Below are 144179 nucleotides of genomic sequence, written 5' to 3' on the forward strand. Positions count from 1 at the left end.
GGTTAAGGTGGGTTCTGGCGTTGTTGTTGCATGTCTGTACGTCTTCTCGGGGTTCTCTGCCCACAGAAAATTATTAAACAGGTCCTCTGCCAAAACGACAGCCAGAGAATCCTGCCGACTATGCCACTGTGACAGCAGGCGCTCTCGTCCTCTAGAAACCTAAGACTTGACTCCAGACACCAGATAAAAGTCCTAATATTGACTTTATTAATACTGCACAGTGCACAAGGCACCCTCCTCTCCTTAATACTCATAAATTACACAATATACTAATCAATAAACCAATCCTCCACTCCCAGACGCGTTGCCACCCTTCCACCCAACTCAGCTCGACATCTGGGAGTTCCCATAGTCCTTTTATATTCCCTGACCCGTAAGTGTTTCCAATTCCCCAGTCCATGTGATTTCCTATCACTTCCGGGTCAGATAAAAAGTCCCTTTCTTCACCCCGGAAGCACATCATTCCTCTTGCCTATGTGACTCAGAGATACTTCCGGGGCGTAGGGCAAATAGTCTTTGTTCCTCCCTGCAGCTCCATCTAGTGGCCCCTGTGGTATTCAGCAGGACTGAGGATGAAAACTCCATTGTCCATAACTCCCTGGTGGTATTCGGGGCACCTCCACGCTGCAGGGAGGGCTCCACCTGGTGGTCTGGGGGTATTGACCAGGATAACTGTCCATCCATAGACTACTATATATATATATATATATAACATATATATATATATATATATATATATATATATATATATACATACAGTATATATATATGTATATAAAGTAAGAAAGAACACAGACAAGGCATGAGGTGTTAAGGCACCAACAGGCAAACCCTTTATAACTGAAAAGAAAATTTGATTTCACAAAGAAACCATTCTGACAGACATGAGTCAAATTATTGACTGCTTTAATACTAGCCAGCGCCATCCTGTGTCCTGACAAGAGATTACCATCCCTAGAGCCTTAAGGCTGTATAATATATATATTAGGAAACATAGCAGATATATAGTTGCAAAACAGGCTGAGGAGTGAACTTGGAACCGGAACTGGAAATGAGGTCATCAGCCTGCGACTTCTTCGGATCTGGAAATTACGTCATTAGGAGGTGGGCTGGAAGTGACGTCTTCTGGGGCGGAAACTGAAGTGACTTCATGGGAGTCAGACCGAATTTCCTGCATTTGGTGGGGAGATGAGAGAAAGGATTAGTACACTCTGCCACCCACGGTCTGACTGGGAATTACCTTCTTTTGAGCCCTTTAATTTCCTCCCATGCATATATATACAGTGTATATGTATATATATATATATATATATATATATATATATATACAGTGGTGTGAAAAACTATTTGCCCCCTTCCTGATTTCTTATTCTTTTGCATGTTTGTCACACAAAATGTTTCTGATCATCAAACACATTTAACCATTAGTCAAATATAACACAAGTAAACACAAAATGCAGTTTTTAAATGATGGTTTTATTATTTAGGGAGAAAACAATCCAAACCTACATGGCCCTGTGTGAAAAAGTAATTGCCCCTGAACCTAATAACTGGTTGGGCCACCCTTAGCAGCAATAACTGCAATCAAGCGTTTATGATAACTTGCAATTAGTCTTTTACAGCGCTCTGGAGGAATTTTGGCCCACTCATTTTTGCAGAATTGTTGTAATTCAGATTTATTTGAGGGTTTTCTAGCATTAACCGCCTTTTTAAGGCCATGCCATAGCATCTCAATTGGATTCAGGTCAGGACTTTGACTAGGCTACTCCAAAGTCTTCATTTTGTTTTTCTTCAGCCATTCAGAGGTGGATTTGCTGGTGTGTTTTGGGTCATTGTCCTGTTGCAGCACCCAAGATCGCTTCAGCTTGAGTTGACGAACAGATGGCCGGACATTCTCCTTCAGGATTTTTTGGTAGACAGTAGAATTCATGGTTCCATCTATCACAGCAAGCCTTCCAGGTCCTGAAGCAGCAAAACAACCCCAGACCATCACACTACCACCACCATATTTTACTGTTGGTATGATGTTCTTTTTCTGAAATGCTGTGTTCCTTTTACGCCAGATGTAACGGACATTTGCCTTCCAAAAGTTCAACTTTTGTCTCATCAGTCCACAAGGTATTTTCCCAAAAGTCTTGGCAATCATTGAGATGTTTCTTAGCAAAATTGAGACGAGCCCTAATGTTCTTTTTGCTTAACAGTGATTTGCGTCTTGGAAATCTGCCATGCAGGCCGTTTTTGCCCAGTCTCTTTCTTATGGTGGAGTCGTGAACACTGACCTTAATTGAGGCAAGTGAGGCCTGCAGTTCTTTAGACGTTGTCCTGGGGTCTTTAGTGACCTCTCGGATGAGTCGTCTCTGCGCTCTTGGGGTAATTTTGGTCGGCCGGCCACTCCTGGGAAGGTTCACCACTGTTCCATGTTTTTGCCATTTGTGGATAATGGCTCTCACTGTGGTTCGCTGGAGTCCCAAAGCTTTAGAAATGGCTTTATAACCTTTACCAGACTGATAGATCTCAACTACTTCTGTTCTCATTTGTTCCTGAATTTCTTTGGATCTTGGCATGATGTCTAGCTTTTGAGGTGCTTTTGGTCTACTTCTCTGTGTCAGGCAGCTCCTATTTAAGGGATTTCTTGATTGAAACAGGTGTGGCAGTAATCAGGCCTGGGGTGGCTACGAAATTGAACTCTGGTGTGATACACCACAGTTAGGTTATTTTTAACAAGGGGCAATTACTTTTTCACACAGGGCCATGTAGGTTTGGATTTTTTCTCCCTAAATAATAAAACCATCATTTAAAAACTGCATTTTGTGTTTACTTGTGTTATATTTGACTAATGGTTAAATGTGTTTGATGATCAGAAACATTTTGTGTGACAAACATGAAAAGAATAAGAAATCAGGAAGGGGCAAAAGTTTTTCACACCACTGTATATATATATATATATATATATATATATATATATATATATATATATATATATTGAAGCCACCAGGGGGCGTACAGCTGCCTTAACCCAGACACACACAGGCAGGACACAGGTTCAACACAACATCCGGTTTATTTAAAGTTTTAAAGTGTGCAAAACACCAACACATCAATATACAGTCCCTTGTTGTCACTAGTCCATCCACCTCCACACCGCCTCAGGCTTTGTCTTCTTCCTCCGAACTCTTATTCAGGTCCCGGGAGTGTTCCAGGTGGCTCAGTATTACCTGGATTTCTCTCCCAGGTGCGCTGGTAGTCCTCTATAGGGCTCTGCAGCTTCCCCTGGCGGCCCCCACAGATCTCAACAGGGCTTCACCAAACTCCTGCTCCCGACATGCCCTGCAGGCATCCGTGGTGACATAGCCACCCACAAGGGCTGCCCCCTAGTGTCACAGGGGAGGTATTGCCTCACGAATACCCTCTCCCCTGGTCCTTCCACTCTGTTGGTGTGTGTGTGTGCAATTTATATGAACACTTAGAAATGGTCTGCTTTACTTTAGTGTGTATGTGCCTATGAAATAGAAAAAAAAAATCTAAGAAAATCTAAACAAAGCACACAATGGCCATATTAATTCCAACCATCAACTGCAAACCAACTTATAATTCCCTCCACAGGATTGTGATTTAAAGTTATCGAAGTATACCATAGAAGTACACAAAGAAATTTTAAATATTAATTCAATAAAACTGATATGTTTCTTTTATTAAGATTTTATTTTTAAAAAGTTTTAATGTGTATAAACTCATCAGAAAACCTTACATGCAAAATTTCAAATGTCACTTTTTTATTGAACATAAAAAAGTCAATGCAAAAATTTCAAAAATCAAGAAAATATAATAGAAGAATCTTGTGTCATCACTGTCTGCAGCTTACTACTGGATTTCAACATATGAAAATATTTTCATTTTCAAACCAAAATCCAATTAAACAGCACAGCAGCCACTGTGGTTTCAAACTGTAATTCTTATTGTGTTCTTCTCTCACTCTAAGCACTTCATCAACTCCAAAGTGCCTCATAGCCTCCCTCCCTGAAATAAGATTTAAAATTATTAACAGAAGTCAACATATTTTTATAACTAGATTTGAAGCATATTAATTATAATTTGAAATCAACAATAGGGCTGCTATATTAGATTGCTATTAAAAAGATGTTAACTCATTTTGGCCTAAAACACTAATATTGATGTATACTTCAAATACTAAAACATGCAAAAACAATGGTATGATGACAACGAATTCAAGGTAAGCATGTATTCAAGATCACCTCTAAATATCAGTTGACAACTGTATGGAATAGGGGATCCTCAGCTGGGAAATGAGTGGCCCATTTTAATTAATTAAATAATTAATTGGCTGCCTCAATCTCCATGGGTGAGTGTGCTTGTGCAGCTGCCGGAGGTTGGTGAAGTAATTGTGGTGAGACACACCTGCACATGAGGCTTTCTATAGTGCGCGACTGAGGCACTGCCCCCATGGAGAAATTTAAGGGAAAGCCGGCATGAGAAAAGAGAGGGGCAATAGGAGAAAATAGACTGGCCAGCAAGACAGAAGGAAGGAGAGACGCAAAGGAGGTTAAAGTAGGAAGAGGAGGAAAAGAAAGGAGGCAGAGACAGAAATAGAGAGAGTACCCATGCTGAAATGACTGAGGCAGGTGGTCGGGGCTGAAGGAGCCAGAAACTGTAGTTCTCATTATAGAGTATACTATGAGGCAGGTGTGAACCTTGCCCGGACACAGACAGGCGGACATCTTGTTTCAAACCACCACACGTTTATTTACACTATTTACAATATTAATTTGGTCACAAAAACCCAGTTCAATGGTCACTCAGACCTAACCACGTGCACAAACAAACCCCAAACAGTCCTGGCCACAATGCCTTTCTTCGGGCCGCCTCCACTCTCTTCTGCCTCGTCCTTCTTCCACCCGACTCTAGCCTCGAATGAATGGAGACGGCCCGGATGAGCCCCAGGTGTTCCCGGCATTCCTCCGTTGGCCACACCCCAGCGTGGCAGAAGTGCCGGCTGTCCTCCTGGCTGCTCTCCGGGCGCCGTCATAAATCTTCCCCAAGACATCGGGGCGCCTCCTGGCGGTGACCACGGGCCCCTACAGGGAAAGGCTTCCATGCCCTTGACCCGTGGCCCCCAAAGCAACCCGGAAGGCAAACCCCACGTGATCCAGGCAGGGCTCTGACCCTCTTCCGGTCCCTCCTGGCGTCCCGGCCGGGTCATGGCCCCTGGCATCCCTGACACAGGAAAGACTTCAGCAGAGAGAAAAGCTTACAGTTTTGCATTAACAGACAAAATTCTTTTAAATCATGTTTACATTAAGAAAGAATAATCTGCATAGAAGCAGCATATAGAAGCAAATTTTAAAAACTCAAGCCACAATTAATATGTTATCTCTAAACAGCAAAGCAGAAAAAATAAAATAATACAGTAAAATTTGTGCTACACACTCGTAAACATATGATATAATCAGATCATGCAGAAGCTATGGGAAAATAAGCTACTTAACTACATATATTTATAAACCAGAAATTTTCATTTATAAACTGCAGAAATATGTATTACCTTGACAGTTTTGCAGCATGTCAACTGGGTTCTCCATTTTTAGTTTTCTAACACTGTTTGCAGGGAGTAAAATGCTGGTTAGTGGTTTATGTAAGACTACAGCAGTAAGAGAAACTAAAGTGACATTTGGCCATTGCCATAATGTGTATTGTCCTACTACAATTGTTAACAGCTGCTATGTAGCACTACAACTTAGCTTTAAATCACGTTTACTGCTTTCAAATGACAAATTATAAATTATATCTTTAAATTATGTACATTTACTTTTACTGCACATAATTACCATTCTTTTGATATTTTTATCACTTCTTGAGACAATGAAATTCAGAAGGTTTTTGTTAATACTTGATCTGAGGTTTTCTATAGAGCTCCTTAGCTAGTGACTCAGCATGTGAAGCTCCTGGAAGACACACCCCAATGAGCAGGGATACATATTTATGTTCTGAAAGGATTTAGATTTTTTTAAAATAAATAATAATTTTCTGAAACCACTTATATTAAAATTAATTCTATTGAATGCACTACCAGTTAAAAACTGTGGATGCTATACAACTTTTAAGAGCATAATAACTAAATGCAATACAAAACTTGCTGAATTGTTCAATACAGAAACATCATTGAATACTTACAGTACAAAGAAAATATACGTATTTATATATACTATGACCTGTAGGTGGCACTTTTAAGATCTACCAAACCTAGAGTATGCCAATGGAGGTTCAAGTAAATGAAAAGGAGTCATTTATTAATCAAATAAATACACTAGGGAATTTTAGCATGAAAGTGATTATAAAACCCTAGAACCCTAATAGAATGACGAGTCTCATATTTGCAGATGAAATGGATGGTCCACTTTCCCACAAATAACCATAACCAATAAGCCTTCTTATTTCTCATTATTTCTCATTGCCTTCTCATCATCTACTTTGACCTCTCTTTTTCCTATCGCTTGCCATTCACTTCACTCCCAACTCTAAGCTCACTGGAACGATAACCAAAAAGAGCTTTTAAGAACAATGGGCCCTCAGATATGTGTGCAGTCCAGATCTTTGCTTGCATTAAAATGGGCTAGGCAGGCTTGCAATGACCTGGTTACTGTATAATATAGCAGAAACCTTGCATAAGCCAATATCTCACTCTTTTGCCATATGAAAGATTATTATGAGTTTGAAAAGTACCCCAGAATACTTTGCAAGAGTTACTTCAGGGAACCTTTATATTACTTCACAGCTTGGCCTCCCTGACAGGATATGTTGCTGCTTTCATCATGTCCATAGCAGTGCTTATTGAGCTGTCATTGCTTTTACAATTAAGTTACCCTTAACATGCATATAAACAGGTTTGGGGCCTGTGTAGGTTGCAGATGGCCTTTTGACTCTGGAGTATGGCTGCCTGGTGTCAGGCTTGCTATGGGTTCCCACATCAAGGATGTATTGATCTGGCAACATCAATGTCCTGTCAGGATATGTTACTGCTATTATCTTGTCCATAGCAGTGCTCATTGAGCAGTCATTGCTTTTACAATCAGAGTTACCTTTACCATGCATATAAACAGGTTGTTTTATTGTCCATGTTCTTTTTTCCATCCATCCATCATCCAACCCGCTATATACTAACTACAGGGTCACAGGGGTCTGCTGGAGCCAATCCCAGCCAACACAGGGCACATGGCAGGAAACAAACCCCGGGCAGGGTGCCAGCCCACCACAGTTCTTTTTTCTTTGTCTCATTTTTTTAAAGATTTACTGAACTTAAGGATTTCACTATAGTGCATCCATTAAAACTTCATTTAGACATTCATCCATCCATTTACTCAGTCACATCTAATTCTGATCACTAGTAATTAATATAATTACTAGATAACTTTAACCCTAAATCAAAAGATACATTATTGGTGATAAAAAGACAGAGCTTTATCATTACAACTTTACAAAATTATATGTCGGCAGCAAGGTGAGCACTCAATTCACCTGTTCTTTAATTGTACCTTTTAAAGAATGTCACGTTGCAGGTTAGCTCCATGCCCCCACTCTACTTTGGAAGCCTCTTAAACCCACCACCATCAATGCCATAACCAAGATAAGCCGAACAAATGACAACACATACACATTTCAAGGGGTCAGTGCAAAAAGTTGAACAAGTGCTTTTATTTAAGATCCTAAACAACAGTGTCCAAATAAATAGTGCAGTGCAGACCTCAATAAATATATAAATACTCCATTAAAACAATGACAGTCCATGAGTTTAAAATCCAGAATTAAAATGAGAGTAAAAACCAACAACACAGTCAGTGGGTTAGTGTTCCATCTGTCAAGTTCAGCACAACTCCCTCTTCGTCTCCCCAGCTGACCCACTGCTTGCTCAGTCGACAGAGACTCCAACAGCTATGGCCCTCACCAACCCATTGTCCTCTTGTCATCTTTCTCCCCCCCTGTTGTGTCTTGGATCCCTGGAGAGGACTCCACCTTGATTCCTCCTCCGCACTAGGGCCGTCTTAACGTATGAATCCAGGGGCCCCAGTAGAATAGGGGCCCACAATAATTGTGATGCCTATGTATGTCTTTGTTTTGATATCAAAACAGGGGCCCCAGCACATTACTTTGCCCTTGGGCATTCAATGCTGTTAATACAGCCCTACTCCTAACAATATTCAGTGGGGACCATCCATCCCTAGGGCGGCAATCCTTCGCTCCTTCACCTGCCTTATGACCAAACTGCCTTTCCCACTGTAGACCACCCAGGCTGGCATTGCCAACAGAACCCGACACAGACAAGCGTGGGACACAAGTTCAAGGCACACACGTTTTATTTCCCTTGTGGCAACACCTTCCCTGTTCCTTCAAGCTCAACACAGTCCAAAGCACAGCACAAACACAACATATCCTGCTTTCTTTCTCATTTTCTTTTTCCTCTCCTCTACTCCTCCTGTCAAGCTTTGTCTTCCTCCTCCCGACTCTGGCTCCCCAAGTAGTGGCTGCTGGCTCCTTTTATAAGGCAACCGGAAGTGCCCCAGGTGCTTGATGACTTATTTCCAGCAGCACTTCCGGATGTGGCAGAAGAACTGCTCCTAAGGACTCAGCAGCTACTGCTGCAGCACCCCCTGTGGATTCCAACAGGGCTGCACCAAACTCCAACTCCCATGAAGCCCTGCGGTAGTCCAAGGCACTGCTGCAACCCTGGTGGTTGCCATCTAGCGTCCCTGAGGAGGTTACGCTCTGGCTACGCTTGCTTCCATGGACCTCCCACCGTGGAAGCATCCTGACTGGGCAAGGGCCCCAAACGCACACTATACCACACTCACTGGCTGGCTTGTCATGCCTCTCCACCCAATGCTGTTCTCACAGCTGTATTTCTGTTCCCTCTGTTCTTTTTCTTTCTCTTTCTTTCTCCCCTCTGTGGTGTGCAGGCTTCTCTTATACTGTCTGTCTAATTGGGCACAGGTGCTATGAGATGCCCCCTCCACAGCACCATCAAGACAGCTGACTGACCTACCTGTCTCTGTGCATCTGTGCAGTGGGGTCAGCCAGCACCTCAATTAACCGTCTGCACTTTTTAAGGTGCGATTATGTATTCAAAATTTGCACAGTGGAAGGACCACTTATCACAATGAATCATGACAAGGGGTAGACTGTCCCAGTAGTATTAGCTTTATTTGGGGACGAGGACATACCAAGAATTGCCGCAGAAATGTGAATTACTAAAGCATAAATGCATACAATCATACAAAAAGACTATGTTTATACATATATCAGGGGAGTGTTTTATGAGGAAAAGTGCCTTAGTTAAAAAGTTATCAATAGACACTTCACTTGCAATATATGCTGCCTATAAATTAACTGACAGTAAAAGAAATAAATATATGTCTTCCAGAAATTAGATTAAGTCTAGTAAATCCAAAAAGTAATTTACTAAGTTTTTTGTGTCTACAGAAGTGGCATCTATGCCAAATGAAAACAAAAAAGCTAGTTTCATACTTTTGCTGTTGAGACATGTCATCCTGTATCTTTATTTGAAATGCAAAAGAAAGCTCTTATCCTCTTTTGTTTGGGCTTGTATCACCTTCGTGTCAGGGAATGTGCTCAAGGATTACATCATTTCTCAGTATAAAGCAGAATGTAAGGAGCTGAATAAAGTGGGCAAAGAAAAGAGGCAAAGAGGATACATAATCAACAGGTTTGAGGGGCAGAGAAAATAAGGGAAACAATTAGTTGTGACCTACACTACATAGCCAATAATTCTTTTTCTAGACCAACTTTTTGTCTTGCCATGTACCTGGATAATAGTGTGTTCTGCTGTCTGTGTGTTTTTCACACAATTTCCTTCTGTTATATAGTACAAAGTATTTCATTCATTTAAATAAAATTTCTAAAATAATCTATTGTATATATCTGTACTTGAGTTTGTACTTTCCCTGCGAATGTGCCCTTGTGATATTTGCTGCCTTGTGACCATTTCTTGTATAATACTTCAGCACATCCTACTGTGAAAGTAAATTAAACAGGTAAAGGAAAGATTGTTTTGGTGGAAGAGGTTCTTGTAGAAATTGTCTTTACCTAGAACAAACTATTATAAAGAGTACAAGAATAAACTTGAGACATTTTTATGTCAAATCAGAAAGCAAACACACATATACATACATATATATACATATACATATATATACATATACATATATATATACACATATATACACATATATACATATACATACATACATATACATACCCGCTTCCCGGGTCCTCCCTGCATGGAGTTTGCATGTTCTCCCCGTGTCTGCGTGGGTTTCCTCTGGGTGCTCCGGTTTCCTCCCACAATCCAAAGACATGCAGGTTAGGTGGATTGGCGATTCTAAATTGTCCCTAGTGTGTGCTTGGTGTGTTTGTGTGTGTCCTGTGGTTGGGTTGGCACCCTGCCCAGGATTGGTTCCTGCCTTGTGCCCTGTGTTGGGTGGGATTGGCTCCAGCAGACCCCTGTGACCCTGTATTCGGATTCAGCGGGTTAGAAAATGGATGGATGGATGTATATATATATATATATATATATATATATATATATATATAGCACCTTTCTGTAGGGAACATCATCCTAAGACAGATACAATTGTTTAGAACTATTTTTTTCTTCTTCACTACATTCTATCCTACACAAAAATCTCTCTACCATTCGAAACTCCTTCAGGCTTCACACATTCCACTGGGTAGGGGTCTTAAAGTGACAGGCTGAACACCTTGAGTATGGGGCACGTTCTCTTTAAACATCTCCTCAACCCAAAATTACAATGATAAGAGTCTGTTACATGTTGATTAGCAACAATAGACTGGCCCCTTGTACATGTTTGCCTAAGCAAATCTTACAAAGAACTAGTCGGTTAATGCCTTGCAGTCGGTGCTGCTGGGATAGGCTCCAGCCTGCCACAACCCTGAATTTGATTAGGCAGCTTTAAGAAATTTGTATGATCAGAACAGTTTTAGCCTCACAAGGTCTAACAGAGACACATATTATGAATCTACAAGCCCCCGAAGACTGCCTCCAAGGAGTCACTTCTAACAAAAGAGGTCTGTCTAACACATAAAGAATATTGCTAGAACTCCAGGCCTCCTCTCCTTGTTTGATATAAAAATGCAATTCCTTCATCACCTCATGATTAGATTACAGCCCTTCTTAATGGTCTCCCTCCTCACAGTGTTAACATATAGCAAATGCAATATATTGCTTCCAAAGTTTTAGGCTAAGCATCTTCTTATATAATACACTACTATGGCTGCTCATTTGTCCAGTATTGTAAATCAACTGTAGCTTGCAAACCATTTGACCTATTGACCTGAAATTTAGTACACACATACTACGTGATGCCTACTATCCTACTTTAAGGGTGATGATTGACCTTCAAGGTTATTCCTCTTTTTATTTTTTATTTTATTTTATTGTATAATCAATTCTTGGCAGTGGCTAGCAGGGCAGCCATGCAACACATGTGTAAGGGCACCGTTCTCATCACTACCACCTTCGCCGTCACTTCCCCTATCTCTTCATATCTTAAATCATTTTTCAGTTAGATTGAAGACTTAATTCATTTACTCATTTAGCTTTGTAGCCTCAATGTTCTGCAAATCTCCCCATAGTTCTGGCCACAAAATTCTGTTGTTATACACATTTAAGTCATACTTGAAAACTCGCTGTTTTTGGACTTCATTTAAATCCCCACAACCTGTATTTATATTTTCTAATGGGCATTATCTATGTCCACTGCTACAGTATGGAGACGGCTTGTGATTTATCATGTTTTGAATGATCTTGTATTTTACCTAATTTTGAAATACATTTTTGTTTTCTTTTCAAAAATTGATCCAATAGTAATTTTCCATAGGAACCAAATGTGGACACAGAAAGAATGTGTCAGCTCCATGATAGTACTGTTTGCAAGTTTATTTGTAGTACTTACCCTAGCATTTAAGTGCAGAGACCAAGCATTATTGTACACCTATAAGTCATCCATTCATTAACAACCTCACTGTTCAGGGTAAAGGGGCACACATCAGATAATTCAGATAAACCTAGGATTAATATGCACCTAATAACAAGTATTAATGCACACATAAAATGTACAAGCATAATGTGTAAACCTAAAACATATACCAGTTCAATGAAGACTTAGCAGATGCAGGTTGACATCAGCATAGACTAAGACAGGCAGTCACTATCGGCCACCTAATTTATGTTCCTAAAATGAAGATATTAATATTTTTTGTGATGGAGCCATTTCTGTCACTTCTTCAAAAATGCATCTCACTCCAGTGCCAAGGCAAAGATATGGGTAACTATAGCACACGATATCAAGTTGTGTTTTTAATTAGAGAGTTTTTCAGCTGCTGCCGAGTTCTATAATAACTGAAGTAAAATGAGCCACAATGAATACTTTAAGTTCATATACTGTATGTATGTGCACGTCACTTTGAAACAACCAAGTAGCAACTTAAAGGAAACATAACATATTTTATTGCTGTTACACTCCCTTTCTTGTTAAACTATATTGTTACTTGACAATAAAATGAGTCTAGCTCTAACAGTCAAAGCAAAATAATATAGTATGGTCTGGGGCAATGTTATCACCAAGCTCTGAATTTGACATCCAATTTCTATTCCAAAAAATGATATGTGACTTTGAATTTTGCCTTTTTTGATGTATTTATGTAGTATATGTTTTACAAAGCAATTATTTTTTTCTCCTTCACATTCTTTTTCGTGTCTCCCTTATTTTGTGTTTAGTTCTGCACAGTTTGCAGGTAAAATCAGAGATGTGTATAAAATTTTGTTAGATGATCCTGATATTAACTGAGAGCCTTTAACTGTTTAGTTATACCATATGGTTCTCTTGGCACCATTTAGAAATGTCTTTATTTTAATTAATTTTTTTAAATTCACAGATTCAAATTACTTTTGTGATTACCAAAGGAAATCTGTCCTTCATCCCAAATACACCTGAATGTGTGCACAAATAATAATACTTTTTGAATTATAACAGCTGCTATTATAAAGGATACTATGAACCTTTCACTTTTAAGTCCAAAAGCATATCTAGGAAATTATATAACAGCCAACAAGCTGTAAACTGAAGGGTTTAAGGCAGGCAGGTCTTGCACAATTTATCCACTAGATGCCAGAAAACCTGCTACACTGCATTCGATCTGTTCTGGTCAGTTTTCTCAGCTTAATGGAGGAAAATCATAGGGAAAAATGAAGTTCGGTACATTACAAATGCACACATTCAAAGTCAACATCCAAAACTGAAGGCTATTTCAGATCATTTGATGTACCTGTCTGAATTGTGTTTTACATCAGCAAAGGCATTACATCTTTATCACAGCAAGGAGTTCTGTATTTCTTTCATAAACCTACTAGTGTACTTCTTTCTTTTTTAGCTTTTAAATGTTTCTACAATCAGTACTAATGTCAACAGTGGATATTATATACAGATGTAGAAAATGTCCTTGATCTAGAGCAGGGGTTCTTAACCTGAGGTCAGTGGACCCCTAGGGGGCCCATGGATGGGTTTCGGGGATTCCATGAGGGTCAGATAAAAATTAACATTCATATTCACTATACAGCCCGGTACTGTTGATTTAGAGTAGATGTGGTAGTAGCAAACATAGTACTAGTAGTAGATCTGTTTTATTTTGCACAAGAGGATTGTATTTCATAATTACAATGAGTGGCCATTACTTTTTGCATTAAAAAGGGAGTGTTTTTTTAGATTGTTTACTTTAAAGTTTAATAATACTTTGTGTATGTCATATATGTATGAGGCAATCAAATCTTGTTAAATAAAGTACATTATATTCAATGCATACAAAGTTGTGTTTATGTGAATATTTCTGGTGGAAAGGGGTCCATAGCTTTCATCAGATTCGTAAAGGAGTCCGTCACTCCAAAAAGGTTAAGAATCACTGATCTAGAGAGTTCATCAAAAGAATATTTGAAAAATGTATACATTTTATTTTTTAATTCTTCCTTCCTAAAAATGTGGGGCACTCAGTCAATCAAGACAAAAGCAACCAGACTGAGACTATTCCTATTGGTTATCATCTGCTGTCGACTACTTTAATAATAATAACAATAATAATAATAATTGATTTATATAGCACATTTCCCATGCTTTTACCTAATTGTAGGCAGTAGACAACCAAAGTGCTAAGACATGACAGTGGGCATGAGGCAGACAAGAGTTGAGATATTTAGTTTGGCAGACAAAAGAGAAAGAAATTGTTTAACAGTGTAGTTTATTTCAATTTTTGTGAGGGTTCTGTCTGGGTAATCTGGTTTTCATTTTGCATTACAAAGTTCTTGGTAGATTAATTGGATACTCTGAACTGATTCTGCATGAATAAGTGTAGATGTACGGCATGTGTGTGAAAGTACTCTGGTGGAATGGATGGGTTGGATCCTGCCTTCCAACTGGTGCTCCTGGAACCCTGTGGTCCTGAATCGTATTAAGAGATTTCGATAATGGATGAATGATTCTAACAGTGTATCCTGAAGCTGATTTAAAGAGCAATGACTGTTTTAAAATATGAATAATTTGTAAAGACATTGCTTTAGTATAAGAGAAAATATGTCTTTTGATTAGTTTGGTTCCTACCTTGTACCCAATGCTGCCATGACAGGCACCAGCTTACTTCAACTTAGATGTAAAATACATAATTCTTGAGGGTGGTCTAGGACTCCCTAGTTAACCATTTGGACATTCTGAAAGCCTTAAATTCAAAACTGTGAGGAGTCCTTGAAAATAAATTTTAAACCAAAACATATCACACATTAACTGAGTGCCTTTTACTAGAAAAAATAAAATGCTCCAAAATTAAGAAAAAAAAAGCTGTGTTAAAGGACTGCACAAAATATTTTTTGCTGATGTTTCACTTTGTTACTGTATATTTGTAATATCTGCCATATATTTTGATAATTGTCTGTTATGATGTCTTTAAAAGATGATTTTGAACTGGATATTTAAAAGAAGGAAACAGCTTTCCGGCTGCAAGCATATACAATAAGTATAAAAAGACATTGTAACTTCAGAGTTTTTAAGAGGGCATACTTCACTGATAAGATCCACTGTTTTTTCAGGATTTTACAAGCTATTTTGCTATAAGTCCCACCAGGGTTTTTAGAAATGCTATCACTGGTAAGAACTTCTGTTAAGTGCCGCTGTGGGGTGTGCAATTTGTGGCAAGATATTAAAGGCATTCTGTTCACATAAGAGTGTTAACCCTGCCCCTGCTGAATGTGAAGCTGCCATTTCTGATATAGTGTAGATTACAAGCAATATTGCTGAATGTGAAGCTCCCGCTTTAAAACAATGACATCAAAAGAGTGGATTTAGTTGCACAAGCTCCGACTATCGGAGACAAAGATTGGTAAAATTTATAAGCCTCCGGAAAGGGGGCATACAAACAAAGAAAGTTGTGTGAAGTCAGAGAATAGGCTGGTTAGATAGGGAGCAGACACAATAGTAAGAAGAAAAGAGGGAGCTGACCAGTGAGAGAGAGAAAGAGAAATGACCTGATTAGAGAGAAGTCAAATCAAGATTTCTTTTGACAAAGAATAAGCACTGCCTGGGATTCACACACACACACGCATACACAGAGACTCATTTGAATGTATTGCTGTTCTCTGTTTGCTTACAGACCTACAGGATGGTCCAGGTTGCATGGTATAAAATGTGACATTTCTATTTGCTTTTGTTTATTGTACCTAGCTATAATATTTAAGGATCAAAACTTATTAAACCTACTTTCCTGCTTGTACGTTTTCTTCTATTTCTTTACACAAGAAGGCTAATCAGGGGTATTAGATATAATAGACAGTGATAGTTTTACTTGGGTGAAATCTGAAGCTAGTGGACCATAGTCCTAGGTGCAAGTGCATTACATCTGTACAGTATACTGTATATTTCTAAATGTCGGTAAGTGTAAGGATAGATAAATGAGAGCAGCAACAGAAGTGTGACATATAATTATAGTATTTAGGAAAAGAATCTATATATTTGATAAAAGGAAAGATGTTCCCAAAAGCTTTTCCCTTGATAAAAGACTAGAGGAGACATTTCTTCACAGAATGGGTGGGGCTAAATGCTTGAGTGACAGCAAGGGAATGGAAGCACATACTTTTACAAGGTTTGAGAAAAATCCAGAAAGAGGGCGGAGTCTTTTAGAGATGGAAGACCCACAAAGCTGTGTGGGGACCTAATCCAGGACTTCAAAATACAATAAAGTAGCTCCAGTCAAACTAATTCAACTAAATGGCGAATCCCATATGCAGGGACACCAGTAGAAATTAAGAGGAAATTCATTAAGAATGAAGCCAGGAAGCAACCTTGACAACCTTTAAGAAGTATCTGAATGAGATATAAAGATATACAGCTATTAGTTAAACAAATAAAACTGATAAGCTGAAAGGTCTCCTCTCATTTGTCAAATTTTCTATGTTGTTATGAAGCTGCTAGTGCTTGCCATGATCCCAGTAATGAAGAGTGCGGCTGTGATTGCTGGTAGCATGATACTGGCAGTGTTCATGCAACAGAAAAATATTGTCTTAAACTCAATATGACTTTCTTCTGTCTTCTGTGCTTTTAGCTAATTTGAGATGTAGTGCTGATTTTTGGCAAGGTTGCAAATTGGTTAATGGCACACAATTACCTTAATCTGCATGATGAAATAGCCATTTTTGCATTAGACACACAGTATTAAAGTGTGTATGTGTAATGATGCCAGTCAGAAGTACCACAAGTGTGGCTTTTGTTTGTATATTCTTGTGTTATATGAATCACCTACTTATGATATTAAAATCCTAAATAATAGAATCCTAGTTAATTTATTGAATATTCAATTTTACCAGAGTAAGACTTGAGTTTAGGTGATAGCTGGAGCAATATCAGGATCCCACAATTACCACAGGGTATTTCGTACACTGCCTGTGACCTTATTCAGGAAAAAACAGGGTCAGATAATGGCTAGATTATTTTAATTTCTCAGACATTTCTGTCAAATTAAAATGCTTTTCTTCTATTACCTAAGGCATTTTCTGTCATAATGCCTTTCATTAATTGTGCATATTTCCAAGCAACAGTACTTTACTCAAACAAAAAATGTAAATACTTTTTTCAGCCTTGTCTGAAATTAATTATATACATCATATTGTGCAGCGTGATGGCACAGTGGGTAGCCTGCATCAAAGCGTGCGAACCACAGATGGATTTTTTTTGTTTGGCATTTGAATGTTTTGTACATGTTTACCAGGTTCCCCTTCACCACAGTCCAAAGACATGCCATTAAGTGGACCAGTAAAATTGAACCTGGCTGTGTGTGAATATGTTTCGTATTGTAATGGGATCCAGTCCATGGTGGGTTTCTATCTTGTGTCTATTATTCTAGAATAGCTGTCAAGATGAAAAAAGCTAGTAAACAAAATGGATGGATTGATGAATATGTAATAAAAAGAAATGCACAAAAATAAGAGACTGTGAAATTATGAAATTCTGAAAATGATACAAAATAATAGAAGAAAACCAAGTACTGCATCTATTTGTTTTGACTAATTCTATAGACATGGAGCATGCATTAAACAGGTATGGACCAAACCTTAAACAGCAAGAACAGTACGGTGCTTAGATAAAAACAGCAAATTATTCCTAGTTATGCTAAAATATTGCTTGTGGTTTTATAATTTTAGGTAATTATTTTAAAAGTAATAACACAGGATTTTGTAAATTACTGCAATTATTGAAGAGCTCTATGTAGTAATTGCATTTCTCTTATTTTTCTTGCTTTGTCTATAGCCAAGCTTCATATCTTCAAATGTCTATTGTTTACCGCAATTTACAGAGAGCCTTAATCATATCTTGAAATACAGAATACACAAATGTGTGGTTACCTTTACTAATTATAGTTTTTTATTGGTCTAGAAATGGAAAAGAAATACAATCTAAGACTTCTATAAAAAATCAAAAGCAAGTCTGAGTTGCTGCCTTATAGGTTTTAGATCCTAAATTACCTTTCATGAAAAGCTTAACCATTCTTTTTTTGAGTTTCATTTAAATTAATCATTTACCCTTATAGTACAAAACATGATGTTGTTTTAAATAAGTATTATTAATAGCCAAAATGTGCTCAGTTAACCTCAAGGAAGTACTCTGGAGTCTATGTACTTGTTACATTGAAGTGAGAAATAATAGCTATAGCAGGGGTGTTATAAATATACGGTGTTCAGTCATTCAAGAAGAATCCATCTTTCCATTTCTTGAATCCACTTAAAACAACATCATGGCCATAGGGAAGGAGATTCTATGTTGATAACACTGAGGACAAAGCATGAACCATCCCCAGGAGTGATGCCAGTCTGTCGCAGGGCACACCAGGCATACACCTATACTCATTCATGTTAGGTCCATTTCGAGTTTCCAATTAACTTCGCCTGAATGTTTTTTCAATGTGAGAGGAAGACTGAAGTGTAGACAGGAAAAATAGAAGAGTCAAATCCCTGTGATGGGATTCCAACCCAGTCTTATGCAGGTATGAGTCAGAAGCACCTAGCCATGTTGCTCCAATGCTATCTTTTACACTGAGAATCAAAATAGGCTTAACAACAAATCAGAAAGTCAATTTCCATTATTTCATATAAATGTACAGTATAAATGTAAAAAAGAGATTTACTATAAATAATCCCACATAAACGTGAAATCTCTTTTATTTATCTCGCAATGACAAGGAGTAATTTAACATAACAACCAGTGTTTTAGAAATATTGTGTGCACTTCAGATAGTTTTATAGTGTTTATGGGGCCATTACTGTCATATGTAGGCCTCTCTTGGGCACCATGACTAGTGAGTATAACTACTATATCTCTCCTGCCTTCCTTACATTAAATAGCTACCTTACCTTGAAATCTCTGTTTCCTTACCTTCAAAATCTTTCCACACAAATAACTGCAACTAAATGAAATTAAATACAAACACTGCCTGTTTTAAAACATATTCTTTTAACAATTGACACTTAATTATAGGGGGCTGAAGAGTTTTGCACATAAGGGACATCACCTCTTTTGTATGGTAGTTCCAAATTACGCAAAGTTTCCAAAGTTAATTGATAACATTTTAATAAATTAACAAATCATTTAGATAAACAAGAGCAAATTATTAACCAGGTACACCCCACAACCGTAAAATAGATAAGCAGGTTAGAAAGGGGTTGGATAAATAGAAAAATAAATTATAAACAGACAGTGGAACTATACTAGATGCAATAGAACCACTGAACAGTATCTCTTTTAATGATTCAAAACAGATTTTTAAAATGCAAACACTAACTATGACAATAAACACTAACTAAATGCAAACTAGGGAAATATCATCTTATTGCAAAAGCTTGTAACATCCAAAATTTTGATAGTTGTTGTAGAATACTCTTTATCCATATCATGTCTGCATAGTAATATAAAGCTAAGAGCAAAAAGGCAATCACAAAGAATTAAAACAGAAAAAGTAATGCCATTTGGAAGAAATAATAGAGCTACCTTTATATGCATTTTTTTATTCACTTAACCTTATTACATCTGTCCTTTCATCTGTTGTTTAGGTTGTGATTATGGTGATTAGTTTTCATTCATTTTGCTTTTACTTCCGCTTTTGTCACTTTAAGAATATTTAATGAAAGTTAAAGACTATAATAAATGAATAAAAGTTTATTGCCTGTTCCCCTTACCTGCCTTGTTGTTCTGTTTTGTCGTCTTCTCAGTGATTAGATATTTTAGAAAAATATTTTTGAATCTTGGCTAAAGTAGAAGTTTGTTTTTCTGAGGTTATATCATTTGCTTGTACCACCCTGATTAGCTGATCATATTTTACTGCACATTTTTATTTTCTATCTATTCTTCATATATACGGTTTGTTTTCTTAGAGGCATTTTTGTACCTCCAGGAGATTCCGCATGTTTTAAAAACACAAAGATCTATTGTCGTTTAAACACCAGTCTTCACTTTTTTGCTTTAAAGGCACCTTATTTCCCTACAGAATAATTCAATGTCATGTCATTTCCCACAGTGATGTTTTTTTCTATAAGCACCTCTTTAAATTTTGCTTAGTTGGGGAGGGCAGAATTCTGCACAACATATATTATAATTGTTCTACCTCAGCATGCAAGGTAGGAAGGTTTTGTGTAGCTATATTTGCTTTCTCTGGCTTGTTTTGTCAAAGTCTACTAAATAACCCAAGTTAAGTACTATAAAGCTTATAATAAAGTTTGAAGCATAAAAAAAATGTATGAATGCCATTCTTCTATCCATTCTGTATATTACGATCCATTTAGTCATCCATTTTCTTTCTGATTTTCATGCTGTGCTAAGGCCTCCTTATTCCCAGTAACTTCCTGTAGCTCATCCTAAGCAATATTCAGACACTTCCAGGACAGTCAACAGATATGTTATGTTTGCCAAGAGAAACATGGGCAAACTAGAAATAATGAAGGTAACCAGGAAGAGCATTGTCAGAAAACCAGAAAAAGTGTTGTCACACATGCGCGAATAGGGGGCACCCAACAGGGTCGATGCAGTGTGAATACCACAACCGAGGGGATTTGACACAGAACGCTAATGCCCCTCTCTCTTATTCAGCAGGAAAAAAGAAGAAGATTGAGACTCGTACCTTTTAGAACTTAGCTCTATGTCCACATAAATAACAAGCCTCTTCCAGGTTCCAGTGATCCAACACCCCAAGATTACTTCACATCCGGTCCACTCCTGACAACCTCCTTCCTTCCGTTTCACCACCTCAGTTTCATCACTTGCTGTATATGCCATTTTCTGTCTGCCTGTTATACATTCGCGCTTCTTTGCAACTATCATTTGTCTTTGTTTGAAGTCTGTTATGCCACTGATTTCAGTGCTGTTGACTCCTCAACGACCTACAGTATACAGGACGGTGTCCCAAACCTTTGAGTGTTCCAGTGTTGTTTATATCTTCACAGTGTCGATACCGAGAATCTTTTATATGTTTCATCAAAATGAAAGCGCTAAATGAAAAATCAAAGTCGAACCCAGAAAAGCTTTCACTAACCCTAATAAAGAACACTAAAAACTATGCACAAAGATTCCTTTTTTTACAGTGTATCCAGAAAGAATACACAGCACATTTTTTCCACATTTTGTTATGTTACAGCCTTATTCCAGAATGGATTAAATTTATTTTTTTCCTCAGAATTCTACACACAACACCCCATAATGACAACGTGAAAAAAGTTTACTTTGAGATTTTTGCAAATTTATTAAAAATAAAAAAATTGAGAAAGCACACGTACATAAGTATTCACAGCCTTTGCCATGAAGCTCAAAATTGAGCTCAGGTGCATCCTGTTTCCCCTGATTATCCTTGAGATATTTCTGCAGCTTAATTGGAGTCCACCTGTGGTAAATTCAGTTGATTGGACATGATTTGGAAAGGCACACACCTGTCTATATAAGGTCCCACAGTTGACAGTTCATGTCAGAGCACAAACCAAGCATGAAGTCAAAGGAATTGTCTATAGACCTCCGAGACAGGATTGTCTCGAGGAACAAATCTGGGGAAGGTTACAGAAAATATTCTGCTGCTTTGAAGGTCCCAATGAGCAAAGTGGCCTCCATCATCCATAAATGGAAGAAGATCGAAACCACCAGGTCTCTTCCTAGAGCTGGCCGGCCATCTAAACTGATCGAATGGGGGAGAAGGGCCTTAGTCATGGAGGTGACCAAGAACCCGATGGTCACTCTGTCAGAGCTCCAGAGGTCCTCTGTGGAGAGAGGAGAACCTTCCAGAAGGACAACCATCTCTGCAGTAATCCACCAAAGAGGCCTGTATGGTAGTGCAGCCAGATGGAAGCCACTCCTTAGTAAAAGGCACATGGCAGCCCGCCAGGAGTTTGCCAAAAGGCACCTGAAGGACTCTCAGACCATAAGAAACAAAATTCTCTTGTCTGATGAGACAAAGATTGAACTCTTTGGTGTGAATGCCAGGCGTCACGATTGGAGGAAACCAGGCACTGCTCATCACCAGGTCAATACCATCCCAAGAGTGAAGCATGGTGGTGGCAGCATCATGCTGTGTGGATGTTTTTCAGTGGCAGGAACTGTGAGACTAATCAGGATAAAGGGAAAGATGACTGCAGCAATGTACAGAGACATCCTGGATGAAAACCTGCTCCAGAGCGCTCTTGACCTCAGACTGGGGTGACGGTTCATCTTTCAGCAGGACAAGATATCAAAGGAGTGGCTTCAGGACAACTCTGTGAATGTCCTTCAGTGGCCCAGCCAGAGCCCAGACTTGAATCCGATTGAACATCTCTGGAGAAAACTTAAAATGGCTGTGCACCAACTCTTCCCATTCAACCTGATGGAGCTTGAGAGGGGCTGCAAAGAGGAATGGGTGAAACTGGCCAAGGATAGGTGTGCCAAGCTTGTGGCATCATATTCAAAAAGACTTGAGGCTGTAATTGCTGCCAAAGGTGCATCGACAAAATATTGAGCAAAGGCTGTGAATACTTATGTACATGTGATTTCTCAGGTTTTTTATCTATACTAATAAAAGGCAAAGCCCTCACTGACTGACTGACGTGACTGACTCACTCACTCACTCAATCACCACTAATTCTCCAACTTCCCGTGTAGGTGGAAGGCTGAAATTTGGCAGGCTCATTCCTTACAGCTTACTTACAAAAGTTAGGCAGGTTTCATTTTTCGAAATCCTACGTGTAACGGTCATAACTGAAACTTACTTTCGTCCATATATACGGCCATTGCCTGCATCTCGCATCATCACGCCTCCCACGTAATTAAGTGCCTCCCCATATAAGGTAAATATTCGCGGGTGAAGGACTGTGCTTACCATATTCATAAGTGCAGCTACTGCGTAAACCCTCTGACACTGAACAAGCCTTTGTACACATATCAATAGAAAAGCTTTAGTGTAAAGCTTAAGTTTAAATTATGTTCATAGACGCGCTGCCGCTAAATATTCGCAGCCAAATCCACAACTTAATACCAGGAATGCCTATTAAACACCTTAGATTCACAAGTACCGATTTGGGTAGTGATCACTTTGATGAATGAAACCTGTTCACAAACCCTTGTTTATAACGGTTAATCCGTTCCAGACTCTACCGCGGTAAATTAATTTTCGCGAAATAGGATTCTTTATTTATAAATCGAATATTTTCGCAGAGTATAGAAAACCTGTTCACGACCTTCTAAATACGTTTTTTAACATTATTAGAGCCCTCTAGACATGAAATAACACCCTTTAGTCACCATTACACTCGTATTATCCAATATATTAGACAAAATAAGAGAAAATAAGACATATTAGATGTTACAAATATCATATTACTAGGCGCACTCGCCTTTTAAGGTGACCGACTTTTATCCTCAATTTTTGTGCGCTCCATGTGTACATCAGGCATGTAAGTGTAGAGAATGAGAACATCGAAGTGCCCATTCATAACATCTCCCGAAAACCTAAGTTTTTTTTTTTATCCCCTCAAGTGCCTGTCCAAAGTCATAAAATGTCAGCCCGAATCTGTACCACTAAAGACGGAGTTTCAGGCACAAAATAAGCTATAGATGAGAATAAGCAAGCACCATCTCTCCTGATATTTACTACGCGGTGAGGCATTTGTACTCTATCAACATTAATTATTTCCAGAGACATAATTTGGTCTATTTTTCCAGCGCATCGTGCACAAAAGCAAGAGAACGATGACAGCACCAGAACTCAGCTCACATCGCGTCGCTTCGTACCTCAAGCCGCAAGTAGTAAGTCTGTAATAAGTGGAATAACGCTACGCTTTGCCCTCACGGGACGGAAGGACAATCCCGAACGCTTTTTTATAGTACTGTAGATTATTGTACTGTACATTTAATTGCACACAACCACTAACCTATGACGGTACGACCTCAGTAGGAGAGTCTTCAGAGGTGGTGCAGTATCATCAGCAGGTGTGTTGTTGTCTGCAGTGAAGAAGTACTAGGCAGTGGGTGTCTGGGTGCGCGGCTGAAGAACATCTTGATAGGCAGTTGCTGGCACTGTCTTTTCATATGCGTGAGGAGGCTTTTGTAGGGTATTGTCATCTTTAATCATATCCAAGAGTTTACCTTCTCCTGGATAGTAAGCATCTTCCTACAGCGCTTAGTTTTATTATCAGAAGGCTTAGAAAAAACAGCACGTTTAGGAGCCATCGTAGGGCTTAGATAAAAGTTCTCAGAAAGCGCATGCGTAGTGACGTAAGCGTGTATGAGAAAAAAATCGCGATAGAGTGAAGCCGCGAAAGTCGAAGCGTGATATAGCGAGGGATCACTGTACACAATTGAGAAAGCAGCAAAAGAATATGAAGCGAGTGACACATACAAGCATATTCATAAGTGCAGCTACTGCGGAAACAAAGCACGATGTAAACCTTAAGTTTAAATTAAGTTCATAGACACGCTGCCGCTGGTGTTTATCATGCCTACGACGAATACGATATTTGCGAGATACAAGTTTAATGAGAAGATGCAGGGTATAAACGAGACTTTTGATCACTATGTAAGGGAGTTAAAATTGCTGTAATGGAGTTAAAATTGCTGGTGAAGGACTGTGCTTATGCATATGAATAGGAAAGCAAGGTATAAATCTTAAGTTTAAATTAAGTTCATAGACTCACTGTAGCTGGCGTTTGTCATGTCTGAGACGAATGCAATATTCGCGAGATACAAGTTTAATGAGAGGACACAGGGTATAAACGAGACTTTTCATCACTTTGTAACAGAGTTAAAATTGCTGGTGAAGGACTGTGCTTATGCAAACGAAAATGAGATGGTCAGGGATGGAATAGTGTTTGGCACAAACTCAGCAAAAGTGCGAGAGAAACTTTTAAGTCTTTTAGGTCTGAGCTAAAATTAAATAAAGCCGTGGACATCACAAGATTGCATGAGATATTCGCGAGATACAAGTTTAATAAGACACAGGGTATAAATCCTCGATGCTAAAGACCTGGCGAAATCACGGAGAACATGGAAGGATGAGTTCAGATTATCCACAGAACTTGCAATGCCAGAGGCAGAGGAAAACACTAAGGTCAGATTATTCCATTATCTTATTGGAGAGAGCGGCAGAGAATTGTGTCAGGCGCTGACCGGTGATGTAAGAACTGATGAGTTAACCATGAGCTTGATGATGCGTAAATTTGATGAACATTACAACCCGAAAATAAACAAAACTGTAGAGATCTTCAGATTTTTTTCAAGAAATCAGGCAATGGGAGAAAATATAGACAACTACGTCACAGATCTGAGAGTGTTAGCAGGCATATGCAATTTCAGGGAGATTAAACGTTCCCTTATATGTGACCGAATTGTGTGCGGAACCAGTGATGCAAGTTTGCAACAAAGATTACTGAGAGAAGACAAGCTGACTTTAGAGAGGTGCATACAAATATGCAGAGTCACAGAACTGTCCAAGAAGAACACCAGAACAGTCACACGGGCTTCCCTATTCTATACTTCTCAAAGTGCGTTTCTATAAACCCTCCGTGCGGGAACATTATCATAAGGTTTAACAATCTTATTGTTACACCTTCTACGTGCACCTAACTATCCTTATTACGGAGTCTTATTTGCTTTTCTGCTGGCTGCTTCTTTCCATTCACCTTCCTAGTTCTTTATTTAAACAGTTTTCCTTCTCACTTTTCCGCTCCTTCGCTGTCTTCTACCTTTTCGCTTCAAAATACGCGTCTCCTTGCCTTTTTACAGTCAGTTCCCCCTACGTCACACCATGGTACGTTTAGCAAGGACCCACAGGCGTAGTTTGCCCCCAATTCTTCTTAAACAGATATCCCACAGACGGTTAATTACTGGGACATAATCTCTAATAGGAAGCACGCGGCAGAAACAGTTAAAGGCACACAATAAAAAATTTTGTGACAACCGTTACAAGACGCTGTCGCTAAATACTCGCAAGAGATTCCACAAGTTCATAGACACACTGCCGCTAAATATTTGCAGGAAAATCCACAAGTTAATACTGGGAATGCCTATTAAACATCTTACATTTACGAGTAGCGATTTGGGTAGTGAACACTTTGATGAATAAAACTTATCTTTACAACGGTTTACGAACACGGAATGTAACTTCAAAACAACACGTCCTCCAAATATGAACCTGATTGAAAGAAATAATGATAATCAAATCCTTAATGACAGCAACACTCATAACAGTGACAAAACAATTACATTCACAATCAGGTTATGTTATTTTTAAAATGATTCCTTTGCTTTTTCATACTTCTTTAACACACTACTTCTCCGCTGCGAAGCGCGGGTATTTTGCTAGTTTTTAATAAATTTGCAAAAACCTCAAGTAAACTTTTTTTCACGTTGTCATTATGGGGTGTTGTGTGTAGAATTCTGAGGAAAAAAAATGAATTCAATCCATTTTGGAATAAGGCTGTAACATAACAAAATGTGGAAAAAGTGATGGGCTGTGAATACTTTCCGGATGCACTGTAAGTTAATGTTCTCTGCCCGTTTTCAGGTCTGTTTCTTCTCCAGATATCCACATTTCTTACAATTTCCTTCAAAACCATATGTTCTCCTGTATCTATTATTCAGTCTTGTATTCCTTTGTCTTTTTCACTGCTGCAGAGCTTATGCAATTTGTCTACACAGAATATCTCTTGAGAGAATGAATCTGTTTAGTTCATTTCTTCTGCTTCATCTTAATCATATACTAGAAGGTTAATCTCTTCTCTTCATACAATATTCTATTCAGCTCATTTTCTCAATTCATCACATAATCCTGAGCTACTTACCAGTATTCTGTAACCAGTGTTTTATACAGAATATTCTTCACAGAGCTAAATGCAGCAGGAATGCCCTCATGTTTTGAGGTGTCTGAAAAAAAATGTGGGATGAACAAGAGGATAGTGTCCTGATGATGATATTATTGTCTCCTATAGATAAAGAACCACTTAAGGCAGACAGGCAGTTCAAAATGGTGTGCTATCATAGGATTTGCTATTAATTACAAGTTTCTATCCCGAGCATTGAAATAATATCTGTTTCTCGAAGAAGGTTTTTAACCTCTCTGGGCAAAAACTTTTACCACAGCTGGACAGATAGTATAATAACATCAAAGGAAAAAACAGCAGGTTTTAAAATAGTTTTACTGCCTTGAGATATAAATAACTGACGCACCCTGATTGTCTGAGTGCTCTCATTTAGCAACGGGACTCTCAAATATCATATTTTTTCTCTAAATATCAGTTATACATGTCTGTGTTATATTTCTATTATGTCCACTTGTTAGTTAGTGCATTGTGCGATCTCCTCCTTAATATATTTTATTTATTTTCTTTTAGTTTTATTGTTTTTGAGAGAACAAACACGAACGAGAATTCCAGTGTACTAGTTACATATGGCAAATAAAACTTGAACTTGATCTTGTACTTGAATAGAACAAATAGATGCATTTCTTTTCATCTTATTCCAAGCCTCAATAAGCAGAACAAGAAAATGATTCTTCTGAAGATTGGACCGAATAATTTTTTACTTTTTTGCCACATTTCTTTTAAGTTAAATAAAAAAAAATATGAAAAAGCAGTCTTATTGTCTGTTCAATACTCACATCATGATGACCTTGAAGAGAATGATCCTGGGCTGTATGAGTCTTCTTGTGGTAGACCACCTAGCCTATCGGACAAAAACTGGAGTGGAGGACACAATGATCTATCTGCTCCACAAGGCTTATTCTCAAATGGACAAAGCTGGCAGCACTGTGAGGATTATGTTTTTGATTTCTCCAGTGTCTTCAATACCACCCAGCCATCCCTGTTAAGAGGTAACATCAGAGATATTCAAGTGGATGAGCCTTCTGTGTCCTGGATACTGGACTATCTGTCAGGCAGACTGCAGTTTGTGAGACTCAAGCACTGTGTTTCTTGTGTTTGTGCAACAATGGAGGACCACAAGGAACAGGCATGTTTCCTTTTTCCTTCACTCTCTACACCTGCGACTATAAATACAACTCCGGGTCATGTCACTTGCAGAAATTAACAGATGAATCTCCACTATGTATTATATGGACGTATTGATAAAGGGTATAAGACACAGTATAGGAGTCAGGTGTAGAATTGCCTGCAACTTAACATTAGCAAAACCAAGGAATTGTTTATTGACTTTTGCTAAACCAAAGAGCCTCTATGTCCGGTCACTATTCAAGGCTTGGTCCACTCCTACAAGTGCTCGGGGGTCCACATCAATGACAGGTTGGACAGATTTCGTAACACAGAGGAACTATATAAAAAAGGGCAGAGCAGGTTCTTTTTCCCTAGCAGACTAATGCTTTAATGTGGGAAGTGACATCCTTCACATCTTCTATTATTTCGGCAAGTGCAATTTTCTATGCTGTGGTGTGCTGAGCTGGTGACATCACTTGAAGAGAGGACCACCAGAATTAACAAGCTAATAGAAAGAGCAGGCTCAGTTATGGAACTCAATCTAGATCCCCTGGAGGCAATATGGAAGAAAAGAAATAAAAACAGAGTGCCATAATAGACAATGCTGCACAACCTCTCTCTGACACACTAAGACTGAATACTTTTACCCAAATAATTATACACCAGAAGTGTGTCAAGAAGCAATACTGGAGCTCCAATATATTGCCTCAAGGGCCTGTGACTGCCAAGTCAGAAGTTTTTCTTTGTTTTTTATTTTGTTTTTATTTTCTTCCTTTTTAGTCATTCTGTTGTGTGTTTAGACCATATTATATAAAGAATAAGACAAGCATTCAGTAAAACATAAGGGAAAGATAAGCTGTAAACATCCTGTACACAACAAACAAAGAAACTAAACATAACTAATCATATAGAATAGTGCAAAAGCCGGCAACACACTGCACAACTCTGAGCAGCTCCAGGATCTCAAAGCCTTGAGGATAGAGACAGTCCAGAGAAGGGCAATGAGGATGATTCCAGATTTAAGAGATTAAAGCTATTAGGAGAGATTGAAGGAGGGTAGATGTAAAGAGGACATGACTGAAGTATTTAAAATTATGAAAAGAACAAGTACAGTGGATTCAGGCTGCTATTTTAAAACAAATTCTTTAACAACAATGTGTGACATGGTTGGAAACTTGTCAAAGGTAGATATTGTAGAATCTAAGAAAGTTTTTCTTAATGCCAAGAACCAGTAGGGAGTATTAGTTTAGGGACCTTTAAATCTTGAAGTTATATTAGACAATCTAGATGTACAGGATGGATGAACTTGTTGAACTGAATGGCCTGTTCTTGTCACAATTATTCTAAAGTTGTTCATTATTTCTCTGTCTAAAGCCACTACTTCAGGTCAGATATTGTTCATCAGATTGTTTTTCATTTACTCGTACTCTGTTTTTACTTCTTCATTGCTCTGGACTGCTTAGTCTAGTCTAGTCTTTAATCACTTTAGAGGAACGTAAAATGGAAACTTTATTGTATTAAAAATGTCCAAAGTATTACTTCCTGACAGCACCAGTGGCTATGCAAATGCATTCCATGTACGGTGTGTTTAGTGTCCATCTTTTTCCTTCTTACATTCATTCACAAATAAAATACATCTGGCAGACAAGCATGAACAAGAGTCCACCTCATGACAAAAGAAAAAAAAATCAAACCTGTCTGACATTTTCACGTCTTGGCACAGACCACAGCTGTGGATATTATACTACCCAACTGTACTTCATGGAATGGCCTGTGACTTTCCATGACTTACCAATATTCTAGAAATGAAGGCTACAACTGAAAATTGATGGAAAAATCATGTAGTGTGACACTGCAGTGTTTCCCAGACTTGGCTTTGGGGACCCCCTGTGGCTGCAGGTTTTTGTTCCGACCAGCTTTTAATTGAACTCCTGGGCTAATTAAGTGAACTGATATTTCCCAAGTTCTGTGTGTTTAGTTTGCTAAAAAAAATATTAAAATGTACCAAGCAGTTATATGGGAATAATGCAATTTGTTTCTTTTTAACAGTATTTTCATCTTGATTTTCATCCTACTTTTCAAGGTGTTCTAATTGTTTAATTAATCCATCATTTACTAATTAGTGGGTCTGACTCTAAAGTAGTTGCAGCCTTTGATAAATCTATAGCAAAAGCAGAAATATTTATAAAAGTCTTAAAAATGTAAAAATAATGATCTTGTGCTTCTCTGAATGTCAAATAAAAGAAAAAAATACTAGCTAATTAAATGAGCACAGTGTTATCAGGTGTTGTGACTGATTAGGAATCTGGTTGGAACAAAAATCTGCAGCCACAGGGGTTCCCCAGGACTAAGTTTGGAAAACACTGACACCGGTTTAAAATAAATAATGTCATCCTACTCCTCATGTTTTATAAGGTTATACCACAACATATTTCTTAGTTGCAAAAACAGAAAATAATTATTGTGATGTGATCATCCCCATGCCTGTCTCTAAACACTGTGGCAGAAGTGCTTGGTTGGTGCCGACCCGAATACAGACGGACACTGGAGGCACAGATGAAAACAAACAAAAATATTTATTCTATTTTTCTGCTGGGAATCACATCTTCCCCGTGTCCCTTAGCTACAGCACAGTCCCCAAAGGACTCACAAAAGAAAAGAAAACCACATCACAAAAATCACTCATCTTCCTCCACTCCTCCTAGGCATGTTGTCGTCGTCGTTGTCATTGTCGTCGTCGTCGTCGTCGTTGTTGTTGTTGTTGTTGTTGTTGTCGTTGTCGTCATCGTCGTCGTTGTCGTCGTCCTCCCGACTCTGGCACCCTACGTAGTGGCCGCAGACTCCCTTTATAGCCTGCCCACAAGTACTTCAGGTGGCAATTAACCTAAATTAGGCTGTACTTCCAGGTGTGGCTGCTTTACCGCCCACACGGCGGTACAATTGATTGTTGACCCAGATGGAAATTAGAGCTTGCAGCAGGTTCTACTGGTATGTATCGCTGCTACTACATTATTTTAATAAACCATGTTTTCATCTCTGCTATCATAAGCCGTTTTCTTTTATCCTTTATTTTTACTCTTTAAAGTTCTTAATGAGATAATGTAGATGAATGTTTTTTATTCATTCTTTCCTTAATTTGTGCTCATAGCATAGTCTTCCACAGGTTTTGGGTCTTTATTGCTCTGGTCCTGTACAGAGAAGCTGGAAGTTTTGATTTCTAGGACTGCAAGGCTGGACCTGTGTATAGTTCTGGGGTAGTGCTAAAATGTTTCTTTTGATCTTTGGGGCAAATCTCTTCTCCACCGTGTATGCTGTTTGTTCGTTCATTCATTCGGAAACAGAAGTGCATTGATTTACACTACATTCGAGTCTCTATAAATATGACAATTTATTGTGGAACTAAACCTCCTGTGGGTTCGGCAACAATTGTGTTACTGCTTAAATTCAATAAGAAGGAAATAGAAAAATATAGAAACTAGAAAGAGGTGCAGCTTAAGAAAAAGAAGAAACAGAAATAAAATGTTTTTATTACTGTATGAATTACATAACAACCAAGTACCAATGGGAAAAATGTCTATTAATTGATTTAACCCTCAATGGTTCCTTGGGGTGCGTTCTGCACCCCATGCCCATTTCTATGGCTACTACCATGTTATTATTAAAATTTCAGCAGTTATCCTCTAGGACATTGTAAGTGTAGTAGTTTTTCATACGGTCATGCATAAAATGAAAGAAAAAGTGTTAACGTCAATTATCGCTGGCATATTTTCATCGGGGGTGCAATATGCACCCCCAAAAAAACTTAATTTTTGACAGAAGTCTGTGGAAATTCTCAGCTATCCAGGTCATGGTTATCCTAAAAAAGAGTTATGCTGGACTTTGTTTCCATCCAGAGTGCTTTCTCAATTCTAACTGATTGGTTGGCAAAGTTAAAAGAACTGTATTGTAGGTGGATTGGGAGGACAACTGATTCAAATGAACGACTGTCGTTGAACAGAGGCGGTGGCCTTATACATAATCTATCACTGACCTACAATGCACACAGTCCAATTCCACAGTCGTTCACGCTGTGAGGATGACTGGTTCAAATAAACGACCGTCGTTGAACAGAGTTGAACAACTAGTCCCATTCAGAGGACGATGTCCATTTAGGCAGTACATTCCCAGTAAGCCTGCCAAATATGGGATAAAGGTGTGGTGGTGCTGTGACAGTGCCACATCTTATCCACTGAATGCAGAGGTCTATCTTGGGCGGCAACCGAATGAAGTCAGAGATCATGATCAGGGTGCACGTGTTGTGAAAGCAATGGTATCACCTTGGTACAAAAGTGGTCGTAATGTAGTGGGAGATAACCTGTTTACAAGCGTTGCACTGACAGAAGAATTGCTTACACAGGGTATGACCTATGTAGGAACGATGCGCAAGAATAAACGAGACATTCCTCTGAGCATGATAGCAAAAAACAGAGACAAATTTTCTTCGATCTTTGCATTTGATGGCAACAAAACTTTGGTATCATATGTCCCCAAAAAAGGAAAGTCGGTCATCCTTTTGTCGACAATGCATCACAACAAGGCTGTTGATGGTATGAAACAAAAACCAGAGATCATCCTTCATTATAATGCTACTAAGAGCGGCGTAGATAACATGGATCATTTGGCCTGCATCTACTCTTGCAAACGAAAAATCAACAGGTGGCCAACGGTCCTGTTCTTCAACATGCTTGACATAGCTGCCATTGCCAGTTTCGTGATCTGGATGTGCAATAACCCTGATTGGAACAAGTCATCCAAAGCGATATGTCGTCGCCAGTTCATCGTGAGTCTCGGGGAGTCTCTTGTCGAGCCACTGATTAAAAGACGTTTGGACAATGCAGCCCAGCTCAGAAGACCGATCATGGATGCAATCCAACTTTTAGAGCTGGACTCTGGAGAACTAGAAGCAGGAACTGAGAGACCAGCTAAAATGAAGAAGACACAGGGACGTTGTCACCTGTGCCCGTGTGAGTTTGACAGGAAGACACGCAAATTCTGTGATAAGTGCTCTAGGCCTGCTTGTCCAGCACATTCTGTCAATAAATCAAATGTACTTTGTGACAAATGCATATAACTTTAGACATGTCATTTGCAGAAATCTTAAATGTTTGCATCTAAAAGGTGTGATAATATATATTTTACAATCTTATTAGAACATTGGAATTAAAATGGCACTTACATCGCGGCAGTGAAGGGGTCGGCTAGACGGAATGTGCATTATATGACCAGTCCCCTCCGCTGCCCCACACTGCCGCAACCCCATTAACTGCACTATTTCACTGCATAAGCTGTGTATGCATCATGCACTTACCTAATAAACGCATCTTAACTTTAGTTCATTGAATTTGAGCTTGGTACCATTGAATTATATATACCAACAAATAGGGGTGCAATTCGAACCCCAAGGACCTGGAACGTAACTTTCTAACAAGGACCCATTGAGGGTTAATCAATTTTGAAGGATTCTCTTTAAATAAGCTACTTCACTCCAGTATATTTATATTTACTTTTCAAAAATACTGTATTTGCACCCAGAGAGATAAAGATTTTGTGATACTTGTCTTCTTACAGTATTAAAACCTTGTTACACTGTCCTTGGCAAACACTCATTCATCTTAGGGACTCCTACTCTCTAGAATTGCCTTCCTCGAACAGTTTATGAGCCTCCATCCATTTTTGGCGTTACAAGTACATGGCAGTACTGTGTTGACCTCTCTGGCTTTCTAATTGCCGTCATACTGTATGTTAACTTGCACTACCAAAATATGAAAACTGTTCACAATATATTTGTTTATCTCAAGTTATATGTTTGTCTTTGCCATTTACTTTTCCTCACAGGTTTGAATTGAAACTTTAGTTGCTTTTTGACATGGCTTTTGCTTGGTTTGCTGTTACAATTTATAAGTACACTTCACAGTTCCTCCTAATAACTGTCAGTGATGGATTTCTTTTAACAGTATCTTCATCATGCTTACTGCATATTGGATATTTTATTGTATTCTTGTAAAGTGTTTTGTGATGGTGCATGCTTTTAATAGTGCAATATAAAATAAAGATTGACTGTGACCTTGAACTGCATTAAGTGTTTTGGAAATGGAGGAATGGGATGCTTGATTGATTATTGACTGCTGCAGTGTAGATTAGCTGCAACAGAAGAAGAATCAGCAATTTCATATCATAATCTCAAAAGGCAAGTTATTCTACAAATATTGCAAATTTAAAACACCTAATCAAAATATGAAAAATGTATATTTATTATATATGGCTTTAATAGTTTTAGAGATGCATTTTACTGGAGATCTAGTCTTATTGCAATGCTATTCTTTTCCAACATTTTATAAGAATGAAATGTCTTTGTCCACTATAAATTACCATTGTAAACTCCCAGCTTTTCCTCTATTTTTTATGAACAACTTAATAAATAATTCTTTTTTAGAAACCTAGACAGCAATAAGTCAGGAAAATGTCTCATTTTCCATAAATCAATAGTAATACTTTTCAGAACTTCAAGCTTATTTATACAAGACCACACAGTGAATAATACTGGTACTCATAACACAAAAAGAAATGTCTCTGTTTTAAACGGACCAAAAAATAGAATGGGCACTAATATCTGTTTCTTGTTGTACTTTTGGCTTTATAAGTAGGCCTTTACACACTCAGACTTGAGGATTAGACAAAGGGATTAAAGCAGAGCAGCAGAGAACATCATTGCACAAACAATGTAAAAACCACTTAATGACACGATTGGAAAACTCATTACAAAGCTTGAAAAACTAAGCCTCAGGCTACCATATGATATGAATAATACACTGCAAAACCATCTAGCACAACTGAAAAAGAGCAGAATTATTGTTAATAAGAAAGTGTTTCGCAAGGGCAGAACATTTGAGTGGCTTCATGAAGCTCACAGAAAAAAAAAGAAAACCAAGATAGAGTCCAAAGAATACAGGACTGCTAATTTGTCAAGTAGGGATGTTATACAAAGTCATGGAGTTCAGCTGTACTGGGGAAAGAACTCAATTATCAAGTCATATTGTTAGTTTTCACAGAATTCAGGCCAGATGTAGCTAACTTCCGCATCTGACAACAGCGTTTTTTACATTCTCATTACTGTGAGATGCTGTTTTACTCTCCATTAGTAAAAAAAAATGTTTTAACATCTCAGGAGTGCTATTTACTTATATTTATTTCAGGGTTCCTGCTTTGAAATTACTCATTTTAAAATCCATGGTGCTCATTCAATATGTATTTTGTAAGAAAAAAAACTATTACATAATAGCAAGTCACACCTGAAGTACTGTCACAAACATAACCTTCCTTTCAATATGTTTTGCATTAGTGGATGGTTTGAATTGTATCTTATTAACCTCCTATGTCTTGTTAGGATTAGACGATGCATTTGGAAGCTTGCAGCATTTTTTATATGAAGCAAATTTGCATGTTTCTCCAGCAAGCAGTGAGGTCTTGTGACTAATTGGCTGGATTGGAAACCACTAAATTATGGGTTCAATTGCTACAGGTGGCACAGCCCAAAACGAACAAGCCACAACCTGTTTATCTTATGATTTTCTAATTATAATTTTGGATGGTTCTAGGATATTGTTCACCATCAAAGATGTAATATAAAATACAGGGAGTGCTCTTTTATTCTTGTTTAGAATAACAGTCTATTTGACTCACTTTGTTTTTCCATTTTAATCTTATTCTACCCTGTATTTAACGTTAATGAAAACCGAATTACAAATAACTAAGGCATCTTTAATCCACAGGGATTTTTACAAATGAGAGCAGAAGACAACATGTGTAGCCAAAATCTCTTGAACCAACACAAACCCTAACTACTTTATTTATGCAGTTTTAAGAATTTTTGGTCGTTTTTCATAGAGTTCTCAGCTTGTGTCACATCTTTGAAATGCCCCCCACGGGTTTGCTTGATTGGCCAATATGACCTCATGTAAAATTCATACTCTGACGACTGCCAGCTTTGCGTGAAGATTACATTTGGATACCGTACATGGCAGTAATGAACAAGTTCTCTGACAGGAACCCTTGGGTAGCCGCTAACTTTTTCCAAATAAATATTTACAAAACAAATGCTTCTCACAGAATTTCCAGTACAGCTCAAGAAATGTTACCCTTTCTCTTTGATTTAAGGGGCCTTCCACAGTATGTCAGCATCCTTTGCATTCAATTAAAACTGATTCTGATATGGAAACGTCAGTATAGTTCTAACTTGGTTTAAAACAATGAATATATTTCTCATCAGCAACCTTTACTAAATTGCCTTTCTGACCGGAATTGCATGTAAAATCCTGTATCTAACTCACAAATGAATACCTGAATATGCCATATATGAGACAGATGTTGACTGAAATGGAAGTTATAAACTCACCGGTCACTTTATTAGATACACCTGTTCAACTGCTTGTTAACACAAATATCTGATCAGCCAATCACATGGCAGAAACTCAATGCATTTAGGCCTGTAGGCATTGTCAAGACAACCTGCTGATGTTCACACTGAGAATCAGAATGGGGAAGAATGACGATTTAAGTGACTTTGAATGTGGCATGGTTATTGGTGCCAGACGGGATGATCTGAGTATTTCAGAAACTACTGATCTACTCAGATTTTCACATACAACCATCTCTAGGGATTACAGAGAGCGGTCTGAAAAAGGAAAAATATCCAGTGAACGGCAGTTCTCTGTGCTAAAATGCCTTGTTAATGCCAGAGGTCTGAGGAGACAGGATAAACTGGTTTGAGCAGATAGATCGCCAACATTAGCTCAACTAACCACTCATTACAACTGAGGTATACAGAAGAACATCTATTGATGGCTGCTTCCAACAGGATAACACACCATGTCACAAAGCTCAAATCATCTCAAACTGGTTTCTTGAACATGACAATGAGTTCACTGTATTCAAATGGCCTCCAAAGTCACCAGATCTGAATCCTTTGGGATGTGATGGAATGGGAGATTCACATCATAGATGTGCATCCAACAATCTGCAGCAACTGCATGATGCTATCATGTCAATATTGACCAAAATCCCTGAGGAATGCTTACAGTACCTTTTTGAATCTATGGCAAGAAGAATTATGCCAGTTCTGAAAAGAAAAGGGGGTCGAACTTAATCCTTGCAAGGCGTAACTAATAAAGTAGCAGGTGAGTGTATTTCAACTGGTACATTCAATGATATCTTAAATACATTTCATTCAGAGCTCTATTTTGGACTTGCTGATTGTTGTACGTCATATCTCCTGTATTTCAGTTACTAACTTGAGACATATTTAAATTATGCAATTCAAATCAGCCACTTATGTTCTGGTATATATATATTGTGATGAAATAAGATCACAAACAAAATATTAAGTGTTGGGGTATTGCCCCCTATATTGCTTGGATGCAATAAATGGTCAAAATAGCTTCAAAATTCAATTAGACATTCGACAATAGGGTATCAAAATGGATGGCTTTTATACAGTAGACAAAATGGCAATTGGAGACAATGTGGCATGTGACATCATCAACAAAACACCGGAAGTGACATCATTCTGGCTGGAAGGAAGTGACGTCATCATCAATGGACCGGAAGTGACGTCATTCGGGCTGGACAGAAGTGACGTCATCAGAATTGGACCGGAAGCGGGTATTGTTGTGGAGTCGTTTTCCAGGGTGGGATTTGTTGATGGTGTGAGTGGATTATTTTTCTTCCTTTGTTCTATAAGAATAGAGAGAGAGGTATCATTACCACAATACAATCCCCTGTCAGATGATAAATTGCTCACCTCTGGGCTTGTTGACTGCCTCCTAAGCGCACAAGTGTGACAATATATATAATATTATACAATGCAGCTTCATTTGTCTTTTTTTCCATCTATGATTTATGATGTCTTTTACAAAGGCAATACATTTCAAACTTTGCTAGATCTTTTTTATGCAATCTTCATCTTTCCAATCCATGACCACACTCCATATCGATGACTTTATCAGCTTTATATTAGTGGCTTTTGATAGAGCTTTATTCTTGTATAATTTGTTAAGCTTACCAGATACAGCATGGTCAGGCCATCTCTCGTTCCTATAGTGGTTACAGAATCTGCTTTATTTCTGAAGTAGAGATTGCAGGTATTTGTATTTGGCAACTTATTCAGGCACAGAATATTTTACTGCGATATTCAAATTTGTGGCATTTGTTGCCGTCAGTTTTGTTTTATTGCTATTAGTTTTTAAAACATAGCTTGCTGCTACACTTGCTAACTCAACATAATGTTGTTGCAGGCTGTCTAGTGAACAATACATGGGAGCACAAATCTGGTATGATCTAATTTTCAAATTGGAATATTTTATTAAATTAGTGTTAAACACTTCAACATTTCAGACAGTATAAATATAATGTACTATACATAGTAGGATTATATTCCATAGACTCCTGTATGAGTACAATTTATGAAGGTAGTCAAAGAAAAACTGAATTAATAACCACTAAGAATATATTGTTTGTTCCTTTACACTGCATTATTTTATGCCTTTACTTGAAATGCTTCTTTGTTTCAAATTTCTTAACTTTGACGCGTTTAGTAGCATACATAATCACTAAAGATCTCAGTCTTAAAAGTCAATTTATTAATTTAAAACTCTTATTTACATGAGGGCATAGACAGTATTTTCCAGGTATGTCTTCTATATCTGCATTACCTTACTACAAAGCTGTATACAACATTCTAATCTGCATTACTTCTGTCACCTTTTATTCTTTAATCTTGTTTTTAAGAGGCATAACAACCAGAAATACATAAAAAATAATCAATTATTATACTATGAATATGATCATACCAATTTTTTTTTTTATACTTAATCTAAGTATAAGGCAAAGATTTTAAATTATTAAAGACTGTGTAATCTGATTGTTATTTAATAATTGTCATTCTTTAGATGAGCTAAAGAATAATATTTAATTGCAATAAAGTCGCCCTCGTAGGTGAGGTCCATCATATCATATATTGGTAAATGTTTTTATGCCAGCTAATTTGCAATTTTGTATTTTTATTTCTTATAAGCAGATATTCAATATAATGTATAAAATTAGTCAAGCTAATTCCCAGTTTCTTCTATGTTTGTAAAGGAGTTGCATGTAAACTTAGCTTGAACTAGGTGACTCCAATTATAGCTCTGAATCCACACCCTTATTTCCATGGAGCTCTGCTGACTAATAAAAATAGCTGAACACTTTGTTTATTTTTTGAGTTATTTTGTCTCTAATTAGTCACAACAGCAAAGCATGAGAATGGCTAGGCTGCCTAAGAACTAAGCTCATCAAAACTCCACATTACATGCCTGGAGAAAAGTGGGCTGGGTTAGGTCTTTAAACTTTATTATTCAAGAGGAGGAGTTTCCCAACTGTGAAGTTCAAATATTTTATTTTTCCATGGCACATACTCTCTTCCACACATTGTAAAATGTATTTGATAGAGAAATAAATTAAACCTTCAAAAGCAGGTATCTGACATACTTGGGAGACCCTAATTGACCCTTTGGACCTTTTGCAAACAAAATTGTATGGGTATGGTATGAATCACTCACTCAGTGTTCATTAGTGAGCTTGCGTGAAAGTATTGTAGCATCTGCCAGGGTGGGAAGACAGTTGTCTGCCAGGGTGCTTCACAGTCTGGGCTGGGTTAGAAGCTTGACAGAGACCCGGCCAATATGGAAAGGAACTGTATCCTTTGACAAGCCTTGAGAGGGTTTTAGAAGGGACACACAGACTTTTAGCCTGTGTTAAAGTTATAAATAGGAGATACTTGGTCTGAGAGATGCTGAACAGTACGAGAGTTGATAGAAGACAGTGGACAAAATTGCTGCTACCATGACACCAACAGACTTCACAATTACAAATACATCATCTCGCAGAATGCATGTCTGCATTGTGAGTCTTAACTTTGGCCTGTATTACACCTCTTAGTGGTATGATTACCAAAGCAGATTTTATTTGTTAGTTTATTTATTAGTTCCACAAAGGCCTAATATCATAGGGAGCCTTTCCCCAAAATCTACAAGCAGGCTTTCAGCATGCCCAGGCACAGCAAAAGTGGTAAAAGGCTTTAAATTTAATTAATTTAGAAAGGAAGACAGGATTCATCAGAAGTCTCTGGTCCTAAATAACAAAATCAGTGTTCCTTTATAATTAGAGATTTATTGAACAAAGACATGTCCAAAAATAGAGTAAAAACAGCAAAAGTGTCCCAAGGAAATATAAACAAAGAATGCAAAATGTACAAACAGAATAAAACTGAAAAGCAAATTACTTAAGTGATGCCCTATGTAATAAGCAAAACAAAAGAGAGCAAAAAACAAACCCTTAATAAAAAAAAAAAAATCAAAGACTACAAACAAAGCCTTTGCTCTATTTTGGGGAAAAAAACAAAAGTCATGTAACCAGCTGTAAGTCGCCTTGGATAAAAGGTGTCAGCTAAAAAATAAGTAATAACTGTTTTACCCTTGACATAAAATCTAGAACTAATTAAAACAACATTAAACAATAGGATATTGGTGCAATGCATTGCATTTCCATCTCATAGTTTCAAGCATGAATTCTTCATTCTGTTTTATTTGAGTTTTCCAGTTCCAGAAAATAGACGTCTAATTATTTTGAAATGAGAGAACGTGTGTACAAGAATGTCCCCAACAATGGATTCCAGTTCCTCTGTAGTTCAGTGCTGAAGAGACACTGTATATGCATTGGTAGATGTTATGATACTGCATTTCAATAAGGAATGCAGGCCTAAAAAACACAAACCAGACCTGCTCTTTACCGCAGGTCACCCTCAAAACATAAGACCCAAAAGTGGAGTGAAGGCTTTTGTACTCACAAATATCACACAACCAAACACAACCAAATAAAACTTTTTAACACTAGAGTCCCTGTAGCCTACGAAAAAATGTTGTTATCCCGAGTCACCTTAAATCCCTTCGCACATCTCCATCAGTGTCTGTGTTTTGCAAATGTGTCGATCAGCACAAGCAGCAAGCAGCCTGCTCTCCCATCCCACCACTGATGCAGCTGAAGTTTGCCCAGCTCAAGTCTCTTTATCTGGGTGTGAGGTGCATGGAGTTGTATAGGGTAAATAATATATTATTATTTGGAATACATGCATCTAATGTTTGTTCCGTGTCTGCAATGATGTGGGTTAATGTAAGATGACAGGAAATGTGAGGCAAGAAATTCTAAACACATAAATAAAACAGAAACTTTTTCCATGTTATAGTAATAATGACGTGAAGTTTATAATGTATGAAGACTTTAGTCCATATATTAAATAAACGTGCACTTTTATTCAAGAATATAACCAAAGAAAAAATACTTGAAGTGTCTTCTTGGATGGTGCAGAGGTAAGAACTACTGCGTTATAACCAAAACGTTGCCAGTTCAATTCTGGGTGTTCCTCGTTTTGAGTATTGAGTTGCTATTATTACTATCTATACTAATAAAAGGCAAAGCCCTCACTGACTCACTCACTCACTCACTCACTCACTGACTGACTCACTGACTCATCACTAATTCTCCAACTTCCCGTGTAGGTAGAAGGCTGAAATTTGGCAAGCTCATTCCTTATAGCTTACTTACAAAAGTTGGGCAGGTTTCATTTCAAAATTCTACGCGTAATGGTCATAACTGGAACCTATTTTTTCGTCCATATACTATAATAGACTTCTGCTCGATGCCTGTGGGAGGCGGAGTTACGCCTACCACGTAATTTAGTGCCTGCCCATATAAGGCCGTCTGTCAGCGGCAATCCAATAGAAACACTGCCGCTTAATATTCACGGGTGAAGGACTGTGCTTATGCAGAGGAAGATGAGATGGTCAGGGTGGTGTTTGGCACAAACTCAGCGAAACTGCGAGAGAAACTTTTAAGTGCCGGGTCTTAGCTGACATTACATACAGCCGTGGACATCACACGAGATGGCACCAGCACAGCTGGGAAACTTCGATGCATGTACACCGAGCGGCTCACGTGAACTGACGCAGTGCACAGACAAAAAGCAACAGTTCCAAAGAGGGCTGAACAAAAACCGAATTACACAATTGAGAAGGCAGCAAAAAAATATGAAGCGTGTGATACATACAAGCATATTCATAAGTGCAGCTACTGCGGAAACAAAGCACACGGTGGAAAAAGTCAATGTCCCGCTAAAGGAAGACAGTGTAAAAATAAACCCATGCATGCAGTGTGTCACGTCTCAGATAAAGAGGAAGACGAGCTGTTTATTGATGCAGTAAGAAACGAATCGATGAATTAAACCTGTTATCTTTACAACAATTGACAAACACGGAATGTAACTTGAACACAACACATCCTACAAATACGAACTTGATTGAAAGAAATAATGATAATCAAATCCTTGATGACAGCAACACTCATAGCACTCACAAAACAATTACCGTACCTGTATATTGACAATCATGTTACGTTATTTTTAAAATGTTCCCTTTTCTTTTTCATAACTTCTTTAACACACTACTTCTCCGCTGCGAAGCGCAGGTATATATATATATATGTAAATATATACCCCGATCTACATACTCTCAAATAGACAAACCACACGCCGCGGCGCAATGGTAGAGGCTTTGCCTCTAGCACTGATATCCGAGGTTCGATTCCCAATAGGGGGAACACTGAGTATGTACGCGCGCTTCCCAATTCATTTTACCCTTGCATCCCTTTGGTTTGAGGCGTATGAAAAAATATGCAGTTAACGCAGAAAGACAGATAACCAATTGAAGCTTTATGAATAATGGATACAAAGCGTGTTCCTAAGACTGATTGGAGGCAAATTTCATTTCAAAAGACTACCCGACGGAAGCCTTGATAAAAGCGTGGTTTTGTGCAAACTGTCCAAATACAAACCTGATTGAAAGAAATTATAATCAAATCCTTGATGACAGCAACACTCATAACGGTCACAAAACTATTACATTCACAATCATGTTACGTTATTTTTAAAATGTTTCCTTTTCTTAGCACAAGCACAGCTGAGAAGCTTCGATGCATGTACTCCATAATGCATTAAAAAAAATAACGCATTTAATCACACTTTCAATTCCAAGCAAAGGGGAACTTTTGTCAATGCATGATTTCCTGGTACAGTACATCGATTACATTGATGCACACATCAGAGCTACAAAAATGTTAGAGTCGGAATAAAGCGCGTTCCTACGACTGATCGGAGGAAAATTTCATTTCAAAAGACTATCCGACGGAAGCCTTGATAAAAGCATGGTTTTGTGCACACTGAAAAGCAAGCAAAATTAAATGCGTTACAGAAAGCGGACTTTGTGGCTCTTACTGGGGATCATTGGACTTCCGTGACCGTTAGTAATTCCAATTACATCTAATTACAAAATGTTCATGATCACACTGTTTTAGCCTAATGTACAAAATAAGTTTGGCTAAGGTTACTCAGAGTTTAAAGGTGAAGCTGGTCAAATTACCTTTTATGTTTCTGCCTTATTTTTTAAGAAGAAAAACTGCACTTTATGTTGAAATTTTTGTTATTATTATTTAAAGACAATACCATTCTGAAAATGTACTTAAAGTACTTAAAATACCACTTTATTTTTAAGTCTGCCCAATTTTAGCCAGGGATGATATTTTCGTTTCTGTTTTGAATTGAAATGCAGTTTAAAAGCATTTTTTTTTTCAGAAATTAAAAGAGCTTGAGTTTAAAATATTCATGTCCATGTCTATTATTTGATTCTTTCGCCCACTAAAACCCTTTTAAATTAAAAAAAAACATTTGCGATTTGGGGCAAATTTTCATGTGTGATTACATACAATTAATCAAGATTAATTATTACACAGCCTCTAATTAATTAGATACATTTTTTTAATCAAGTCCCACCCCTAATATATACTGCTCAAAAGAATTAAAGGAACACTTTTTAATCAGAGTATAGCATAAAGTCAATGAAACTTATGGGATATTAATCTGGTCAGTTAAGTAGCAGAGGGGGTTGTTAATCAGTTTCAGCTGCTGTGGTGTTAATGAAATTAACAACAGATGCACTAGAGGGGCAACAATGAGATGACCCCCAAAACAGGAATGGTTTAACAGGTGGAGGCCACTGACATTTTTCCCTCCTCATCTTTTCTGACTGTTTCTTCACTAGTTTTGCATTTGGCTACAGTCAGTGTCACTACTGGTAGCATGAGGCGATACCTGGACCCTACAGAGGTTGCACAGGTAGTCCAACTTCTCCAGGATGGCACATCAATACGTGTCATTGCCAGATGGTTTGCTGTGTCTCCCTGCACAGTCTCAAGGGCATGGAGGAGATTCTAGGAGACAAGCAGTTACTCTAGGAGAGCTGGAGAGGGCCATAGAAGGTCCATAACCCATCAGCAGGACCAGTATCTGCTCCTTTCGGCAAGGAGGAACAGGATGAGCACTGCCAGAGCCCTACAAAATGACCTCCGGCAGGCCACTGGTGTGAATGTCTCTGACCAAATAACCAGAAAGACTTCATGAGGGTGGCCCAAGGGCCCCATGTCCTTTAATGGGCCCTGAGCTCACTGCCCAGCAGCATGCAGCTCGATTGGCATTCGCCATAGAATACCAGAATTGGCAGATGCACTACTGGTGCACTGTGCTTTTTACAGATGAGAGCAGGTTCACCCTGAGCACGTGACAGAAGTGAAAGGGTATGGAGAAGCCATGGAGAACATTATGCTGCCTGTAACATCATTCAGCATGAGCAGTTTGGTGGTGGGTTAATGATTGTCTGGGGAGGCATATCCATGGAGGGTCACACAGACCGCTACAGGCTTGACAAAGGCACCTTGGCTGCCATTAGGTATCAGGATGAAATCCTTGGACCCATTGTCAGACCCTATGCTGGTACAGTGGCTCCTGGTGCACGACAATTCCTGGCCTCATGTGGTGAGAGTATGCAGGCAGTTCCTGGAGGATGAAGGAATTGATACCATTGACTGGCCACCACACTTTCCTGACCTAAATCCAATAGAACACCTCTGGGACATTATGTTTTGGTCCATTCAATGCCACCAGGTTGCACCTCAAACTGTCCAGAAGCTCAGTGATGCCCTGGTCCAGATCTGGGAGGAGATCCCCCACAACACCATCTGTCATCTCATTAGAAGCATGCACCGATGTTGTCAGGCATGTATACAAGAACACAGGGGCCATACAAAGTGCTGCGTACAATTTTGAGTTGCTGCAATTAAATTTTGGCAAAATGGACTAGCCTGCCACATAATTTTTTCACACTGATTTTTGGGGCGTCTTTGAATTCAGGGCTCTGTAGGTTGATAATTTTCATTTCCATCAAACGATGTGGCATCCTTTCGTTCCTAACACATTACCCAGTCTATATTAGTATAAATATCCAGCAGGATTTCTTTTTCCCATTGAGATCTGATGTGTTTTCAAAGTGTTCCTTTAATTTTTTTGAGCAGTTTATATAAGTAGATATATATATGTAAATTTGTATATATATGTGTATATACAGTATATGTGTATACATATATCTGTATATATGTATATATATATTTATATATATGTTTATATGTGTGTGTGTGTATGTATATATATATATATATATATATATATATATATATATATATATATATGCCAGCAACACTCATGACAATGACAACACAATTACATTGTCAATCACTTTACGTTATTATTAAAATGTTTCCTTTTCTTTTTCATTACATCTTTAACACACTACTTCTCCGCTGCGAAGCGCAGGTATTTTGCTAGTAATATAATAAAATAGGCAGGTACAAAAAAAGAAAACAAATAGAGTTGCCTAATTAAATCCAAAAAACAGGAAATTCAAAAATCTAAATGAAAAGCACAATTCGCAAGACAGGAGAAACCTCAAAGCTGAAGCTGATATTTTACTTGCAGTTTATTCTTAAATTCCTTGGAGACGGGCCCCCAACTGCAGCATCAGGTGGTCCTGCTCCCCACCAGGCTCCATTTAGCATAAAATGAACATATAAAACATAGACACAAATCTAACCTAAACATAAACACAAAATTAACAGACAATACATACAACAGAAAACATGATTATTATTTATTAAACCAATAGTAAAAAAATAACAAAAATTAACAAAAGGAAAGCACATTTCACCTAGGAATGAAACCCTGTCTGAAACATAACAGTAAATTTTTGAAATTAAGTGATTCAACTTTTTGAGACACAGGTGTTTGCTGCTAAAACTAGAACAACCTATTCACTTAATATTCCCAACTGACAAATTCACGACTCGTGGAGATAGTTTAGATAGCGGGAGAGTCCTGCTTGGAAAGAACTTCCAGCTGATTTGAGTACACCGACTCCAAAGTCACCAATATCCAAAAACAGTGAAAGTTTTGTAGATTTCAATGGGTTCCCACGCAACCTCTCCTCTCCTTCTTCTCTCCCCATCCATCACTCCCTTGCATACAGACCACTTTTTCATTTTCTGCCTCTTCCACCTCCTCCTCCTCCTTCTTCACCTTCAGTTATCATGATGCATCAAAATCTTTCTTATTATGTCCTACCACCCTTTCTGCTTTTGTCCTGTCTGCACCCCTTTCTCTTTATCACATTGCTCAGCTCTCATTGGGCACTGAAACAAGCACTTTTTTTGCCTTCCTCTATTCTTATCTCAAAATCCATTGTCCTCTTGTCTGTCACACTGCTCCTACCTTTCCTCTGCAGCCATAGCTATGTTCTATTCATTTTTTGCTTGCATGGAACTGCTCTCTGCTGAAAGTGCTTGCTGTAAGAAGAAATAGCCACCCCTTCCCATCTTCCTTCTCTGCATCCCTGCTATCTGCAAAGAAATCCTTCTTTCAAAACTTGATTGTGTCCTCAGAAAGAAGTCCTCTCTGCCTATTCTGTACTTTCAAGTCTTTCTTAAGTCCTTCAGTTGCTCCAAAACCAACGTCCAAATCAACTGATGGTTTTGCTTTTCTTCACTTCCAAATTCACCAATATACAAAAACAGTTCAAGACTCCAAAAACATTCCCTGACTTACCTCTACGTAGCTTTTCTCATTCCGCATTCTCTCTTGTATATGACTCTGACATTTCTGACCTACTCTGTAACCGCAGACCCCCCGCCACCTGTCACTGGACCCAGGTTCCTTCATATCTTCTTCGGTTCATCTTTCCTTCCTTGGTTCCCTACATTCTTTTCTTTCTAATGATCCACTGACCTCTAGTATGTTGCTTTCTGATTTCAAGAAGTCTCATGTAATCACAGTTCTCAAGATGCCCTCTCTTAACCTGTCTGCCACTGACAACTGCCATCCTGTCTCCCTTCTGCCATTTCTGCCCAAGGCTGTAGAATGCATAGCCCACGAACAACTCCCGCTTCTTCTCTCAAATGACAATCTACCAGATCATTTTCAATCTAAATTCTACAAGGGTTACTCTATGGTAACGGCACTGCTTTCAGTCACAAATGCTCTAAGATCTGATCAAGTTGCTTCTCTGTTCTCTGTCCTTATCCTGCTTAACTTTTCATCAGCTTTAGATACTGTTAACCACTCCTTGCTTATGTCTTTCCTCCATAAGGTTGCAGTCAGTGGTTCTGCATTGGTCTTTTATCTTATTCTTTAGTGGTTCATGGTCTATATCCTTATCTTCACCCAGAAATTCTGCACAGCTATGTTCCAAGCATCACTGTTGGGTCCACTTCTCTTTTCTCTCTGTTTTTGTTCCTTATATAATGTTATTCTTTCTCAGGGCATCTCCTGTCAACTCTGTACTGATGTTGCACAGATCTCATTTCCCTCTTACAACCTATAGCTTTCAGCCTAGATCTCAAACTGTCTCTCTGCAATCTCATTATGACATTACATTTAACGTTTCATAGTCAGATATCTAGTGCTTGCCATCTGATTACTCTTGAAGATGTCACCCTTTCACTATCAGTTATGGTTAGTAATCTTGGCATGACTCTGGACTTTTTGCCTTCATTCATCAGATATATATTCTTCAAAGACCCAATCCTGTTCTTCATAAAATTTAGGGGATTTGACCTTGCCTCACTAATTATGCTATGCAACCTCTCGTTCAGGCACTTGTTCTCTCTTGGCTGGACTACTGTACGTCTCTCCTAGCAGTGTTTCCTTTAACTGGTATCTGACCTTTCCAGCTCTTTCAGAATGAGGCAGCTCGATGGTGTTCTCAATTCCTTGTTTCACTCCTACTATGTCTCTGCTTCAGTCTCTTACCCTGTTGCAGCAAGAATCCAGTTCAAAACTCTTGTCTCTAACTACAGCTCTTTAAATAGTTCTGATTCTCAATATCTCCAGTCTTTGGCCTTATATGTCCCTTTAAGAAGTCTATTCCACCTCAGCCTGTCTGATGACCGTCCCTCCTTTTGACAGGTGTAACAGGACTGGACAATGCTTCTCCATTCTTACTCAAAATCTGTGGAATTATCTCCCTTTATGAATCTGAACTGTATCCAATTTATTCATGTTTAGGTGTATTTTGAAAACACACATATTCATGAAATATTTTGGAACTGCTTAGTTTCTCTTCTACAGGATCGCTGGTATTATGCTGCCAAAGAGCTTTGGACGTTGATTTTTGTCTTAGTCTAGTTGCAGGTATAATTATATAATAGTAGTACTACTCCCTTTTTCTTGGCTTTTATCTTATACTCTTACTTTTGAAGCCTGCACCTTTTAATCATTCTTGTATATGTTATAACTTGATTTGTAAGTCGCTTTGCATAAAGGCATCTGCACAATAATAATAAAAATACTTTCTGTAACTATTGTTAAAATCTAAAAATACTTGAAACCAGAGAACCATCATCCTGTTATCAATGATTAAGTTTATAGCTCTGTCAGCTGACTTATAGACATATGCTCTGTATAGTTAAATAAGGACAGATGTGTAGCTGTAAGCTGACTTCATCTTGGTAGTGAGTTAGCTAAAAGGGATAGAGCTTTGGCTGGGCAGGCCCAATAGACATAAACAGGTAAGCAGAACATCCTGAGAATGTCATGGCTTCAAGTCAAGGATACAGAGTATGAATGGACAGTGTAGCGGATGTTGTTGTAGTTAACGTGGGGTTGTTTCTCATCAGGACAGTTACATGTATATCCTAGAAAAGGGACGTCAAACAACATAAATGATGGGTCATCCAGAAAGACAAATAATAACACTCATCCACATTTTATAAAATATAATGGAAAAAAAACATGGTTTGGCATATTTGACAAATACAGTAGAAGGTCAGGAAGAAAATTAATATCATGTTTCTGAATTGCATGTCCTAATGGTAAAATATAATGATTAATACAAAAATGGTATTCATACAAACCCTCGAACAACACCCTATTTACTGGAGACAGGTATAAAAACACTTGCATCATACATTTTATGCATATGAAAGATTTGGTAACTATGAAATGAATCAAGGAAGACAAAATACAAAAACATCACTTAAATTCTTAAAACCTTTACAGCAGGATCCTACAATCTATAGTAACTAAAGCTGTGCTTTCATCAAAAAACACAAGGACATGTATTTGCTGCCCTGATAGACAATAATACATAATTTATAAGACAAAGACTGTGTTGACTGATATTTCTCATAAATGTATTTTTAAAAGAAAAATTTTAAGTGCATGATTGCAGTTTATCCAGAACTTTACAGAGAAAAGCTAAATTTGAAATGTGCTTATAGTTCTTAAGAATTTTTGAAATCAAAATCTGATTTCTTAAATTAAGGTTTAACAATTCCCACATTGAAGGATTACAACACAAGAATCATCTCTTTTATATGTTAGATTAACCACTAAAAGCTGTATAGAGAATCAGTGCTCTTTTGCAAGTAATGTAAAGAAATGTACTATTTAATAAAACAACGTTCACTGATGTTCAGATATATTGGAGCCTCTTGAATCATTCTATATTTTCTTAATAAATAACAAAGAGTAATTCATGCACTAATATCATAATGTCAAGTTTTAAACTTATAAAAATCACACTGAAACATCAAATCCTTTTCCTTAAGATATCCTGCTGTGTAACCAAGCCCTTGGGGAAACATATTTTCATGTAAGTGCTAGTCCCTGCGTTTCAATGAGCTTAGCTCTCGGGCAGCATGTGTGTACTCTCACGCTCTGCATATTTTTGCTAATTAGGTTAGAAATAGCATTTAGCACAAGTGGATTTTAAATACACATTCCTGTAAAGGGGGCAAGTTACACTATTATACGGAGTAACCTTGGGAAAAATGCTAAATTAAGATAAAGTGGGTATGAATCTTCAGATTAGCCCAGTGTAATAGAAAGGATTAACACAATATGCAAATCATTTGTAAAATCTCGTGTCACCGTAAAATTTCAGATCTTTCAAAGGTTTATTTGATGGGATTCACTAAATTGATATTTCAATGTTAATTTACCGAGGGGTGCTGGTTTTATATTTACTATGGCCATATTTTTATCAAAATGACTGTTAGTCTTTGATAATTGTTGTATGTACAACACAGAATCCAGTTCGTCCTGTTCAATTGAATGGGTAGCATGCTGTGCATATTTAAATATACATTTCAGGTGTAAGATACAGTGCATTGCCTTCTAAGAATGAATAACATCCTAAATGGAGGCTTATAAGACTATTAACATAAACCTCCTGCTGTCTCGCAGTTATGAATTCTCAGTAATGATTTTCTTAAAATGAAGTAATGCTTTATGGGCCTTGGTGAGATTATCACATAATGGCTAAGTACAAAAATGTCATTACTAGGTCAAGATTATGTAAGCATCACTTGTTTACATGATTTTTACAGGATTTTGACCTGCCAACCTTATTGTCTTAAATTGTAACCGTCTTTCTCAGTGTTGTTCCCTGCTGATTAAAGTAGCAGTTTGTTTTATGTATTGTTCAGTGATCTAATGTTACAATGTAGTCTTTATTTGTAACTATGGAATTTAGTTGTTTTACAGAACAGTACAAAATAACGTAAAAGGATTTCTGCACGCTTGCGGCAGATATTCTGCTTGTTCACTTCAAAGCACTGTTCTGTCTATTTTTATGTGAGATGCGTCATTCTCTTTTTACCTTCCTTGCGTGTCTTCAGATCCTAGGCATGTATGCAAATTAAGGACATTTATTATGGCTAAAGACAAAAGGAACCTCTCATTGCTCTCGTGAGTGTAAATAATCACCATATCAATGACTGTCTGGTTCACAAAGCAGATATTATGAGATGGGATAAGAAATACAGTACAGCTGCACATCATCCCACCGACAGATTTCACACTGTACCTGCAAGCAAAATACACTGTGAACTGAGCAAAAACATTTAACCATGTAGTGTCATGCCGTGGATTTGGGGGAAGACTCTCATAGTTCAAAATAGGGTTTATCCTACAAAATTATAACATAAATGGTGTCATGGTAATGGTTCATTTCTCCTTATGATGTAAAGGCTGGGAGCACAAGAGAAGGACAGTGTAAAAGGAACTCTTGATGCCCCAGAGTATCTTCTTCTTGTTTCCCCCGATTAAGACTAGAAACCAATCATGGAAAGCCATGCACAAGATGAATGTTGCTAGGACCTTCCACTAACATCAGTGGGCATCCCAGTTGCTTCCCAGTTGCCTGGTGACTTTAAAATAGATGGCCAGAACTCCACATATTAGTGCACCTATAGGCTGCAGGCAGAACGGTATGGGTATCAAGTCTTCTTAACAGAAGTGACCACAATCTCCACGGAAGAGGATTTATGTAAAAATTTCTGAAAGAGTCTCAGCGAGTCCAGCAGAATAGGGATCCCGGATTTTGAACTCTTAAAAGAGTGCCAATTCTAATATTGAATCTGAGAGACTGTTTTTAAGGTTTAAAAAATACTTCATTGTATTATAATGAACTGGCTAAGGTTTGAGCTTCTTCCATTGTTATTTGAGCACCTCACTATGGTCACACTAGAAAACTCCAATTGACACTGAGCCCGGATCAGTGCTGAAGGTTTAATGTGTGAATGTGTAAATAAATTTGAAAATTGCAAATAAAAATAATTGGTATTTTTGATGAAGCTTACTTTTATACATACTATGTTGTTAAGTAATGAGAGAGGACATGCAGTTGATGGTTGTAATAGAGCAAGATGCAGAGGATAGGAAGATATGAAAAAAGATGATCTGCTGTGGCAACCCCTAACGGGAGCAGCCAAAAGAAAAAGAAGAAGATGTTGTTAAGTGAATAGCTTTTTAAAGAAATTTGATAAATAAATGAGTATAATAACAAACAACAACAATCCCCTAAAATACATGCCAGAATTAATAAAAGAAAGAACAACCTCTGACTCAGTTAAAGATAAAAACAGCAGTCACAGTCACAGGGAGGCATTATATAGACATTGTGGTGTTTCTTGATGCACTTCTGCTGAATAATTCATTGAGTGAAAGAACTTAATGTGTGTGTGGCAGAAAGAGGATGTGCAGCATTCTTCATAATGGCACTCTGTTTTGTCTTCATACTCTCTTTCACATGTGCGAGTAGGGGGCAGCTAAAGGACCCGATGTGTGGCGTGAACCCACAAGAGAAGAGAAAAAGCCAGTGCACTACCCCATTTCTCTGCTGTCTCACAGGAAGGACGATCCACAAAAGAGTCTACTTCCCGTACTACAACCAGACGATCGGACTCCTTCCGCAGAATAAAGTAACGTGCTGTCCCTCCCCAATGACATCACCTTGCTCCCAGGATTCCGCATTGTTTCTGACATCCTTTTCACCATCCCTGCCTCTACAAATATGCCATCTTGCCACCAATATGTTGTCTGTGCTGATGTTTATGCAGCTAGGCTGTTTGTACTGACCAAAAGAGAAAGAGTGATACTATACGGTGACGGTTTCCCCAACCCTTAAAATTGTTTCTGTGTGCTTCCTTTTACAACTACTACCAGCAGAATGTGTCCCATAACTGAGCCTGAGGCAAATAAGAGTTAGGGTTTCATATAAAAATACAGTTCAATATGAAAAAAAGCAAATAAGTCCAAATGTAAAGGAACCAAGAAGAATAGTTGTCTTCTGGGTAGGCTTTGGTGGACTCTCCTGTATTCGCTGATCAAATGACACCTAGATATACATAGTCAGTAGGTGATAGCCTTTCTTTCATTGTATTTACCTTCTCTTTAAAGTACAACAATTCTGATGAATTACTAAGCACATGCATACGAACAACTGTCACAGTTTCCACTCTGCAAAAATTTTTAAGTTGCATTTGAGAGTACCTTTCATGCACAACCTTGAGCTCTACCAGGCAACTCCAGAGTAGGAGACACAGAGAGACCACATCTACTCAAGCATCTGGATGCAAAACTAGGGGTAAAATTAATGATCCAGCTAGAAAAAAAACAAAAAAAAACTAAATCAAAACCTTACCTTTTCATATCCTTCATGTCCAATAGATCACTAATGTTTTAGGTGCCAGGCGATAATTAAATTAGCAGTAAACAGAATCATGGTCAGAAGACAGGGCACCTTCAGTAACAGTGACTCAAATTGTTAATACAGGAGTATTTACAGCTCAGATTTCTTAAGGGTAGAGTGCAAAACAAGGTGAATGCACTTGAAACAAACCCTTATTACAACAGGGGTCAAAATCAGGCATTCATATACCAAAGGAAAAAAACAAGGTAAACAAAACTGCTGTTTCATTTAGAGACAGTGGCAGTCAGTAAACACACAGGGTACAGTAGCTGACGTTTTTCTTTGCAGAAAATATAATCTGGGAAGCTAATGATTGCTGGCTGCTGTACATTACAACAAGAATAAACACCACAGCCTCCCAGGTTGGTGACCACCTGGCTGCACAAGCACTTGAGGACCAGGCAGTTGCTGATTGGTTGTGGATAAGTGACATAAAATAAGCAAAATGGCCACCAGAATGCCCCCCCACCCTTAATCAAGGAGCTAAACAGCTTCTATCAAAAGAACAGGAAGATGGAAAAGAAAAATTGGGGAAAAAGTACTGGTTTCCTTATACAATGTTGGGTAGATCTACCTAGAATCAGTCAGTGTTTCCATGATATAGCTGACCAGAAAAAATGAAAAAAAAAAATATTTGAGATCAAAAGATTGTTAAATAAAATATCTCCAAAAGGTAGTTAGTATGTCCACTGATCAGATTTACAGTCAGTAATACCTAACATTAAAAAGCAGTTATCTTAAAACAATCCAAGGTGTCAAAACAGAAGAGGAATAAAACAAAGGAGAACCAGACACAAAATCAGAAACATGCTGAGGTCAAAGCCAGAGTATTAATAATAAAAAGAAACACTTGATCCTAAGCACGAAAGTATTTCTTTACCTGACTAGGGGTTTTCTGAACAAAAAATGAACTCTACACACTGATCTATATTTTTCCTTTTTGGTTAAAATGCCACACCATTCAATATAAACCCCTTAATTTTCCAGTTTCATTTTCTTTTCCTAACTTTTTCTAAAGAACGGAATGTATAAAAACATATATTAACAAATTAAATTATTTCAAAAAAGAACACTAAACACTATGCAGTATATACATTCAAACGTACGTGCAGTAGATTCAGAAAAGTATTCAAACCCTTTATTATCCTGTAGATTTGATTTTAAATGAAAAAATTTGCCATTTTGTCCATCAATCTACAGTCAATAACCTATAATGACAAAGTGAGTACATGTTTTCTGAAAAGTTTGCAAATTTCTTAAAAATTAAAAAAAACTGAAATCTCTTATTCATATAAGTATTCAGAACCTTTCCTGTGGCACTCCAAATTGTGGTCAGGTGGACCCTATTTGCTTTGATTATCATTGAGATGAGTCTAGAACTTGATTGGAGTTCACTTGTGGCCAACTGAATGATTGGACATCCTTTAGAAAAGGCAGACACATATGTATATAAGGTCCCATAATTCACACAGCATGTCAGGACAAAAAACAAGCTATGAAGCCCAAGGCACTCTCTGTAGACCCCTGTAATAACATTGTGGTGAGGCATAGATCAGAGCAATGGTATCAAACCATTTCTAAAGATTTGAATGTTCCCAGAAGCACAGTGGCCTCAATAATTGTGAACCTAAAGAAGTTTGAACCACCAGGACTCTTCCTAGAGCCCAGCCAAATTGAGCAACCGGGTGTGAATGTCCTTGTTTGTGAAGGTGACCAAGAATCCAATGGTCACTCTAATAGTGCTTCAGAGGCACTTCTTCTGAAATAAGGGAATCTATACGAAGGACTACCCTCTCAACGGCACTCTAGCAATCAGGTATTAATGATAGAGTGATTAGACTGAGGCCAATCTAAAGTAAAATGCATATGGCAGCCTGATTGAATTCTGAGATATGAGGAAAAAGACTATCTAGTTTGATGAGACAAACATTTAACTTGTTGGGCAGAACTACAAGCACTCTTTCTGGTGAAGACCAGATACTGCTCATTACCTGCATAATACCACCCTAAGGTGAAGCATAATGATGGCAGCATCATGCTATGTGGGTGTTCCTCAGCAGCAGGAACAGGGAGACTAATCAGAATTGAGAGAAGGATGAATGCACCCAAATAGATTAAATGAGATTAGATTAAACTCGATAAACTTTGTTAATCCCAGCAGCAGAAACATAAAAAACAAGGATATAGACTCAGGAGAAATAATTCAATCAATCAATAAATAATTTATATTGTGCAGCAATTGTAAAATGAACTAAAATTGCAAAATGAATGTAGAGAGTATCAGCATTTAGTTTATGGTGTCGGGAGGAAGCATTAAATTGACTGATAGCAGCGAGTGTTTCTTAGCACACTGTGGTAGAATGAGCCTGTGACTAAAAATGCTCTAAGACATCACCTCCTGGAGTGAATGGAAGGGATTTTTCATGATGGCATCCAATTTTTCCACCATTATCTTTTCCACAACAGATTTCAGGTTTGCCTTGTGATGGGGCAAGCTTTTCTGAAAAGTTTGTTCAGGCATTGTGCATCTCTTGATCTCAGGTTACTTTACCAGGTGTCTGCAGTAAAGAAAACCACACTTGCTGCTACTGACAGCAGCTCTGCACCACTTCCACGTCCTTCACCACCAGCTCTTTTGTCTTGCTGATGTTGAGTTGCAGGTAGTTCTTCCGCACTACAAGACAAAGTCCTCCATAACCTTCATGTACTCTAATTTGGTTCCATTATTAATTCAGCTTATGATGGTAGAGTCATCTGAACATTTCTGTAGATGAAAAGTGCTGGTATTGTTCTAGAAGTCTGTTGTGTAGAGGGTAAACAGGAAGGGAGACAGGACAGTTTCCTGAGGTGCCCCAGTATTACACAACACCATTTCTAACACACAATCCATGAAAACCTCACAAACTGTTGTCTGTTGGTTAGGTAGTCCATGATCCAGGAGACTGTGGAGGCATCAATATGCAAAGTCTTAACCTCTTCTCCAGTTAAGGAGGCAGAATGGTATTAAAGGCACTGGAAAAATCAAAGAAAATTATCCTTACTGTAGTGCCAGTTTTATCCAGATGGGAGTAGGCTTTGTGAAGCTTGTAGATCAGAGCATCCTCCACATGTGTCTGTGTCTGGTAGGCAAACTGCAGAGGATCCAAATGTTCTGAAACCAGGGGATGGAGCTCTTTTAGGATGAGCCTCTTAAAGGTCTTCACGATGTATGAAGTAATAGCAGCTGGTCTGAAGTCCTTGGAATCACTGGAATGCCCTTTTGTGGCACTGGGACTACACACGGCTGGGGAAAGTCTGCAAATTCAGGGAAGAGGGAAACAGGGGCTGAAGAACCACACAGAGCTGGCTGGCACACGTTTTCAGCACCCTGGGCTGATTACATCCAGCCTAGCAGCCTTGTTCATGCATGGTTTTCTCTCCTCACTTGATCAGCAGAGATGTATAGTCCAAGAAGGGGAAGAGGGCTGGAAACCACAAATACAAACAGGTCCTTGAAGAAAACCTGCTCCTGAATGCATGCACTCCCAGACTGGGGAGATGGTTAACTTTTCAGTATAACAAAGATCTGAAGCATATAGCCAAGACAACACTAGATTGGCATCAGGACACGTCTCTGACTGTTCTTGAGTGACCCAGCTAAAGCCAACCATAGAACATCTGTGAAGATACCTGAAGATGGCAGTTTACAGAACTTCTCATCCAATCTAACAGAGCTTGAGAGAATAGGATAAACCACCCAAATATAGTTGTGCAAAGCTTGCAAAGATTTACCTAAAAAGACTCAAAGCTGTAATTGATGCCAGAGAGATTTCAGTTTCTGATTTTTAACAATTTTGCAAACCATTCTTAAAACAGGTATTCACTTCATCACTATGGGTTATTGAATGTAGAATGATGGGCAAAAATGGCAAATTTATACATTGAAAATTAAATCTACAACTCAATAAAGAGGGCAAAAATGTGAAGGGGTCTGAATACTTTCTGAATCCATTGTGTACACAGCAAACATAGTCTTAAAACCAGTTATATGGTTTTTTTTTTATGTCTTTCACCCTTTTATGCCTTTGAATGCTGGTAATGTAATGAATAGTAATATAAAATACTCAGACATGCTTACCTGAAATCCAATTCAACTTTGGCTGGGGTGCTGAGCTTTTCCCAGTTGTATGAGACAAAGGTCCATCACAGTCCCTGCTTAAGAAATAACTATTTTCAGTCACCTATTAGTTTACTATGCACATTTTTGTGATGTGGAACAAATACTGGACTACCCAGAGGAAAAGTCACACTGACTTGAGGCGAATGTACAAACTCTGCATAGATGGCAACTGAGCAATGGATTCAGACCCAGAAGGCATACAGTATGCTTGACAGATTAAAAGTAGAAGGAACTTTTTACAAGCTCTGCACAATCTCCAGGGCTGACATCATTTTATTAAAAATAACTTCTGGTTCATTATTAATGCATGTTTTCATTCTCAGTCGAGGGTGTCCCAAAGGCTCAACCTTAATTGTGCATGTTAAACAAAAATACACCCTGATCTGGATTTGTTAAGACGAGTCTGAAGTGCTCAAATCACACACCTTGCACGAGAGTGACATGCCACAGTTATCAGGGATGAGTATAATACAAAAATATATTTACATGACTTATTTTATGGCGAGATCCATCTGTTTTCTGTGAAACTGTTACAAAAGTTAAAGTTAAATACAAAGTTTTTGTGCTTAAATGAGGTTCAGTCAACAGATGTTTATTAAAATGAAAAGCTATGAACATTGCCCAAAGCTTGTTTTGAGCATTAATAAGTACACTGTAGCTGCAGCCAATAAGGCAAAAAAAAATCAATCTAAAAAATATTCAAAACAAAAGAATGATCAAAGAACAATCTCAAAGGTCAAAGTACACAAAATAGTGTGGAAAGAACTAAAGGACCACCAACATCCATTAAACACAAACAAATACCTTATGTTCTCTTAAACCAGAGCCTATATCACAGGTGGCCGTCTTTTTGATTACAATTTACTTTATGACTGGACAGTAATCATTATTGGTATATATGCATTTGATACCTTTTTTGCCATTTCATAATTTGTTGGTACTAAATTATCTGCTTTATTCATTAGGAATAAATTAGCATTGTACAGTAATGAATTAAGGGCGTTGATTAAAGGGAGGTTTTATACAGTACCATTACCACAATATGCTACTTTTAGAACAGTGGAGTGAGAGAGAGAAAAACAAAACAAAAGTTATGCAAATAAACTTTAGCAGGTAAAGTTTCCACAGCCATCCCTAATGCAAAATTTTACATTTGAATATTTTTTCCTTCATTGTATTTTATGCCTGTCTCAATAACAAGCTAATTGTGTGGGCTAAAAATGCAACCACACATATGACCCTGAGTTGTATTAAAAAAAGTCTGATTTGCAAATCTAAAAATGACACACAATTTTAACAGATTCAGATGGACAGGGGAGAAAATGTGTTGTCTACTTTGCTGAAGCAAGTAAAATGTAAATCTCTTAATGCCTGTCCCCAAACAAATAAGCTGAATTGTTTAATCTGTATGGCAATACTATATACTATAAATTGATTACTGCATATGGGAACAAGTAATTCATTTTTAAAATATATAGTAGCGCACTTCTACTGCTGTACAGTTAATGACAATTTCAAAATTCTGAACTTCACCGATGACTAGTGCAATAATGCAAGAACAGACATTACATAATTTCCGCTTCTATAGATGCCTGTCAATTATTTTGTTAAGGCTCTCAAAGGACAGAATATACTGCAATATGTTTTCATTACTTACTAAAAAACACCAAACTGAAAGGGGGCCACTTTCAGAAACACAGACATTTTTCACCATGTGTTCAGATATGGAGGCTCTACAAAACTTTCCAGTTTAGAGCCTGATCGAGCTATGTTGGTCAACTGGCCTGATCTGAACACCAGGCACTTGCCAGTGAACACTTCTTCAAGGTCTGGCTCCAGAAGTAGGCCCTGAAATCCCTATTAAGTGTGAGGTACTGTTACTGTCACTTAAGGCTGTAATGAGGGTCATTAATAAATCAGCAGGAGATACGCCCAGGCAACAAAATGCAGTTATAAAGTTATTTAGTCACCCAAGCCCCACACCACACTACGGTCACACTCATAAAGAAAGTATAGCTAACAATCAATAGGAGTTGAGTGACACCACCAAGTCAGCATGGATCAAAATCACTACACAATGCTGCCAGCATGTTTCTGAATCCATATCAAGGTGAATCCAGTCTGTTCTGAACGCAAAAGTGGGTTCCACCTGCTACTGGATAGGTGCCATAACAAATTGGTCCTATGAGTGTACATTAGAATAGTGACAAGAGAGCCATTATAAGAATATTTTTTGATAGAATATTGTATGCATCTGCCTAAAATGATACAGATAGAAAAAACAGTAAACATTTATTTACATTTATACTATCAATACCTGAAATATTTTTTCCTTTCTGGCCACTTGATTGTTTGGAAACAAAGTGTTAAACCTTAAACAAAGGGTAAATAAAATTATTGCTATGAAAAAACAGAAACTTTAAAAAAACAGTATATCTTAATTAAAGGGCAAATAATATTATTCTGATATGAGTCGTGCTACCGATGCTAAACCAAAGTGTTAACGTTTGCAGGGCACCATGCAATGCATATATCTCTGCTATATGCCATTTGGTATGGGATTCATAAAAGCAGTTTTAATGTTCTGGATGTGCCATCTATTGGATTGACAGACACAAATCAACCAAACAGATACACAGACAAACTAAAGTGGATATTATAATTAAAATCCTGCCTTTTGTTTAATATTTCACACATTGTCATGAAAATCTTGCCAATAACTGGCAGAGTCACTTCTTATACCAAACAGGAATGTGACAGTATGTTTTGCTATCCATTTGCTTATATACAAAATATACCCAGGGGAAGCAATGTGTGGTTTGAGATGGTGCAAGTAACAAAATATGTAAAGAAAATAGGAAAGTGAGAAAATAAAATGCCAAATAAACAGAAAAAAATCAGAGAAAATACTGACAGACATCCCAGATGTTTAGACAGAAACTACAATATGGTGCTACTTCTGTTTAACACAATAGCTCTAATCCTTCCAGGGTGTCCTAACCTTGCTGTTCATAATTTTTCACTAAGACTACAGAATATTTATCCATCAATGCATAACTGTTTTTTAATTAAAGATTTCCTCTAAACTATGGGTTGCGACCCATTTTGCATTGCAAGTTATCTATAGTTGGGTCACACTGAGTCATGAATTACAATTGAAGTTAATAAGAAATGGTCGCAGTTTGTGGAAAGCCTTGCGATGGGACACTGCTTGCATGGCTGAAACAAACCCAAAGCTTCCCCCGCACAGAGACAATGTTAACCTGTGATTCTCCAAGATGGTAAGGACAACGACAAGTGGCAATTCTTTAAGGAAAAATTACAGTTCACAAAGACACGCAATAGGCAAAATTGGATTGCGAGAAAAAAAACAATTGCCTTTATATACAGTGCATCCGGAAAGTATTCACAGCACATCACTTTTTCCACATTTTGTTATGTTACTGCCTAATTCCAAAATGGATTAAATTAATTTTTTTCCTCAGAATTCTACACACAACACCCCAAAACGACAACGTGAAAAAAGTTTACTTGAGGTTTTTGCAAATTTATTAAAAATAAAAAAATTGAGAAAGCACATGTACATAAGTATTCACAGCCTTTGCCATGAAGCTCAAAATTGAGCTCAGGTGCATCCTGTTTCCCCTGATCATCCTTGAGATGTTTCTGCAGCTTAATTGGAGTCCACCTGTGGTAAATTCAGTTGATTGGACATGATTTGGAAAGGCACACACCTGTCTATATAAAGGTCCCACAGTTGACAGTTCATGTCAGAGCACAAACCAAGAATGAAGTCAAAGGAATTGTCTGTAGACGTCTGAGACAGAATTGTCTCAAGGTACAAATCTGGGGAAGGTTACAGAAAACTTTCTGCTGCTTTGAAGGTCCCAATGAGCACAGTGGCCTCCATCATCCGTAGTGCTGGCCGACCATCTAAACTGAGCGATCGGGGGAGAAGGGACTTAGTCAGGGAGGTAACCAAGAACCCAATGGTCACTCTGTCAGAGCTCCAGAGGTCCTCTGTGGAGAGAGGAGAACCATCCAGAAGGACAACCATCTCTGCAGCAATCCACCTATCAGGCCTGTATGGTAGAGTGGCCAAACGGAAGCCACTCCTTAGTAAAAGGCACATGGCAACCCGCCTGGAGTTTGCCAAAAGGCACCTGAAGGACTCTCAGACCATGAGAAACAAAATTCTCTGATCTGATGAGACAAAGATTGAACTCTTTGGTGTGAATGCCAGGTGTCACGTTTGGAGGAAACCAGGCACTGCTCATCACCAGGCCAATACCATCCCTACAGTGAAGCATGGTGGTGGCAGCATCATGCTGTGGGGATGTTTTTCAGCAGCAGGAACTGGGAAACTAGTCAGGATAAAGGGAAAGATGACTGCAGCAATGTACAGAGACATCCTGGTTGAAAACAAGTTCCAGAGCACTCTTGACCTCAGACTGGGGCGACGGTTCATCTTTCAGCAGGACAACGACCCTAAGCACACAGCCAAGATATCAAAGGAGTGGCTTCAGGACAACTCTGTGAATGTCCTTGAGTGGCCCAGACTTGAATCCGATTGAACATCTCTGGAGAAATCTTAAAATGGCTGTGCACCGACGCTTCCCATCCAACCTGATGGAGCTTGAGAGGTGCTGCAAAGAGGAATGGCATCATATTCAAAAAGACTTGAGGCTGTAATTGCTGCCAAAGGTGCATCAACAAAGTATTGAGCAAAGGCTGTGAATACTTATGTACATGTGATTTCTCAGTTTTTTTATTTTTTTTTAATAAATTTGCAAAAACCTCAAGTAAACGTTTTTCACGTTGTCATTATGGGGTGTTGTGTGTAGAATTCTGAGGAAAAAAATGAATTTAATCCATTTTGGAATAAGGCTGTAACATAACAAAATGTGGAAAAAGTGATGCGCTGTGAATACTTTCCGGATGCACTGTATACTGTAGATAATATTCAGGTTAAATGCACTTCATGTTTCATTTGCTACAAAGTGTCAGCCCATCTAATGTTCCCAGCCTCAGTTTGTAGATAGACTAATAACTTTTTTTCAATGTCACTACAATTTAAATATGGGTTCTGCTAGTCTATAGCCACTCAGTTTTCCCTCCATGTATAGTATGCTATGACATAACCAAACTACTGCTCCTTTAAAATATTTTTATACTTGGCTAAAATAAATGTCTATAAAATTGCTTTACATTTTATTTTCACTTGAAAGAAAAATGTTATCCTTTTTAGTATAAAAAACATCAATCACTGTTATAAGCTTTAGTAAAATTTAATGCATTTTTTGCTTCAGACTGATAGCCAAAACAATGAGTGTGGTTGAGTTGTAAAAGCTGAATGAAGAGGTACATAAACTCTAACAAGAGTTAGATGTCTTTTTACAGTTAACTTATTTTCTTGAAGTGGCTTTTTGAAACACACTCCATGACCCATTATCATTTTTTTAATGAAACACTGACAAGTACTCTTAAAATTTCGTATGTCTGGGATATTCTTACACATGAAATTATAATAACCTCAACAATAAAAAACTGTAATTAGAATAAATGTACATTTAGGGAGTGTTGTGATACTCCAGCATTGAAAATACAGGATAATATGTAATTTTGGGTCAACAATGAATGGGATTTTTCCATTCTTTTGTATTCTGAATTTTGGCATAGTTAAATCCGGCAACACACTTCTCTCCCAGTGCGCTTACCAATTTATGGAGTCTGTGAACTCACTTCCAGATTCTCAGTTAAAACATTAATTAGAGAGTATTCCCATGTGGCCCCACTGGCCTTAGTAGTTCTTTTGAGGGTTCTTCTCTCAACAAAGTGCTATTTTCTAAAGTATCTGCCTTCTTTGCTGTACGTTTGACATTTTAAAAGTAATATTCTGTTGTTTTTCATTTATCCTACAAAAAACCCAGTAATTTGTTTATATGTATGAACTACAAAACATGTGTTATTCTTTCATTACAAGATTTTTTTATTGTTTTTCTTTTAAGTGACGGACATTCAACATTATTTTGAGCTTTTTTCCTACAAGATAAAAAAGTCTACTTACTCGAGAGTTACCTTTGATACAACATTATTGTACTGCAAGAAGGAAATACAACAGTCTTTCCAGACAAATGAAGATAATAAAAGGGAAAGGAAAATAGTATTATTATATAGCTACCTATGGCTCTTGAGCTTGTCTGATAAACTGATTAGAAAAGATAACATGATGTTTGCTGAAATGATTAGCAGAGTTGATTAATCGTGACCATTTTCTGTTGGGTGTCATTAAAACAACTGTGAGCAGTTGCTTTAAATTGTATTCATTAACAACATACATGATCTATTTTTTCCATAAAACAAATGTATTCTAACATTTTATAAGTGCACTAAAGGAAGAACCTGGCATTGCAGAGGCATATTTGTCTAACAGATTAAGGTAAGAAAAACAATATTTACTTGTTTTCTAAATGTCCTTTTGCTGGATGAATTGCTCTTGTCCTTTCTGTCATCTACACTATCTCTCTGATAACTATCGATTTCTTTGCTTTCATATGTCCAGAATTTATTATTTTTTTTGAGAGATTGGAAATCGAGTAAAAATGCCCAGATTGGGACACAAAAATCATAGTGAATAAAAAAAATTAACAGTCAAAACTACATAAACTGAGCCAAGTCAAAGATTTTGGTCAAAGAGACAGAAAATAATATCATTACTAAAACTCAACCCAAGATTTAACGAAAATATCAGCCAGGTTTTTTAGATATGTCCATAAACTTGGACAAAGCATGAAGTGTCTAATGCCGACATCTATACCTATGACGCCATGATATCGTGCATCACTCACTTTCTGCTAACCATTCCCAGGAACTGCCTAGCAAAAGACACAACAAAGAGAACAACGCAGTGGCACCCATAACAAAAACAAAATGGTGTTACTGCAGAAAGTAATTCATTTTTCACATATTGAAAAAACAAGTCCAAATTTAGATGTAACTGTTATGAAGTTGCTTGGATTCAAAAGCACAACTGCCACAAACACTTCCAAAAATGCCCAGTAGAGCAGGAAAACACTATCAAAATACCCCATTAGAACCAAAAAGGGCAGAGATGAATCTTGGTAAAGTAAAAAGGTTAATTTTTATAAAAGCTATGCAAGCCTCAAAGCTCAGAAGAGCACAAGGAGAACCCTGAAAAGGAATGGCATAAAATAGTAAACAAGGTCCCAAAACAGAATCCAAAAGTCGAAGTTAAACAGAGCAGAAGTTCAAAAATATGAATTAACACAGTCCCAATACAAAATCCAAATCAGAGCAGGGGTCCAAAATACCAGAAAATCAAAAAGCAATCAGAAAGCACAGCAAAATCACAATAACTCTCAACTCCTAGCACATTCATTGAATGAGGAATCATGGGGAGGCCCTCCCTTAAATAAGGGGGAAGGCTGTTACTAGTGGTGATGGGCAGGTGGCCCCACCACTTGACGGACATCTTACAAAGCACAAGGTTCATAACTAAGGCCCTTACCTTTTTCTAACATACACACAGAAAAATCCATCCATTTTCCAACTCGCTGAATCCAAACACAGGGCTCTGCTGGAGCCAATCCCAGCCAACGAACCAATCCCGGGCAGGGTGCCAACCCACCGCAGGACACACACAAACACCAAGCACACATTAGGGCCAATTTAGAATCACCAATCCACCTAACCTGCATGTCTTTGGACTGTGGGAGGAAACCCACGCAGACACGGGGAGAACATGCAAACTCCACGCAGGGAGGACCCGGGAAGCGATCCCGGGTCTCCTAACTGTAAGGCAGCAGCGCCACCATGCCACCACACAGAAAGATATACATAATAAATAAAATAAACATTAATGCAATTAAATTATATAAAATTAAATAAGACAGACATGAAACACAACTGTGAACAACAGCCAACAGGAAAATGCTGGCTGAAATATGACAGTAATGATTGAATTTGACTTCTAAAACCCCCAAAACCTTATTTCAAATATTTTTAGAGGTTAAAGAACAACTATAAAAAATTTAAAAACAAAACCCAGATCATCACACATTCATGTGTTTCATGGTACCAAGACGAAGGAGATGCAAATGAGAATTTCATTGTACTCTGTACACATGACAATACTATTACTACTACTATAAGTATTCCAGTCTTTAATGATAAGACATTTTGCCTATTGTTTCTTTTGGTTTAACTCCTCTTTGCCTTGTTTTAATAAATGGTTTGAAAGCCTCCCTACTTTGTTTAAATTTGGATATTTGGGGTTGACAAAAACTGTGTCATGATCTTACTTGCCCTTGGTGGATATGAGGATTGACTTATGCCGTGAAAGCTTGAAAAACTGTTCAGTAAACATGATCCAGTTTTCACTTCTTTCTAATTGCAAATGTGATCTGCTCTTTGTACCTGTTTAAATCCTTTGTCAGTCCCTCAACACTAGCACAGAAGAGGCCGAATGTTCATTTTCTCTTTCAGCATTTTCTCCTATTTCTTGTAGAGCAGAGGCCATATTTGTGCTGCACTGTAAACAAATTCTCTCCTCGTTTAATGATAAGATTTCCCAACTATTGGGAACAGTATTTTATTTATTTTTGAGCACCATTGCTCAACCTAAGAAAATGATAAACGGATTAGTCAACTTGTAGGAATGAGAAATGTGGTAGCTGCACTGCTGTGACTGGTGCCGATGAACATGGCCACGTTTTGCCAGAACAGCAGCTCAGTGCATTTGGGGTAGTTCTTAATGATCAAATGAGCAGGGGCTGTGCAGCTAACTTATTTAGTAAAGAACAAACGGAAAGATGCTTAGTAAGTGGAGCAGTACTCTACAGTGTCTATCTGATGCTATCTACAGTATGTAAGATTATGTCCTTCTCTGATACAACTGCCATGAGTCACATAGCCTGTGCGGATAATTAGAGTCTCTCAATGAAGTAAGCTGCTTTGGTGGTAAGTTACTTAGTAAGTTGGTTGGGGCAGAGTGGTGGCTCTGAGGCTAAGAATCTGTGCAGGTATCCCGAAGGTTGCCGGTTTGAATCCCCGTCACTGCCAAAAGAGATCCTACTCTGCTGGGCCCTTGAGCAAGGCCCTTAACCTTCATTTGCTCCAGGGGCGCTGTACAATGGCTGACCCTCTGCTCTAACCCAAGGGGTATGCAAAAACTAACAAATTCTTAATACAAGAAATTGAATAAGGCGAAATAAAGAATAATAAAAAAAAAAGTTAAGAATCAACATACTCTTAAGAGGTGCAATAGATCCCATCTGTCACTTCCAAGTACACTTACCAAAAACTCAACAGAAGACAACACAAAGCAGAGAGCGTGAATGCAGAGCTGCGATGGATAACACCATCTTGAAATATTAAACTTTTATTAAAAATACTTCTAGAGCATTTTTTCCTTCTTAATGTCGCAATCTTTTGTGATAAACATACAATGCCCTTCCCTGAACTCATGCTGTCATCTGCCTGTCTGAAGTCAATAATTATATAAATACAGATGCAATGCCTTTGCTATCTTTTCCAGGTTCACTGTACTTACTCTACTCTACTTCAAAAGTCTGTAAATATTGTTTGCAATGGAGTAACATAATCTATTACCTTTTCTGCAGCAATATTTGATCCAGGCAGTAGAAGAGAAGCAGTAAGAGTAAATTGTTTGGAAACAAATATTTGGAACAAACAGAATTTCCTAGACACGCATTGGTCTAGTGTTCAAGAGGGTGATGAACTGAATGAGAGTATATCGATAGTGGGGTAGTAAGGCTTTGAGAGAGAAACAGTTAACATTTAAAAAAACATGTAACATGTATTTCTATTGCCATTGTTTTCATCCCTGATTTTTCATTTGCAACCTCTTCTCATTTGTGACATCACTGCTTTGGCAGTTAGGCCACCTAAGATGTAATTGAAATATGGTTTCTCCAAAACAGAATTACAGCCTGAGGGACACATTGCATGCTAATGGGTTAGTGGTTTCATGAATTTAAAGTACTTTTAAATTGTGTTTGAAATCTAAAGTAATTATAATAATAATAGAAATAAGACAAGAAGTATTTTCATGCCCAGCATTTAATCGTATTTAAATTTTGAAATAATGTTTCAAAATACATGTAATAGATTAAGTTTGACATTCTACATGAATGTATGTACTGGATATATATATTCTTTGATATATTAATTTGGTTTCAAAAATCACTTCCATAAATACTTTTTGTGCCATAGAGAACTTTAATCATGGTAAAAGGATCATAGGTTAAAGATGTTATATTATTTTTAACTTATTATAGATATTGGTTTGAAAAATATTGCATCAGACAGAGCAGAGTTTACAGTTATTTAAGCGGCTTCAACAATGTACCATAATTAGAAAGGACTTACTATGACTATGCCTTCTGATTACTAAAAAGACTATGTTGTTAATACTCTTAAGTACGATAATGTAGAGAGAGAAGCGGTCAAGGGTAACTTAGACTTATACGGGTTTGGGTATAATTTGCACATTTACTACGTCCTAATTCATGCAAAATGTAAAAACAGTATCATAGTTTAGAAGGACAAACAATCCAATCAATTGCTTCTACTTAGGAGTTAAATAGTAGGGCTAAGTATAAAGCAAAGCTCTCTTTTAACTATTTGAGAGTAAAAGGTGCTTTTGACTTTTGAAGTGGAGCAGAAAGATTCTCGGCTTTGTTTGTATTTTCTGCTTCAATGCTACAAGCATGCATGCTGGAGAAAAAGGAGACACTTGAGTTTGAAAGAAAAGTGCCAAGCACAATAAATTACAGTTTTAAATGTGGTGTGGCTACATTCTTAATCAATCACCCAGATGATCAAAAGATGTTAAGAATCACGAGTCAGCAGGCATAAAACCAAAAAATGTTAAAATAAGCAGGTGGCACTGTGGGGAGGATGGGTGGATGTTCATTAATTCTGTAACTAACGGCTTCGCTTTTGGCAAAGCCACTAAGTCTCCCACCTCTCTCTGTGGATCGAGATTCCTGGCTGCTATACTCGTATCAAAGCAACTCAACCTTATTTGTTTAAAGAAAAAAGCAGAATGACAGTTTTTTTTTCTGAGAAACACAAGAATCATAGCAATAAAATAACTGCTTGAGTACAGTATATACATATCAACACAAAAGACAGGATGGGAAGCAGACAAGACAGTCAAGTAATATAACACAGGCGTGGTTGTTTTAAATTTATTTGGAAGATTTCTGTTTTTTTCTAGAAAACCAGAATTTCTTAATTTTACAAGTATTTTCACAAATTAACATCACAGTTAGATCTCTGTTCCTCTAATGAGTGTGAAAGAGAGACAGTTTAAGTATTAATGTTTGGCACATGGTTCCACTTACAATTAAGGCCATCTGAATTCAAACATCAGAAGCTCAACTGACAGAGAAATCAATACTTCTGAATGTTTACTAGCTATTTACATATCTTACATGTGTTAGATCAGATGTAACTAAATGGTGGGATTTACTTATTTCTAAAATCTTCAGTGCAACTTCAGGGTTGTTGTGTCATGCGTTTTTGTGTACATTTGGTTGTTTCTGTGGCATATGAGCAGCACACCACGCAATACACAGTGAGAGTACGTTTTTCAACATTTGTTAAAGTTGTGCTAAATGTGCTAAAAATTGTGCCAAAAAGTATCAAATTAATATTAAAAATATTTTTGTTGAATGGGAGACTAAAGTGATGTTTTATTTGACAGTTGTGGGAAGCGCAAGGCATGTGAGTTTAACCATATAGTGTTCTATGGTAGTGATAATACCATGAAAAAATGTATTACTTTTAATTTCCTTTTGTTGTCATAAACATACCCCAGAAATGCAGAAGGTATATTTTCTGAAATCGAAACCTTTGCTGCTTCAATGTGGATATATTTTGGACTGGTGCCCCATAGATGGCATTTCAAAACCGTAAAAACAACCTTGGTATTTTATAATATTTATAAAAATGCTTCACTTAAAAACCAGGATTATGTTCAAACTGATTCTTTAATACCATTTTAGCATAAAATAGTGGATGGACAGATGTCCCGAAGGGGATGAAGGATGATTCCTAGCCTGGACAGGCAGGCATTCCGGCCAGGATCGAATAGGCCAATATAATGGAAGGACCAGGGGAGCCAACAATATTTGGTTCCTTTATTCCCTGGTATGCTAGATGGCAGCATCCAGAGTTTAGGAATCCCACATAGACCCCCACAGGGTATGCTAGAACCTGTAGTCTAGTGGGGCAGCCGGAAATGCTTGCAGCATGCTATGCCTTAGAAGACGTCCCGGGTCATAGATAAAAGAAGTTGCTTGATCTCCTCCAAGCAAAGGAGATGGGAGGCAGAGAATAATACTTGCATGGAGGAAGAGTAGTAGGGCAGAGAAGGAAGGAATAAATCATTGTATTTGAACCTGTGACTGTGTCTGTGTTGGTCGTGTTCAGGTTCTGCCATTTATCACAATGTATTTTTTAAAGTATTTAAAGAGTTGCATAAAAGTTTTGATTGTTTTGTTGTCAATTCATACTGTGTGGGTACACAGAGGTGTGTATAGGTGTGTGTGTGTGCGTGTGTGTGCTGGCTGTTTTTTAACATAATTACCACAAACTGTAATCACAGCAACGCATGTAAGCCTCTTTGATGCTAGCAGATTAATATGTTTCTCTTTTACTAATGAGCTCACTACCTTACTTCATTTAGAAATATTTTTGTTCTCAGTGTGACTGAGTAATCAAAATAAAGACCACAAAAGTCATTTTTTATTTTTCCTCTGTGATTTGAGCGCAACAGGGCAAGATACAAATAAAGCAGTTGTATCAGTTGTTACAGTTCAAAGAGATGTTCACTGCCAGGTGGACTGGTGTTACTTATGATCTGGATTCAAATGAAGAACTTTTATTTATTGTGGAATGCACTCATTTGTGTTAGCCACATTTGGTAATGCTCACATGGTAGCTCTTTGCCACGTCCTCTGCAAGTTAATAAGACAAATCGACAGCTAATGTAGGATATATTGCTTATTTCCATAAGACCTCCTTTGCTGAGATTTCTTTTTACTTTACCCACAGTCTGACTATGTCAATGGCATGGATTCAGGTTGTGCAGTGAGGCTTGAGACTTGATCTTACGTAGACTTCCCCAGGGGAGGTCTAAGAGTGACTGACTTTCCAGTAAGCAACGGAGAGATGCAAACCTCAACACTGGCAGTTCTGCTTAAAGAGGAACATAAACTGTATGATTTGGGAATGACTGTAAGCCCAATTAGAAGGTGCGTACTGAGTTGGGCCAAACTTCAGATTTAATGACCATGAGTTTTATGCGCAGCATGAAATGAGTTGCAGTGCCCAATTGGATCTTATGATTTGGCTGTTATACAATCAGAAGAACTACTCAGGTCAGGTCAGAAATTTCAGGAGTTGTCTTGTAGTAAGAGCAGTCCTTTAAGTATTCTAGTGACTACAGTGGATGTGCGGGTGTCAACAATAATAACAATATAGACCTATCACAGAGAGAACACATAGAGTGAATGGAAAACATGGAGGCCAGGTTCACTGCGCTCTAGCCTCCTTGTAAAACATGTCTATATTGTCACGCTTGGGTCACAAAGTGGCACAGATTCATTCAGGGTTTTCAAGAAACAGAAACTTTATTCGTAAACAGCATAATAAAGCATAAGGAATAAAGCAGAGTATGTCTGGGGGAAGACAGAAAATGCAGTGAGAGAAAAGGACAGCTGCAGTACAGGCTTTTAAATGTTTGAAGCTTCATGTAAGATACAGATCACATGGAATGGCAGCAGCAGCAAATATGCAGCTGATCTGGCAAAGAGGAAATAAAAATCTGTATTTGTTTCCCATTAAATCACTGTTTAAGAGGGGGTTTCGAAGGAGTGGCCAGTTCCCCTTTCGGCTGCTTCAGCGTGTTCACAATAGGTCGGCCAGATGACATATGGAATTTGACTTAGTAGAGAACAATTATAACAGCAGTGAGAAAATATTAGTATTGTATTTCAGTATGTTGTTGCATAGTGACTGGGCTTTGTACTTGGATTTTGCTGATATCATACTGATTTTCACCTTTTTGATTTCAAAAAGCTATCATATAGCAGCATACATACAATTAAATGGCCAATGGTAAAAGTATCTTAGGAAACATTTAGTGGTAAATTTCATACCACCAATTCTCTGTGGAAAATAGCCAGGCTGTATGTCCTTCACAGCCATCTACATGTTCAGTTATGCCTCTTTCTTTTCTTTGTAGTTTCAGACCATAGTTCAGCCTATGACCATATTGTTTTTTGTAATGGGTAAAGTTTATTGCAAAATGTCAATGGGCAAACCTTTCTGTTGATGCCATGTACAGTAAATGTAAAATCTGAACAGCCACATTGTGGCATGTGAATCAGACTGAACATGCTTGTACAGTTTCATAATGTATACGACTACCATATATTAGTGTACTAGCAAAATACCTGCGAAACATTTTAAAAATAACGTAACTTGATTGTCAATTTAATTGTTTTGTGACTGTTATGAGTGTTACTGTCATCAAAGATTTGATTATCATTATTTCTTTCAATCAGGTTCGTATTTGGAGGATGTGTTGTGTTCAGGTTATATTCCGTGTTTGTCAACTGTTGTAAAGCTAACAGGTTTCATTCATCGAAGTGTTCACTACCCAAATTGGTACTCGTGAATCTAAGATGTTTAACAGGCATTCCCGGTATTAAGTTGTGTATTTGCCTGCGAATATTTAGAGGCAGCATGTCTATGAACTTAATTTAAACTTAAACTTTACACCTTGCTTTCCTATTGATATGTCTACAAAGACCTGTTCAGATTCAGAGGGTTGTTCCTTTCTTACTGCATAAATAAACAGCTCGTCTTCCTCTTTATCTGAGACATCACACACTGCATGCACAGGTTTACCTTTCCCAGTCCTGCAAAGTCAGTTCAAGTGAGCCACTCGGAGTACATGCATCGAAGGTTTTCAGCTGTGCTTGTGCTATCTCGTGTGATCTTGCAATGTCTACGGCTTTATTTAATGTTGGCTCAGACCCGGCACTTAAAAGTTTCTCTTGCACTTTTGCTGAGTTTGTGCCAAACACTATTCCATCCCTGACCATCTCATCTTTGTTTGCATAAGCACAGTCCTTCACTAGCAATTTTAACTCCGTTACAAAGTGATGAAAAGTCTCACTTATACCCTCTCAATAGACTTGTATCTCGCGAATATCGCATTCGTCTTGGGCATGACAAACGCCAGCGGCAGCGTGTCTATGAACCTAATTTAAAGTTAAGCTTTACACCTTGCTTTTCTATTCGTTTGTATAAGCACAGTCCTTCACCAGCAATTTTAACTCCGTTACTGCAATTTTAAGTCTGTCACAAAGTGATCAAAAGTCTCGTTTATACCCTGCGTCTTCTCATTAAACTTGTATCTCGCAAATATCGTATTCATCGTAGGCATGATAAACGCCAGCAGCAGCCTGTCTATGAACTTAATTTAAACTTAAGGTTTACACCGTGCTTTGTTTCCGCAGTAGCTGCACTTATGAATATGCTTGTATGCGTCACTCGCTTCATATTCTTTTGCTGCCTTCTCAATTGTGTAATGCGTTTTTTGAATAGGTTTCATTCATCGAAGTGATCACTACCCAAATCGGTACTCGTTTTTTGTTCAGCGCTCTTTGGAGCTCTTGCTTGTTCTCTGCGTACTACATTCACAGTCAGTTCACGTGAGCCACTTGGAGTACATGCATCAAATGTTCTTAGCTGTGCTTGTGCTATGTTGTGCGATCTTGCAATGTCCACGGCTTTATTTAATGTTAGCTAAGACCCGGCACTTAAAAGTTTCTCTCGCATTTTCGCTGAGTTTGTGCCAAACACTATTCTATTCCTGACCATCTCATCTTCGTTTGCATAAGCACAGTTCTTCACCCGCGAATATTTAGAGGCAGCGTGTCTATTGTATTGCTGCTGACGGATGGCCTTATATGGGCAGGCACTCAATTACGTGGGAGGCGTGACGATGAGGGATGCAACTCCGCCTCACACGGCGACCGAGCTGCAGGCTATGGCCGTATATATGTACGTAAGTAGGTTCCAGTTATGACCGTTACATGTAGAATTTCTAAATGAAATCTGCCTAACTTTTGTAAGTAAGCTGTAAGAAATGAGCCTGCCAAATTTCAGCCTTCTACCTACACGGGAAGTTGGAGAATTAGTGATGAGTGAGTCAGTCAGTCAGTGAGGGCTTTGCCTTTTATTAGTATAGATTCCTGGCCTAAGACTTCCCCTTAGACTGCCACAAATGCCCATCAAAGAATGAAACTTCAGTTTACAAAGCTTAAAATGGATGTCCTTCTAGGCACCTCTTGGTTTGGCAAGGTCTCACAAGGTGTTACCTTACCTTGATGGACACCACTGTTGACAACTGAAATTAAGATGGAGCTCAAACTGTTTTCTCACCTTTTTTGCACACTACAGTTCAGATCAAAGAGAGCCCGGGGGTTTATAGGAAGAGAAACTGTGTTTCTCTGAATGTAATGTTTATTGTTTTAGAGAAGGAATTATGTGACACTGAAAGCCTAAACAAAAAGGGCAATATGCCATGGGGACATTGAGATGGTTATAGTGACATGTAGGGTAGAGGTGAGAGACAGCACATGTTGTGAATGCCTAACAGTCTTTATTTTCAATCTAATTTAAACATTTCCTGGGAGTGGAGAATAAATAAATACCAGAAACTGGGTGTCGGCCTGAGAATGTGAGTAAAGATATTTCTGTTACACAATTTAAACCATTTAAAAGTGTAATTCAACATGATGTCAAGTAAAACTCCTCCATTAGAATTTGTTTGAAGTGACAATTTTAACAGGACAGAGTAATGGGGAATCAGTATTCACCCCCCAGATTTATTTAATACCATCTAATCATCCCTTTAAGTTCAAACACCACCGTTTTCCTCTTAGCGTCTGCTTCATGATGACTGTTATTAAAGCAGAGTGCTGGAATTTGAACATATAAGGCATCGATTTACACTTGAGCAGCTTTTCTTACTGCTATCCATATGTGGCATTAGACAAAATGAGTCTATAACATGTCCAAATCATGGGCGCTATAATATTGTTTGTAATTGTATTTGCAATTCAATTGTTGAATAAATAAATATATTGCATTATTACCTATAACTCATGCAAAGTACAGGTTCCCTATATATTTTCACACAGTTATGACTCCTCACTACATACCAACTGGATCCCCTGTAGTTTATATAGAAGTAGATGATGCTCTGATCTACAGGCTCCACAAAACATATCATAACCTGGAAAAAAAGCTACACTGTATATTTAGAATCTTGTTTTTTATTTTTTCCAGTGCCTTTAGCACTAGTCAGCCTAAAAGTGATGCAGTTGATCATGACTTATATGTATAAAAAACCATAGCAACTTCTCATCTTCTCTGTAGTGACATTCAGGTCCTTTAAGTGTGTGACAGACTATTAGAGAGGTTTTCATCAGTCAATATGGCAAGAGTACAATTCTACTCTGTCATCTGCTAGAGAGAAATACTAGCTAATTCAATGCCAGACACTTCAATGCACTTATCAGGAAGACCATGTGAATTATAGCACTGATCCTGGACTTACTGGAGCCAGGGGCAGAAACGAGAATGATGGCAAAATTAGAAACCATTATGACTAGTGCTGCCTGTCCTCTAAATGACAGGTTGTTCCAGTGCACCTTTAACAACCAGTTTATTCCACTATAGTGTGCTAAGTGGTCCTCCTCTGGCTCTTTTTTAGTGCACAGCTGTAAGGCTGTAAAATATTTTCTCTCACCATGCCATCTTAAACTCAATGGCCTATGAGCATGAATTTTCTTTATATATTAGTTTACTATTATTGTTTATTTACTTATGCTTGAATCTATACTAATAAAGGCAAAGCCCTCACTGACTGACTCACTCACTCATCACTAATTCTCCAACTTCCCGTGTAGGTAGAAGGCTGAAATTTGGCAGGCTCATTCCTTACAGCTTACTTACAAAATTTAAGCAGGTTTCATTTTGAAATTCTACGCATAACATCATAACTGAGTTCTACTTACATACATATATACGGCCATAGCCTGCAGCTCGGTCGCAGTGTGAGGCGGAGTTGCTTCCCTCATCACCACTCCTCTCACGCAGTTGGCTGCCTGCCTATATTGCGTCCCCCATACCCACGCCTCCTACATAATTAAGTGCCTGCCTATATAAGGCCGTCCATCAGCAGCAATCCAAAGACACCCTGCAGCTAAATACTTGCAGGTAAAACAAAAAGTTAATACCGGGAATGCCTGTTAATAGAGGACAGTCATGGATTTTGTTGGAGTTCCCTCGCCACAAATTGACTGGGATTCTATTAACCTGTCGGGAGAATGGAAAAAGTTCCGACAGCACGTGGAGCTGATGTTTTCTGGCCCATTAAAAGGCAAAGATGAGAGTGAGAAATGCAGCTACCTGCTCCTGTGGACTGGGGAAAAAGGAAGAGACATTTTTAACACATGGACTCTCACCCAGGAGGAAGCCAAGGTACTAAAAACTTATTATAACTGTTTTGAGGCGTTTTTCATGCCTAAGACGAATACAATATTCGCGAGATACAAGTTTAATGAGAAGACGCAGGGTATAAACGAGACTTTTGATCACTTTGTAACGGAGTTAAAATTGCAGTGTAAAACAAAATCCATGACTGTAACAGGCATTCCCGGTATTAACTTTTTGATTTGCCTGCGAATATTTGGCGGCAGCATGTCTATTGGATTGCTGCTGATGGACGGCCTTATATGGGCAGGCACTCAATTACGTGGAAGGCTTGGATATGGGGGACGCAATATAAGCAGGCAGCCAACTACGTGGGAGGCGTGGTGATGGGGGAAGCAACTCCGCCTCACACGGCGACCGAGCTGCAGGCTATGGCCGTATATATGTATGTAAGTAGAACTCAGTTATGACTGTTATGCGTAGAATTTCTAAATGAAACCTGCTTAACTTTTTTTAAGTAAGCTGTAAGGAATGAGCCTGCCAAATTTCAGCCTTCTACCTACACGGGAAGTTGGAGAATTAGTAATGAGTGAGTGAGTGAGTGAGTGAGTGAGTCAGTCAGTCAGTGAGGGCTTTGCCTTTTATTAGTATTGATGGAACAGACAGAGGCCAAGGTTGAATGGAGAAGTAAAGCAGAAAATGAATAATTCAAATGACACTTTAGGTCTTGTCTGTCTAGTGGAGTTGCAGGTCAATTTTACACTCCAGTAACACAAAAGCATTGTTTTTCTCTCTTACACTTACCATACCACTTTCACTGACCCTCTGGTCTGTCTTCCTCCCACAAGTTGAACTCTGTTTCTAATATACCTCCTGACTCAAATCACCATAAAGCTTTTAAACCCCAGTCTGTGATCACTGGGGGCAACCAATTGAAAATTTTGTAGTGGATAGTGGCAAAATCCTGCACTCCAGTCTGCGAGTTTAAAATTTCTGCCAGGGTTTAAGATAGCAAAAGATACTGAACAAAAGACTTGACTCGGAGATAAAATAAAAAGCTACAGTTGCTGTTATCTATTCAGGAGCTGAGTAGCAAAAGGTAACTGAAACTCAGTAATTAATTTTCATGTTGTAATGAGCACTGCAACAGTGGAGAAAGACAGACAGACATATGCGTAGGCCACTGCAGCTACTGGGCTCCACACGTTTGAGAAGTGCCTTTGTCTGCTAACAATATCCTTCTGTTATTTTAACTATTGCATCACAGTATCACATAATAATAGCAAATAAAGTTTAGGTAGGTATTGTGGTCTATGGATATACAACGTGTCACAACACTTCAGCTATTTTACCATTGCATTTATGCATTTTCAATTAGACTGTTGTTAAATTTCTTTAGTTATTTGTTTAGACATGCAGTCAGAAGATGGAGGTTGTGCAGCCTCATCTGTGCATCTGCTGGTGTTGTTTGGCAGATTTGTTGATTCTGGTGTTTTGAATGTTAAAATCTGCATCTCCTGTGGCTCTTTGTTATCACATCTCTTAAAAGCAATCTTGTTGACAGAGTGTGAAACATATATTTTGTTGTTCATAATATCATAAATACAGCTGCCAATTCTTTCAAGCTTACACTGACTTCTATACTATCATTGTAACACAGAACAACGGAGGACACACACACACACAGCATCTGTGAGAACATTGTTCACATTAACCATTCGTCCACTGATGTTGATAAACGCCAATGTATAATATGATGCTACAGAAAGTTTTTTCCTTGCATCAGGTTATGTTTATCTTTAAAACGTGCATTTTGCTCCCTGCACGTGTGACCCACATTTATATGTCTAATAGGGATTTTTTTGGAGATTTTTCGACTGTAGACGGTTCATCGTACACCAAAGCTTGCTGTCTGTCCAACCAGGTTAACGAGAGCACCCGTGATTTTCACAGTTGAAAATCACAGCCCCTACTTTGAGTGCTGCCTTCATGAGGCATTGGTTTGGTTTAGAAATGAGACATCTACTTGTTCCCACCCAGTTTTAAGCAAAATTCAGTCATGGTTGTCTCTGTATGTATATATTATACGTCTGCCATCAAGTTTACTTCCCATGTAATCCATAATATAATTTCTGGGATCAGACCTCATCAAAGCTCCTTGTATTTTAGAGTCCTGTCTCTGCTAGGTTGTCAAACCTTTTCCCTACAATGCTAGGTGCTTCTTATCTCACTATAGTACATGAGATATAGTAAGAAATCTTTCCTTTATTAACTTAAGTAAATATTAATTTATTCTTACAAAATAATTATCTAATAAGTTCCTTTGTATAAACAAAGTTTATTGTTTTTATTGCTTATATGTTCATGTGTAATTTTGAGACAAGTGTAAATGAATATTTAAATATTTATTTTGTGTTGATCATTTATGATAATGGAAAATAATGACTTCATTAACTTCAGTATTGGAGGTAGCACGCTGATGCAAGGGTAGTACTGCCACCTTGAAGATCCAGGGCTATAGCCTCTGATCTTATGTCTGGTTGTTTCCCCTGTGCAGTACGCATATTCCCCCCATGTCTTTGTGGGTTTTGCTATGGCACTCTGCTTTTTCTAAGTACACACTGGTCATGGTTAATTGGTGATTCCAGATTGTCCCTGTGTGTGTGTGTGCGTGCGTGCGTGTGTGTGTGTGTGCGTGTATGTGTGTGTGAACACTGATATGAAGTAATGCACTACACAGGATTATTTTGTACTCAGAATAGACTCCAGCTTCCCATGATCCGGAATTAGTATTCAGGTATTTGGGAATGTCATGTTAATTTAATTACCTTTAAAATCTATGAAAAAAAATGAAAGAATACATACAGTTTATATACACTGCTGATATACTGTCAAGAATGCCATGATTATCTTCTTGTTCTTCTTGCAAATCTTGAGTTCTGAAATTAAATGTGATAGAACATTTAAGATATAATGAAAACATTATGTGCAGTATAAATGGTATTGGCAATAAGCATATGCACAATTAAAAATTGTTAAGATGAAGAATAGCACAGTACTTGCTGGACTTATAAAATTTAGCAGGGATTTAACAACACAGTGCATTTTAACAGTGTTCATTTTCATGCCAATTCCTGGTAATTAGACAAAGAGATTTAGAAGTCACACTTTATTTTATATTTCCTTAGTTATATCTTAATTACATTTACAAAAGCAAATGAAGTGAACAGTGTATTATGTGGTTGGGGAGTCTGGATGGAGGAGACAATGCTACTGGAATGGCAAAAAAATTGTCTTCTAAAGTGAGGGGAGCCCTGCTCAGTAACTACCTTAATTGTCACTTTCTAAGGCAACGCTAGGCATTATATAATCATTCCAAATATGAAAGTAGTTCTGAAAGCAGTTTCACCAAAATAAAATAAACACTTACCCATGACAATGTGTAAAGTAGTGGGAAGGAAAGAAATTAAGTCAGTGAATAAGAAGTTTTGGACAAAAGTGTGTTGTTCATGAAGAGAAAGACATACATTTAAGAAAGTAAAAGTCTGCTTTTTTAAAGTAAGATTACATAACTGTTTTAAGTAAATTAGCACTTTTACTTTACTCTATAATTACAGACATATAATACAGTATTTTTCATTATAAGTTAAGAGTTATAAACAAGATGGACAGTTTATGACACAAAAAATACTATACAGTACCTAGTAGCCTACACTGTTAAAGAAATGATGCTTGATTTGTTTAAACTTTTTTCTAAATCATTTTAATAATTATTAATAAATAGAATGAGGGGCCTACTATTTAAAGGCAATTTCCAAAATGATGAAAATAAAAACTTGAATATTACAGTTTATGGTATATTAATAGTATTTTAGGAATATCATGCTCTGCTTTCTTGCTTTGGCAGGTTGGTAGGTGTCAACTCTGTAACACATTTCTTCCAGTGCTCATCTTGGAAAAGGAAATGCTTTGTAAATGTTTCACCATTTGGGGCCTCATCTTGCTGCATTAATTCTTTTCCAGTTAGTAATAATATTAGTTTTGGGCTTTCCTTGTGTGTCTCAAAACGTGCCTGAAGAGTATAAGTCCATATTTCATTTTGGTGGTGCCTGTTTTGTTCAGTTCAGTATTCTAGAATACTGCATGGGTCAGAAAGTCAAACAACACCTAATGCTATCCAATACACTAATAAACCTGTACTCTCTAACCAAAAGAGAATAGAGGACTATCAATAGGCCAGGGCAATTCCACCATCAGAACATATGGGAGTTGATGGATAGGATTAGGATTAGGAATCAAAATTGAGCATCAAGATACTCAAAAATGCCCAATAATGGATGTAATTCTAGGAATTTGACCGAGAAGTAACTCCAGCATAGAGTATAAATGCCCTTCTCATTTCTAGAATTTGAGATCAGTGTAGTCTTATTGGTAAGAGAAAGAAATGGCTACAGTCTTAAAGATGGGAAAGACAGGACGATGAGTCTGAGAGGAGGGAAAGTGGGCAAGCCACTCCATTTCAGATAGCCAATGTGAGTGCATATTAAGTAAGGTCCACTGGGGAACTAAGATTAATTCTATTTTGTGATCATTTTGAAGAGACACCAAAGTGAGCTGACATTTTAACTTACTGCCAGGTGATTGATTTTTTTTATGCTCTAAACCAGTTTCTTAAACTATGGGTCACAACAGACATGTCTGTGATGGGTCACCACTTACAGTCATGGCCGAAATTATCGGCACCCCTGGAATTTTCCCAGAAAATGCACCATTTCTCCCAGACAATTGTTGCAATTTCAAATGTTTTGGTATACACATGTTTATTTTCTTTATGTGCATTGGAACAACACAAAAAACAGAGAAAAAAAGCCAAATCAGACATCATGTCACACAGAACTCCAAAAATGAGCCAGATAAAATTATTGGCACCTTTTCAAAATTGTGGGTAAATCGTTTTATTTCAAGTGTATGATGTTCGTTTGAAATGGCAATATAGCAATCACACCTGAAGCCAATTAAAATGGAGAAAAGTTGGCTCAACCTTTCTGTTGTGTGTCTGAGTGTGCCACACTAAGCATGGAGAACAGAAAGAAGAGCAGAGAATTGTCTGAGGACTTGAGAACAAACATTGTGAAAAAATATCAACAATCTCAAGGCTACAAGTCCATCTCCAGAGATCTTCATGTTCCTTTGTCTACTGTGCGCAACATAATCAAAAAGTTCACAACACATGGCACTGTAGCTAATCTCCCTGGACGTGGACAGAAAAGAATAATTGATAAAAGACTGCAACGAAGGATAGTCCGAATGGTGGATAAACAGCCCCAAACAACTTCAAAACATATTCAAGCTGTTCTGCAGACTCAGGTTGCAACAGTGTCAGCTCGAACTATCCATTGACATCTGAACGAAATAAAACGCTATGGCAGGAGAGCCAGGAGGACCCCACTGCTGACACAGAAACATAAAAAAGCTAGACTGGAGTTTGCCAAAATGTACTTGAGGAAGCCAAAATCCTTCTTGGCGAATGTCTTGTGGACAGATGAGACCAAGTTAGAGCTTTTTGGTAAAGCTCATCATTCTACCGTTTACAGAAATGGAATGAGGCCTATGAAGAAAAGAACACAGTACCTGCAGTCAAACATGTTGGAGGTTCTAAGATGTTTTGCTGCCTCTGGCACTGGATGCCTTGACTGTGTACAAGGTATAATGAAATCTGAAGACTACCAAAAGATATTGGGGCGCAATGTAGGGCCCAGTGTCAGAAACCTGGGTCTGCGTCAAAGGTCATGGGTGTTCCAGCAGGACAATGACCCCAAACATAACTCTAAAAGCACCCAGAAATGGTTGAAGACAAAGCGCTGGAGAGTTCTGAAGTGGCCAGCAATGAGTCCGGATCTGAATCCGATTGAAAACTTATGGAGAGATCTCAAAATTGCTGTTGGAAGAAGGCACCCTTCAAATCTGATTGACCTTGAGCAGTTTGCAAAGGAAGAGTGGTCGGAAATTCCAGTTGAGAGGTGTAACAAGCTTATTGATGGTTATAGGAAGCGCTTGACTTCAGTTATTTTTTTTCTAAAGGGCGTGCAACCAAATATTAAGTTGAGGGTGCCAATAATTTTGTCCAGCCCGGTTTTTGAGTTTTGTGTGAAATGATGTCAGATTTGGCTTTTTTTCTCTGTTTTTTGTGTTGTTCCAATGCACATAAAGGAAATAAACATGTGTATACCAAAACATTTGTAATTGCAACAATTTTCTGGGAGAAATGGTCCATTTTCTGGGAAAATTCCAGGGATGCCGATAATTTCGGCCATGACTGTAATTGTGTTGTAAAATTAACCAAGATTGACTAAGCACAAATTTGGTATCAAGTGATAAACCGGCCACTATTTAATGTACTATTTATGGCAGTGCAATGCCGTTGATGCATCATAGAGAGCTCTCATTTCTGTGGCACTAAAATATAATTATTCAGACCTCCCATCTCATAACCAGTGAAACAATCAAACTGAGAAGACTGATAGTGAAATCAATTATAGGAAAGGTGGAGAGAAGAGGAAATAAAGGCAAGCTTTTGAGGTGAAGTGACCGTGGCGCTAATTTGAAATGTCGAAATGAAAAAAGTAGGTGTGGCTCAAGGATATGATGATTTTCAAGGTTTTGTTAAGGGTGAGTCAATAGAGTGAGGGTATATTTACTGCCATGGTGGTGTTTTATGCTAAATGAAGCTTCAGTGATTGTTGACAACTGGTGGGTTCCTCACTACGTGTTCACCTTTACAGCATGTATACTGAGGTGCAAAGAGGACTTTGTATGGATTTAACATGCCTTGGTGAGGAAGAATTCCTTCTTGTCACCCTATCTTAGCTCAATAAATATCAGTCTACTGGAATTGTGAAAGATGTGTTTGTTAGACTGCTGAGCATTGCAAGAACACCAGAAAAAAATCAGACGGGTCAAACAAGAAATAGACATTTAGCACGATGTTAAGCCAGTAGAGTTAAACATTTCAAACTGGACTGTAACATGGAACTATTCAGTAAGATTTATTCTATCACCCGTATAAAGTGCAGATAGTGTATATATATATTTTAGGAAGAATTTAGCAATTTCTTTCAGTTAATTGAACTGTGAAACCGACTATTTTAAACTATTTACAAACTCATTTAGAAAAATGTATTGTTAATGGTATAGTATTTTTTGTTACTGTATAGTTAAGACAAGGTAAATAAGCTGTATTGACTTGTTGTTTTTTAACTGCTTCATTCCTCAACTGGTGCCATGAGTCAAACATCAAAGTTAGGTGACGTTTCATACTGTGCTTTCAAAAATCATCATATCCTAAACCTACACCCCAAGAAAGTTTTTCTCTCAGATTTGCTAAAGCACTAAGCATTTCCATTGTCAGTGATACACCTTAGAAATGTATTCCTGCTTTGAAAGATAATAGTTGTTTTAAATTCAATCCCCAGGGGCTCCCTGCATGAAGTTTGCAGGTTCACCCTGTGACCGTATGGGTTTCCGCCAGGTGCTCTGGTTTTCTCCCACAGCTCAAAGACATGCAGGCTAATTGGATTGGCAGTACTGAATTGTCCCTAGTGTGTGTGTGTGTGTGTGTGGTGGGTGTGCATTTGTGTGTGTTCACCCTGTGATGGGATGGTATCCTGACCAAAGATTGTTCTTGTTTTGCACCCTATGGTTGCTGGAATAGGTCCCAGCTGGCCTTTGACCCTGCTCTGAATAAAAAGATTTTAAATATTAAGAAGTGTTTTAAAAATATGTCAGTCTTCCACTTTCCTGTAATATCCTATAAGAAAATATGCTTGAAAGGAAATAAAAACATTTAGTTTTTTATGATATGGCTATTGTTATATGCCTTATTATAACTCTGTAGTCATTATGATAATAATTATTTTCTTGGGTCCCAGTACAGTGCCAATTTTCTACTTTGGGTCCTCATATTAAAAAAGCTTTAGAACTCCTGCCGTAAACTATTAGCATGTTTGTCTCTTTATTGTAGAAATGCACAGGATTTACAAATAGTGAAGTACAGTATATACAATTTTAATGAGAAGTATAAATACTTACTGCATATGTGTTTTATGCATAAACATAGTGGAGAGAGAGAGCGCCATTCATGCTATAATATATTGCCCTGTAAAATGCAATCAACTGCAGAGACCCCCTGGGTGAAATGAAGGGCAAAATAAACTGACTTAAATATAGGCTTGACATAGAGGGCAACTAACATCATTTATAAGGATAACTTTGACTATCAAAAACAATCATCAAAATGAGGACAAATCGTCATTGGCAAGCAGGCTTAGAAAAAATGTACAAATCCAAATGTGTAAAGATTCAAAACCAATCAAAAATTCAGGTGGGTCACAAGCAGACCATCAAGAGAACAGCAGAGTAAAACAGAATGAGAAATCAAAACAAATGTGAAAAAACACCAAAAGTAAAAAATTTACTTAAGTAAAGTAAATGTTGGAAAGATGCTCAGATACTCGTGTTAATTTGATTGAGGTTCAACCTTTAACACTAGAATTTTGCAAATGTGTCTATCAGCACAAGCAGCAAGCAGCCTTCTATCCCATGCACCCCACCGACACAGCTGAAGTTCTCCAAGCTCAAGTTTGTTTATCTGGGTATGAGGCGCATGGAGTTGTATATCATTATTTGGAATACATGCATTTTATGTGTGTTCCGTGTGTACAATGATTTGGGTAAATGTAGAATGACAGGAAATGCAAGGCAATAAATGTTGAACACAACTAAAACATGAGGCTGAATCTCAGTACTGTAGGAAAACCAGCTTTATTCAGCTTGAACCTACCACACTCTCCTATACACCTACACAGCAATCTGGCAGGATTGCGACCAGGTTAGTGGCCAAGCAATACTGTTCCCTGCATTTATAATGTTCCTTGCATTGACCCAGTGATTGCACTTCGGGACACTATTCGGTGTGTCATTCCGTTTGGGGGAGTCCCAAAAGAATTTAGAAACCTCACAACGTATTTTAATTTAATGTAGAAAATGTAGTATATTTTCCTTATCCCACCAGTTCTGAGCACAGGGCTGGAACCAGAGCACAAATGCACACCTTTAATTACTCTGTGTCAAATTTAGACTTGACAATCAGCACACAATGCATGTCTTTGATGTATATCTGTATTTGTGGTGGAGGGGCTATTACTACCCACCTTAACATAGGGAGAAATAATCCTTTTATTTCTTAAAGGTCAGGAATAAGCTTCTGTACTGCTCTTACTGCAGTTTGCTGCAGATTGCTGCAGATTGCTACTTACTGTGCTCTTATCCACATACCAAGAAATTCCGTGATCTTTTTTAATAGTTCAAATCTGATAATGCAATATAATATAATAATTTATTTAGTAAGTCACTAGCAAAGCTAGTGAGTTAGTAGTATTCTGGGGTTAAGATTAATATTGCAAAAACATGCAGAGGTTACTTTCTACATCAAGAATAATTTGACAAGCTAGACACACAACAGAAGAAAAGCAAATACTTACAGCCCTGTGTTTCTATAAATTAATGCATTTAAAAATTTCTATCTGTGCTGCCACACAAAAATGACAGCATGTAATAAACATGTTTTTTTTTTGTCATTTTCAGTCTACACAATCACTAAATTTCAGGCCAGGCATATTTACTCGAGCTACCTGGTAAATTCTCCTTGGCTTGTATTTTCTGATTAGTTAGCTAAATATTAAAAAAAATAGATAGCATTTATTTATGAGTGCCTTTTTCTTAAAGTTTGGTCAAGGTTTGGACTTATAGACAATTATCAGGACAGCCATGGCTGACAGACAATTATGGTTAATGAAATCCACAAAATAAAGCGTTGGAAAGTGATGAGGTTTCACTATTGGTTAAATAGTGAGGAAACTGAGAGTGATAGCTGATTGTCACCAATGAAATGACCAGAATAAGACAAAGCACAGAGCATAATTTAAACCTTTTAGCTCATGGATGTCATGTGATACTGCGTGGAGTTTGCATGTTCTCCCTGTGTCTGCGTGGGTTTCCTCCAGGTGCTTCGGTTTCCTTCCACAGTCCAAAGACATGCAGGTTATGTGCATTGGCGATTCTAAATTGTTCCCAGTGTGTGCTTGGTGTGTGTGTGTGCCCTGCAGTGGGCTGGCGCCCTGCCCGGGATTTGTTCTTGCCTTGCGCCCTGTGTTGGCTAGGATTGGCTCCAGCAGACCCCCGTGACCCTGTAGTTAGGATATAGTGGGTTGGATAATGGGTGGATGGATGTTATGTGATAGGTCTTTACAGTTAAGTCTTGTCAAGCTGAACAGGAGTGGAGTGCAATGCAACTTAAAACACAAAGCAAAATTTTAGACTGTTTTACTTAGTTAGGTATAAGTTCCAAAGAAAGTTACCTTAAGATTAGTGATGTTAGTGACAAACATTTTCTGGTTTCTTTTCAGTACATAGTTTCAGCGTATTTTGGTTAACTGCAAAATGTCAGTAGGCCATGCTCTCTATCTTTGTTTGGATCAAAAAACACATATTCTGTAACTAAGGAACTGAGCCACCTGGGAAGTTTGCCATTGTCTTGCTGTTTCTAATGGGACTGCGTGAAGATTTAACACACCCAGGTGGGATGATTCTGTATTTCACTTTGTACTTGCTGTTATTGTTTTTGATGCAAATCAATATTATTTTTGGGTGAAAGCTTAAAGCCAGTGTCTCTGTCTGACTTCTGCTGCAAGCGAAGAAGTTAGATTGTTCATTCTTTTTTTAACCATGATCCCTTATGGTGATGCCTTTGTGAAATCCTCTGCTGGTGGTAAAGTGGCTTGAAGTAAAGATTTGAAAGGAAGAACAATCCCAGTTAGTGAAGCAGCCTGTCATAGAGGTCCCACGGGTAAAACACATGGGGTACAGCATGGACAGTGAGATATGAAAGAGGTTATAATAAGAGTTGCATAGCTGGTTTTGATATTTCTTCCTATCCACCATCTAGAAAAGAGTTAGCTGGTACCTTTCGTATAAGCTGTATGCAATCTTTTAACACAATATAACAGATAGTTGAAAAATAAATGTGAAAAACTCAATTAAGATTGTAATGAAGGTAAAATATTTCTTTTTTATTTACAGATGTGCTAGACTAAAAGGAAAAGGTATTATTGAGAAAAAACTCTGAAAATTATCGTTTTTCAGATATTTATTTGAGTAAATGTTACATGTTACTAATGCTTATTACCCTGAGTTACATTTAGATGATGTACTAATGTATGCATTGTGTACAATCACCGCATTCTTCCAGTCTTATTTCGGAGATGGTTAAAATAATTGTAATTCATTTTTACAATACAAAATGAATTCTGTGTATTAGATTGATGCATTTTTGTCCATTGACAAATCATTTCCATTCTGGTCAAATTAAAAAGGAATAATAAATTATAATGTATGCCCAATCAATTCAAAATACTTAATGTGACATTTTGCAAAAACTTCAAAAATAGCTTTTTGTGTACCATGATCCAAGTGTTATAATAATTTTGTATCACAATTCATACCTCTATTAACAATTCAGCCAACTTTCCTGATTTAATTATAGTTTACTTTGATTTTCATTGTTATAAATCAATATTAAATGTCAAACATTATGTACCAGGCATGGGTTCTTTTGCAAGTTATAACTTCAAAAAACAAAACACTCTCTGAAATAGTAATATTCATTAGTTTTAATTCAATGCCTTTGTACAGAAAGCAAAATGTTCTGATTTAAGTAAAATTCAACATCATTAAATGCAGATTAATGTTGTTATGGAAAATAATAAAATACATAACAAAGTTCAGTTCCAGAGGGCACTATGTTTTTTCTAATGGATTTTATTTTTATAGCCTTTCCTATTCTCGGGTTTAAAGATATCAAAGCCAAATTTTAATTGAATTAATAGATACTAAGTGTAGACTTAGATTTAATCCATATTGTGGTTTAAATAATGTACAGTTAGTTGAATTCACTAAAGCAAAAAAGTGAAGAAAAAAGAACATACAGCATAAGCAGATGTCTTGTTTTTTTTGTGTGTTCAGTTCATTTACTGTTCACTTAATCATGCAGGTGTTTACTAAAATAATTAACTATATACAACAATAAACAAGATAAAATTAGAGGAGTTAGTGAAATTCCAAATTTGAATTTAGTAAGGTGTAACCACAATGGGACATCACAAAGCCCCAAACCCCAGACACACGTGCACAGGCACAGTCATGAGTTCAAATAAAGACTGTTTTATTGTACAAATGTACAAGTACCAGATTCTTCTTCCAAAAGACTGATCACAGATTCAAACTCAATCAAAATTTCAATACTGCTCCTCCACTCTCCTCCAGGCAAGCCTTGTGCACCTCCTCCTAACTCCAGCTTCCCAAAAAAGGCAGACAGGCTCCATTTATGTCAGACTCAGGAGTACTTCCAATGTAACAGCTCTGCACGGTGGAAGCACTTCTAGGCCAGGAGGAAACTCCACAAAACAGGTTGGTTTTCTCTTGGCAGCACCCAAGGACAATAATTCTTTTGAGCTACAAGTTCCATACAACTCTGTGGATATCCAAAATGAGATCTTGCAATGCACTGTCACCTATCATACTGGGGGACACTTTGTCTCTGGTATACTGTCACCCCAACTAAAGGGTGGAGTGGTAGCTCTGAAGCTAAGGATCCACACTGCTATCCGGGAGGTTGCCAGTTCGAATCCCTGTTACTGTCAAAATGGATCCTACTTTGCTGGGCCCTTGAGCAAGGCCCTTAACCTGCACTTGCTCATGGGACACTGTACATTGGATGACCACAAGGGGTAAGTGACAACTAACAAATTTCTAATACAAGAAATTGTATAAGGTGAACAAAAAAAAAAAAAGATGAGAACTAGAAACAATCCCAGGTTGGACATCCATCCATGCAGCCCATTCATTATGGATACCCAGCCAGGTAAGGTGTTACATTCCATTTATCCATTACGGCATTCACAAAGGTTACATATTTTGCAAACGAGCTCATCAACACTACATATATTGTAAAAGGTGATTCACAATCCAGGTTGGAATTCTCATTTTAGAGAGGTACACAGATTCTGTTTATATTGTAGTGCCATGCACTAGCACCGAGTGCTTGCTAGCATCAAGTGCCAATGAATTCTTGCTGTTTTTATCGCTCGCCTTCAAATGGCTTTGAAGCTTATCAGTTACATGATGGGATGCCAGCTCATAGTGGTAGTGATTCAGGCTGATGCAACTTGTCAGCACGGTTACAATATTATTTATATATGTTTACTAAAAACACATCAATATTATTTTCTTTCCAGGAGAAGCATAAAGATAAAACATGTTGTAGTAGAGTGTTCTTCGTCTGAACAGGTAAATTAATTAAAACATTTAATCATTCTGTACATAGGCAGCTTGATGCAGTTTGACATGTCATTTGATTTCCACTGTGGTTCCTGGCCTATATTGCAATGTGTTACGATACACAAGGTGTAGAGGATTATTGTGAGGAAATGGAAAGCAAGGGTCTAAAATACTGTGAAGCAAATGTGAAACCAAAGGGGCAAGACAAAGACCAACAGTCAATCAGCAAAGTGTTGAAAACCAGGAGAATACTTATTTAGAAGCTAACTACCACTAATGACAAGAAGTTTATGGATACAACAAAGGATAACCTGAAAGTGTGATCAGCACAATATTTATAGGTGATGTCACAAGACATCACAAGCACAATGACACAGTCATGTATTCAGTACTAAAACATCTTGCAAATATAATCAAGATAGTACATTCAAAAGGTAAAACAAACATAATAATTCAATTGCATATGTACAAATGCCAATATAGATGCAAAATGCACGCACAGAATTGCGTGCAGACTAGAAAATGTCAATTTCATGATCTTGGAATTTTTTAATATTGATAAATGCTTGGTGTCTGTGCTTGTAACAAAATGAAGTTAAACATCGCCAAATTTGAATGTCAAACTTTTTATGTCAGATTTATTAGCCACCTTTGTTCTTGGGTTTTTCAGGCACAGATTTATTGTTCCCTGATAGATTTAGTCAGACTATTAAAATGATGCATATTAAATTCCTTATAATTCACTAAAAATTAGAATGGCATCAAATTTATTTTTATTTGCAGTCTAAAGGATTGCTTATTACCTTTTGAGCATGAGACTGGAAGAATACCAAGATTTTTGTTAGATTTAGCAAAAAAATCTGTTCTCAGTGTTAATCACTTTATATCATCCCACTCAATTTCTTACACTTTTTTATAAAGTATTATAAGGAAGCAAACTATAAGTTTGGTAACACATTATACAAGCAGACACACATTTTGGATTCAGTATAATTCTTTGAAAGTGAAACCATAAAACTATCTTTTATCTTTTTTGTAAATGGTCTTTCATATAAAATGTGTTTCAGTGAGTTTTTTCCAATGCTGATCTGTTTAACAGCTATTCTTAAGTTTGTTTTGACAGGTGTGAAGTCCCAGAAATTACATAAATTGGGATCCCTAGAATATTACACAGTGCACACAGAAAAGATACAGAACATGAAACAGAACATTCTGTACTTGTTACAGAATTAGTGTAGAATAAATGAATGCCTTATCTAAGACGATTTGGTTTGGCAGGAACTATTTTCTGTCTTTTTGTGGACCCTTAATTAACATTAGGAATAAGCCACAGCAGATACTAAGGGTGTCTCCCAAAAAAGCACTAGCACTACATCCACAGTCAATACTGTAGTAAATGCATATTGCTAGAACATTTGCTCTGTGATTGTCAGGGTTGCATGTACTGGTACCTGGTAAAAATAGCATGAACAAGCTTGTGTGCTCATAAAGGTATTATTTAAACAGCAGACAAATTAGGGCCATCATTGTGAAAACATAGAGCCTCAGACTTCCAGTTCACCATCTCCAGTGGATGACACAAAAACAACTGCATTGGAAATCCAAGGTATCCAAAGCAATCCAATTATCTCAGACTCTTCCAAGATGCAGGACACATTACAGATCAACTCCAGATAGTGATGATTTCGAGAACAGAGTTCTGCAATTCCTGAAAATGAAGAAGTAGGTCCATCTATACATTTTTAGAGAAGCACTATCCATTGAGGGAAAGAAGGCCTTATCTATGAGAAGCTGACAAATACATTAAGGTTACTGTAATAGGAACCCAGTTCTTTATGTAAGGGCCGAATAATCCTGTGGGTTCAGGTGAGAGCAATTTGCCTCCATTTCACAGTTATAGGAACTAGCTTTATATGGTACAGGTTATGTGCACATGTAAAGAAAGAAGATGGCCTGCAAGTGTGGTACAAGTAATAATGAACTTAAAGTACATAAGAAAGACATGAAATTTTTTTGGGGAATTTCAGAGTTATTAAATAATGATTTCCTGCTCTTTTCCAGCATCTTGTGTGACTGGTTATAGCTAAAGATACAATCTAAGAGGAACAAGATATAGCAGACAGGAAGATAACATTTGCAGTTTGCTCTTTATTTAGGGCTTCTCAAGATGTGGTCAAAGAGTTTGATTCAAGCGATCCTCAGAGAGACAGATGTCTTATTGGATGAAAGTGATGTTTAAATTGTTAGTCTGTTTTGTACTTAAAATAGATGATTTACATGTTTAAGCTTTGCTCACATAAAATACTTGCATATCATTGTCATAACATGAGCACAAGCATTGTCTTGCTAAAGTACCTCATTCATCAGTCCTCAGAAACCTTACAATGTCTTCCTGTTTATTGACAGTTCATCCCATCCGTTATTCAGACTTATTCATTGTGTCATTAAAATCAGGCTGCTCTCCTGCTTTTTCCTACTTTTTTCATCTTGTATTCATTAAAAGACAACAAATCAAACTTTTATAATTGATGCTAACCATTTCTTCTTATACTTCCATTCACCCTTTGAGACTGCAAGCATCTCTCTCTTTCATCAAGCATGTTGTCCACATCATTTTCTCTGTCTTTCCATTCTAACCTGTTTATGGAATCATCTGTTAAATCCCATAAAATCAAATTACCAAGGAAAGCCAGACTTCTGAAATAAATGGCTCCATAGAACTAGAGCAATCTTTCAAGAAAAGACCAGAACAGAAGTTCACAACAGTTCTTCAGCTTAAATTTTTATCAGCCTACCTGCTCATACAAAATGTTTTACCTTTAAATTTAGCATTAATCTGATTCAGCTTTGACACAGTAAGTTAATGTAGCATCAATTCTAAACTTAACATCCTATTGATACTATCGTAGTTGTCCCTTGTTTGTCACACCAGTAAGTGTGGTTTGTGTTTTGATTTATTTTATAGTTTTACATCAGTAAGTATAGTTTTGATTAATGTTTTTGTAATATCCAACTTTAGAAGTTCATGTAACTTAACAATGTTGGAATGAGAAACTGCTACACTACACAGACATTTAGCCATCTGCTAATCAGAAATATTTATTTAATTGTGACAATTATGCTCCTGCCCAACCTATATGCTCCAAAAAGAGTTTCAGTGCAATTAGGGCTACTAGAAACAGAAACACGCACCATGGAGTGCTCTGCCTGATGTTCTTGTGAACAATAACAACATGTACATGTATTGCACTCCTTCACACTCAGCTCCTATTTTCTTGTAGTGATCACTTCCCCCATCTCTCTCTTTTTCTCACTGTGTTTCAAATCCACCCTGATATCAGTCTTGAGAGACCTCCCCTGGGCAAAGGCAAGTCTTTAATTCCATGGGGCCAGTGATGCATGCCAATTCTTTTTCAACAGTCTGCTTGCAGTTACACTATTGTATCTTCAAGGCTAAGGGATTTTATGGATCAGTTACTGAAATCTGAGACTTTGAAATGTAAAACTAGCAACATCCGATATAAGTGTTATTATTTTTCATTTAAATGTGTTTGACAGTCCAGGTTGGTACCACTCTCCCTGATTGCTTCCGAGAGCCTCTTGAACCCAGATCTACCGATAATGTAACTGAGGATATGCCATGACAAATGAGGACACACACATCCAGCAAGGGGTTGGTGAAAATGTCTAGAGCCTCTAGACAAAAAAAAAAAAAAAAACAAAAAACCCTAAAAGATAGATAGATAGATACTTTATTAATCCCAAGGGGAAATTCACAACAGTGTCTCAAAGTGAATGGTGGACCTCCTCAAATAAATAATCCATAAAATGATGTGTAACATTGAGGTAAAATAAACAAAATATAATTCCATAAAATCAAGGTTAAAATACAGAGTCATCTTTTAAAACATTCACGAGTCCGAAAGTCCTTTCTAAAATGAGATGTCTCTTCTGCTTATCCCATAAGGACCTTGCAGCAAGAGGAGACACCTGCCAACAGGTGTAATCATGCTCTAATTCAGAGTTTGGGTTCCCGCTGTCTGTCTCTCAGCATCTGTAGGACACCACTCTGAACATGACTCCTTTAGCCAGTCCTTTGGCACCTACCTGGGGAGACTACGTGATAGAGCTGCTCCTACTCTCCAGCATAGCTCAATAGGAGTAAACTTTTCCCAAACTCTAGTGCAGTCCTGCCACTCACTTCTCCAGGGCATACTCCAAACCACTTGCCTCCTATCCTCCCAGCACGGGGATCTCCCAGACCTGCCTTGTTCTTCTCCCTTAACCTGCGTTCCTTCTTTTTCCATTTTCTCTGCCATGTAGATGGGTGCAGGTGCTGTTCTCCACCTGCTTAGTGGTGTTAATGAAGCACTTGACTGACCCGGTCACATTTGCACATGACTTACGGCAGTGCATGCACCCTCACACGCATGCATTGCTCCTGGACTCCCAATTATTTAAATCACCACAGACCTCTAACCACAATGCATAACATTCTTAAACCTGCTGAGTCCAACTTAGAGTTGCTAGGAGCCATAAGTTATCTTGACAGCATCAGGACAGGACACCAGTTCATCATAGATACTGCTCAATGCACGCTCATCCTCATAGTCACAGAGGCCAATTCAGCGTTGCCATTAAACTCAATATGCACATCTCTGGGATGTGAGAGGAAAAAATAAGTATCCAGAGGAAAACCTAAGTATCCTAACATTATGTACAATGTATGAAAAATAAACACTTGTTCTTAATCGGTCAAGTAAATTAGTAGTCAATTTAGAGTTCAATTTAATATTGACATTTGGTTAGCACCGTTACCTGTGGGTGTTTTTTGTGTTGTCATTGCTTGTTTTAAAATTTCATTTTATTGTTAGTTTGTAAGTTTTATTGTTCTGCACGTTGTGATTTTTGTTTGTGATAAACATTTTTACATTACTCACATTCACATACAAAGTCAAAAATGGCTTCACTTACAAGGTTAACTCCTTAAATTACAGAACTTATAAATGCCTCTTCTTCATTCACTGTAATGACAACAAACAGTTCTGCTTAAAAATTCCAAAGATACTCTAAATAAAACTGCGATAGAAAGTAGAGCCCTTAGTTATTTGGCTCCTAAAGAGTGGAAATCTCTATCTGTCAATACTGCATGCACTGTGTTATGGAACAGCTAGGGTTTCATCCCTTCTTCAAGTCCCTTTTCTTTTTATTTCTTTATTTTGTTATCTTTTGAATATAATTATGCAAATTCTGTTTTTAAATTTGATTTCTTCTCTGTAAGTACTGTCATATTTGTTAGTTTTTTTTATTATGTTGATTCTATATCTATTAGTTCTTCTATGAAGGTTCTTTGTTCTCCACATGTTGTGCCTAAGGGGATGGGGCCTCTGACACAGCCCACAGATATTTATAATCTCTCATACACTACTATGCAGCATTTTGATATTATAGTATCTACCGCTGTCTTTTGGCTCTTACTTTGGACTTTGTAAGTTCTTTCTTATTCTCATTTCTTTGGTCAACATTGACTTATTAAACATTAAAAATTTTCTGAATTATGGACTGGAAATTTAGTTCCTCACATATCTGTATTGTCTGAATGAATTAAGCACATTTCTGGCTCTCAGAATAAAAACTTATTTTTATATCTACTGTAGATACTGCTCAAAGATGACACTTTATATTTCACAAATGTGATGCAGCATATAGCAAAAGCGTATGCAACATCTGGTAAATGAATACAGTGTGCAACATGTGGCAATGAATGCAGTGAATATGTTGATTGTAATAAACACACAAAAGAAAATTCAAATCAGATTTTAAAACTGATGCAGATGTTTGTCTTTATAAGTGTATTACTGCATTCATTTTCATACAACATCTTGGCATGGAAGCACCATCTTCATCGGAAAGTTTTGATATTTTTGTTATAAAAGATTGTTTGTAAAATATTTTCTGCTTAAACATGTTAATTTATTAAAGAGGGATGAAAGCATACAAGTATACACAGTATATAACATGCACTTAAGCATGCAAGTGACATCTATATAGAAAAGCATGTAAGCATACATGTTATTTATCCATTTTCTTATCCTTCTTTTGTGCTTACAGCTGTAAGTGATGTGCATCATTCAATATTATTGCTTTCTTTCCTTGGACAGCGGAACATGCTGTTATGGCTAGTTCACAATTACCTTAATCCAGCCATATAGTCTATCCTCTTGTTTTTTATATTGTCTTTGTCTGAAATGAATATAGGGGTCAATTTTTGACTCCTTAAGCCCTTCCTGTTTTAAAGGGTATGGTCACCTGTCACAGTATAGTGGTGCTGTATTCAATTAACACATACTGTACATGGATGTATAGAAGAGTCTCCTAAATACTGAGAGTATTCACTTTTAAATAATATGAAAGTTTTTACAGCTATTACTAAATATACTTGATTTTTTGTTAAAATTGTTTTAACATCCTTTCCACCTCCTTTTCATACAATGAAATGCTGCAGGGTGGCATACCTCTATGAACAAGGTCTTTTAGGGTTGCTATTTTCATATTAAAATGCTCCACACAATTCTTCTTGTATTCAAATATAGTCACTTAGCAACTATTGGTTCAGTCTCTAGTTTACCATGACACAGAGTTTCTGTGAAGTTGCTCTAGCAACTCCATATATCAATTTCTAAACACAGCATTAATCTTTACAATAATCTGAGGGAAATTTATGGAAATGTAGCCTTAGGAAAAACTCAAATGTCTGTTGACAAAACAAATCAGAGAATCACCTGAGGTAGATTTCTATTTACATAGCTGTGGCAAGGAGCTTTGTAGCTGCCAGTGAGCAGTCTTGACATAGAAATACAGAAAGCACAATGTCATCATAAGCCCAGGAGTATGTCTGATGTAAAATCCAAGTAACATCTTGCTTCATTATTTTACTCACAAACATTTGTAGCCTTTTAAATAAGACACTCAGATTTTTTTTTAATTAATGTAACTTCTTAGGAAATGTATTGCTTTGTGTATTTTTCATACTGACATAATGAAATTAATTAATTAAAATCTTATATTTTTATCTGGTGTTACTTAATTAAATTATAACATGTGCAAACATGCATTTTTTATTTAGTTCTTTCTGTGATCTTATGTGTCTTTGCACTTGTCTGCAGCTTAAAGCTATACACCAGACAAGAATAAAGGGCTGAATTCACATTACATCATTAGGTCAAGACCTGTCTGCCTCATGATAATACTAATTTTAAGCGCACTGCCTTTTGACAGAAAGAGTTCATTTTAAATAAATCACCTTGGTTTTTGACTGGGTTGCTGAGGTGCATGAGGTGTCAGAATGTATGTAATATGAGTCTTTTTAGGATTAAAGTAGATTTTAATTAAACAAAATAGTTTTCAGCAGTCACTCACCTTATCAGATCCCCATTGTACTGGCAAATTGCTCATTATGGCCTGAATATTAAGGAGACACGTATAACACGTAACACCAGTTGTGTGTAATCCTAAACTCATTTTCATTACATAAAGAAGATTTCTGAGGCATGTAATTTGATACTGATGACTGTGTATTGTGTGTGAGAATGAAAGTAGAAAAGCTCCATGATGCACTCCTGGCACATACAGTAAATGAGTGTGCAACATTTTAAATCATTTTAAAAATTAACCTTCTAATTTTTTTTATAAAGTGACCTCAATTAGTCACACCCAGCTAAAATCATTAATATTTGCTTCCACCATAGTAAATTGTTGAATGGCCTGGAAAGGGCTGGAAAATATTTAGCCAAGTGTAAATACTTTGTTTACACTATTTTTTCTCTGCTGATTCCTTTTATTATTTTAAAATATTTGTATTGAAATGCATTTTTAAATGTATAGGTACTTTTAGAACTTACAGTAGAACATACAGTAGATATGTTTAGATGCATATATATTACATATGTGCAATGTAAGTCCACACAGGTATTTGTGTTCAGTAATTTTTTTAATACTATCACATCATTTTTTGTGTTACTTTATTCTATATTTGATTAGCACATGCAAGTGGCAGTTTCACTGTATTCTGCACGTGTGACAGTAACAAACCCATAAAATCTACTTGTAGATTTATACTGCACTTTTGGATTCTATCTATCTATCTATCTATCTATCTATCTATCTATCTATCTATCTATCTATCTATCTATCTATCTATCTATCTATCTATCTATCTATCTATCAATCATTTAAAACAAATTGTGTGTACTCAACTTAAAAAGGTCACTGGGAAGAGAGTGTTTGATCATCTCATTAATCTTGTAATTTTTTCAGCATATCAGATGACTTTTGTCACACATATGCACATTGGGGACCGATTAAAGGCTCTGGTGGTGGTAATTCCTCTCCGATTCATTGGGTGGTGTGGTTTTCTTAATGCTTCTTCTTTTCCTCCCTCAGCAGACCAGATATTAACAACCTGACCATCTCTGACATCACTTCCAGTGTCCATCCACCTGGACCCACTTTTTCCTGCCTGGCCTGTATTGAACCAGAAATATCACCATCGTGGGCAGTCTATTTTTAGACTTGTGGCTATAGAGATGTCTCTTTTCCTGAAAAGCACTTTATTATCTTTTTTAACATTTTCTTGAATTTATTAAAAAAAATGTAATTAATATTTGGGATTGTGATGTCACTCCAAAACCTTTATCTGTCTTTGTCCCCTTTTTTACCTTGCAGATTTTTAAATCACTCTAAGTAACTGTTCTACCATTTAAAAAAATATATTTTTAAATGTATTTAGGCAAAAATTATTTTCAGTGGTATCCATACTTGCCAATTGTCTACTTTTCTCTTGTATCGACAATTTTCTTTCTACAGACACCAGAACTTTTCATAAATTTAAGTTAAAGTTAAGCAACATCTGATTTTCATTTTATTTAACATAAATACAAGAACTTCTTAACTTTTTCATGCTCTGCTGACTTTGTACTGTACTTTAGGTATAGGTATTACTTTTTAAATTTTCTCTTATTAATTAAGTACATGCTTAAATTAAAAATTTCTTGAAAAAAAAACTCACATGAGATATCCTCCACTTCCATTTGCTGGTAAAGTGTAGCAATAATATACATTACAAATGGCATTGTCAGGAATAAAAGGTTATTTTTGTCACTATTAATTTTTACTGACATTTTGATCATTATGATGGTGATGCCATTTTCTGTAGTTATTTCTTATGGACATGGCAATTTTAAATTGGGTATATTGCTGGGTGCTCTATAAACACACTGAGATGTACAAAGTTATCATGGCTGTGTTTAAAAAAATAAGGCTGTGAGCATTAAGAAGAATCAAAACAGTAAAGAAAAAAAATCAGAAAGAGTAGGTCACACATATGGATAAATTGTTTACAACAACATTTATTTATATAGCACATGTTCATACAAAAGTAGCTCAAAGTGCTTTACATAATGAAGAATAGAAAAATAAGACACAGTAAAAAGATAAAATAAGTCAACATTAATTAACATAGAATAAGAGTAAGGTCCGATGGCCAGGGAGGACAGAAAAAAAAAAGAAAAAACTCCAGACGGCTGGAGAAAAAAATAAAATCTGTAGGGATTCCAGACCATGAGACCACCCAGTCCCCTCTTTAGAAACAGGATTCCGGTTATGAGATCTGTTGCATTTTGAATTCAATTCTTGAATTCTTTTCCCTTTGAACCTCTTAAAACACCTGACAACTTGTTTATTTTGATAATTGCTTACTTTCCTGAGAATTCTTTTTAATATCAATATAATAAGAATTGCTCTTGCAGTTATATTTTTATTTATTAGAAATATATATATATATATATATATATATATATATATATACACACACACAAACACACACAGACCATATCACTCTGAAGCAATAAGTAACTATGCACGTATAATAATATGCCCTTCAAAACCTTTAATTTCTAAATTATTTTTCATGCCAGTGCTTGAAACAATTTATTTTTACCACTAGGGTAACCACAGAGGAAGCTTATATTTTGTATAGTAAATTGGTTTTTTTTGTGCTGCAATGCTCCCATCTTCTCTTGCCTTCTGTTGCAGTTGCCCACAAACGTGCAGTGCATTATTTATTTATTTATTTTTGTTGTTGCTGCTTTTTTCTTGCATTTCACATCTGGAATAAGCTAAGCACAGACATACATGATTATATCAGCTTCTTCCATTGATGGACTATGGGAGTGTGGACAATGACATTTCTGATTGCCCTGCTCACAAGGCAGGAAACAGGCAGCCCTGAACACAGAGCTAGTCATACAGATACATACAACTAAACCAGTGCTTGTCAGCCACTTTTGAGTCACAGGAGGCTGTTGCTGGCTCGTGAGCATATGAGACATGTTCATGGTATAATTTGCCCACACTTTTTTGCCACAACACTAGCAAAGGAATCAACAGAGCTGTGTGAGATTTTTTTTTATCTCATTCCTAATTACGCTTTCATCATAATTCCACCCAACCCACAAAAAAGGCAACTCTTCAATTTTATTTGCCATTTGTAATTGCACATGTTTGTGACTTCTAGGCTTTGGAGGCAAGTGCGATAAAAAACAGATTATGAAAGTATTTATATTTGATCCCTTCGGTTGGGGCAGAGGGGACCTTACATGTATGTGAGTGTGTGTGCTGTGCAGGGGGATGGGGAGGGGGATTATACCATGGACAAGCCACTAGCTGAAACACTGTTTCTATCTCTCGTGTCCGTAACACAGCACTGTGAGCAGCATGATTAGGCCTAGGAAAAAAAATATCAGTCATCTGATGTGGCAAGCGGCTGGGGGTGGTATCCAGCTGGGACGCCTAGAAGGACCGGAGGAGGGATTACGCCTGCTCCAGGCGACAAGGGGGTGACCACCCTGGTGGCTTTGGGGACCACGGAAACAGAGCTTAGAAGCTCAACCCTATAGGGCCCCGTGGTCACTGCCAGGGGGTGCCCGAATCCCTGAGGAGCCCTGGCCCTCAGCACTTCCTCCACACCAGAAGACCAGGGACACTCGGAGTGCTTCTGGGTGCACGGCCAGCACTTCTGCCACACCAGGGAGTGCAGGCAGAAGATCATTGGGTGGCACCTGGAGCACGTCTGAGTGATTATAGAAGGGGCCACCTCCCTCCATTCGATGGCTGGAGTCGGGAGAGTTGAAGGACAGAGCTCGGAGGAGAGGAGTGGAGGCGGACCTGAGGAAAGGCATTGAGGAAGAAGGCCTGGACTTTGGTGGAGTATTGGGTTGTGTGCTGTGTTTTCACTGTAAATATTGTAAATAAATGTGTGTGGGTTTAAACCAACGATGTCTACCTGTCTGTGTCCGGGTTGTTTACCACACTGATTAATCGCTATTTTTCAATTAAATGATTTAATATTGATTCTTAAAGTCTCAGGATCAATTTAGTGGACCTCTATCCTGCTCTATTACTATATGTAGATTTTTGCTTATCCAGTAGATGTTGTTAATGCGCCTGTTTAGGCTTTCTACATAAAAAGAACTTTACTACATGTACTTCGCACAAAGTGGCATGTACTCCTTACCTGACATCAGTCTCTTCAACACTAAATGAAAATAAACAAAAATCTACGTGTAGTACTTCGCCCAAACCGGCATGTTCGATACTTAAATCAGATGTGTGAATTTAATACGGATTCAAACAGTACAGAAGGACAAAAGCAAAGCCCTATGTAAGCTGTGAAACTCAGAAGTATTGTGGTAACACAACAAATTTGAGAAATCCCTTATCCCAACATCACCCAGAAACGTTGTTTCAGTTCACATCCAAATAAGTAGAGGTTAAACAATCTACACTAGAGACAGCATTTAACTCCAAGCTTAATTTGCATTGTGCCCCAAAAATAACAATATATGTCAGTTTGTATCTGTAAAGGTATGAGACTTTATACTGTTGTTGACAACGACGGCTTTAAACAAATTATACAGGTTTTGGAACCGCAGTATACTATACCAACAGGAAAGCAAATGAGTGAAGTCATTGTACCTAAGATTTATGAAGACCTTAAGCAAAATATTGCCATATCTCTCATGTCAGCAGAAAGAGCAACCCTAATTTGTGACAGCTGGACATCCAGGGCAGCAGATCTTATTTCATTACATTGAAAATGACTGGGTATCTGTTGCAGATGTGTTGTAGACAAGCACACTACATGCCAGTCACACCGGGCACAACCTCACTGCATATACTTCTATGCAGAGCTGCTGAGATGCTGGCTGCTGTTCCAGAAACCTTTCTAGCATCTCCAATGAGCTGTTTCTTTGTGTTACCACATCAGTCACAAGTTTGAGTGTTGACAAGTGCAATAAACATTGTTTCTCTTTTAGCACGTGGCTACAGTTGCTGTACTACTACAGTGGAAAATGTTTGCAATACGCCTCACTCAGCCAAGCAAGCGGGACATTGTTGTAGTTTTCAGAGCAGCCTGTGATACTAAAGTGAGTGTGTGAACAAAGCAGCTCTATAAGCTTTACAGCACAGATCACATTAATGGTCTTGTCAGTCACAATGGCTGGTTCTTTTTCTCTTATATTCCATTTATCAGCTGCCACTGATAACAAGCCTTAGCACTAGATCCTCTTTTTAAAACTTTTCCTTTTTTTGTCTGAGAAGGAAGTGTGAGGATACATTTTGGAGACAGTTTTCCACGATTGTTACACACGAGCAACAGTATGTGTAACTTGGAGAATTACAGAAAGAAATTAAGCTTTCCATTGTATCTTTTGTATTTTGACTAATACAAAGATTAGATTAAAATGTCCAATAGGGGAATACATTTGGCTAATAGGTTACTGATTAATCTATTCACCCAATACCTTTGTCAAACACGTTGTTCTCCATAGAGTCAAAACTGTGATCAGAACCTGACTTAAGCTTCGGGGGTAACAATGCGTATAGATGAGTTGTTACAGAAGCAATTTAGTTCTGGTCTTTTATACACAGCTGTGACATTTGACATGAATTGCCAATTGAGGACAACTACATGGACATGCTGCTTGCATCAAGGGACATATGTCTCCAAATCACATATTTTACTAATGAAAAAGAGCAGACAACATGGAAAATTATAATTTATTTGAAAGAAGACTTGATTATGTGAAAATGCAATTATTGCTTTTGGTTGACTTGTGGTTTTTATGGCAATGTACTCAAACAACTATGAAATAAGGCTATGGCCCACCAGCAGGACACCTAGTTCATAAGTGGCTCCACATATTAAAAGTCTTAAGTAAATATCTCATTTATATAAGTAAGACTTCCTATATGTAAGCTGTTAGAAAATGAAATATAAAGTTAAATGTTATATATGACCTCATCTTCTAAAATAAATGTGCTGGTATTAACATAGTCAGTATGTCCTAATTTATCAGGGAGGCAGATTCAAGTACATTTTTCCTTACAGTACTGCTACAATATCTACTTCATCTTCACATTGTATTCAGGGCACTCCCCATTTTTAAATTGGTCTTAAAACCTGTACACCATCAAATGCCTAATTGGTAGCTAGAAATTGTCAGTATATGGGTCGTTTTCAATGTGTTTTTTTCTAATCCAGGTACAAAAATTTAGGACAATTTTAACCAAAAATGATGGACAGGAGACAAAAGAGAATCAAAAAGGGACTGGAAGTACTGTGCTCAATAGTGTTGATTGGTGAAATTCAGCAAGTGATTATTATAGCAAATATGCTGCATTTGTCGGTGACCTTGTTAACTGAATATTTTCCTGGAAATTCACCATGTGGCCAGCTTTTTTCCAAGTGCCTCATGGTGCTTTGCAAGGCTAGCTTGACATCATAGAGTTATAGAAGCCATGCACAGACTTTAACAAATGCCTAGTGTAAGATTATTGCCATCTTCAACCAGTTTCATCAGACTTGGGAAAAGAAATGTATTTTCAGCTACTGAGAAGCACTAAAACTACGACTCACCCACTGAAGCTCTTGACAGTGCCATACAATATTTTTCCCCATTTCTAACCTCACAGCTCTTCGATAAATGCATGCGGGCCATCAGTAAACTTCAAAAGGTAATAATTGGTCCCAAACCAACAAAGGTTGGGAAGCACTGTCAGATTTCCATTCTGCATGATCTTAAAAAAATAAACTTGCAGTATTAGTATGTTGATTCCTTTGCACTTGCAGCGCAACAATTATGAATATAAACTAGCCATGTGCCCAGAAACAATCTCAAAACAAACAAATCCCAACTCTCTCCCTCTTCCCAAATCAGGAGAACATAGGACATGCTATGAAATGATACAAACAAAAGATTTATTGTAATTTACAGGGTGTTTCTTTCTTCTTGATGGAAAAAGAAAGGGTAAAACATCTGCACAGATACTTGAGGAACAAAAAAAGATGTTCCCTCTGTGGCTGAAGCTGCAATTTCAAACAATGGAACAAGCCAGTCCTACACCACCACTTCATGGCACGGGTAGTCTGTGCTCTACAACTGTCACTTTCTCAACACAATGATCTGTACTTTATTTGCATTGTGACGCATGAGTCCCTGTCTTGCACCCAAAAACAAAAGGCTGAGTCTCAGTATTTTAGCAAAACCAGCTTTATTCTTGAACTTGAACTTTAACTTGAAACAGGAACAGCAGGGTTATTTATTGCAGCGGGAGCTATCAGTTTCCTGTACACAAACACAGCAAACAGGCATAGTAAGGGCCAGATCAGTGGCCAAGTTATACTGTACCCTGCATTAATAATGTCCATTGCATTACCCATTGGCAACAGTTGCATATAGTGCGATCTTGATTGGCTCGTAGTTGTTTCCGCACCGCTCTGCTACTGCGCTGCGAACCTGTGGTTGCCTTGGCAATGGACAAGCAGTCCTCAACAGAAGCGGCAGGTGTACTTTAGCGTGCCATCCCATTGGGGATCCTAAAAGAGTTCAGAAACCTCACAACATATTTAGTTTGTGCATTGTGTTTGAAGTACAGTGGTGCAACGGTTAACCCTGCTGCCTTACAGATCACATATTTGGTCACAATAATCAGTCTGGCATAATTGGCAGACTTTTCCGTAGCCCTCAGGGACACTTAAAAGACTATTGCACCATTATAAATGAACTGAAAAACAAGTTCCGATCCTACTTCCTCATTGAGTTGAATGCAATTTAGGGAATTTGCCAAAGTTCACAAACATTTCAGTGATTTCACCGAACTTGAAATGAAGCAAACGCAGCGTTGTTCAGTCATTACTAGTGGTCAATAAATAGGCTGGTATCAGAACACCAGAGAAATTAATTAAACACATTGACAAACCCAAAATACTAAAAATACTAAACCAGAAACAAACTCAATAAAGTTATGGTTTAAAACCCAAATAAAAAAAAAAAAACTCCCACTATAATATCCTCCTATGTAGTCCCAAATTGATGATGCCAAGTGCAATACAACTAACAATGGGTGTCATTACCGAGAAACATGATTTTACCTATAATCCAGCATGAAACAATATAACTACTTGTGACCAGAAATCTTAATTAGCTGCACTGTGAATGTAACCTAAACTACTATTGATGCTGTTTGTGATTTGTGTCAGTCAAATGCCATGTAACACAAGACAGTTTACATAAACCATATGGCAGCTGCCATGCAAATGCCATACAAAATGGTGACAGAAGAAGAAAACTGGGCTACAAAATGGTATCCTGATTACATCACTGTAAAAATGCTAAAAATAAATTACAACAAAGTAAAATAGATACAAATAATTTAAAAAACAGGCAAAACTAAATCCCTGTATATAGAAACTTGGATTCATAACATTCAGGATCTAAGAAGCTGTAAACATTTAATACATTTTTTGGTACTCTCCTTGTTTGGTATCCTCTGATTCATGACTTAAACTAGTGATCTTGACCCATTCCTTACCTAATCTTGAGGTCTGGTCGTTCATCTTATTCATTTTTGCATTATTTTCCTGGTTGTGACCCCTTCTTTGCTTTCCTAATATAATTCAGAGAGTAAAAAGGAAACATTATTGAGTTTGCTGTTGTTTTCTTTATGTGAAATGAGATAAGTCAGAAATGAGTAAGGAAGACTGTGTGAGAATCCGAGAGGGTTTGTTAATTATAAATCCAAAAATGAATTTTAATCATTTAAAAGTGAAAACAGAGTTTAGACAATAATTTAACATTTAATTAATGCAGTTTGTTTCCTGTTGATGAGTTTTGAAACATGCACCTCCCAATCCCAATATGTAAAGTTCTTCAAATTTCAGCTAACTCATTCTCAATCTCACCTCAGTTTTCTCTCTAATGTAAGAATATGTTTTCGTAACAATTGTATATATCAGTAAGTCTTTACTCTAAAAAAGATAATTCCTGTAACAGACAGCAGCTGTCTTCATCATACTGCTTCCTACAACTCAATCCAGTTCTGCCACTTTTAGTCATGATATTATTCAAATAAATGTTCCAATAAGTAAGTGAAAATCCGGGTTTGAACAAAACAAATAAAAATAACACTTCCACTTTCAGTGGGTGAATTCTAATGTAAATAAATAACTAACAGTTGTAAGATAATTGATGAATAATTCTATGAGTGGTTCAAAATACACTTTGGTAGACAATTTTACTTATGGAAGCTTACAAGAGCAGGATACATCACAGTTACATATATATTTTTATATATTTTTAAAATTCAAACACAGGTTTTATAGGATGTGCTTATTATGAACTACAACAGGACATTAGGAGGTTAAACATTAAATTATGTGTTAAGCATGGGCATCATGACTCTAACAAGCTAAGCAATACCAACCTGGAATGAGAGGGGGCACTGGCACTAATCCTTCCTCTTCCACATCTAAGAAAAATCTTCCAAGAGAAACAACTGTACCCACCCACAGCATCCTTCTGGTCCCCAGAGTATAAAGCTAGCATGTTCCTGGAAGGTGGCATCAAATGCTAAGCTGACAAACCCAGATGACAGAGCTCCAACCGCTAACCACCATGTGCATGTTTCAGATTCACCACTTTGTTTGTGCCGTTATCATCTGCCTTCTCTGTTTACCATTAAATGGAGTTACCAGGGTGGTACCCCAACCTTTCTTGGCTTCTTCGCATTATCTGCCTGCCCGGTAACTTCTTACAAATGCTTATACAGTACATCATGGTTTTATGGATTATAACAAAGCGTAAACCATGCTGATCTCACCTGAAATGTCAAGTACTTCTGACATGAATCAATTGAAGACAGTCAAGAATTTAAACTAGTATTCTTTTAAGAACCAACTGTATGGGATATCACAGTTATTACCTAACCAAGCCTACTAGTTGTCCTGAATGATTTCTGCTCATCTTATACTTATAGTTCTTAGCACAGAGCCCTTTTCAGTTATTAAATTGCTTAACCTATTTCAGAAATGTGAAACTTTAACTTTTTTGACACAGTACATATAGGTTTGGTTTTGTCTAATTATTGTAGGTGGACTGACACCCTATTGTTGGTTGTCTAATGAATGGAAAGATGAAATTTTGTTTGTTTTTTTTAACTGTGTGAAAGCAAAAGATGCAGCTATTAGAATGGTAACTTACTTATGATGAAGTGAAAACGGTTAAATCCAACAGTGCAAAATTTTGATTTGCTCATTTTTAACAAGATTATCTTTTTTGGAGATGTTCCTCAAGCTCTATAATGGCATACATTGTGTTCTCACGTTTTAGAACAATGCAATAATCTGCTCAAAGTGTACATATTTCACATATGATAAGGTCACACAGCACTGAAGATGTCACTACAGTATGTGAAACATTTGCCAGCTTATTTCATGTCTCCTTTCTCACGTAAAGGACATTAGGGTGAGTATAGTTCAGTTAATGAAATAGTGCTTAGTAATTACACATGGTATTTCCCTGTTCTTTGCTGCCATGTCCACACAAAAGAACTAATACCCTCTTACACACCCCCTATCATAAACAATGTAAAGAAATTAAAGATCATGATAACATTATAATAGTTCTAGAAACTTGACTTTGAACTAAATGGTGCCTAGTTGTTACTAGAAGATAACAGTATGGCACCAAAGATGTTAGTCACCTATGTACATAATATTACACTATATGTACTACAGTTAGATCCATAAATATTTGGACAGGGACAACTTTTTTCTAATTTTGGTTGTGTACATTACCACAATGAATTTTAAATGAAACAACTCAGAGGCAGTTGAAGTGCAGACGTTCAGCTTTAATTCAGTGGGTTAAACAAAAAGATTGCATAAAAATGTGAGGCAACTAAAGCATTTTTTAACACAATCCCTTTATTTCAGGGGCTTAAAAGTAATTGGACAAATTAAATAACTGGAAATGTTCATTTCTAATACTTGGTTGAAAACCCTTTGCTGGCAATGACAGTCTGAAGTCTTGAACTCATGGACATCACCAGATGCTGGGTTTCCTCCTTTTTAATGCTCTGCCAGGCCTTTACTGCAGAGGCTTTCAGTTGCTGTTTGTTTGTGGGCCTTTCTGTCCGAAGTTTAGTCTTCAACAAGTGAAATGCATGTTCAATTGGGTTAAGATCAGGTGACTGACTTGGCCATTCAAGAATTTTCCACTTCTTTGCTTTAATAAACTCCTGGGTTGCTTTGGCTGTATGTTTTGGGTCATTGTCCATCTGTATCATGAAACGCCCAATCAATTTGACTGCATTTAGCTGGATTTGAGCAGACAGTATGTCTCTGAACACCTCAGAATTCATTCGGCTGCTTCTGTCCTGTGTCACATCATCAATAAACACTAGTGTCCCAGTGCCACTGGCAGCCATGCACACCCAAGCCATCACACTGCCTCCACCGTGTTTTACAGATGATGTGGTATGCTTTGGATAATGAGCTGTTCCATGCCTTCTCCATACTTTTTCTTGCCATCATTCTGGTAGAGGTTGATCTTGGTTTCATCTGTCCAAAGAATGTTTTTCCAGAACTGTGCTGGCTTTTTTAGATGTTCTTTAGCAAAGTCCAATCTAGCCTTTCTATTCTTGAGGCTTATGAGTGGCTTGCACCTTGCAGTGCACCCTCTGTATTTACTTTCATGCAGTCTTCTCTTTATGGTAGACTTGGATATCGATACGCCTACCCCTGGAGAGTGTTGTTCACTTGGTTGGCTGTTGTGAAGGGGTTTCTCTTCACCATGGAAATGATTCTGCGATCATCCACCACTGTTGTCTTCCGTGGACGCCCAGGTCTTTTTGCGTTGCTGAGTTCACCAGTGCTTGCTTTCTTTCTCAGGATGTACCAAACTGTAGATTTTGCCACTCGTAATATTGTAGCAATTTCTTGGATGGGTTTTTTCTGTTTTCACAGCTTAAGGATGGCTTCTTTCACCTGCATGGAGAGCTCCTTTGACCGCATGTTGCCTGTTCACAGCAAAATCTTCCACATACAAGCACCACACCTCAAATCAACCCTAGGTCTTTTATCTGCTTAATTGATAATGACATAGCGACGGACTTGCCCACACCTGCCCATGAAATAGCCTTTGAGTCAATTGTCCAAATACTTTTGAGCCCCTGAAATGAAGGGACTGTGTTAAAAAATGCTTTAGTTGCCTCATATTTTTATGCAATGTTTTTGTTCAACCCACTGAATTAAAGCTGAAAGTCTGTGTGGTATAGCGGGTCCGCGGCTTCCGAAAAAAGTCAGGCTTTTTAAATCCGTATAGCTGTGTCGTTCTCCGTGGGCTCGATTACACAACCGCGGGGAGTTAATGGGGTGATTGGAGTGAGTCGCACCTGCACGTGAGGGTGCGGTCATTCTTGTTTGCCTCATTGGCTTCCTGCGGTGTGTAATTAAGATGCTGTGCTCACAGAGGCAGAAAAGGTGTATATGTGTGTTTATATAAACGAAGGTACACCAGAGAGGGGAAAAAAAAACCCGGTGGAAAAAAAGATAAGATAAATCGGAGAGATAAATCGTGGAAAAAAAAAAAAGAGATCGTGGGAGAGAAATGGAAGGAAGTTAAAGGACGGCAATGGCAGTCTAGGCTGGGTGATCTGGCCACCTTAAAAGAGAGAAACAGAACGAGCGGGGACCCCGCGAAGGAGTGTTGGATGGAGGCGCTCTTGGGGACTAGTTCTCCCCACTGACAATTAGCGAGTGGAGTGAACATGAGAGGTGTCATCCCGTCGGATCTGAGGAGCGACTATGGGTGCGTGAAAGATCACGGGAGGAGAGCCAACCTCGTCGGTCTGGCAATGACGTCCGTTTGGAGGCCAAGACGGAGGTTGACAGGAGCTTGTGGCTGTTGGGTCTCCGCGGCTGTGAGTAATGATGAGCCAGGGAGAGACTGATGGTGGTGGGTCAGAGAACAACAAGGAAGTGAGAGACTGCATTTTTAACTTCTACATTTTTAAGGATTTATTTATTGTTGATTTTAACCCCACTGGACACTTGATTTTATGGATTTATTTATTGAACTTTGACACTGCACTTTTGCACTTTTTGATTTGATGGTTTTGAATAAAAGCACTTTATGGAATATCCCCTGGCCTTGAGAGATTTGTCCCTATGTGTCACCATCTCGGTGACATTATCGATGATGTTGGGTTCAAGGGCTCCTGAACAGAAATAGGAGCATGGAGTCGAACCTGCATCATCACAGTCTGCACTTCAACTGCATCTGAGTTGTTTCATTTAAAATTCACTGTGGTAATGTATGGAACCAAAATTAGAAAAAAGTTGTCTCTGTCCAAATATTTATGGACCTAACTGTATATACTGTATGTATGTTTATCAAACACTATTTAATTGAAATCTAACATCTCAAATATTGGCAGTAAATATGACTGTTGACATATTTTTTTATGTAGTATAGTCATTTCATTATTAAAGCAACATATTACTGTCTTTGCTTAAAGGTATATCAATCCTTTAATTAGGCAAAACACCTTCCCTTGAGAACAATAGTCCACATAAGTGAAAATGAACATAACACAACTTATTTGAGCCTGTAGCAAGTTACATCACCTATTTATCAGCACTATCTGCATTCAAAAATTATTTTGCAATTTAAACTTCTTATCCTCTGGATGTCAGATTGGGTGGAGTTGCAAGGGATAGTGCTTCACAGGAATGCTTCACAGATCCAACAGCCTGAGTCTGAATCCGACACCTCATTGTTGTCTGGGTAAAACTACCATGTTTTTCCTGTCTGTTTGGGTTTCCCTCCCACATCCCGAAAGATGTGTAGCTCAGTGTAAGCATGGATGTGTGAATGAGTGGGTCCTGCGATGGACTAATATTCTGTCCAGGGCTTTCTCCTGCCTTGAGGCTAGTGCTGACATAATAGGCCGTGCCTGCTCAGTATTAAGCTGGTTTGAGACTGTAATGTAATGCAAACTACTGGATATCATTTTTATTTGGATATGGGTGAGATTTTTTAAGGATTTTTAAAGTTTTGTGTTATTATTTTCCTAAGCATCAAGGTTGCAAAAGATGAGGAATTAAAATAGGGAACAGTACAATAATTATTATAAATAATAAAAACAAGGTAGATGCCTCATTCTAGTATTTTTGCTACAAAATTTAGAAATCGTTCGCTCTTTTTTTGGCTCAGCTTGGTAATCTTTACACTGGTTTCTATATGTTCAAATCTCTTCTCAGCACGAGTGAATTGGAGGCATCCTCTAGGCCCTGCTCAGGTAAGTAATACCACCCCGGATCAAGAGGGTGCACCTGTTAATGTAATATGTCTTTCTGTCCGCAGTTCTGGGGATCAGCATCCAGTCAGAAAATTAGTGACAGCACTTCCAGGTCCATGCCATTAACACCCGCTCCTTATGGAAATGAGCATAAAACAACACTCAGGATTAGAAGTCAGAACGTCAGTATCATGACTTCAGGCAACTGAGATGGACCGCTCAGGAGATCATCTTTACTTTCACCGTTTTAGCATCCTCTTGTGCTATTTTCCGTGAACCTTTTTTCCCTTTTCCAGCTTGCATTAAACAAGGATCCACTTGGTTCACCAACAATTCGGGTGGATTCAAGTCTGCTGCTTTCACAAAGTATATAGTACTATCACCACTTAAGAGTACATACTGTAGATTCTCAAGATGTTTAAGTCAAAACATCCATTATTGTATCAGTTTGCAACTTGTTTCACTTAGAAGCCAATATTCAATCTTGTTCTGACCTCGTATAACCTAAAGGATTATTAGGAACAACTGTTCAATTTCTCATTAATGCAATTATCTAATCAACCAATCACATGGCAGTTGCTTCAATGCATTTAGGGGTGTGGTCCTGGTCAAGACAATCTCCTGAACTCCAAACTGAATGTCAGAATGGGAAAGAAAGGTGATTTAAGCAATTTTGAGCGTGGCATGGTTGTTGGTGCCAGACGGGTCGGTCTGAGTATTTCACAGTCTGCTCAGTTACTGGGATTTTCACGCACAACCATTTCTAGGGTTTACAAAGAATGGTGTGAAAAGGGAAAAACATCCAGTATGCGGCAGTCCTGTGGGCGAAAATGCCTTGTTGATGCTAGAGGTCAGAGGAGAATGGGCTGACTGATTCAAGCTGATAGAAGAGCAACTTTGACTGAAATAACTACTCATTACAACTGAGGTATGCAGCAAAGCATTTGTGAAGTCACAACATGCACAACCTTGAGGCGGATGGGCTACAACAGCAGAAGACCCCACCGGGTACCACTCATCTCCACTACAAATAGGAAAAAGAGGCTACAATTTGCACAAGCTCACCAAAATTGGACAGTTGAAGACTGGAAAAATGTTGCCTGGTCTGATGAGTCTCGATTTCTGTTGAGACATTCAAATGGTACGAGTCAGAATTTGGCGTAAACAGATTGAGAACATGGGTCCATCATGCCTTGTTACCACTGTGCAGGCTGGTGGTGTAATGGTGTGGATGTTTTCTTGGCACACTTTAGGCCCATTAGTGCCAATTGGGCATCGTTTAAATGCCATGGGCTACCTGAGCATTCTTTCTGACCATGTCCATCCCTTCATGACCACCATGTACCCATCCTCTGATGGCGACTTCCAGCAGGATAATGCACCATGTCACAAAGCTCGAATCATTTCAAATTGGTTTCTTGAACATGACAATGAGTTCACTGTACTAAAACGACCCCCACAGTCACCAGATCTCAACCCAATAGAGCATCTTTGGGATGTGGTGGAACGGGAGCTTCGTGCCCTGGATGTGCATCCCACAAATCTCCATCAACTGCAAGATGCTATCCTATCAATATGGGCCAACATTTCTAAAGAATGCTTTCAGCACCTTGTTGAATCAATGCCACGTAGAATTAAGGCAGTTCTGAAGGCGAAAGGGGGTCAAACACCGTATTAGTACGGTGTCCCTAATAATCCTTTAGGTTAGTGTATGTGTCAGAGCGAGAATCATTTTGTACAATGGGTGGTTTTCTTTTTCTCTTAGGCAAAAAACCACTATTCAATAATGAATGTAAAAAAAGCCAATAGATAAAGGGGCACTAGGCACCCTAAGTTGAGATTGGGTGATAAGTGAAAAAGCAAATTTCCTGAATAATTCTAGTTACAGTTTATTGTTGATGTCTTTCTACAAGATGTAGATATTTACCTGTCTTGTAAAACAGTCACTTGCTTGGAAGATTAAACTGCTTTGTATCTCATCAACATACAAGACTGTGATTCATGACTGCCTGCTTCCTTTGAAAATTAACATGTTCTGGGGACATAGGTTTTTATTCAGCACACAGTTGTATATGTACTTCTTGATAGCTGACTGCAATAATATTTTTTTTTATCAATGAAAATGTGTTTACTCTATTAATAAGCAAGGGAAATGTACCACTGTTTAATCAATTGTCATGTTGATCTAGGCAGAGACTAAAGCAGTTATATACTTCTGGGTAGTGGGTGGTGTTTGGGACAATGCAAAGAGAGAGGGACAGAGCGAGTTCAGAGAATGGTGTGAGAGGGAAAACGGTGTAGGAGAGAGATGGCCCACCGATAACGCTGTCAAGATCTAAAGGTGGGGACTCAAATCAGACAAGGCTATGTGGCTGACAGGATGCAAGACACACGGATGGTGACACCTACCTCCACGAAGAAAGACACAGTTTCACCAGAGAAGCACCGGGTCCGGTAAGAAAGGGGAGGCTCACAAGAGGACTGAGTGAAGCCGGCAGACAAAAAGCAAGCAGTGTTTCAGTGGGACAGTTTGAAAGTCAATTGTTCTGGTAATACAGCATACAACTTGGACTTTGCACCACCAAAGGTTGTATTCTCCATTGTTATGTTTTAATGGATTTTTAGAGTGTGGACTGTGTGCTCCCTTTTTAAAAGTTTTTTACTTCCGATATTTTTAGACTCTTATCTACTTTTATCTTCTTGGTGTATTTTACATTTTGTGTAATACAAGTTACTTTTGTTTTTCTTGAAATTACTTTTGTCTCTTTCATTATGGGTTTACGCACTGCTCAATTTAAAGAAGCCTACGTACTATTATCTTTAAATTTCAAGAGTTCCCAGACTCTTAATAAAACTGGGTTGTGTCATTGGATATTTTAATTGTATTTAGGTTAGATTACCTATAAAAGTGACCAGACCCCTGTCACATGCGTGTTTGTTATCATCACTGTTGAACTGCCAAATACAAGTATACAGTATGAAGAAGAGACAAAGGATATTACACGGTATATGCAATGCTTTTTGTGTCCCTCAGAACACTGATAGTAAGTAAAATGTTATATTAATGTTGCTTGTTAAGATTCATGCGAACATAAGTGCAGGCATTGAGTTGCTTAATTATCAGTTATTTTCATAGAGCAAAATTCATAAGTAGTGGTCAAACATTTTTCTTTCATGTTCTTACTATGCTAAACAGAACCTTCTGGAAATACCTGGGAGATTAATGGTATTAGTAAAGTATTACTGGTTACCACCATTTCCATGCTCCAAAGCCAGAGTTTTTTTTTTTTTAACTTTTCAGAAATACATAGATTGTATAACAGCTTAATAGTCTATATAACATCCATCCATCCATTTTCCAACCTGCTGAATCTGAACACAGGGTCACGGGGGTCCGCTGGAGCCAATCCCAGCCAACACAGGGCACAAGGCAGGAACCAATCCTGGGCAGGGTGCCAACCCACCACAGGACACACACAAACACACTCACACACCAAGCACACACTAGGGCCAATTTAGAATCGCCAACCCACCTAACCGGCATGTCTTTGGACTGTGGGAGGAAACCCACGCAGACACGGGGAGAACATGCAAACTCCACGAAGGGAAGACCCGGGAAGCGAACCCAGGTCCCCTAACTGCGAGGCAGCAGCGCTACCACTGCACCACCGTGCCGCCGTCTATATAACAGTTCATATGTAAAGTAAATCACAGTATATTTAGGATCTGATTTGACATTTCCTGTATATGGTCAGATGCTTGATTTTCTCCAGAATTGGATGGCATCAAAAAGATCAATGACATACTGGAGATGTGAACATGCATATGTGTTCAGAGTATTCTATTTGGTCACCAATCTCTTAAATGATCCACCTGCTATCTCTAAAAAAAATATCTCTAGAGCACCTCTGGAGCTTCAGCATTTAAATCAAGGGTTAAGAATTATTGTATGAATATGTACAGCATACTCCTATTAAATGTGCTTCTGAGGGTGTTTGTCGCCCCAGTCTGAGATCAAGAGTTCTCTGGAGCAGGTTCTCATCCAGGATGTCTTTGTACATTGCTGCAGTCATCTTTCCCTTTATCCTGACTAGTCTCCCAGTTCCTGCTGCTGAAAAACATCCCCACAGCATGATGCTGCCACCACCATGCTTCACTGTAAGGATGGTATTGGCCTGGTGATGAGGGTGCCTGGTTTCCTCCAAACGTGATGCCTGGCATTCACACCAAAGAGTTCAATCTTTCTCTCATCAGACCACAGAATTTTGTTTCTCATGGTGTGAGAGTCCTTCAGGCAACAGGTGCCTTTTGGCAAACTCCAGGCGAGCTGCCATGTGCCTTTTACTAAGGAGTGGCTTCCGTCTGGCCACTCTACCATACAGGCCTAATTGGTGGACTGCTGCAGAGATGGTTGTCCTTCTGGAAGGTTCTCCTCTCTCCACAGAGGACCTCTGGAGCTCTGACAGAGTGACCATCGGGTTCTTGGTCACCACCCTGACTAAGGCCCTTCTCCCCCGATTGCTCAGTTTAGATGGCCGGCCATCTCTAGGAACAGTCCTGGTGGTTTCAAACTTCTTCCACTTACAGATGATGGAGGTCACTGTGCTCATTGGGACCTTCAAAGCAGCAGAAATTTTTCTGTAACCTTCCCCAGATTTGTGCCTCGAGACAATCCTGTCTCGGAGGTCTACAGACAATTCCTTTGACTTCGTTCTTGGTTTGTGCTCTGACATGAACTGTCAACTGTGGGACCTTATATAGACAGATGTGTGTCTTTCCAAATCACGTCCAATCAACTGAGTTTACCACAGGTGGACTCCAACTAAGCTGCAGAAACATTTCAAGGATGATCAGGGAAAACAGGATGCACCTGAGCTCAATTTTGAGCTTCATGGCAAAGGCTGTGAGTACTTATGCACATGTGCTTTGTCAATTTTTTTATTTTTATTAATTTTGCAAAAATCTCAAGTAAATTTTTTCATGTTGTCATTATGGGGTGTTGTGTGTAGAATTCTGAGGAAAAAAATGAATTTAATCCATTTTGGAATAAGGCTGTAACATAACAAAATGTGGAAAAAGTGATGCACTGTGAATACTTTCCAGATGCACTGTATATATATATTGTCACAGATGACCTAGATTGTCCCCAAGTTGGACAATACTTCTCCTCGGCCACGAGAGGGCAGCCGTGCGGGTCTATTTAGGGGCCACAAGGACGGTGCTGGGACGCTCGTGAGAGGACGTGGCCACCACCGGGGGGCGCCCAGACAGTTGGGGAATCCTGGATGGCAGCACTTCCGCCACACCAGGAAGTGCTGCCGGAAGTAATTCCAAGAAGACCTGGAGTGCTTCCAGGTGCTTTCCTGACACTTCCGCCACACCAGGAAGTGACGTCAGGGGGAGCACCTGGGGCTCATCCGGGTCATAATAAAAGGGGCCGCCTCCTTCCAGTAGACGAGCCAGAGTTGGGAGGAAGGAGATGAATTTTGTGAGGAGGAGAGAGGAGGTCAAAAGAGAGAGAGAAGGAAAGAAAGAAAGAAAGAGAAAGAAGAAGAAGACGACAAAGACAAAGGAAAAGAGAGTTGGTGCTGGTAGACATTGTGGTGCTCAAGAACTTAATAAAGGAGTGTGTTTTGGACATCCTGGTGTCGGTCTGTCTGTGTCTGGGGGTACGCTTTCCACAATATCTATATATATATATATATATATATATATATATATATATTGTGATAGTTTAGGGCTTGCTCGCACCCTTGTACCCTCAGACCACTCGTCAGACACCAGATAAAAAAGTCCAATTATTATTTATTATAATAATAATGTGCACAAAGCACCCTCCTCTCCACAATACTCAAATAAATATACAATAAACCAATCCTCCACTCTCAGACGCTTAGCCACCCTGCCTCCCAACTCAGCTCGCCGTCTGGGAGCTCCCATAATCCTTTAATATTCCCTGGACCCGGAAGTGCTCTAATCCCCAGTCCATGTGATCTCCTATCACAAAAATCCTTTTCTTCACCCCGAAAGCACGTCATTCCCCTTGTCCATGTGGCGTAGGGAAAATAAACACTGTTTCTCCCTGCAACGTCTCCTAGCGGCCCCCACGGTATCCAGCAGGGCCGTGAATAAAGACTCCAATGTCCATAATGCCCTGCCGGCCATACATCACTATATATATATATATATATATATTGCGAGGGACGGCCGGCAGTTCAATCTGGCCGGGATGTCCCTGAAAGAAAGGAATAGAGGAAGGCAGCCTTTTCAGGGCACGGGCCAGGACACTAGGTGGCAACTCCCCTGGACAGCAACGGTTCCCTGGATTCCCTCAGGGCATCTTGGGACATGGAGTCCATTTCCCCAGCCCTGTTGGGTGCCGTGGGTGCCACCAGGGGGAGCTCACAAAGAACCTGGGGACTCCTACTGTTACGACAACCCGGAAGTACTTCGGAGGACGGATGACCCCAGTACTTCCGGGCTACTTGAGGAAGGATGATGTGGCATTTAACCCGGGAGAAATACTTCCGGCTGATGGAATATTTAAAGGACTGGTGAAGAACCAGCAAAGGTAGCCGTAGTTGGGTGGTAGACTGACGGAGTTGCTGGGAGGAGTGGAGGATTGTTATTGTTATTGATTATTTGTATTATTTGTATTTAGTATTGGAGAATTGTGGCGAGTGTGGTGCTTTGTGCACTGTATTTGAAGAAAAATATAAAAATTCTGCTTGGTGCTTTTTACAAGTGTGTCTTGGACATCTGTTTGGTGCGTTTCACGGAGCTACCGGAGTAACCCCTAGCGTTCACAATACATATATATATATATACTAGCAAAATACCCGCGCTTCGCAGCAGAGAAGCAGTGTGTTAAAGAAGTTATCAAAAAGAAAAGGGAACATTTTAAAAATAACGTAACATGACTGTCAATATACAGTAATTGTTTTGTGAGTGTTATGAGTGTTGCTGTCATCAAGGATTTGATTATCATTATTTCTTTCAATCAGGTTCGTATTTGTAGGATGTGTTGTGTTCAAGTTACATTCCGTGTTTGTCAATCGTTGTAAAGATAACAGGTTTCATTCATCGATTCGTTTCTTACTGCATCAATAAACAGCTCGTCTTCCTCTTTATCTGAGACGTGGCACACTGCGTGCACAGGTTTTATTTTTTACACTGTCTTCCTTTAGCGGGACATTGACTTTTTCCACCCCACTGCTGTATTTAATGTTAGCTAAGACCCAGCACTTAAAAGTTTCTCTCGCAGTTTGACTGAGTTTGTGCCAAACACCACCCTGACCATCTCATCTTCCTCTGTATAAGCACAGTCCTTCACCCGTGAATATTTAGCGGCAGTGTTTCTATTGGATCCCACGGGCATCGAGCAGAAGTCTATTATAGTATATGGACAAAAAAATAGGTTACAGTTATGACCATTACGCGTAGAATTTCGAAATGAAACCTGCCCAACTTTTGTAAGTAAGCTGTAAGGAATGAGCCTGCCAAATTTCAGCCTTCTACCTACACAGGAAGTTGGAGAATTAGTGATGAGTGAGTGAGTGAGTGAGTGAGTGAGTGAGTGAGTGAGTGAGTGAGTGAGTGAGGGCTTTGCCTTTTATTAGTATATATATATATATATATATATATGTCCTCCCTGCGTGGAGTTTGCATGTTCTCCCCGTGTCTGCGTGGCTTTCCTCCGGGCGCTCCGGTTTCCTCCCACAATCCAAAGACATGCAGGTTAGGTGGATTGGTGATTCTAAATTGGCCCTAGTGTGTGCTTGGTGTGTGGGTGTGTTTGTATGTGTCCTGCGGTGGGTTGGCACCCTGCCCTGGATTGGTTCCTGCCTTGTGCCCTGTGTTGGCTGGGATTGGCTCCAGCAGACCCCCGTGACCCTGTATTTGGATTTAGCGGGTTAGAAAATGGATGGATGGATATATATATATATATATATATATATATATATATATATATATATATATATATATATATATATATATATATAATATACATAATGTTATAGCTGTAAGTTTATCAATATACTTATTGCTTTGGGAAATATTTATTTTTTTAAGTTTTTAGTTTTGTTGCTTTATTCTTAGATTTTGACAATTGAATGGGGAGTGTACTGTATAAAATCCATAAAAAAATATAACTAGATTACGTGCAAAGTCAGTAATCCACCTCTGCCCTTTTGGAGAGACTTATATAAACTGCATTAAATGCATTCTTACTAGATGCCCTCATTGACTCTTCAGTGGTTACAGGGCATAACAGAAACACACCCTACCTTGTAAACAGAGAAAAGAGTTCAGGTGCAGTGACATGCAGAAGTCAGGGTGAGATTTGACCCCAAAGCACTTGGCACCTTTGACAGGAATTTAGCAAAAGCTCCAGCCACTAAAAGTGGCTTCAGAGAAACAGCAAGAAACAATAAAAGCACACCTTGATAGACTTCCCTACAACACTGCTTTAGATTACTTGGGTCTCAGAATGTTACATTATATGATTGTAATAAACTTTCTGTTATTAAACAGAGTATTGTATCTTAAAAATGCTTCCACATAGTTCAATAACTAATGTACGTTCAGCTGTATTACCTAGTATCAGCCATGCTGATCTTTTTTTTACTCTTATCGTATTGTCTTCAGAGTTGTACATGCATGCATTGTATACCTGTACACTGAATGGACCTGAAGGCATGTACTTATAGTTTTACAGTCACCAGTCTGATATTCTAGAACTTTTTACTAATGTGTAATATGGTGGTCTGAGTAACATTCTGTACCATGAGAAACTATGAAGGAATGTACAAAAATGTTCTTACTAGTTGTCTTCAATCTACACTTTGATTTTATTGTTGTTCCTTTCTACTGTATGCAGTAGTTAGACAGTCTTTTTATCGGAACATAGCAACAATGCTGCTAATGAAATCACAAGACTACAAATGCAGAAGACAAATTATCATGCACAAATTGACCCAAGTCTAAGTTTCTTTGATTTTTTAAATATATAGTATGTTTATATATGCTCTGATTATGCAGTACCTAATTAAAGCACAAGGATGGTTTTGTACATAAAATATTAGTGGCATCTATGAAAATAATACAGTCAGTCGTCATGGGGGTAATTGTTGCTAGGAAATGTTGCATTAGCCCAAGACACAAATGTTAATATGTACTGAACCTATGGGAAATAGGGGGTTAGATTCCCACGACTACCAAAAACTGTAAACTTTTGTTAGTGATTGCTCAAAATATACTTTTCTGCATAGAATTCTTTATGGCAAAACATTGTTATTTCTGATCCATTACACAGCAACAAATATCCCATAAAATGCAGCACACAAAATACAAATGGTAACATAACATTTTTCTTGCAAGTCATTCTCTAGAATTCTACGACCTTTTGTGCTAACACCTCCATTAAAAAAAAACAAAAAACTTTTGTTTCTACTGTCAGAAGAGTTAGAGAGGTAAGGTCACAACATCTCTTGGGCACTCTGTCCATCTCAGCTGAAGGATGGTGCTGGACATCATGAAGGACACACTGGGTTGAAATAATCCATCTGCAACATCTGCTGTGTGTACTGCTTGAGATTCTTAAGGGTCTTGGAGTAAGAGAGCATAGCAGAGATGAGCTGACATTTAACTTTGAGACTGTGGACAATGATGGGATCAGCAGCCTCAACGTCTCTGGTCCGCCTCCTTTTTGCAGATGAAACAAACCGTTGATTTTTTAACACCAAACACACAACTGACAGCAGCTGCCGACATTCTGGTACAAAGTTTATTTAACACCTTGATTTTCTCACTAAGCCGCATCATTGACCTTGCACAATTGTGTATAGAGTTTTACTCTACAACAGTAGGATGAACAAGAGTGGTGAAGTGCCTAGTAGGCTAATAGCCACTCTTCAAACTTGCATGTATCACATCGCTCATTTTTTTTTTACTCTACATAAATAAAAATCAAATATCACATTGACACAAGTAACTACTATGACACTTGAAATCTGGCTCAGGTTGCACCCCAACCTATTGATCATCATTGAGCTGTTTCTACACTTTATTTGGAGTCTACCTTTGGTCATATTGAACATAATTACGAAAGGCAAATTGTCTGCAAAATTTCACAATTTGCATCACAGCAAAAAACCAAGCCTTAGGACAGAAAGAATTGCCTGCAGAACTTAGAGACAGGATTGTGTCGAGACACCAATCCAGGGTGGTCCACAACAAAATTCCTGTAGCATTGCAATCTCCCAATTGCACATTTAATTCTTAAATGGAAGAACAACCTGTACACTTCCTAGAGCTGCTCATCATTGGGGAAGAGCCATGGTAAGAGAGGTAACCCAGAACCCAGTGTCCCAGAAGGACAACCATCACTGCAACACTCCACTGATCTGAGCTTATGACAGAGTGGCCAGAAATACGAAAACAAGATTTTGGAGTTTACAAAAAGGCAACTAAAGGACTCTCAGACTGTGAGAACCAAGATTCTCTGATTGTTAGTTTCTCTGAAATTGTGTGCATGACCTTGTAGTGACATTGCAGAACCATTTTGTGGTTAGCTGATATTGTCTCCTATACTACAAGTTAGTGAACAACGTCTAACAAGATGCATGCATGTAGCCCTGTTTCCTTAAAATTCACACAAGCATATGGAATAGCATCCCAGCAAATAATGAACAGTGTAAAGCCTGTCATTTTTCCTGATTTACATTTGAAGAGACAAATCAATTCTATTAATAAAATTAATCATGAAAACTATGTTTTAAACACATTGACTTGGTGCCATCTTTAGCTAGACATGATGTTTGAATGATGTGGCTAGGGGAAGAGCAGTCAGTTGGTGACAGAGCCTACTTGATTTTTACAATTTTATTTTTTTACAAAAACAGAAAAGAACAGAGTTACAGAAACGGAATATAATATCACAATGTTTTCATAAACGTTTTTATGTTAGGTTTTTGGATTCATAATGGTAGTACTAAATGAGGATAAAACCTGTAGGTACTTAACATTATATATCCTATTACATTATAATACAGGTGATCTTTCTCCAACAATGTTCTGAGTAGGCTGCAGCAAAATAGCTATGCTATAAAGTTTATGAATGTGTTTTTTATTTGGTCTGATTTTATTATATGTATTTTAAGACTGAATACTGAAACTTTCATCATGGGGTGAAACATTTTACTGCTCATTGCAATTTTTTTTTCGTTCTAAAAGAATTTGTTGTAAATTAACCAAAAATTATTGGACAATACTACAGAATTTGTGAGTATGGTGTGTATCCATGAGAGGCACAGGGGGTTGGCTAATCCCTCCTAGGGCACAAACTCACTCACAAATGCCACTCTGTGCAAGAAATCTCAATGCATTTTGAGTACAAATTAGAACACAGCATATAGAAATGCAATTTCATATATTTTTAACTTTGAAATACGGGTTAAGTGAATGACTTATCCTTATTGCTCCAAAACCAAAATGTGGACCTGTAACATGGTTTTACATCCATCTCCCTAGGCTTTTCGCTTATCATGTATACCATATAAGTATGATTGGAATGAAGTCTTATTGACTTTGTCTTCTCCAAGTGCCTTGTTCATTCCATGTTGAGAATCACTTTCTACATGTCTATATATACTGTCACCCACTGTTTTATACAGTATGCTTACATTGAACCATACGTCTCAGAGAAATGAAGTTTTCACCGGCCAAGCAAAGTATTGACAAAATAAGAGCTCCTTCTCAGTATAAAACTATTTATACTCAACATTCTCAAACCCATAAAGTTCAATTATGAGTCCCAGAAGCAGTGGACACAAGGCAAGAAGCAGTCCTGGACAGGACACCAGCCCATAGCAGGGCCCACTCACACACCTACAAATTAATTTAAATTACTTGTCTTTTAAGGCTTGATATTCTAAGATGCAGCCTTGATGAACAGAAATGCTTAAGTCACCATTACCCTACACATGGCTTCCAGGGATTTCTAGTCATAGCCTTCACTAACATAATCATGAGCTGCAGACAGCTTTGGTGCATACTATACTGCTCAAAAGAATTAAAAGAACACTTTTTAATCAGAGTATAGCATAAAGTCAATGAAACTTATGGGATATTATTCTGGTCAGTTAAGTAGCAGAGGGGGTTGTTAATCAGTTTCAGCTGCTGTGGTGTTAATGAAATTAACAACAGATGCACTAGAGGGGCAACAATGAGATGACCCCCAAAACAGGAATGGTTTAACAGGTGGAGGCCACTGACATTTTTCCCTCCTCATCTTTTCTGACTGTTTCTTCACTAGTTTTGCATTTGGCTACAGTCAGTGTCACTACTGGTAGCACGAGGTGATACCTGGACCCTACAGAGGTTGCACAGGTAGTCCAACTTCTCCAGGATGGCACATCAATACGTGTCATTGCCAGAAGGTTTGCTGTGTCTCCCTGCACAGTCTCAAGGGCATGGAGGAGATTCTAGGAGACAAGCAGTTACTCTAGGAGAGCTGGAGAAGGCCATAGAAGGTCCATAACCCATCAGAAGGACCAGTATCTGCTCCTTTGGGCAAGGAGGAACAGGATGAGCACTGCCAGAGCCCTACAAAATGACCTCCAGCAGGCCCTGGTGTGAATGTCTCTGACCAAACAATCAGAAACAGACTTCATGAGGGTTGCCTGAGGGCCCAAATGTCTACTGCGCCCTGTGCTCACTGCACAGCACCGGGGAGCTCAATTGGCATTTGCCATAGAATACCAGAATTGGCAGGTCCACCACTGGCTTCCTGTGCTTTTCACAGATGAGAGCAGGTTCACCCTGAGTATATGTGAAAGACGTGAAAGGGTCAGGAGAAGCCGTGGAGAATATTATGCTGCCTGTAACATCGTTTAGCATGACTGGTTTGGTGGTGGGTCAGTGATGATCTTGGAGGCATATCCATGGAGCGACTCACAGACCTCTACAGGCTAGACAACGGCATCTTGATTGCCATTAGGTATCAGGATGAAATCCTTGAACCCATTGTCAGACCCTACGCTGGTGCAGTAGGTCCTGGTTTCCTCTAATGCACGACAATGCCCGGCCTCATGTGGCAAGAGTATGCAGGCAGTACCTGGAGGATGAAGGAATTGAAACAATTGAATGGCCTTCACGATCCCCTGACTTAAACCCAATAGAACATCTGTGGGACATTATGTTTTGGTCCATTAGGTGCCGCCAGGTTGCTCCTCAGACTGTACAACAGCTCAGGGATGCCCTCATACAGATCTGGGAGGAAATGCCACAAGACACCATCCGTCGTCTCATTAGGAGCATGCCCCGACGTTGTCAAGCATGCATACAAGCTCGTGGGGGCCACACAAGATACTCAAAAGCATTTTGAATAGCAGAAAGTTTTTGAAAAAATGGAATAGCCTGCCACAACTTCATTTCACTCTGATTTTAGGGTGTCTACACAATTGAGCCCTCTGTAGGCAGAAAACTTTTATTTCCATTAAAAGACTTGGCATCCTTTTGTTCCTAAGACATTGCCCTGTCGTTATTTGTATAGATATCCAACTTCATATCTGATGTATCTAATGTGTTTCTTTAAAGTGTTCCTTTAATTTTTGTGAGCAGTGTAGTACTGATTAGACCAGATTGGGGTAGAGTGGGCTCCTGTGTGAGCGATAATTAACAAACATTGAATGTTTAGTTTAAAGTACAATGCCTACAAATAGATAAGAGCCCAATCAAATCTAGAAGATAACAAAAAGAGTAGGGATAGGGTGGCCTCAAAAAACAAAATGAAATGGACATTCTGAGCCATTTCAACAGATGAGAGGCTGATTTACCTTTGAAATACAGCACATATGTTAATTGAAGGTCTTATTTTTGTCATACAACTACAAAGTGGAGAAAGAAAATTATGTTCTATACTGATCAGCAGGCAAAATGTGTTGACCTAGCAATATTTTCATTGTGCACTTGGGAATTTGAAAGTGTACTGTAAAGTTGTAAGGGAGTCATAAAATTAATCATTCTCTGTGATTTCTACCCGTGTAATCTGATATCCTCAAGACAATGAGATCCAGCAACTGCAGTTATTAAGTGTGACATTCTCTCTGACTCAAAATCGTGTAGTGTGGGAAATGCATTTGCAAAATTGTTCGGGTCTTTCCAAAAAACTCTTTCTGTCTTGCATTATTTGTTTATTTTTTGCTTTTCCTGATATGAAACTGTAAACAAGCCAAAAATGTAACAGGGCATTAAAACTAGCAGGGCAAACTATCCAAATTATTGTGACTCTCAAATGTCACTGTGGCCTTGATGCATTACTGCCCTCTCCATATCTTTTTGCAAATTTGATGTTGATCGCTAAACATTTTGGATAATTTATACTGCTGTGAGGCATGACGTTTGTACAACACCCTGCATATCCTGAAGCAGGTAGTCAGCTGGAGCTAGCCAGCATTTTTCTGAAGTATCTTTGCACCTTTTCTTATACTGGCATTACCACCATATGTGTCTTGTTAAGATGACTGGGTATTATCAAGAAGAATATTCATAGGATTTCCGTGGATGCGCAATATATTATTTGATTTCCATTTATTAAATACATAATTGAATTTTGGTGAGCGAAAGTGAATATTGTTTAACTCTTTGAGGGCTGAATATTTTTACAAAAAACTGTTTTTGAAAAGCAATGGTTTCACACAGAAATCAAGATTAAACATCTGTTGCTGCATGCTGTGGCTGCCAGTTTGACAAGAATGTGCGGCAGGCTTGCTGCCAAGCTGTCTTCACGTGGCTGAGGCATTGCAATCTAGGTTCTACCTCTAATTAAGTGTCAGTCCTCCCTCGCAAACATTGTCGTAGGCGTATCAGCTACATGAACCCATTCAGCACCATGATTGGCTGAGGACCAGTCAAATGAAGCTGGAACCTCACATTTGTTTTTGATCACTTGTATCAAAATTGGAGTCCGACAAGTCATAGTCCAGTTCAGAGATAATAGTCAAAACGTCGTCCACACAGTAGTTTGCTTTATGCAACCACTTAGATCTCTCATCAGCTGTCAGTGCCATTTTTGCTGTTGTTTGCGCCTTGCTACTCACACAAGCGCAAGAAATCTCAGTCAAACCAATGAAGCTCACTTCCCTTCAAGCAACCAGAGTCCAACTAAAACATAACAGTTGGTTTTGTCACAATTTTACAGTCGATTACCATCGTCAGCTCCTCCTTTTGACAAAAGTCGACATCAGCCCCGAAAGACTAAAATATGATTATATGTTATGTGAATGCTTTTATGTGTTGTTTATATACCCAAAAAATTATGCCACCTGTTGTAAATTTGCATGCTCCCTTTCTTACATGCATAGTTCTTACTAATTATTTCTTCTTTTTCATATCCTCTTGTTAAAAGCTCTACAATGTCAAGGTTATAACTGTTCCCGTCAATTATTTAGGCAGATCTTATTAAAAAGTGAATTATCTATAACCTAGGCATCTATGAAATTTAAAGTTAATATAAGTTGTCTGAGTCTAGTTATGGCAGTTATTATCATCTCACAATAATTCAACAGAAACCAATATGTCATAATTACTGTATAAGATGGAGAAGTGCTTTTTAAATATAATAGATGTACTTTAAAGAGGCCATTCGGCCCATATGGGTTTACCCAGTATCCTCTTGTTCTTGGTAAAAGGTTACAGGAGTACTAAAATGGGACAGATGAAGTGCCCCCTCACCAGACACCTTAAACACAGCCAAATAAAGACACCGTATCTCGGTTGAACTGAGTTTTACTCTTTCCCTTGAGGTGCTCATTCCAAAACAGCAATACCAGACAGGAAACCAAATATGGAGTAAAGCATATTAGCCTTGCACAAGTCTACCTGCCTCTCTGTTAGTGCCATTTTCCTAGATGCAATCAATATAAGATGTAATCACTGAGTTAGAAAGTAAAATTCTAGTTTTGTTTTTTTATTATTAAGAAATATATTGTCTTTCAACAGTGAGGCTTTTGAAATGGCCTGGATAACACACTGCTACCCGATACTACACATGAGGGATGTGTGCAGTCTAAATGTCTACAAGCCAGTTCTTCTTGCCAGCATGTCTACACCCTGGCATATCAACAACAGGTGTCAGCCCTTGTAACAGTGCCAGGTTCCAAAGGTTAACATGATTTTGTACTCTGAAAGCAGTCTGCAACTATTCTTCCCTTTTTCAATGCAAATTCCAATGTGACATATCGCTTCCTGAGGTGCCTAGCTAATATCACCTGCTGGACAAACTGTAGCATTACATTTCTTTATTTTATTTTCTGTAGAACCTGTGATTGAAAGGCAATCAGGCATTTTTCAAAAGTAAACTCTATTATTTGGTGATGCTCCAAAAGTAACATACTGTACTTCTATTTACTTGAATTAGTGAATGGTGAAAATTAAAAGATCACAAGGTATTGCATTAAATGTTTTCTTCTGCAAAAAGCGGTAATATCTAATAAAGCAAAACAAAAATGGTTAATAATTTCAATAATAAGTGATTAACACTAGGGTATCACTACTCCTGACACTTAGGTTTGTTTTCTCTGAGGTATTTTCATGTTTGTGAGGGTTTTCTCCATATTTTCTAGTATTCTGCCACAGCACAGAAATTGGCACTTTAGGGTTAATCGGTGCCTTTTTGTACATGGTGGACATATCAGCAAACTTTGATAAAGATGAATACTCTTCTAAGCTATTCATTTAGACCATATTTGATATGTAATTGAGAAATCTGAGAAAACTGACAAATGATGCTACATTCGTTTCACTTCTGAATAGTTTCTCTTCTGTGACCTGTGTTCCATATATCCAGTTCTTCTGCAATAAATATATCAACAGATTGTGTACATTTGCACAGCATTGATTTTCTTATGTGTACTTTTCAAATTTCTGGTGTTGTCTGTTACAGAAAATATTTTTTATTAGAAAAAAAGTTAATAATATAGTAATGCAGAAGTTAGCTCTGCTGCCTCCATTCAGAGGTTTTGTTGTTTCAAATCCCACACCTTGAAGCTATTTGTGCAGAGTCTTTATATACTTCCCACTTCTTCTTGGGGTTTTCTCCAGCTTTCCTCCCATATTTTAAACACATATTAGTAGAAAATGGCATTTTTAAATTGGCCCTGCATGTGTTTCTTTGGGCAATGTGTGGGACTGGAGCATCATCAAGGTTGGTGTCTCCTTTGCCTCTAGTGTTGTCAGGATTGGCTTCAACTCTTCTCCAGTCCCAAATTGGATTAAGAATATCATATGTAAGATGATGTGTTCAAAATTATCACAGTCCCAAAACAATCAATTTGATTAGAATAATCTGTACAGTATTTTATCCATTTTTTCTTACAGTAGATATGGGTACCCAACAGAAAGGTTTCTTTTTTGGGTCAGTGGATCCCATGTGAGGTTAATTCACATATTATACAGTAGCTACCCAGCCATTACACTTTTTTTAATCAGTGAACCCTGTATGACTCAAAACCTATCCAAAAGAATTCCTTTAACCAGGAAACACACACTACACTTTGACATCACCTTCCTAAACACTCATTGAAGACATCTGATGAGGAAGGGGTGTAGTCTGGAATTTTAAATTAGCCTTTGCATGCATATCATAAATGGTCTGGTGTTTTTGGCAATTGCTTTGTTATGTTAAGGTAGGTACAGTAAGTCAAACATTTCCCAGTGGAAAATCTCAAAGTACATCCTGCTTTCATTCATTAAGATGATGAGGTCCACGTTATTATGAAAACCTTCAAGATTTGGAATGGCTTTCCTAATGACTGGCTGCATATTTGAATAGTCACTTGATACTGATTAATCATTTGTGTCGCTACACGTAATAAATTACTTAATTATTCTATGCCTGTTGCTATAAAAAGCATGTTTTATTTAATAATTTGTAGATTTACACTGTCAAAAATCTTTACACTATATGATCATAATAATGCTTGCTGAAACAAAACATTCAGGTGGCATTTCACATACATTGCCTTTAATATTTTATTGCAATACAGTTAATATTTTCAAATAATATACATTTTATGAATCTGGTTACAACTTTCTAGTATTGCTTCAAAACATTATTTAATATTAAATTACATTTTTCTTCAAGGCTTCAATTTTTGCAGTATGATTATTATTAATCAGAAACCTATGGTAGCAATTTATTATAACTTTTCTAAAATCAAGATGTTTCTGTTGCAGCACACCTCGGCAGCTGCAGTCTATTTGCAGTTTTGTCTTCATAATCCTTCTCAAAGCTGAAAAGTGGGAGGTGACTATTTCCTATGGAAACATTTTGTAAATTATTCCAAAGTAAATGACATTTATTTGGCTGAACTGGTTATTGAACTGTGCTTTTTCCTTCACGAAATATGTTTTTAACTCTGTCTACAGCCTGCATGTAGTTAATTAAATAATGTCAGAGTTCTGATATCACTTGCATTACTGTCTCACTGCTGTATCATTTCTAAATTGTGGAATTAGTCTTAGTATAAGTTTTCATTAGTGTGCTGAAGTGTAATTTAGTACGGAAAACATTATTACACTATGTCTATGGAGGACAAAGAATCGGAGATGAGATCAATGCCTGGAACGTATCTTAGAAAGAAATGATTCAATTTTGCATTACTTTAGATATTGTAATAATAAAAACACTGGGTTTCTGTGATCTAAAAACTACTGGAAAATTTTACTGCTTTAAAAAAGAAAATAAATATAATGTGATTCCTTGTAGATCAAGATGCAGTATTATTTTAAAGTCCTGCTAGGTGTAATAAGTTTGGGATGACTGGCTTGTGTTTATCCATTTAATTATTCAAATAGTCAAAGTCAACAGTTTCTATACGGATGTAGTATGGTGGCATTGTGTTTAGGATTGTTGCTTTACTACTCTTATATATTGGCCTGAAATCCTGGCTTGGTCGTAGTATTGTAGTTATGTAGTTTCCATTTTCTCAGTGTCTGCATGAGTTCCTCTCTGTGTTCTTTGGCTTTCAAATAACATGGCGGCTAACTTATGGAAACAGTATTCTACGCTTGAATTTTGTGTTCAGTTTCTGTCAGTGTGCAGGTTAAATTGACGGGTGACTATAAATTTGGAGTGTGTATGTGTGTGTGTATGTGAGTTGACCCAACAATGATTGGGCATCCTGTCCAATGTTGGTTTCCTTTCTTGAGCCTGATGCTGTTGGGAAAGGCTGTGGCCTCCCTCACCCAGAATTCTATTAAAGAGGGTATGATAATGTTATGCTGCCCTAATTTTCCTCCAATATTTCAAAAACACGTACCTTAGGCTAATTAGTAGCTTTCTAAATTGCCCTAGAATGAATATGAGTGCATATGAGTATGTAGGTGTGGGTATGTTACTCCTTGGGAACTGGTGCTACATCCAGACTTGGTATCTGCCTTGCAACTGATGTAGCTGGTGTAGGTTCTGGGTTACTGCAATACTAAAGCTGGATTAAATCGATTTAGTCAACGGATGTCTTGATGGATATTCTTGAAGAACCTTCTGTGTCCTACAGATGAACTATACATTTTAGTTAAATGAACATAAATACTGTGATGAATCTGCATCCTTTCTACAGATTGCATATCTGTTGTTGGTCACTAGCACTAAAACCTAAGTAATATGATAGTTATAACTTGTCATTAACCGTCACCTATTCTGTTTCTCTTCTCTGTGATACTTGGTGCCTGCCAACCTGCCAAGTTGTTTTGCCTGCCTAAGGTAAAGTCAACTCTGATGGAGGATTGCAGGAATCATCGGGTAGAGGGATCCTTTCATCGGATTGAATGGCCCAGCACTGTCTCAGCTGTGGAATGGCCAATAGGGGGAGGTAGGTTGATAGCTGACATCTCCAGGGCTCTGAACAGATCCAAATTTTATTATGTGATATCTTCTACTGTTAACTTCTGTTCTGTACTTGTACTATTTTTATTTTACTATTATATTGTATTGAGGATTACGTCTGTCCCCTTCTGTGTATTGTGTTGTATTTACCTTCTTATTTTTGACACCCACTGCATGCCCAACCTACCTGGAAAGGGTCTCTATTTAAACTTCCTTTACCAAGATTTCTTCCATTTTTTCCCCTACTAGGGAGTTTTTCCTTGTCTTCTTAGAGAGCCAAGGCTGGGGGGCTGTCAAAAGGGAGGGCTTGTTAAAGCCCATTGCGGCACTTCTTGTGTGATTTTGGGCAATACAAAAATAAATTGAATTGTATGATTTGGGTTTCATTCTGTAACTCCAGTTTCTACCTAGGGTTCACAAGATATACTTTAGGTGAATTTGTCAGTATATTTTAATGTTAGGGATATTTTTGATGGTTAGGTATCCTTCTTGAGTCTGGATACTGCCATGTGCCCATATGTGTCAGGAACTTTGCTATAAACAGCAGGTTCAGGAAAAAGAAGGATGGAGTTAAGAATGAGGCTAATTGCCTCTGTAAACCGACGTGTTTAATCGCAGTTTCATGTTCAACATGCAAAATGCATTGGTTATTTTATACATTTGATACAACATTTGGCTGCTAAGTCAATTGTATTTACTTTTTGTTTCGCTGTTTTCTGTTTACAAGGGGACAACTAATACTGTATTTTAATACAACTTACTTACAGAGATAGTGAAGAAGTTCTTATTGTGTTTTCAGAAACTGCAGCCGCTATTTAAAGAAATCCTGTTATTGCAGTCCTACAAGTGTTTCAACCTAAATTACACATTTTGTATCCTAATGGATTTGATTCTTACCTCAAGCTCAGTGCTTTTAAAATAACTGACTTGGCATGCCATCTATAACTCTATAATAATATGCACATTTTGAAAACTGATGGATGAATGGTGTTCAATAGTATTTATTCAGTAATGTTACCTGATGGTTTAAATATATATAGATAATAGATAGATAGATAGATAGATAGATAGATAGATAGATAGATAGATAGATAGATAGATAGATAGATAGATAGATAGATAGATACTTTATTAATCCCAAGGTGAAAGTCACATAATCCAGCATCAGTATACTGATACGGTACAAAAAAAAATATATATATATTAAAGAGTAATAAAAATGCATGTAAAAGCTGACAATAACTTTAAGTAATGTTAGCATTTACTCCCCCAGGTGGAATTGAAGAGTCGCATAGTGTGGGGGAGGAACAATCTCCTCAGTCTGTCAGTGGAGCAAGACAGTGACAAAAGTCTGTCACTGAAGCTACTCCTCTGCCTGGAGATGACACTGTTCAGTGGATGCAGTGGATTCTTCATGATTGACAGGAGTTTGCTTAGCTCTGCTACAGGTGTTAAACTGACCAACTTTACTCCTACAATGGAGCCTTCTTAACAAGTTTGTCCAGGCGTGAGGCGTCCTTCATCTTTATACTGCCTCCCCAGCACACCACCGCGTAGAAGAGGGCACTCACCACAACCGTCTTGTAGAACAAGTGCAGCATCTTATTGCAGATGTTGAAGGACGCCAACCTTCTAAGAAAGTATAGTCGGCTCTCACCTTTCTTACACAGAGCATCAGTATTGGCAGTCCAGTCCAATTTGTCATCCAGCTGCACTACCAGGTATTTATATGTCTAAATGATCTTGATATGTTTTAAAAATGATCTTTGACACTAACCTAGTGATCAGTGTTCTCATTTGTAAAACTTTGGGTGGATTTGTGTGTAAAAGTATGCATAATCCAAAAAACAGGAAACTGTGTTTAGCAAAAAAAAAAAAAAAATTAAAACCTGGCGTACGCACATTTCTATGCAATATACCCTTTATAAATCACAATCATCTTGTAAATGTGCATACATGAATGCACCTAGAAACTGCATAGGATTGCCACCCTTAAACAACCATACAGTGGAACCTTGGGTCAAGAACGTCTCGGACCATGTACAAATCAGGTTACGACCAAAACGTTCGCCAAACTTTGGCATCTGTTCACGACCACACACTCGGGTGACGTACAAGCCAGTTTCCCTTCCAGTTCGTACGTGCCGATAATTTCCGCACATGTTCAGTCTCTCCCTGTGCATGCCCTGTGAAGCGAGCAAGCGAGTGAGAGAGAGAGCGCAATAGAGTGAGTGAGCAAGTGAGAGAGAGAGAGAATGCACGAAGGCAGTTAAAGAAGGCAGTAAGGCCGAGAAAGCAGTTAATGAATGTACCAGGCTTGTTTTTAAAGAGACTGCTTCCAGCATTGTTTTAATTTCATTGTATTTAATGAAGACTTTTTTCTATTGGATTTTAACCTTCACTTCACTTCTGTTTTTATGGGATCATTTATTTATTGAAGGATTCTGAAAGCACTGCACTTTATTTAATTTGGACTTTGTTTTTGATTGTTGTTTTGTTGATTTTAATAAAAGCACTTGGCACTTTTTGCTCCATTCGATTGCTCTATTGTAGTGCCTCACTGTAGTTTTCATCGGTAACACTACCGATAGTGATGGGTTTATGGACTCCTGTAAATGAGATGGGAGCATGCAGCGAACTCGCATCGTCACAGACTTTACCTCAAAACTGTAATCTCCTCTCCACCCAGTTCCTCCTCACTTCCTTCATGCCAGAACTCAACTTATGCAAGGTTAGTTTTCTTGGTTGTTTATGGTTAGTTTTTGTATAAATTACGGATTTTTCAAATGTTCATTTTTTCCCTGTGCTTAAAACTCTTAAAACTGCTTAAAAAAAGTGTTTATAGAGAGCGGTTCATAAGGTTATAGTGTGAACTCTTGCAATGTTAGTTTTCTCTGTTCAAGGTTTTCTCAGTGTTATTCAATGTTTTTACATTTAGTTTACTATTACACTGTGCATTCTATGGTATAATTAACTATGTTTGTGCTTAAAAATATTAAAAAAATGTATATTTACATACAGCTCGTATGGTCCAGAACGAATTAATTGTATTTACATACAATCCTATGGGGGAAATTATTTCGGGTCACGACCAAATCGGGTTGCAACCAGAGTTTTGGAACGAATTACAGTCGTGACCCGAGGTTCCACTGTATATGGACTATGCTAATGAATATGCCAATGATATGCAATCACGATGCTGCAGACCTTAACCGGTTGGTAGATCAGCCTCACACCTAATACACTGAGACACTACGACCTGCATTTGAGGACTCCTATAGTTGGCTCTACGACTGAGTGCGCAAGAAAATTTGCGGCATCATAGTGCTTCTCCTATATTTTCTGGGGTTTGTTTTAAAGGCATAAGATGACAGCATCTGAATGGGAAGCCACTATCAAATTGCATATATAATGACACAAGAGTTCATACAACAAATAGTACAAGCCATATGAAAAACTGAGGGTTCCGTGATTTTTCTAACCAACAAGCCAGCCATCAGATACTGAACAATCAGCAAGTCATCTGCCAAAGCTGCTGTGCCTCAAAATAAATGAATCATGCGTTAACCTATGCCACTAAGCCATGACGTTTGTCAGTATTTTCTTGACCTTTAAGATGTTGTACCTTAATAGTTAACAAAAGCAGCTTCATTCTCTCTAGGTTCCCTTTTTTCAATACTGAGTGCATTAAATTACTCTTATTACTTCAGGAAAACTTCACTACTGCAAATTGCTTTTTTATATTAGCAAAAACACAGTTTTATGTGTGTCCACCCATAACATACAGAAACTGAACACAGTGCCTCATCAGTTAACTAACAGCTTCTAGCACAGCAGCCATAATGGAGCAGAAGCTTAGCTGAGATATTCAGGACTTATTGGTCAGTTCACTGAAATGTGACAACATTAGGCTATATAAACTGACAAAAAAACAAAAATGTTCTTCAGAGCAACCTCCTAAAAGGGAACCAAAATAGAGTCTGTACATTACATTCATCATTTCTGAGGTTTAATATGTTTGTCACATCAACTCACATCATAATAGAAGCTCAGTGATTATTATATACACGAGTTATCAAACAGCTGGTTTGTTTGCATTTCCCTACTTGTTCAAGGGTGTTGTCATTTCCCAGTTTCTCCAAAAATGCTGTGTATGCATGGGTCAGAGTTGCAATAAATATACACAAGTTCTCCTGTAAAGTGTTCTTTATAAACCCGAGCTTTTGCAAAGGAAAGATTTGTGTACCCACATTCTCGGCCAGTCTTTTCTATAAATCTCACCCTAGGGCATTTAAAAAGTAAAGCGGATGTGATGGGCTAAGGCGTCAGTAGAATATGGTAGCTGTCCCCTCCTATAGAGGTTATGGTACCTTTTTTACATAGGCCTGCCTTTTTCACTTTTGTGTTTTTCCTTTTTGTATTCTTCACTGTTATTGTTTTCTTAATTTGTGCAAACAAAGAGTGTAGTTTTAATTTTAAATGCCAGTTCTAGTGTAACAAGGACTCTAACAAAAAGATGCAGGAGCCTAGCTTGCCACATAACCAGTCAAGCAAGATCTTTCTAGCGCTGCTGTGACAGTCATCCTTTTCAAAAGACCTATTATTGTCGTTATAGTTGACTTAACTGGAAGTTAGTTAATGTGCCATTTAAAAAAAGATTTATCTATTTAAAAAAAAAAAACATCTAACCAGTTTACACTTTCTTTTCTGATTTTTTTTTATTAACAGAATATGTGTAATAATGTCTTGCTGATAACTAGTGTGATACATAAAGGTCAAAAACACGTTGAAAAGAGTTGGGGAATTTCCCCGTATAATGTCTGGAATCAATATGGTCAAAGTGAATTGCACATTCAACAACCAAACAGTGCTGAGAGGATCATTTTTATACAGAAAATGGCCACAGGAAATAAGTTGGCAGGAAGTTAGCTGGCAACGGAAATTACGTCATCTGAACTCACTGGAAGTGATGTCATTATTGCGGGTCTGGAAGTGACGACATCGGGACTGGCCGGAAGTAACATCATCAGTCTTGACCAGAAGTGACATTATCTTTGAGGGACCGGAAAAGTAACGTCATCTGCGAGAGTCGGAAGTGACGTCAACTCTGAAGAAGATACTATTGAGGAGCCATTTTCAAGTATCAGAAATGTTGATGGTGAGTGTGGATTATTATTATTTTTCCTCGTTGGTTCAGAATAGGTAGAGAGAGAGATATCAGTACCACAGTTCAACCCCTTTTCAGGTAATATATCGCTCACCTCTGGGCTTGTTGACTGGCTCCTAAGCGCACGCGTGTGACACTAGAAAAAGAAACCTTATTTTAATGGACAAATCATTGTCTACACTTAATAAAAATGCAGAACCACACATGAAGACCCTCAAAGATCCTTAGATCCCTGTCAGAGTCTCACATGAAACTATTAATAAATAGCTGAGAATTTGTTTAATAAATCTGTCCCTTCATACAGTGATTATGTTAACACACCTAATCCAGCATTTATCACAATTCAGCCTGAGCTTTGCTTTCTTCCCTTCCTTTTATTTAGTAATAGGTATTATTTAGTTTAATTTTTTCAGGCTTTGCTGCTTGAGACTATGTCAGCCACTGCTTACCAGAGTGTAGCCTCCATTTACAGTGTAATGATTTAGAGTTGTGGGATTTGTAGCCGATAAAACATTTACCACTGCAATAATGCTACGGAATTGCTTTGGGCCTCTTTTAACTCACGATACCCTTATGGGAATTTTGATTTCTTGTTCAAAAAATTAGAATTTTCACATTCTTATTTATATTTTGGATTTTGTTTTTCAATTTGAATTTAGTTTTCATTATTTAGATTCATATGTTAAGATTCAGAGTTTAGATTGGTTAGTTATATTCTTGTGTTTAATATTTCTAAATGGTTCATGAAGCTTTAATAATCATCCATGCAGTGATCTGGGGACTTTTGAGATCCAGAAATCGATTAGTCACATTTATATTTTTTTATTGAGTTTTTACTCATGTTTATAATTTTTGCTTTCTCCTGCTGTCATATTGTGAGACCCTGGCATAAATGTAATTCCTTTATTGTGTTCCTTTTGTTTTTGAATATTGTTTTATTAATTATCTTTGTGTATAGTTTTGATTTTGTATAAATTAATTTAGTTATGTGCCCTGTTCCCTTAATATACCACTATCACATGTGTGATTAGGGGACAACTCCAGGGCTTGACTAACACTTAATACCACTTCTCCTTCTTCCTCTACAGAACAGATGATTGACAGAACTTCCACTGATGACATCACCTCCATTTTCTGACCACCTGAACCTGCCTCTTCTGCTTCCCAGCCCTTAAACCCAGCTCCTCCGCCATCTTGAGGGAGTCAATTCTTCACTCTCATCTGAAGAAAACTGCTTGCATTTATTTTCTGTTTTTGCAGCTTGATTTGAGATCTTTCTATTTTACAGTGATCACTTTGGTGCCCCAAACTTTCGTAAGCTTTCTAGTTTTTGTTCTTACACTGGTTTAATAAAATATTTGGAAGGAAGCTGAAGAGAAAAAAGTGAAAGACAGAGAATGACTTGTTCATTTTAGGCTTTATATCATCTGGATGATGTCCTTAGAAAGAAAAAAAAAACTACAATATAAGAAAGACCAGATGTGACAGAATAAAAACACTAACAAGCCATGAAAATAAATAAGACCAATTATTAGTAAGGATTGATTTCTAATTAAGCAACTAGATTGGAGCAAAACGTTGCAGCCACTGTGGCCCTCCAGAACCAGCGTTGCTCACCACTGTCCTAGACCAAATAATCTCTCTACTAGCCATTTTAGAGTATCACAAATATGAACTGAAATGTCTAATAAGAAACAATGATTATATGGTGAATACCAAAGCTATCAAAATTTCTGGTGTTACAATCATTGGCTGGAATGGTAGCCTGGCGATGTAGAAGTGGCATTACATGCCACAATATGATACAGAGAAGAGAAACGGGATAGAGGAACATCAGTAACACTTCATAATGAATGCCAAGCTTTCAGTTAAAAGCAAATAACTAATTGACTAAGTTGCAATATGAACAGCATAACCAGTGTATCTAATCAGTATACTAGACTTAAAAAAAAAAAGTATGTATATCAAACGTGATTTAAACGGTGAGACAAATGGGGGATATCTTACATCGACAAACTTATAATCCCCCTGGCCCTAAGAAAAGTTATCAGAGTGAATGGCAGATATCTATACACCTTAGTAAATTCACCGTCAAATCTTTGCTCTGTTCCACCATAATCATGGACACCAACATGTATTGCAGTACTTTGTAGAATGACCAGAGTAGGGTTGGGTAGATAGATAGATAGATAGATAGATAGATAGATAGATAGATAGATAGATAGATAGATAGATAGATAGATAGATAGATAGATAGATAGATAGATACTTTATTAATCCCAAGGGGAAATTCACAGTATTAGTAGTGTTAGTTGGTTGGTTTAGCAAAGACAGACTTTGCTTTGTCCTGAGAACTGTGGATTCACAGGATAAACTTCACTGGAATTTATATAGACTTGAATTTGTTCTCCTCTCCTATATTATTAAATCACATTTAGTATATTTTATTATTGGAAACTTCACAATCCTATTAAAAATGAACTTTTACACACATGCATTATATGTACGTATTGCATGCTGTTTTGAGTTTTTAGTGGCTGTTATTTTGTGTTTTAACTATGACTATTCTGGTAGATTTTTTTTTACAGTTTACATGGTAGAGTCTCATATGAAACTGAGTTATAGAGAACATTGTTTTATATAAACACTGTCTGTGCTTATAATAATGCAGATACTTTTTTGAGCTTAAATACTAGTCATGTGTGCAATCCAATGCCTGCAATCTGATGGGATTAAAAAAAATGCTGCTGTTAGAAGTCTTTCCTGCTCTTTTGTTCCCAAAAGTGTCACTCAGTGCAGGGTTTAAAGCTAGAGGCCACATCACTCAAGTTTCTTTGCATCTGCTAGAAACATGCATCCAGAAAAAATAAACACAGGTTTGAATCCAAAAATATCATTGAAACAATTGTTAAATTACTCATGACGCTCAGGCACGCAAAGCATTATTTCCAGTTTGGGTTCATGCTTGCTTTGACAGTTGTGGTCTATCATTTGTCACTTGCTGAAGAGATGGAAAATATGAGAAGGCGCTTTTTCTATGTTTGTTGAACAAACAAAAAAACATCTTTTGCCTTGAAGGTTTTCAGAATGTTTGATTACACCCTTGAATTTTTCTTGGAAGTCAAGAGTCAGTGTGAATGTGCAATATTTATTTGAAATAAAGACTTGAGTACACTAATGTATCTAGAGGCCTGAAGTCCTAACCACTGAAGGCTAATGAATCTTAGTAAGGCCAAGCTTGCAATGCAGCATAAGGATTTCTTATTCTCTTTATTGGAAAGCATTCCTACAATAGAACATCAAAGGATGTCCTTGTCTTAGAGTGGGAGTTGAATCTTGTCTTGTTTTTTTCCCTTTATAATTCTATTTTTTCTTTGATTTCTTTGTAGTTATTTTGAAGTAAATGGTTTTATCTACTATGTTATTATTATATGTTTTCATTGAGTAGAATTCCATTCTAATGTTCTGGTTTTCAAAACTAAAATGAAATATTAAAACAAGAAAACGATTTGTATTTTTTAAATGCCTTTCAGGCTTCAGGATTTACACTGGAACCCAGTCTTTTATGATACTAATCCTGCTGTAATAGGATGAGGAATCTATCTTGATAATAGGACAAGTGTCTGTCTGTGTCTGTGTCAGTCTGGTTGCTATGTCTTTGTTATCCAACAGGTGGCACATCGTAAACATTAGCAGTGCTTTTATGAATCCTATACCAAATGGTATACAACAGGGACACAGCTAGCGGATGAACACACTGCACTGCAAATGTAGCAAAGTGTAATCTGTCTTGTGATTTAATTTTTTTTTTTTGTAGTTTAAATTATGAACCTTCCCAAAATCAACAGTTCTTGTATATAGTTAGTAGGTGCTAATTAATGTCACACCCCATAGACTGCATGCACCAGGTTTCTCTCTTAAGCAGACAGGCGCATAGTGGATGCTGTAGGGATAAGTCATGTTTTCAGCTCTCCTCAAGCCCTTCATAAGTTTAATTTATTTTACTTGTTATGTATATTATTTGGAAATGCTTGAATGTGTATTAAGTTGTGTGTTTTTTTCCAAATTTCTTATATGTGGTGTAAAAGCCAATCATAGAAAGCTAAAGCTTTGAGTTAAACTCATATTAGTGTTTGCTTAATTTGAATAGAATATAATTTTCTTTTATAGTCATAGACAATGGTATAGTCTAAATCCCCCATAAGTTAGTAAGAGATAGAACTTTCTTGCTATAACTGAGATACAGTGTGTTAATTGAGTCAGTTGTTGTTTAGAGCAGGTCCCAGTACACAGGGACTTAAAAGACCAATTTTCAACTTAGAAATGGGACAGGCAAACAGTTTTCTGACTGTTTTGAAATGGTTCAGAAACGTTTTGAATTGATTTGTAACGATTTGAAATGTAACAAGTTTTAAGCCTTGAACAGAACTTTTCTTAACAAGAATTTTTCTTTTTTTTTTTGCTATTTTAATTTTCTCTTTTTTGTGTGAACTGCTTTACTTTGAATTTTAACTAAAACTTTAAAAAAAAAAGATATTTTGTCTGTGGAATCATTTCAGCACGTCAGGCTTTTGTTGAATCCCATTTTTATGCTAGACCTGCTGAACTTTGTTCATTTTGGAAAAACGCAGATACATGTAGTTTTTATTGGTTTACTTTTGAAAAATAAAAACTTAAAGGTTATTCTCTTAGCATGGTGACACAGCATTTTAATGTAATTTGGCGTGGTGTACAACATAACAATGTGTATATTTTGAGTTTTTATTTTTAAAATGTATCCATCCATCCATCCATTATCCAACCCACTATATCCTAACACAGGGTCACGGGGGTCTGCTGGAGCCAATCCCAGCCAGCACAGGGCACAAGGCAGGAAGCATACCCTAGTCAGGGCACCAGCCCACCGCAGTTTTAAAATTTATGTTATTTAGTTTTTATTAATAGTCATGTTTATAATCATTTGTAATCATTACGATGTATTATTTAGGGGAGAAGATGTTTGTGCAATGCCTTGTCCTCTTTTCTGTTTTTTTTTCTGGACATTTATGCTATTCTATTTTTTTTAATATATGGGGCATTCAAATATAAACAGGAATTTATCAGCTGCACTTTATTTATTGAATACAATGAAATGACTTACACACTATTTTTCTTTGTAGTCTACCGCCACTGCAATCCACTTGTTCCTGCGTTCAGGAAGCTTCTTATTCCCAGAAGAGTAGAAGTCTTTTGACTGCATGTTGACCCATTCTTGCACAGCGTCAATAACCTCCTCATTCGACTTGAATTTCAACCCTCCTAAAAATTCCTTAAGTGAACTAAAGACGTGATAGTCCCTCTCTGAATGACTTTTGCCAATCATACACTCTAGACTGAGAGAGACACTCATCCCCAAACTGATTTTTAAGTCTGGAATAAATCTGAGATGGAATGACTCCTTCATTTGTCAAAAGTTTAATACTAATCCGCTGTGCAACACTGCTTTGTACCTCCTGTTCTGACATATTGATTGCAACTGACAGGAAGGGGGGGAAAGAGCAGCTAACACTACTAACGACAACTTCAAACATGCATGTATTTGTCCAATGAGTCAAGTCTACCTTGCACTCTTTATAAGAACAGAGCATGAAAATTCCTGTTTATAACTGATTCGCCCCTCGTAATATGTAAAATTATTAAATCTGAATATTTTTATTGTGTATGTATGTTGTAAATAGTTTTTCCTGGTAAAATGTAAATAATATATTGTAAGTAGTATTACTGTTTGTGTGACTCCCTGTCCACTTTTCTTTTTGTTTCTGGAAAGGAAAAAATATAAAATTCTGCTTTGCCCCTACGTGCCTTTAAGTTGATTTTCTCAACACAGTGGCGGAGTAGGACGGATTCCAGTCGGTTACACAAACATTACCACTGAGGTCTACATTGATTACTTAGATTTCAACCCGTCTTAGACAAGTAGCACAGTTACTTCTTCACATTGATAAGACAGGGAACAAAAGTGCCTTGTTTGTGAATAGGCAGAAAAGAACAGTCAGAAATGTCAAAAGTCTGCACACTGAACTCATTTTTTAACATTATTTGAACTGAACTAAAATCAAAGTCATGAAACAAAACCAGATTTTCTTTCATTAATTGCTTTCTTTCTTGATGAAGTTCGAGCGCTAGTCTTTCACCAAGCCTTTCCTTTGAGTGGTCAAAGTTCGAATGCTTTACTAAGCGTGCTGCCTTTTTTTATAGGGCCACCATGCCCAGCAATGAGTAGCATTCATGGCCAAAAATGACATCACTCATTGAAATACAAAGAGAACAGAAAAAAAAAAATCAGTCATTGTACATAAAATAAAATTAATAAAATACATCTGAACAAGGCAAAAACTTTAGAAACTAGATATGTGTTTGATCATGTTATTGAAATAATGATGAAAGTCAACAACAAATGGGAATAGAAAATGAATACACATAAAGAAAAACAGAAACACAAAAAGGTAATCAACCTCCCATTCCTGATATGCAGAAAGATTTCTTCCAGTGCTCCATATGATCTCTCTCTGTCTCTGTACTTCCCCTGGAGCAATACACATAATAAACATGAGACAAACTGTTACGGTCTACAGGTAATCAATAATGTGTTTGACTAGTTTTGTTCAGTTTTAATAAATTGTCTTAAAATGCAACAATATTTTATTAATATCATTTATTTCCCCAGAGTTTTAGACATTTTCAAGCACAAATGTATTGTCCTGTGTACACAATATAAAGAAATTCTTACTTGTATGTCTCTCAAAGACTACTGACACTAAAAATACAACATTATACATTTAAGTACAACATCTATACCTGGGGTCCTCAGTTGGTTTGTCATGTGGTGGGTGCGGCAATGCACTGTATCAGTTTGTGCTCCTAACCCCCCCATATACATATGTACCATATGACGGAAGAGAGGGTTACCAAAGACCTTTAATAAGACTGTTAAGTTTTCTATGGCTTCATGTTTATTATACTTTATATCCTGAACAGAGAGCAGAGAGGCTGACAATATAAAGACATTAGTGAGCATTCATGACAATAGCCAAGATGTGTTGTGTACACTTTAGGCTCTTAGTAATTGTGACTACAAAAAACTTAAAGCACTGATCCTCTCCACAGAAACCCCTCTAATGTAAATGAGAGTGTGGTCTGCTTTGCTGGTTTTGCTGTTGTGCTGGTATAATTATTAGATGGCAGATCTCTGAAAGTCATCTCTTCCGCATATGATAAGATAAGATAGGACAAGATAACTTTATTTGTCCCCTGGGTAAATTTGGCTTTGTACAGTATCCATTTAAAAAAACAAATAGACAGATAAATAAATATATATACAAACACACTATGCTATGAACACACACTAGAATGACTTAAAAGAAAGAAAATTAACAAGAACGAAAACTTCTGACTTCACAGTGAGGCATTAAGCAGGCATATTTCTGTTGGTATAAAGGAGTCCCAGTAGTGTTTCTTGACACTCCACTGATGAATAATTCATTGGTTGAAAGTTCTCAGTGTCAGGGTGTCACAGAGAGGATGTGCAGCAATGTTTATAATGGCACTCAGTTTTGTTTTAACTTTCTCCTTTGCTATTACCTCCAGGATGTCCAGAGTGTGTCCCATAACTGAGCCTGCCCTATTAATTAGCTTGTTCATTCGGTGGTCCTCTCTTGAAGTGATGTTAC

The 144179-nt window shown here is 37.8% G+C and overlaps 1 long non-coding RNA gene across 1 annotated transcript; it reads right to left on the reverse strand.

Annotated features, from left to right (window-relative positions):
• Positions 1-37481: 37481 nt before the first annotated feature.
• LOC120530565 lies at positions 37482-97200 on the reverse strand. The gene is made up of 5 exons (XR_005633991.1): positions 97133-97200; positions 79187-79260; positions 57716-57789; positions 53400-53511; positions 37482-37834 (listed from the first exon to the last, which is right to left on the reverse strand). It is a non-coding gene; the product is annotated as an uncharacterized LOC120530565 (long non-coding RNA).
• Between the last annotated feature and the right edge of the window lie 46979 nt (positions 97201-144179).

Source organism: Polypterus senegalus, chromosome 6 (genome assembly GCF_016835505.1).
Source record: "Polypterus senegalus isolate Bchr_013 chromosome 6, ASM1683550v1, whole genome shotgun sequence".
NCBI classification, from domain to species: domain Eukaryota; kingdom Metazoa; phylum Chordata; class Cladistia; order Polypteriformes; family Polypteridae; genus Polypterus; species Polypterus senegalus.